This window comes from Heptranchias perlo, chromosome 3 (assembly GCF_035084215.1).
Source record: "Heptranchias perlo isolate sHepPer1 chromosome 3, sHepPer1.hap1, whole genome shotgun sequence".
NCBI lineage: Eukaryota > Metazoa > Chordata > Chondrichthyes > Hexanchiformes > Hexanchidae > Heptranchias > Heptranchias perlo.
In genome coordinates this window covers 8052956-8194703 of record NC_090327.1, presented here as the reverse complement: position 1 = coordinate 8194703, position 141748 = coordinate 8052956, and the positions used below count along the sequence as shown (strand labels likewise).

Sequence of the window (141748 nt, the reverse complement as noted above, 5' to 3'; positions counted from 1 at the left end):
TCCAGTACTTCCCTGGAGTGGAGAAACTACGCCAAGGCGGCCTTCGAGACACACGACAAAGCAAAATCGTTGAGCAGAAATTGATAGCCAAGTTCCGCACCCATGAGGATGGCCTCAACCGGGATCTTGCGTTCATGTCACACGACATGTAACCCCACCAGCGAAAAAAAGTTATCTGTTTTTAATACAACTGGTCATTCTCTCTCCCTCTCTCTCTCTGTCTGTCTTTGTGTTCTGACCGTTTGTGTATTCAGTAGTCTTGTATGTAATGTTTTTCTGTCTGAACACTATTCAACTCCTTTGATTGCCTTGATAACGGGCAGTTGGAAAGATTATCTGTAATCACCAGGCATTGTTATCTGACTATATATGCTGTACCTTTATGGAATCCCACACTCATCTGACGAAGGAGGAAGCCTCCGAAAGCTTGTGATTTTAAATAAAGCTGTTGGACTATAACCTGGTGTTGTAAGACTCCTTACATGTATTAAGAAAAGCAGTGGTCCAAGCACCGACCCCTGGGGATCACCACTGTACACCTCCCTCCAGTCCGAAAAACAACCGCTCACCACTATTCTTTGTTTCCTGTCATTTAGCCAATTCTGTATCATGTTGCTATTGCTCCCTTTATTCCATGGGCCGCAATCTTAGCAGCAAGCCTACCATGTGGCACTTTATCAACGCTTTTTGAAAATCCATTTATACGTCAACTGCGTCGCCCTCATCTACCCTTTCTGTTACTTCGTCAAAAAACTCAATCAAGTTGGTTAAATACGATTTGCCTTTAACAAATCCGTGCTGGCTTTCCCTAATCAATCCACACTCGTCCAAGTGACTGTTAATTCTGTCCCAGATTATCGTTTCCAAAAATTTCCCCACCACAAGGTTAAACTGACTGGCCTATAGTTGCTGGGTTTATCTTTAGACCCTTTTTTGAACAAGGGTGTAACATTTGCAATTCTTCAGTCCTCTGGCACCACCCCCGTATCTAAGGATGTTTGGAAGATTATGGCCAGTACCTCCGCAATTTTCCCGTTTACTGCCCTCAGCATCCTAGGGTGCATCCCATCCAGACCAGGTGACTTGTCTATTTTAAGTACAGTTACCTTTTCTAGTACCTCCTCTTTCTCAATTTTTAGCCCATCCAGTATCTTAACTATATCTTCCTTTACCGAGACTCGGGCAGCATCTTCTTCCTTGGTAAAGACTGATGCAAAGTACTTATTTAATACCTCAGCCATGCCCAATGCCTCCATGAGCAGATCTCCTTTATGGTCCCTAATCGGCCCCACTCTTCCTCTTACTGCCTGTTTACATGTCTGTAGAAGACTTTTGGATTCCCTTTTTTTGTTGGTCGCTAGTCTATTCTCATACTCTTTGCCCCTCTTATTTCCTTTTTCACTTCCCCTCTGAACTTTCTATATTCTTTCTGGTTCTCCCTTGTGTTATCAACCTGACACCTGTCATATGCTGCTTTTTTCCACTTCATCTTATTCTCTATCTCCTTTGTCATCCAGGGAGCTCTGGCTTTAATTGCCCTACCTTTCTCCCTCGTTGGAATATACATTGTCTGTACCAGAATCAGCTCCTCTTTAAAGACCGCCCACAGTTCAATTACAGTTTTGCCTGCCAATTTATGATTCCAATTTACCCGGGCCAGATCTGTGCTCATCCCACTGAAATTGGCCCTCCTCCAATTGAGTACTTTTACTTTAGAGTGGACAGAATCCTTTTCCATCGCTATTCTAAACCTTATGATACTATGATTGCTGCTTCCTAAATGTTCTCCCACTGACACTTACTCCATTTGGCCTGTCTCATTCCCTAGAACCAAGTCCAGCTTATTTAATAGTTCAAATTCTAACCATTTCATGTGATCTCAACATTCACAAATAAAGCTCCAAATCAAAAATTAAAATGGAAAATGCAGGAAACACTTAGCAGGGCAGGCAGTATCTGTGGAGAAAGGAAAAAGGTTAGGCTAACATTTCAGGTCTTGTGACCCTGCGTCAGAAACGGAAGATGTTACAGAAGAACAGAGCAAGGGAAAAGGGGGCAGGTGAAAAGAAATAGCCACGTGCACATGAAAAGTGATTAGGTGGAGAACAGGAGATGATTCAATGACGTAAGTGGTAACAGCAGAAGACAAAAGGAGGCACGATGAGAGAAATGAGAGAATAAGAGATATATACATGACCTTTGGGTTTGTGTGAATGGTTACAGCAGAAAAGCAGAGTGGGAGGAAAGCATGGAAAAATTACCAAAGGGGAACAGTGCGGTGGAAGAAAAAGGCAGGTAGACACGAAATTGGCTAAGGGACAGAAAGCAGAGAGTCGTGGTGGACGGTTGTTTTTCAGACTGGAGAGAAGTATACAGTGGTGTTCCCCAGGGGTCAGTATTAGGACCACTGCTCTTTTTGATATATATTAATGATCTGGACTTGGGTATAGAGGGTATAATTTCAAAGTTTGCAGATGACACAAAACTTGGAAATGTAGTGAATAATGAGGAGGATAGTAGCAGACTTCAGGAGGACATAGACAGACTGGTGAAATGGGCAGACACATGGCAGATGAAACTTAATGCAGAGAAATGTGAAGTGATGCATTTTAGAAGGAAGAATGAGGAGAGGCACATTAACTAAATAATACAATTTTAAATGAGGAGCAGGAACAGAGATATCCGGGGGTTCACATACACAAATCTTTCAAGGTGGCAGAACAAGTTGCTAAGATTATTAAAAGAAAAATATGCAGGGCTATGGGGAAACATCAGTTGAGTGGGACTAATTGGCAGCTCTTTCAAAGAGCCAGCACAGGCACGATGGGCTGAATGGCCTCCTTCTGTGCTGCATGATTCCAAGATTCTAAATCACTGTCTCACCCAGAAAGAGTGCTTGGGGCCCTGGTTGGTGGCATGGGGTCCTGCACTCATCATGGGTAAGTGCCAGGGGAAGGACAGCAGTTGTTGGGGGTAAGAGAGGAGTGAACAGAGGGAACAGTCCCTTCGGAATGGTGAAAGGGAAGGGGAAGGGGACAATGTGTTTGGTGGTGGGATCCTGTTGGAGGTGGCAGAAATGGCGGAGGATGATCTGTTGAATGCGGACAATCCAAATCAAACTTGTTAAACTTTTGAATAACAATTTATTGTAACTGGATTTACGAAAATACTGTTATTGAGACTTTAACAACAGCTATTATGCTGGGATACAAGTAGCTAGCACACTTCAGCAGAGAAAGATTTACTTTCACAGGAACATAATTTGGATGAAGTGTGAATAGTACATCCAACTCAAAACAACAAGTTCATGTTCTCTTGGGAATTTCAAATTACTCAGATCACTGGTTATACAAATTGCAAGAAAATGCTTCACTCACATATTCAAAAAAGAGCACCTGATCAAAAATCAGGATTTCTGTTGATAAGGAAATTAGGATCAAAATTCATTAACTGAGCAGCCCCAGGCTAACAAAACAAAATAGGTTACCAAATCTTAAGTTAGAAGAGTAGAGGCTATTTTGTTTTCCATGTGACAGCGTATCAACTCATTTTTTTTTGTAAAGTAAAGGTGAGTTTTTGATTTCTTCATTTTAAACTCCCCACATGATACTGGTCTCCACAGTAAGGAAGGAATCTATCACATTGAGTGGGCACAGAAATTATTTTTCTTCATTCAACTTAGGCTCCTAAACACCAGGATGGCAACTGGGAGTCGAGGCTAAGTTGGGAGGGGGGGGGGGGGGGGGGGGGGGGGGTGGGGGAGGGGGGGGGGGGGGGGGGGGGGGGTGCGGGGAGAAATCATATTCCAATTCAGACGTCTCAAACATAATGAGTGGTGAGATTTATTAAAATTTAAACTTACAATTGAAACTGAAGCTTCTCGCCTAACCTCTTGGGAGGTTGCACAACGAATACGAGCCAGTAAAATGCAAGACCGCAAGGCTAGTATTCTCAGGAATAAACCTATGCCACGTGCTAAGCCTGATAGGCAGAGAAAGATTAAGCAGCTGACTTACCAGTTGGAAGAGCGGTTCTTGGTGGGAGTTTCAAGTTAGTGGGGCACTGGGGCCAATTTTGGAACAGGGGCTGGCGGCAGAGGAGAGGTGGACTCCACCTGAACCAAAACTGGCACAATGCCTGGGAACCTAGATAAAGCTGTGGAGGTGAAGTTAAACTGGTAACTTCGGTTGGGATGGGATGGAGAGACTTAACACAGCATAATGGAGAGGCAGTAACAATAGATACAGTTAATGGGCAAAGCAAGTGAAAATAGTCAGCTCAAGGCACAGGAAGTATGTAGAGATGGACCTATGGGCAAATAGGAAAAGGGTTAAGAAGAAAAGGTAGTGAAGGAAAGAAGGAAACAGAAGGGAAAAGGGTACTGAGGAGGATGAAGGGGTCAGGCTAACCGTCTTTATATATAAATCATTAGAAAAAAAACAGGAACGTAGAAGCACTAATTAGAATAGAGGATCATGATGTAGCCTTTTCAGAAACTTAGCTTCAGTCAGGGTGAAACTAGAAACTAAATATTCCTGGCTACAAGAGAAGGAAAAAAAGGATGACCTCGTTAATTAACAACACAATCAGTGTCATAAAAAGAAAAGTTTTTAAACTGATGATAGTAAAGTATTCTACAAATAAGTTAGTAGAAAGAGAATTGCTAAATGTGAGGTGGGTCCAGAGAGAGGAGAGTCCTGCATTTTGGGTCACCTGCTCAGCTCACTTACTCCTACGGGGCTGACATTTCAGAGTACACATGGCCAACCCCACCAGCTCATGGAGATATCAAATCAACGGCCTGTCTCCGGGGTCAGTCGTAGCACCCCTCTTATTTATTCTGTATATAAACGACCTGCCTGTGAGCAGATTGGGGAAATTCTTCTCTGCTGAGGACAGTGCCTCAAGCTAGTGACGTCTCCACCCTGGGGCAAGCTTGATGGACAGGCAGGTCTTTTCCTGCCCATCAATTTTGTGTGTTCGTAAATTCGTATGAAACCACTCGCTAATGATATGAAACTTGTGGCAGAGTACTGCCTGAAATGGTATCTTCAACCAAGTACCACAATGACTGTATCCCCCATCTTTCACTTGCACAATGCTAGAGCCACTCGTGAACTTATCATCATCCTAAAGCATCTTAAACACGATGCTCATCCTGTTTAGTTGGGCGTCACCCTCAACCAGTCAGTAACCTACAAAAAACAGCTACTGAAAACTGCTGAGAAAGTGGGAACACTAAATAATCTAATCACCGAATTTGCTGGCTCTGCCTGGGGAGGAAACATCTCCACTTTACGCTCGTCTTCTCTTGCACTCTGTTCAGCTGCGGAACATTACGCTCCCGTTTGGGCTCGCTCACCGCACACTAAGCCGGTGGATACTCAACTGCATGCTACTACGCACCTTGTGTCGTGCACATTGCACCCTACTTCCCTCCCATGGCTACCAGTTCTCTGGAACATAGCTCCTCCACATCAACATTGAGGTGAAGTAGCAAAATTGGTGAATGCACTTCGTGACAAAATCACGTTGCCAATTCACTGACTTTTTCTATCCACCAACAGCACGGCTTGAGACACCTTTCCTGATTCCTTTGGCTTTTCCTCAACAATTCACTGGAGTGGACAGCAGTGGATGCTCCAATAAATCACCATATAGTCTCCGACCCTACAGACCGTCAACCAGGATTCAAGTTAGTTAGATACTTCTCAACTGCTTTTGAACTGGACAGGGTAGTGCACCTAAAATCGTCATCTAGAGGGCCTTTGTGACAACGACAAAAGTCCTTATGGGCAAATACGGCTTTGGCTGATTCTGAAGTATTCCTTCAAAAATGCATTTTATAAATATCAAGTAATTTTGAAATGATCAGAAAATTCACAGAAAAATAAAAAAAATACTCCATTGACTTTAATTTGAAAATATATTTCAACAAATGTAGTAATTTGACAGCTAAATTTTCTTCTCAGTTGAAAATATCGTGTTGTCCCGTCACAAGTTTGACAGTTACAGTTTTGCACCCACTCTTTTTGCGATTCAATCTGTGCTGAGTTAGCTGTAGCAGTGCTACAGCTAGCTTCAGGACTGCCATGCTAGGGAGGGGAAAGCCAATGTTTCCTTGCCGTAATACAGATTTTCTCCTCTTTCCCCTACTTTGCTCTTAGCTAAACTAGAATCAAAGGCCAGATTAATAAATATTTCATACAAGAAATGTCAGGTTGTGAATCAATTCTACTCTTCTGAACAGGCTGGCTGTTGCTAGAATATGGTTCAATGAATGCCAGCAGTACCTTATCCAACTAACCATCCTTTTTGTATGACCCTTAAATCTGCGCTGGCAGATTATGAACTACTCAATACAAATGATTGGAAGTTGAGAAAATTCTTTCTTTCCCCTTCCCCATCGTAAACATGGTGACTGACACTGGCATAATCAAGGAAACTGCTGGTACAACCACCAAAACGATAATTTAATAGCCAAGAAAAGATCTGGCTTAGTCACAGTCCTCATAAACCCCGAGGGATCATATTTGGTTAGGATCATCATGACCTGAATTGAATATGATCCTGTGGGTTTCAACGTGAACACTGTACCTGTTATTTCCCATGACTTTTTTTTTCCACTGACTGGTAGCTATTTGGTTTACTAGAGAATTCTGTGGTTCTGATTTATTTATTTGTCGTGGTCCTTTATGTTTGATTTTTAGTTCGTCCTTAAATTCTTGCACGTCTGCACATATCCAGTCTAGTGCAACCCGACACCTACTATTAGAATTACAATTCCACAGAGATTCTTTCCGTCCAAAAGGAAGCAAGCAAAGTTTTTTTTAAAAAGAGACGCAACACTTCACTTCAGAACAGATATAAAGTTCATCGTTTGTGAACTATTATCAGCACAGTCTATTTAGCTTGATTCAAATTATGTTAATTTGAATTGAAGTTGTACAAAAAATGACTCCTGTGCCAATTTATTCAAATTGCTTAATTCAAACTACTGGATAATTTGAATTTTTTAGGTCAAAGGTGATTTTAAATTAACAGGAGTACACTGTGGTAGCATCACTCACCTTCATCAGTTTCTTTGCCTTCAGCCCGATTTCGTGGCTCGTCCTGCAATTGTTTCACCTCTGCCTTCGACTTCTTCTTGTTTTTCTTTGTCTATTAAAAAAAAATCAAGGACCACTTAAGAAACAGCCAACTTGGGCCCTTAGAGGCTGAGACAGGAGAAATTATAATGGGGAATCAGGAAATGGCAGATGCGTTAAGCAAATATTTTGTATCTGTCTTCACAGTAGAAGACACAAAAAGCATACCAGAAATAGTGGGGAACCAAGGGGTGAATGAGAGTGAGGAACTTAAAACAATTAATATCTCTAGAGAAAAAGTACTGGACAAACTAATGGGACGAAAAGCCGATAAATCCCCTGGACCTGATGGCCTATATCCTAGAGTTCTAAAAGAGGTGGCTGCAGAGATAGTGGATGCATTGGTTATGATCTTCCAAAATTCTCCAGATTCTGGAACGGTCCCAGTGGACTGGAAGGTAACAAATGCTACCCCACTATTCAAGAAGAGAGGGACAGAGAAAACAGGGAACTACAGGCCAGTTAGCCTGTCAGCAGTCATCAGGAAAATGCTGGAATCCATATTTAAGAAGTGGCATCAGGGCACTTATGATTAGGCAGAGTCAACATGGTTTTATGAAAGGGAAATGGTGTTAATTGGGTAAAGGTGAACCAGTGGATGTAGTATATTTGGATTTATATAAGGTGCCACACAAAAGCTCACAGGGTTGGGGGTTAATATATTAGCATGGATAGAGGATTGGGTGAAGGACAGAAACAGAGTTTTCAGAGAGATAAACTGATCATTCTTAGGTTGGCAGGCTGTAACTAGTGGGGTGTCGCAAGGCTCGGTGCTTGGGCCTCAGCTATTTACAATCTATATTAATGACTTAGATGAAGGGACCAAGTGTAGTGTATCCAAGTTTGCTGATGATACAAAGCTAGGTGGGAAAGTAAGCTGTGAGGAGGACACAAGGAATCTGCAAAGGGATATAGACAGGTTAAGTGAATAAGGTGGCAGATGGAGTATAATGTGGGGAAATGTGAGGTTATTCACTTTGGTAGGAAGATATAAAAAGAGTATTTTCTTTAAATGGTGAGAAACTATTAAATTTTGGTGTTCAGAGAGACTTGGGTGTCCTCATACAAGAAACACAAAAAGTTAGTATTCAGGTACAGCAAGCTATTAGGAAGGCAAATGGTATGTATGTTGGCCTTTATTGCAAGGGGGTTGGAGTACGAGTGTAAGGCAGTCTTACTACAGTTGTTTCTTATCTGTAAGACAAGTTCATGTGAGCTTGTGCAATGTGGGTCATGTTTTAAAATGCACAATTAAATTAGCAGGGTTACACCATCTTTCGATTGCACGGGGCTTTGGTGAGACTTCACCTGGAGTGCTGTGTACAGTTTTGGTCTCCTTATTTAAGGAAGGATATACTTGCCTTAGAGGCGGTGCAGCGAAGGTTCACTAGATTGATTCCTGGGATAAGAGGGTTGTCCTATGAAGAGAGATCGAGTAGAATGGGCCTATACTCTCTGGAGTTTAGAAGAATGAGAGGTGATCTCATTGAAACATATAAGATTATGAGGGGGCTTGACAGGATAGATGCTGAGAGATTGTTTCCCCTGGCTAGAGAGTCTAGAACTAGGGGATATAGTCGCAGGATAAGGGGGCGGACATTTAGGACTGAGATGAGGAGGAATTTCTTCACTCAGAGGGTTGTGAATCTTCGTAATTCTCTACCCCAGAGGGCTCTGGATGCTGAGGCATTGAATATATTTAAAGGCTGAGATGGATAGATTTTTGGACTCTAGGGGAAATCAAGGGATATGGGGATCGGGCGGGAAAGTGGAGTTGAGGTCAAAGATCAGCCATGATCTTACTGAATGGCACAGCAGGCTCGAGGGGCCGTATGGCCTACTCCTGCTCCTATTTCTTATGTTCATTGCACAAGAGATGTTGAACATGGAAGGTGTCAACCCGTATTTGTGCACTGCGCCTACGAAGCATAAAAGCGCTGTGTGAACTTTTCAACAATGGTTTACGAAGGCATCTTAGTACTAATAGCTATACTGTTCTACAAAAATGGCCAATTTTACATAAAATTTCATAGTATTTGCAGTGCAGAAACTGGTCATTCAGCTGAACTGGTCCATACTGGTGTTTATGCTCCACATGAGCCTCCTCCTGCCCTACTTCATTTCACCCTATCAGCATATCCTTCTATTCCTTTCTCCCTCATGTACTTATCTAGATTCCCCTTAAATGCAACAACATTATAGATCCATATTTAATCTGGGCAAAATATTTTTATTGCAACCTGAAATTACGGAATCACAGAACCATAGAATGGATACTGCACAGGTGGAGGCCATCTGGCCCATCAAGCCCGTGCCGGCTCTTTGTAAGAGCAATCCAGTTAGTCCCATTCCTCCACTCTTTCCCCATAGCCCTTTAAGCTTTTTCCCTTCAAGTATTTATCCAATTCCTTTTTGAAAGCCACAATTGAATCTTGGATTGAACCTTTTTAAACCGCTTTCTCAACCCGTCCTGCCACCTTCAAAGATTTGTGCACATATACCCCCAGTCTCTCTATTCCTGCACCCCTTTTAGAATTGTACCATTTAGTTTACATTGCCTCTCCTCGTTCTTGCTGCCAAAATGTATCACTTCACACTTCTCTGCATTAAATTTCATCTGCCATGTGTCCGCCATTACACCAGCCTGTCTATGTCCTCTTGAAGTCTATCACTATCCTCTTCACTGTTCACTACACTTCCAAGTTTTGTGTTATCTACAAATTTTCAAATTGTGCCCTATATACCCAAGTCATTAATATACACACAAAAAAGCAGTGGTCCTAGTACCGACCCCTCGGGAACACCCTGTGTACCTTCCTCCAGTCCGAGAAACAACCGTTCACCACTACTCTCTGTTTCCTGTCACTTAGCCAATTTCGTATCCATGCTGCCACTGCCCCTTTTATTCCATGGGCTTCAATTTTGCTGACAAGCCTATTATGCAGCACTTGAAAGTCCATATACACAACATCAACTGCATTGCCCTCACCAACCCTCTCTGTTACCTCATCAAAAAACTCAATCAAGTTAGTTAAACATGATTTACCTTTAACAAATCCGTGCTGGCTTTCCTTTATTAACCCACACTTATCCAAGTGACTATTAATTGTGTCCTGGATTATTGTTTCTAAAAGCTTCCCGGGTTTATCCTTACACCCTTTTTTGAACAAGGGTGTAACATTTGCAATTCTCCAGTCCTTTGGCACCACCGCCATATCTAAGGATGATTGGAAGATTATGGCCAGCACCTCTGCAATTTCTAATCGTACTTCCCTCAGCAACCTAGGATGCATCCCATCCAGACCTGGTGACTTATCTACTTTAAGTACAGCTAGCCTTTCTAGTTTCTCCTCTTTATCAATTTTTAGCCCATCCAGTATCTCAACGACATCCCCTTTTACTGTGACTTTAGCAGCATCTTCTTCCTTGGTAAAGACAGATGCAAAGTATTCATTTAGTACTTTGATTCCATGAGCAGATCTCCTTTATGGTCCCTAACCGGCCCCACCCCACCCCTCCTCTTACTACCTGTTTAATATTTATAAGCCTATAAAAGACTTTTGGATTCCCTTTTATGTTAGCTGCCAGTCTATTCTCATATGCTCTCTTTGCCCCTCATATTTATTTTTTCACTTCATGGAATCATAAAATGGTTATAGCACAGAAGGAGGCCATTCAGCCCATCGAGCCCATGCCAACTCTTTTTAACAGCAAGCCAGTTAGTCCCATTCCCCTGCTCTTTCCCCGTGGCCCTGCAAGTTTTTTCCCTTCAAGTATTTATTCAATTTCTTTTTGAAAGCCACGATTGATCTGCTTTCACCCCCCTTTCAGGCAGCGCATTCCAGATTGTAAACACATGCAGTACAAAAAAGTTTTTCCTCATATTGCCTTTGGTTCTTTTGCCAGTCACCTTAAATCTATGCCCTCTGGTTCCCGACCTTTCCGCCAATGGCAACAGTTTCTCTTTATTTACTTTATCTAGACCCTTCATGATTTTGAACACCTCTATCAAATCTCCTCTTAACCTTCTCGGCTCTAAGGAGAACAACCACCTCCAGTCTATCCACGTAACTAAAGTCCCTCATCCCTGAAACCATTCAAATAAATCTTTTCTGCACCCTAAGGCCTTCACATCCTTCCTAAAGCGCAGTACCCAGAATTGGACACAATACTCCAGCTGGGACCTAACCAGTGTTTTATAAAGGTTCAACATAACTTCCTTGCTTTTGTACTCCATGCCTCTATTTATAAAGCCCAGGATCCTGTATCGTCCTTCTTCTCTGTACTTTCTGTATTCAGCCTAGTTCTCACTAGTATTATCAACCTAATATCTGTCATACACCCCCTTTTTCTGCTTTATTTTACTCTATCTCTTTCGTCATCCAGGGAGCTCTGGCTTTGGTTGCCCTACCTTTCCCCCTCGTGGGAATGTACCAAGACTCTACCCAAACCATCTCTTCTTTAAAGGCTGCCCATTGCTCGATTTCAGTTTTGCCATTAGTTTTTTTTCCCGGAGTTAGGGAATTGGGTAAAAGTGAATTAAAAGCTAGATGCGTAAAAGTGCTGGTAGCTCATTAAAATTAAAGCTTAAACTACTTAACTAGAGTAATATAACCAAAAATAACCGTATTTAAGGCTTAATTTGTTTTTGCTTGGTTTAAGTTAATCTAATAAATTAAGGCATGGCAGGGCAGCTCAGACCCGTCGAATGCACGACCTGTGCCATGTGGGAACTCCAGGACGCTTCCCGTGTCCTGGACAACCACCTGTGCAGGAAATGTCTTCAGCTGGTGGAGCTGACAGCCTCACGGATGCACTGCAGTGACGAGAGTTTCGTGGATAGCACGTTTCAGGATGTGGTCACCCCGCAGATTAAGAGCGTGCAGGCAGAGAGGGACTGGGTGACCGCCAGACAGACAAGGACGACCAGGCAGGTAGTGCAGAAGTCCCGAGGGCATCTCACTCTCCAAACAGTATTCAGTTCTGGGTACTGGTGGGGGAGAGGGTTCCTCTGGGGAGTGCAGCCAGAGCCAAGTCCAAAGCACCATGGGTGGCTCAGCTGTACAGGGGGGGGGAGAAAGAGGAGAAAGGTCGAGAGAGCAATTGTGATAGGGGACTCTATAGTTAGGGGAGCAGACAGGCGTTTCAGTGGCCGCAAACATGATTTCAGGATGGTATGTTGCCTCCCTGGTGCCAGGGTCATGGATGTCACTGAGCGGCTGCAGGACATTCTGAAGGGGGAGGGTGAACAGCCAGAGGTCGTGGTCCATATTGGTACCAACGATATAGGTAAATAGAGGGAAGAGGTCCTGCAAGCAGAATATAAGGAGTTAGGAAATAAGTTAAAAAGCAGGACCTCAAGGGTAGTAATCTCAGGATTACTGCCAGTGCCACGTGCTAGTGAGTAGAGGAATTGGAGAATAGACCAGATGAATGCATGGCTGGAGGGTTGGTGCAGGAGGGAGGGATTTAGATTCCTGAGGAATTGGGACTAACTCTGGGGAAGGTGGGACCTGAACAAGCCGGACGGGTTGCACCTCAACAGATCCGGGACTAATATCCTTGCAGGGGGGTTTACTACTGCTGTTGGGGAGAGTTTAAACTGGAGTGGCAGGGAGATGGGAACCTGAGCGGGGAGTCAGAAGAGAAGCAAGAGAGGGGAGGACCCTGGGGAAATTTACAATACAAATAGTTGTTCAAGAACAAGTGAAAGGGAAAAGCGTAGAGCAGCGGAAAGAAAGTGTACTTCAGGCACTACAGATAAAGTGAAAACTAGAAGGTGTAAAGCCATTAACCCAGCATCAAAGCTGAAGGTCAGGCTAGGGTGTGTGGCCCAACTAAGAGTTCTATATACAAACGCACGGAGTATAAAGAATAAATTAAATGAACTACAGGTTCAAATTCAAATTGGAGGGTATGACATGATAGCTATTACGGAGACATGGCTGCAGGATGATCAGGATTGGGAACTAAATATACCAGGTTATAAGGTCTACAGGAGAGATAGGGAAAATGGAAGAGGGGGAGGAGTAGCCTTAGTGATTAGAGATGAAATCACTTCAATGATAAAGGAGGATATAACGAGAGGTAAGCAGCCAACAGACACCTTACGGGTTGAATTGAGAAATAGGAACATAGGAATATAGGAACAGGAGTAGACCATTCAGCCCCTCGTGCCTGCTCCGCCATTTGATAAGATCATGGCTGATCTGTGATCTAACTCCATATACCTGCCTTTGGCCCATATCCCTTAATACCTTGGGTTGCCAAAAAGCTATCTATCTCAGATTTAAATTTAGCAATTGAGCTAGTATCAATTGCCGTTTGCGGAGGAGAGTTCCAAACTTCTACCACCCTTTGCGTGTAGAAATGTTTTCTAATCTCACTCCTGAAAGGTCTGGCTCTAATTTTTAGACTGTGCCCCCTACTCCGAAAACCCCCAACCAGCGGAAATAGTTTCTTTCTATCCATCCTATCTGTTCCCCTTAATATCTTATAAACTTCGATCAGATCACCCCTTAACCTTCGAAACTCTAGAGAATACAACCCCAATTTGTGTAATCTCTCCTCGCAACTTAACCCTTGAAGTCCGGGTATCATTCTAGTAAACCTACGCTGCACTCCCTCCAAGGCCAATATGTCCTTCCGAAGGTGCGGTGCCCAGAACTGCTCACAGTACTCCAGGTGCGGTCTAACCAGAAATAGGAAAGGATCTAAGACTATAGTGGGAGTTGAATATAGGACCCCTGGCAGCAGCTCTGAAGTGCTAGATTGTATAAATGCAGAGATTAGACAAGCATGTAACGAAGGCATAGTGGTCTTAATGGGGGACTTTAACCTTCAAATAGATTGGGAAACGCAGACTAGCAACTGTCAGAAAGGTAGTGAATTTCTTGAGTGTGTCTGGGATAGTTTTCTACAGTAGTATGTCCTAGAGGCAACAAGGGTCAAGCCATACTAGATTTAGTAATGAGTAATGAACCAGACTTAGTTAACGGCTTAACCGTGCGCGAACATCTATCCAATAGCGATCATAATATGATCGAGTTCAATGTAGTGTTTGAAAGGGAAAAAAGTGAATCAGCTGCTAAGATTCTAGACTTGGGTAAGGCCGACTTCAATGGGATGAGACAGAGACTGTCCACAGTAAACTGGGCAAATCTGTTAATGGGTAAAACGACTGATGATCAGTGGGAAATGTTTAAAGAAACATTTAACGTGATACAGAATCGGTTTATACCCCTGAAGGGCAAGAACTCTACTTGCCAAATAAAAACAGCCGTGGACAACTAAAGAGGTAAGGGACAGTTTACGACAAAGGAAAGGGCATACAAAAAGGCAAAAAATGGCACAGATCCTGGCGAATGGGAAAGATACAAAGATCAACAAAGGATGACAAAACAGATAGTAAGAGCTACAAAGAGAGTATGAAAAGAAACTTGCAAGGGATATCAAAACCAATACGAAGAACTTTTAAAGTTATATTAGGAAAAAGAGGGTGGGGTCAGGAGCAGTGTTGGCACCTTAAAAACTGAAAGTGGGGATATGGTCATTGACAATGGGGAAATGGCGGACATGTTGAATAATTACTTTGCGTCAGTATTTACAGTAGAAAGAGAGGATAACATGCCGAAAATCCCAAGAAAACTAACATTGAATCGGGGACAGGGACTCAATAAAATTAACATAAGTGGACATAAATTTAAATGGACTTCCAGAAGGCATTTGACAAGGTCCCACATAAGAGACTGTTAGCTAAGATGGAAGCCCATGGAATCGAGGGAAAAGTACGGACTTGGTTAGGAAGTTGGCTGAGCTAAAGGCGACAGAGAGTAGGGATAATGGGTAAGTACTCACATTGGCAGGATGTGAGTAGTGGAGTCCGGCAGGGATCTGTCTTGGAGCCTCAATTATTCACAATATTTATTAACGACTTAGATGAAGGCATTGAAAATCTCATAACTAAGTTTGCCGATGACACAAAGATTGGTGGCATTATAAGAAGTGTAGCTGAAAAAATAAAATAAGAAAGCAATATTGATAGATTAGGTGAATGGGCAAAACTGTGGCAAATGGAATTCAATGTAGGCAAATGTGAGGTCATCCACAAAAGGACAGAAGAGGGTACTTTCTAAATGGTAAAAAGTTAAAAACAGTGGATGTCCAAAGGGACTTAGGGTACAGGTACATAGGTCATTGAAGTGTCAGGAACAGGTGCAGAAAATAATCAAGAAGGCTAATTGGAATGCTGGCCTTTATATCTGGAGGACTAGAGTACAAGGGGGCAGAAGTTATGCTGCAGCTGTACAAAATCCTGGTTAGACCGCACCTGGAGTACTGTGAGCAGTTCTGGGCACCGCACCTTCGGAAAGACATATTGGCCTTGGAGGGAGTGCAGCGTAGGTTTACTAGAATGATACCCGGACTTCAAGGGTTAAGTTGCGAGGAGAGATTACACAAATTGGGGTTGTATTCTCCAGAGTTTCGAAGGTTAAGGGGTGATCTGATCGAAGTTTATAAGATATTAAGGGGAACAGATAGGATGGATAGAGAGAAACTATTTCCGCTGGTTGGGGATTCTAGGAGTAGGGGGCACAGTCTAAAAATTAGAGCCAGACCTTTCAGGAGTGAGATTAGAAAACATTTCTACACGCAAAGGGTGGTAGAAGTTTGGAACTCTCTTCCGCAAACGGCAACTGATACTAGCTCAATTGCTAAATTTAAATCGGAGATAGATAGCTTTTTGGCAACCCAAGGTATTAAGGGATATGGGCCAAAGGCAGGTATATGGAGTTAGATCACAGATCAGCCATGATCTTATCAAATGGCGGAGCAGGCTCGAGGGGCTGAATGGCCTACTCCTGTTCCTATATTCCTATACCAATCTTTAACCCGGGCCAGATCCGTTCTCAACCCATTGAAATTGGCCCTCCCCCAATTAAACGTTCACCTGAGGAAGGAGGAAGCCTCCGAAAGCTTGTGAATTTAAAATAAAATTGCTGGACTATAACTTGGTGTTGTAAAATTGTTTACAATTGTCTCCCCCAATTAAGCATTTTTACTCTAGATTGCTATTTGTCCTTTTCCATAACTAATCTAAACCTTATGATACTATGATCACTGTTCCCTAAATGTCCCCCCGCTGACACTTGCTCCACTTGTCCCACTTCATTCCTCAGAACTAGATCCAGCAATGCCTCCTTCCTTGTTGGGCCGGAAACATACTGATCAAGAAAGTTCTCCTGAACACACTTCAGAAATTCCTCCCCTCTTTGCCCTTTACACTATTACTATCCCAGTCTATATTAGGATAGTTGAAGTCCCCCATCATCATTACTCTATAGTTCTTGCACTTCTCTGAAATAGCTTCAGTACTTTTTGGTTCAGCAATACGTTCGCAATAAACAAAAACAAGCAGCACTTAAAAGTTTGACTGCATCTTGTAAATTAAGCAACTTCATTAAAGAAAACATTGACGAATGTAGCAAGTACCTAAGGGAACACATGCTGATCATATCAGTACACAATATGCAACTGTCGTTTGGGTATGGCAGTGTAGTGGTTATGTTATTGCACTGGTAATCCATAGGCTTCGACTAATAATCCAGAGAATGTGAGTTCAAATCCCACCATGGCAGTTTGAGAATTTGAATAGTTACAAAAAAAAAATCTGCAAATAAAATGTTGGTACCGGTTAAAAAAAGTGACCATGAAACTGTCGGATTGTCTTAAAAACCCAACTGCCTGCTATCCAACATCCAGTCCTAGACGCGCCGCGCTTTCCTCCAATTGGGAAGACAAAAGTCATTGTCTTCAGCTCCCGCCACAAACTCAGTTTTCTCACCACCGATTCCATCCCCCTCCCTGGCTACTGTATCAGGCTGAACCAGACTGTTCGCAACCTTGGCATCCGATTTAACCCGGAGACGAGCTTACGACCTGATATCTTCTCCATCACAAAGATCGCCTACTTCCACTTCCATAGCATCGCCCATCTCCACCCCTGCCACAGCTCATCTGCTGCTGAAACCCTCAGCGGCGCTTTTGTCACCATCAGACTGGACTACTTAAATGCCTCCCACCTTCCAGCCTCCATAAACTTGAGCCCACCCAAAACTCTGCTACCCGTATTCTAACCGGCACCAAGTTCCGCTTACCCATCACCCCTAAAGCTCGCTAACCAGCATTGCCTCCTGGTCCATAAACGCCTCAAATTTAAAACACTCATCCTAGTGTTCAGATCTCTCCGTGGCCTCGACCCTCCCTATTTCTGTAGCCACTTCCAGCCCTACAATCCTTCAACAACTCTACGTTGCTCCAACTTTGGCTCTTACACATCCCCCACTTCCTTTGCCTCACCACTGGCGGCCGTGCCTCCAGCCATCTCGGCCCTAATCTCTGGAATTCCCTCCCTAACCCATTGCCTCTCCCTCTTCCTTTAATACTCTACTTAAAACCTACCTCTTTGACTAAGCTTTTAGTCACCCCCTCCTAATATCTCCTTCTTGGCTCTGTTAATTTTTGTCTATTTACGTTCCAGTGAAGCACCATGGGACTTTTTCCAATGTTCAAGGTGGTTCACTAATGTCTTTTAGGGAAAGAAACCTGCCTTCCTTACCCGGTCTGGTCTATATGTGACGCCAGTCCCACACCAATTTGGTTGACTTTTAACTGCCCTCTGAGGTGGCCTAGCCAACCAATCCGTTGTATCAAACTGCTACTAAGAATAACAAGCATTGTGCGAGCACCTTCACCGCACAGACTGCAGCAGTTCAAGAAAGCGACCTACCACCACCACCTCTGCCCAACTAGGGATGGGCAATAAATGACAGCCTTGCCAGCGACAAAGATCCCACGGCATATTTCAAAGATAACATTCCTCCTTCAACCACCATTGCCAGATACAGACGAATCGACCATCTCTGTTTGTGGGACCTTGCTGTGTAAAAATCATGCACTGTGTTCACCTACATTACAACAGGATTTACACTTCAAAAATAATTCATTGGTTGTTAAGTGCTTTGAGAATCCTGAGGCCATGATAAAATGCTGTATAATTGAACGTTCTTTCTTTCATCTGTTGCCTCACTGCCAAGTCATACCCCCCTGCTCTTCAGTGACTCAGCGATCTATTCGATTTCTGTTTAGACTCTTCAACCAACCCCATATTCACAGTGTGAGGTGGCAGTTTGCTCCATCTGTTAATTTTGAATGTGAACTAGCTGCTCGGTTATATTCAGTTTACATTCTCCTTAGGTCTGTAATTTAGCCATTGTAAATTTTGGATACAATCATGTATTAGCCATAATAAAATGTCAAAATGTGATAGTAAAAATGAAGTGACAGACGTGCCAATCAACCTACCTTTGTTTTGCTATACAAGAACGTAAGAACACAAGAAATAGGAGCAGGAGTAGGCCATTCGGCCCCTCGAGCCTGCTCCGTCATTCTATAAGATCATGGCTAATCTTCTAGCTCAACTCCACTTTCCTGCTCTATCCCCATATCCCATGATCCCCTTAGTGTCCAAAAATCTATCAATCTCAATTTTGAATATACTCAACAACTCAGCATCCACAGCCCTCTGGGGTAGAGAATTCCAAAGATTCACAACCCTTTAAGTGAAGAAATTCCTCCTGATCTTGATCCAAAATGGCCGACCTCTTATCCTGAGGCTACGCTCCCAAGTTCCAGACTCTCCAGCCGGGAGAAACAGCCTCTCAGCATCTACCCTGTCAAACCCTCTAAGAATTTTATATGTTTCAATGAGATCATCTCTCATTCTTCTAAACTCCAGAGAATATAGGCCCATTTTACTCAACCTCTCCTCATAGGACAACCCTCTCATCCCAGGAATCAATCTAGTGAACCTTTGTTGCACCCCCTCTAAGGCAAGTATATCCTTCCTTAGGTAAGGAGACCAAAACTGTACACAGTACTCCAGGTGTGGTCTCACCAGAGCCCTGTACAATTGTAGTAAGACTTCCTTTCTCTTATACTCCAATCTCCTTGCAATAAATGCAAACATACTATTTGCCTTCCTAATTGCTTGCCGTGCCTGCATGTTAACGTTCCATGATTCATGTACAAGGACACCAAAATCCCTCTGACTACCAACATTTTTTAGTGTCTCACTTTTAAAAAAAATATTCTGCTTTTCTATTCTTCCTACCAAAGTGGATCATTTCACATTTCCCCACATTATACTCCATCTGCCACCTCCTCACCCACTCACTTAATCTATATCCCTTTGCAGACTCTCTGTGTCCTCCTCACAGCTTACTTTCCCACCTAGCTTTGTACTGTCAGCAAACTTGGATACATTACACTCAGTCCCCTCATCTAAGTCATTGATATATATTGTAAACAGCTGAGGCCCAAGTTGCACTCCACTGCTTACAACCTGCCAACCCGAAAATGACCCGTTTATTCCTACTCTGTTTTCTGTTAACCAATTCTCAATCAATGCTAATATATTACCCCCAATCCCATGAGCCCCTAATGTTGTGTAACCACCTCTCGTGTGGCACTTTATCAAATGCCTTTTGAAAATCCAAATATACTACATCCACTGGTTCCACTTATCTACTCTGCCAGTTACACCCTCAAAAAATTCTATTAGATTTGTCAAACATGATTTCCGTTTGATAAAACTGTGTTGACTCTGCCTAATCATATGATTTTCTAAGTGTCCTGTTACTATGTCCTTGATAATAGATTCTAGCATTTTCCCTACTACTGATTTCAGGCTAACTGGCCTATAGTTCCCCGTTTTCTCTCTTCCTCCTTTCTTGAATAGCGGGGTTATATTTGCTATCTTCCAATTCATGGGGACCGTTCTCGAATCTAGGGAATTCTGGAAGATCAAAACCAACGTAGCCACTATCTCTGAAGATACCTCTTTTTAAACCCTAGGATGTAGGCCATCAGGCCCAGGGGATTTGTCGGCTTTTAGTCCCATTAGTTTGTCCAGTACTTTTTCTCTAGTGATATTAATTGTCTTTGGTTCCTCACTCTCATTTATCCCGTGGTTCCCCCCTATTTTTGGTATGCTTTTTGTGTCTTCTTCTGTGAGGATAGATACAAAATATTCGTCCCATTAATATATCCCACTTGCTTTCCCTTCTACTTCTATTACACAGAATCTACAGCACAGAAACAAGCCATTTGTCCCAACTGGTTTATGCCGGTGTTCCCACACCACACAACCCTCCTCCCACACTAATTGCTTCCCACCCTGCCTCCGCATGTCTTTATTCCCTTCTCCCTCGTGTATGCATCAAGCCTCTCCTTAAATGCATCAATGCTATCTGCTTCAACCACTACTAATTTCCCTCTGTCAGTGCTTTGTTATTCTTATATCTTTGCTCTCTTATTTTTCCTTTTCCTCTTCATTTTCTTAATCTTTGTTTTTAATCTCTCTCTTCTGTACGTCTCTGTGAGCCATCAATGGTTGGGTGGAGGTGCATCATTGGGACGTGGGTGGTCACAGGCAGCATCACTGAGACAGGCGGGGAGTCACTCTGTTGAGCGAGCCGCCCTCCTCTAGTGAATTTTTGATGAAAATAGCACGTTGACGGGATCTGTAACATCTGCTTCAGTTAATTGTAATCTTCCTCCAGGCCCCAGCTGCAGTCTTTCCCAACTAAACAGGTTTGTAATCCATTTGCAGTACAAGGAAGCTCTGCACATTTGGATTCTTGCCCAGCTGCTATTAAAACCTTGCTAATCAAAGTAAATGGTGGGTTTGATATCAGGAAGAGTGCAGGAGGCAGCAAAGAGTGCAGGAGGTGGCTAAAGCCCTCCTGTTTCTTCCTACAGAGGTGAGGAGGTGGATGTAGCACTCCACTACAGAATCCAACGCTTGAGGAAGTTGTTAGAACAAGAATGGAATCAGAAAAAAAAATTGTTAAAATTGCACTTGCTTAAGGTGTAGCAGTTTATGTAACAGTTGCTTTGGAAAAGATGATAATTTTTTCCTGCAACTTTATTGGGGTAATTCAGTACAGTTGGGTAAAACTGAAACTGCTTCACTACTTAAACAGGGGATAGGAGAGCAGCTTCAATCTGGTAGCAGCTGCCTAAATGTTCAGCCCTGCTTCTAGATAGAGGTAGAACCTGGGGTTGCACTCGCAACATCTGAAGAAAATGGGTCTCCCATATTTCAACAGCAACGAATGTCACATTTATAACTCTACTGCAGGTTTTCTGGACCCCACCTAAATATTTGTTCTAGCTACATTTATTGCACAAGGCCCCAACACTGTGCAATCATATTAATAGGACAACAATACCATATCAGCAGTTTTTGAACATAAGAAATAGGAATAGGCCATATGGCCCCTCGAGTCTCCTCCATCATTCAATAAGATCATGGCTGATCTTCGACCTCAGAAAGATCAGCCCGATCTTTCCCGCCCGATCCCCATACCCCTTGATTCCCCTAGAGTCCAAAAATCTATCTAACTCAGCCTTGAATATACTCAATGGCTGAGCATCCACAGTCCTCTGTGGTAGAGAATTCCAAAGATTCACAACACTCAGTGAAGAAATTCCTCATCTCAGTCTTAAATGGCCGACCACTTATCCTGATACTATGCCTCCTGGCCAGGGAAACAACATCTCAGCATCTAACCTGTCAAACTCCCTCAGAATCTTATATGTTTCAATGAGATCACCTCTCATTCTTCTAAACTCCAGAGAGTATAGGCCCATTCTACTCAATCTCTCCTCATAGGACGACCCTCTCATCCGAAGGAATCAATTTAGTGAACCTTTGTTGCACCGCCTCCAAGGCAAGTACATCCTTTCTTAGATAAGGAGACCAAAACTGTACACAGTACTCCAAGTGAGGTCTCACTAAAGCCCGGTACAATTGAACGTTGGTATAACCCTGCTAATTTAATTGTGCATTTTAAAACATGTCCCAAATTACACAAGCTCACATGAAATTGTCTTACAAATCAGAAACAACACTTAAAAAAAATCTAATGAAGGCTGTCAACTTGCAAGTATAGTTTTGTTTTAAAAAATCATTCTCGGGATGTGGGCGTTGCTGGCAAGGCCGGCATATATTGCCCATCCCTAGTTGCCCTAAAATGATGGAGGTGGGCCGCCTTCTTGAACCATTGCAGTTTCTGTGGTTATTACTAGACGTAAAGACTCATTCACCCTCAATCTTTCAGTTATTTTCAAGTACCTCATGCGACTAAAGTTAATCCTAGTCAATTCACACCCATATAGTGTCCATTTTTTGAATACATCTCTGAAATGCTTTGGGACATTTTTCATTTTTAAAAGAACATAAATGCAAGTTGTTGTAGTACAGCAGTAACCATCTATTCTAGTTGCTGATTTGACACAGCTCGTTTGATTGGTATTAGTTTGCACAATTATACGTGACATACACAAAAAAAACAAACCTTTTCAGTTTTCTTCTCAGTGTCCAGTTGTTGTTTTACAATCTTTTCAAACGACTGAAGAATTTCCTCCTCTAATGGTTCAGTTCCTGCACGTCCATTAGGCTGTGATTTCTGGAAATCAATAACCAACTATTAGTATATCGTATTTACATTCTACGCGGAAGTTAATGCAAGTCAAGTAATGTTTATCTTTCAATCTTTCTCTGCTAGTGGCACAAACAGCTTCGAAAGATCACTCCCTCTGAATTGAAGAATGGCAAAAAACCATTGTAACTGCTTGTCCAGGAGAAGGCAAGAAACATTGATATTACAAACTTATTATGAATATTCCTGGGATAGGTATTGCTCAACCAATTTATTTAACTTAAACTCATTCCACAAAACAATTAGGACTCTTTTGGGAAGACAATAAATTTAACCCAGTAAGAAAATATGCTTTGCAGCTACAATTTATACAAAAGTTTCAATTGCATCAAGCCAAGGTATAGTTTGAAATGATCTGGGATTACAAACTCATTTTCTAATACCTGTCCATGGGATAGAGGTGCTTTGACAATTTCTTTATACTCCAATATGGAACAGCAGAATTATCTCTCCAATGGTCTAAGGTGTAAAGGCAGCGCCCAGTGCAGAACTAACCCACATGGGCCAGAGGGTCTCGGGTTCAATCCCTGGGCTCTGCTGAGTTAGCTGGCCTCAGACAATAGAGGGCTTTAACTGCCCTCAGCACCAGTTAGCTGGGGAGGGTTTTTTTTAAACAAAAGGGTTCCCTTTCTGGTCACCTTCTTGCTGGAAAGTCTGTGGATATGCAGAAGTCAAGTGATAGCAGGATCAGGTTCAACTGTAATGCTGTCCATGGATGGATAGCCTGCTGTCGCCCACTTCCTAGACTAGCCACTCGGGTGAGGTGCCGAGGGGCTATTGGTCCAAGCATCAGTACCTGCAGGTAAGGTGGGTCAAAAATTGATGGGAATAAATAAAGCTGAAAGCTACTTTCAATTCTAAGTTATCAAAATCATTGATCTTACGAATTTCTGTCTACAGCTTGTTTTACATGTCCATTTTATATTACCTGTTTAGAACGATATTACTTATTTAGATCAAAACCCAAATATTTATCACAGAGTATAGACTTATGAAATATTTAATTCATAATGTAAAATACCAGAGAGGAAAACAGCAACATCTATAGTGGTTTGCCTTTTTATTACAAATATTGGACCGCTACCAAAAATCTACAGATACTCCACTCTTACAATTTTCCTAGTGTAAAGATAAATCTACCCTTGTGTCACTTTTGTTGAGAGGTAGAAGAATGGGAACATGAATGATTGTGATTTTAGAAAAAAAAATACCAATAAGCCATTTTCCTCAGAGGAACTGTTATAACCAGAAAAGAAGAGAAAGCAAAATAGCCAGGGGGTTTAATTTGACTTACATAGAAGTTACAACACAAACAGGCCATTCGGTCCAATAAGTCTATGTTGGCGTTTGCCCTTCTCTTGAACAAATGGTCCTAATCACATTTACCACACTGCCTACATATCCCTTTTTCTTCATCCACCTATCCAATCTAATCTTGAATGTTAGAAGAACGTAAGAAACTGGAGTGGGCCATAAGGCCCCTCGAGCCTGCTCTGCCATTCAATAAGATCACAACTGATCTTTTACTTGAACTCTACTTTCCCACCCTATCCCCACATCCCTTGATTCCCTTGGAGTCCAAAAATCTATCGATCTCAGTCTTGAATATACTCAATGACTGAGTATCCACAGCCTTTTTGGGGTAGAGAATTCCAAATATTCACAACCCTCAGTGAAGGAATTTTTCTTCACCTCGGTCCGAAATGGCCGACGCCTTATCTCGAGGCAATGCTGACATTGTTTCTGCCTCCACCAATAATCCCGGACGTGAATTTCACAACCTGACAACTCTCTGCATAAAGAAGTTTCTCTTTTTTTCTCTGTTTTCAATCTTGTATCTATGGCTCCTCATTCTTGACACCTCATCTACAGGAAATAGTTGGCTTCTGTCCAGCCTGTTCCGCCCTCTCAGAATTTTAAACACTTCTACCATATTGCCCCATGATCTGCAGTGTTACAACAACAAAAAAAGCCCAAAGCAATTTTTTTTCCCCCACTCGTTTGTTGTATTTCCTCATACCAGGCAGCAGCCTAGTGAATCTGGGTTGTACCTTCTCTAATGGCTCAATATCCTTCCTGTAGTATGAAACCGAATACTGCACACAAGTCTAACAGAGGTCCTATCAATGTTTTAGACAGCCTCATTATCTCTTGGCTTTTTTATTTTACACCCTCGTGATAAAACGTAGGATAATGTTAGTTTTTTTTAAAAAAGAACGACCTAGTCAACCTGAACTGCAAGCATTAATGTCCTGTGAACCTGTACCCCAAATCCCTCTGCTCTTCCACAGCATCAAGCCTACTTCCATGGAGTATAATTACTGCTGCCATTTTTAAAGCAAAAATTACCACCTCCCAATAACTGAAATTAAATTCTATCTGCTACTTTTTAAGCCCACTCCCCCATCCCTTTCGAGAAGTAAAGGGAATTAGGGGTTACGGGGAGCGGGCAGGAAATTGGACATGAATTTAGATTTGAGGTTAGGATCAGATCAGCCATGATCTTATTGAATGGCGGAGCAGGCTCGAGGGGCCGATTGGCCTACTCCTGCTCCTATTTCTTATGTTCTTATCTTACTGATATCTCATTGCCGTTTCCTTTGGTCTTCTAAAGAATTAACTACATCTCCTATTTTGGTGTCATCTACAAATTTCGACACAACTCCCTCTAGGCCTACATCTAAATCATGTCCTCTTTGTGAGGGGGATCAGTCCCTTACTTTATGCAAAGAAAAACTTGGATAACAAACACACGGTATTTGCTTTATAATAAGACAGGTATGGTTGAATGGCGACAGTTTGACATTATTGAGATTATCCACTTTGGTCCTTGACCTTAATCAGCAGTAATATACATATAGAACAGTTTACTTTAAAAGGATTAACTCATATCACAGTACCAATAGTCAGGCTTACTAAAGGGAAGGCACAACCTTAATGTATCCATTACAATGGGTAGTTGATTTAATTACTGAATTAAATAAGTAGAGCAAAATCTCAAGCTTTAAAGAAATATTGGTGCAATGATACCAACAATTCACTTTGAAATTGCCAGACCCAACAAAAAAAAACAGGAACAGGGATTCCACCCACCGTTTGGCTACAACTGCCATGGGATGTAGTGTTCTACTGGGAAATACTATTGAAACATCAACTGATTTTATTGCACTGCCTGTTACTGCAGTTCTCATAGAATCTTACAGGATATGGACTTTCGGCCCATCATGTCTGTGCCAGCTCTTTGAAAGACCTATCCAATTAGTCCCAGACACCCAGACAATTTTTTTCCTTTTCAAGTATTTATCCAATTCCCTTTTGGAAGTTACGACTAAATCTGCTTCCACCACCATTTCAGGCAGGGCATTCCAGATCGTAACATCTTACTGCATTAAAAAATTCTCATCTCCCCTCTGGTTCTTCTACCAATTCTTTTGCCAATTATCTTAAATCTGGTTACTGACCCTTCTGCCAATGGAAATAGTTTCTCCTTACTTACTCTAGCAAAGCCCCTCAAATTTGAACACCTCTATTAATTCTCCCTTTAACCTTCTCTGCTCTAAGGAGAACCCCAGCTGCTCCAGTCTCTCCACACAACTGAAGTCCCTCATCCCTGGTACCATTCTGGTGTTGCACACAGCGAGCTGAGATCAAGAGGATCCTCCTTCAGAAATGGGCAGAGGATAACTGGCCCAGGGCGTACAGACATAATTCAGTCCCCATTTTAAAATCATACATTCTACCTCTATTTTTATAAACTGCTGTGATTTTGTATTTTTACAGTTAAATAGCAAAATTTAGGTCAATTTGGGAAACAGAGAAGTCAGCAGGGTTTTAAATGTTCATTCTCGGGGATTCGGGCGTAGCAGGATGGATAGTGAGCTGGCTACAAAACAGAAAGCAGAGAGTAGGGGTTAAAGGTAGTTACTCAAGCTGGGAAAAGGTGGGAAGTGGTGGTCCGCAAGGATCGGTGCTGGGACCACTGTTGTTCATCATTTCCATAAACGATTTGGACTCGGGAATCGGAAGTACAATTTCAAAATTTGCAAACGACACCAAATTGGGGGTATAGTTAATACCGAGGAGGACTGCGACAAAATATAGGAAGGCATTAGTAAACTTGATGAATGGGCATGTAATTGGCAAATGAATTTCAATATAGATAAGCGTGAGGTACCACATCTTGGCAGAAAGAATAAGGGGGCCCCATATTGCTTCAATAATAAGAGTCTAATGGGGTAGAGGTGCAGAGGGATTTGGGGGTACAGATACACAAATCATTAAAAGTAGCAACACAGGTTGATAAGGCTATTAAAAAAGCAAACCAAGCGCTGGGGTTCTTTTCCAGAGGGATAGAATTGAAAATCAGAGAAGTTATGTTAAACTTGTATAGAACCTTGGTTAAACAAGGAAAGATTGAGCAGACTGGAGCTCTTTTTTCTAGAAAAGAGAAGACTGAGGGGTGATCTGATAAAATTCTTTGAGATTATGAAGGGGTTCGATAGAGTAGACATAGAGATGATGTTTCCGCTTGCGGGGGAAACCAGAACTAGGGGCCATAAATATAAGGTCATCGCTAATAAATCCAATGGGGAATTCAGGAGAAACTTCTTTACCCAGAGAGTAGTTAGAATGTGGAACTCGCTACCACAAGGAGTAGTTGAGGCAAATAGCATTGATGCATTTAAGGGAAAGCTAGATAAACACATGAGGGAGAAAGGAATAGAAGGATATGCTGCTTGGGTTAGATGAAGGAAGCTCATGTGGAGCATGGACTTGTTGGGCCGAATGGCCTGTTTCTATGCCGTACGTTCTATGTAATTCTACCCTCCTCCCACATGCATGCCATTACTATCTCAGTCTTTTTTTGTTGGATAAGGATGGTACCAGGAGTCACACCCAACAATCGCACTGAAATTTATCACAACTCATTGTCAGAAACTGAGCAGTCAGGGTGCAGATGAGTGAAGGAAGAACGAACTTTGCACTTATATAGCGCTTTTCATGTTCAAGATGTCCAAATGCACTTTACAGCCAACAAGCACCTGTGAAGTTCAGTCACTCTTGTAATGCAGCAGCCTGTCTGCACACAGCAAGGTCCCACAAACAGCAGTGAGGTAAGTGACCAGTCAATCTGTTCCAGGTGGCGATGGTCGAGGGTGGAAGATTGACCAGGGAACCAGGATAACCCCACGCCCCTCCCCGAACAGGGCCATGGGATCTATTACACCCATCTGAACAAGAAGATTGGGTTTAAGTTTAACAACTCATCTGAAAAATGGCATCACCGACAGTGTAGCACCATGCCGGTACTGCAGCTCAAGTCCTGGAGTGGGGCCAGAACCCACCCCATCTCCACCCCTCCCAACTATGGGAGAAGTGGCTGCTATCGACTGAGCCCAGTGTGGAATAGGGAAGGATAAACTCTGCAGAACCTTCCCACAGGAGATTAAGTGGGAGTGAGCCAAGGACAGGTCAGATTGGAATTGGGGGTGCAGTAGAGGGTGGGGGGGGCCTGTGGGGATCTGGCAATGGAAGGAGTAGCATTTGTGATTGAATAGACTTTTCTTCCTGTGTTTTTAGTGCTTTGGTTGTCTCCGCGCAGAGGACAACGCGGAAGTGCACAGACGTAAGATTTTTAATATATGTTATTAGTTGATTGCCTGTGGACATTTACTTCTGTAAATGCTTTGATTACTAATTTGAAAGCTCCCCCCACCCCGTTAGAGTAAACGCTTGGAGGTACAGTATCAGGTTCGTAAACCTCAACAGCAAGTCAAACTTGGATATTATTTTTTATTTTATATAAACTTGAAAACGTCTGTGTTTTGAGTAAAAAATACTCAGTCTGATCTCTAATTGAACTGAGGATCTGCTAACAGCAAGTAGCCTCTAATTGACCCAAGGAAGGCAAACCAGACCTTCCAATTGACTGCGGGAGTCAATTTAGAAGAAAAAGAGTATATATTATTTTAAAAAGTATCCATTTAACAAAAAATCTAGTCCAACCTCTAATTATCTGAGAATCTCCAAACAGCAATCAGCCTCTAATTGCTTGGAGGGCGTAACAATTATATCTTTTGACCTTAAAGGAACACACTAAGTTATATACTGTTGCACTTTAACAAAATAATACATTGTGTGTTACATGGTATAATGCTACTGTCCTTATAAAATATACTCCAATCTTCTGTGAGCAGATATTTTATATGTATAAAAAATATTAAATATGAAATGAATGGAACACTGAAATATTATTGTAGAAATAAATATTTCATCTTAACCTTGCAATTCTGCCATTCTGTAGCAAAAAAGTTTAAAAAAACAAGTGGAGTAGTATTTCTGTTATCTAGTAAGTTAGTTATATAAATGCAAGTTGGTGTAAGTTAGTTGCCATTTTGAGCACATGAGTATGGGGAATAGAGACTATGGTAACACATTCCTGCCTACCTGCTGCCTAATGACATTTCCCTCTCAGCATGGGTAATGACAAATGAGACTCACATGAATTTACCTGCCCTGGAAGCAGGCTGACAAGAGGTTGGATTGTGCACTTTACAGGTACATTAGGTATAATAATCTAAAAACATAATACTCTCGCTCTGAATGAACAAACGATGCTACATTATGCTCCCTTTAAAGTACACTGATTCCTTAAGTTCCATGTAGGCCTCAACTGTCCAGTGAGCTAAATAATCTCATCGAATCAGATACGAGTTGCGCAAAAAAAATTCCAAACATGACTGACAATTTGTGAGGCCACATCAGGTAGTTATTCTCAAGTGGAAAAAGCCCCTCCTCAAATTTTATCCCATTTCTTCCTCCTCTCCTGACGAGTTACTTGGGGTATGGCCCGACAGGTGCCAGTAGCTGTCCTGCATCTCACTCAATTTCCATTCATGCATGACCCTGGGCAGCGAGTGTTGTCAAAATTTTCGACCAGCCATGTCATCACCTCACTTTGACACATGGGAACATCACTGGATAGCAATCAGGAGTAGGGACACTGGCTGATTTATTTTTCTTTCCAGATTTATGCTGAGGTTGAACCTGGGGCCTTGCTGGTCTGTACCACACCAAGATGTGCACTTGCACAATAAGCCAAAGAACTAGATGCAACACACACACGTAACTGTGTTCTGCAAGACATTTGGCAAAAAAACTTTTTACTCTCTGCAGCAAGAATATAAAATATCCTTAATACCATATCTTGTTATTTTTGCATTAGTGTAGAATATGAAGGCAACTTCCTGATGAAGTTTTAGTGCTCATCAGGGCCAGGGCCAGGGCTGGAAAACTTTTCCACTTTTGGCACCCACTATCAGCATCAAACATTCCTGTGCTTGGTACAGCATGTCGGAAATCCCTTCTCCTTTACCCCAACAATGGTCTATAACTCCATCCTCAGGAGAGACTTCCAACTGAATGAGTGAGACAATTTCTAATACCAGCCATTCTGTGCACAGAATGAGACCACTAATTTAACACACACCACCCCTCTCCCCCAGGAACTGACTGGAGGTTGTAGAAACTGATTTCACTTAGGATCAGCTAGGAGCCAGAATGCCATTGTGATGAAAAATGGGAAAGAATGTTAACTGACCAGGTAAGATTTTTTTTTGTTAAAAATGCAACAAAGCATATTTGACAAATCAACGATGAGGCAATTATCCTGGGATTTACTGTACCTACATTATATATATATATATTTTAATTTTAAAGACCTCTATCGGGTTATTTCAATTACAGTTGTGTATATATATATATATATAAATAACCCGATAGAGGTCTTTAAAATTATGAAGGGGTTTGATAGGGTAGATGCAGAGATGATGTTTCTACTTGCGGGAGGGACCAAAACTAGAGGTCATAAATATAAGATGGTCACACTAATGAATTCAATAGGGAATTCAGGAGAAACTTCTTTACCCAGAGAGTGGTGAGAATGTGGAATGTGCTACCACAAGGAGTAGTTGAGGCAAATAGCATAGATACATTTAAGGGGAAGCTAGTAAACACATGAGGGAGAAAAGAATAGAAAGATATGGAAACCTATGTTGCATGAAGTTGGGTGGGAGAAGGATCGCGTGGAGCATAAACACCAACACAGACCAGTTGGGCCGAATGGCCTGTTTCTGTGCTGTAAATTCTATGTAAAAGTAGACTTGAGTTTCAGTGTGGCAAAGCTATAAAATGTCAATAGCGTACGAAGATATATGTCCAAAACATTAGAATATACATCTACACCCGTTACACTAAAGCTCTAGAATACACTGGTTAACCCAAACCTAGAACACTGTGCTCAGTAGAACACTGTGCTCAGTCCTGGTCATTAGGATACAGTTTCCTTAAAAAGGATACAAAAAAAACAAATGCAAACGATTGAATTACGAGGAAAATTTATAGAGGAATTACATTTTCTCTGATTAGATAGTTAAGGAGGAATAGTTTCAAAATATGTAAATGGTTGTAGATAAGTAAACCCAGATCAATAGTTCAAAGTGCATCAAGAAAATAGGACCAGAGGACACAAATGTGAACAAAAGCAAATTTAGCAGGAAAAACTCAATTACTGAGAATGACTGGAACAATCTACCAAGGAAAGTGATAGGGAAAACACACCAGTGTTATTAAAAATACAACTGGATATGATAGGAGGAGTTAATTTACAGGATGGACTTCAATGGGTCAAATGGCCTCTCATTCCTGACATGTTATTCTTTCCAAGTTAAACTTCCATGGAAATACAGGAGAGCCAATACCATCATACTCTCATCAAATCTCTCCACAAGCAACACCGATCAAAGACACAACTGAGTTCTAAGCCTCACAGGTGGAGATAGTCACCATAACTTACTTTGGACCATGATATTCTATTTATGAACAGTTATTAGTGAGCATTAAATCTGTGCGGATAATCAGGGCCAGTGAAGGAAACTGTAAAACAAAAAATCCAGCTTTATGTCACACCAGCGAAAAAGATTTCCACAGCATTTCTTCAACTTGCTTACAGAGTGCTTGCAGTCATGTAGTTACAGTGGCCTATTGTTCAGACTGTGCAGGATGGACGAAAATCCAACAGGTCTGGGTGGTGCAAAATTACACCCGATTCTGCTGCAACACAGCAGCCCACAATGTGAAACATTTGATAAAGGACTGCGATTGTGAACAAATTATTTGAAATTTACCATCTTTTAGGATTGTACTCTTTTGAATTCTCTAACAGAAGCCAGCAGAAAGACTCTGAAAGGCAACCTCAGGATTAATTCTTTGCAGCTTTTTTTCCCCATTTGATACAAGGCACCCTTCCCTCCAGAGAGTAAAACTACACAATACCACACCACATTACCTTATGCAGATCCAAGCATGGGTTTTTTTTGAGCAGCCAGCCACAAATTTTATTTTTGAAAATCTTATAACATACAAATGTTACTTTTAAAATTTTAAAGAAGCAGTTAAGTCACAATTTAACAGTTATAAATAAGCATTTATGTCTACAACATACCAGATTATGGATTTATTCTGATTTTTACATTTCTGAAGTTTACTCAGGAGTGTTCCTCGCTCTCTCCCCTCCACCCTGCCCCCCCCCCCATTAAAATCACAAGAAAATCGTTGGATCATCTGATGCTGCCACCGCAAACTTCTAATTTGATCTACAGCACCCACAATATCAGGTTTCATTACCGCCTACTAGATAAACTAGATGCCTTAGGATAATAGATATTTGAATAAAGGGTTTTAAAAAGGGTCTTAAAATAAAACTAAAATGGAATTACTTTGAGCGCAGCTTAAAATGTCAGCAGTGACTCATTATCAAGCTATCTCAACCTCTGGGTCAGGTCTATAACAGAGCCCAGGAACTGCATTCTGAACCACATATCTTGCCACAAATACACAATGTACTGCTATGACATCTAGACATGGGTTTTTTTTTAAAAAGAAAATTGATGTCTTTTTTTATATTTCAAAATATACTTTATTTCATAAAATTTAAAGATGCACACAGTTCAATGTAAGAAGAAAAACAAACTTCCAAGCAATACAGTTCAAACCAACACAACGCAGATCGTACAAACTACAATCCTATTATTACAAGTCAAAACAGTACATATCTCCTAATACATTCTGTACAATACAAGGTGGAGTGGCTTTAAATGGTGGCCTTTCCCCTTAGAACCTTTGTGTAGGCCGCATCTCGCTTCAGCGCGCTCCTGCAGCACGTTCTCCCGGACCTTGGAGTGTGCCGGTCGGCAACACTCGGCCGTGGACAGCTCCTTCAGCTGGAAGACCAGCAGGTTTCGGGCGGACCAAAGGGCCTCCTTCACCGAGTTGATGGTCTTCCAGCCGCAGGTGATGTCTGTCTCTGCGTGCGTCCCGGGGAACAGCCCCGAGAGCACGGCGTCCTGTGTTACCGAACAGTTCGGGATGAACCGGGACAGAATCCAACACATCTCTCTCCACACCTTCTGGGGGAAGGGGCAGTCCATCAGGAGGTGGACAATGGTCTCGTCCTCGCCGCAGCCTCGAGGGCAGCTCATGGTGGCGCTAAGATTTTGCGTGTGTTGGAAGGACTGCACTGGGAGGGCTTTCTCACCACCATCCAGACTACATCCTGATGCCTGCTGGTCAGTTCCGGTAATGAAACGTTCTACCAAATGGCACTGACCGTCTGGTCGGGGAACTGCCCGATCGGATCCACCCTCCCCTTTCCCTGCAGGACCCCCAGAATGCTCTGAGCCGACCACTGTCTGACGGCCTTGCGGTTGAAGGGGTTCCTCCTCAGGAACTTCTCCACCTGGGACAGTTGTGGGGGGGGGGGTGGGGGTTGCGCGGAGAGAAGGATGATCCAGCTGGACAGGACGACCTGCACCGGCTCGGCCAGACCAAACCTTCTCAGTGTGATGGACAAGTAGAAACTCAGCACGCGTAGTGACACTTGGAGTTTGCGTACTGGGGTTCGACACACAAAGGTGGCCATTGGGGACGCCCTTCCCCCCTTTGTCTGGGGGCTTGTACCTGGTGATTCTGCAGACGCGTTCTACCTTGGACCTCCAGACAAAGTGAAAGATGGCTCGGGAGACTCTGACTGTGATGGCGGGGAACGGGCCAGACCTTGGCCAAGATCCGCTCCTCCCAGTTCTTTGTGCAGGCCTGGGGCCTCCCCAAACCAGATCCCCGGCACCTTCAGGTTGTCGGACCTGACGGTGAAGGGAACAAAGGAACGAGTCTCCCACCTGCCAAAGAACATGGCCTCACTCTTACTTCAGTTCACTCTAGCCCCTGAAGCCAGCTCGAAACCTTCGCAGATGCCCATCAGTCTGTGCACCGACCGCTGATCGGTGCACAAGATGGTGACGTCGTCCATTTACAGGGAGGCCTTAACCAGACAGCCTGGGATCGTCACCCCCGATACCTGTATCCTTCCTGATTGGCACGGCAAAAGAAAATTGATGTCAATTTTCTAAAACCAAAGCCATTATTTTTGTCCCCCCACCGTGAATTCTGCTGCCTTGTCACCAATCCCATTCCCCTCCCCAGTCACTTGCTCTGATGAACCCAGAGCGTGCAACAATTTGGCCGAGCTGATCTTTAAACTCTACATTCTATCGGTCATCAAGACCATCTAATTGCACCTTAGCAATACCGCCCGACTTTGTCGTCAACTCAGCTCCTCTGTCGCTGAAATTATTAACCGCACTTTAGTTCAAAACGCTGCCGCCGTTATCCTGTGCTACATTCAGTCACCCTGTCCTCGCTGACCTATACAGGCTCCCTGACATATTACATTATACAACTGGAGCCGTCTCTCGGAAATTCCCTCTGTGCCATTTCACTCTGCGCGAAGGGATTTCCTGTACGGGCTGCTCCTGCCCACTCTCCACTTCCTCACACTCATCTTCCGTCTGGGCACATGCCATCTTGCCGTCCGGTGGAGGCAGGGGTCTCCAATGTAGGGCTCTAAAAGAGGGCTCTAAGGGAATCTAAAACTAGGTGGCATAGTCTCAGAATAAGGGGTCGCCCGTTTAAGACGGAAATGAGGAGGAATTTCTTCTCCCAGAGGGTCGTGAATCTTTGGAATTCTTTACCCCAAAAAGCTGTGGAGGCTGAGTCACTGAATACATTCAAGGCTGAGTTAGACAAATTTTTGATCATCAAGGGAGTCAAAGGATATGGGGAAAGGGCGGGAAAGTGGAGTTGAGGTAAAAATCAGATCAGCCATCATCTCATTAAATGGCGGAGCAGGCTCGAGGGGCCGAATGACCGACTCCTGTCTCTTATGGAGTTACGGTCTCTACGCGGGAGTCCTTCCCTGCACTATTGGGGATCTGGGGTGGAGAATGTTGTACGGAGCAGCACCGACCAATAGGTTTTTAAACTCACTTCACGGACTCCCAGGCTGCCTGTGACTTTTGCAGCCTGCTCTAGTGCGTGTTTCATATCTGAGAGGTGCGAGAGGTTGCAGCCCCTCTTCCATCATTGGAAGGGGCTGCTCCTCAACTTCTAACTCCATTTCAGCACCACGCTCCTGATCTTTGGCCACCCGGTGCGGAGGGGGGGTTGGGCAAGTTGGAGGGCCTCCTCTTGCGTCCACTGCTGGGCCTGGCCACGGTGGCCATCCACAGGTACAGGTTGGGCACGGCCCGTGGGCACGGTCCCCCTGGGTGTCTGCCTCTCTTCTGCAAATTTTTCCGTCCCCGGGCGGCCCTGGAGAAGGAGCACATGGTGTTCACCGGTACACTTGAGACCTTCTCCCACTGGCAAACACCGCAGAGACTGGATGTATAGTGGATAGGGACAATAATATTATTTAATTTTATAAGTTTCATTTCTCTTTTGTATGGTTTGGGTGTTTGTGCCACTTGTGTTCATTTTCTTTAATTTGGGTTGATGACACTGGGGCAACTAACCCAGTATCTCCTTACAAAAAAAACTCCCATCCCCAAATCCCTCGACGACCTTGCTCCACCCGATCTCTGCCACCTCTTTTAGTCTTAGGGTAACCCTCTGCACCATTTCTGTCCTTTTGTGTGTTTCCCCACTTTTGGTGGCAGTCTTCAGCTGTCTTGATCCCACTCTCTGGAGCTTTCTTCCTAAACATTTTCACCTCTCTCTCTCTCTCTTTTCTTTTAAAAATCTTCTCGAAACCCATTTTTTTTGAACCAGGCTTTTGGTGACCCTTCCTAACCTCTCTCTCTCTCTGTGGCCCAGTGTCCATTTTTAGAAGGGCTTTGCGACTTTTTTGTTTAAGTACTAATGGCACCAGATAAATATAAATCAGTGTTACAATTGCAAAGATGCGATTCTGAAAAAATGTCAACATCTCAACTCTTCCAATATCAAACCAAACTTTAAAGATGAGTTCAGACTGCAACACACGTTATTAAAACCCTCAAAAATATACCTAAAGCATTCTGCAGAAACCGAATGTGAAAAATTCCAACATTAATTTTAACCCATTTTAAAATAGTATTTAACTAACATCTTTTGACATTTTAGCATTATCACTGAACCTTCCTACAAACTGCTCTCAGCAGCAAATACAAGGCTCCGACTTATGCAAACATTTTGTTTGCTCTGTTAACAAACGAGTTTATGGCTATCTGTTTGCAGACAAGGCACACGCTTTAGCTATTTCGCAAATCACTTGAGTTAATCCACACTTAAGCGAAAGTACCCATTTAAATTGTCACTGCGATAAATGTGCCTATGAATACACAATTACACAAAAAAAAAATCCCCGCAAAAATACGTCTATAAATTCGTTGCGCCACGATTTCCTTGCGCTCTCTCTCTCTCTAACTGCCACATCACACAACTGTTTCTTGGATAGTGGCCCTAACCGCACGAAATGAACTCGTGTCTGGTCGGCAAGGCTCGGGCTGTTCAGAAACCAAACTGAGAAAAATATCCTACTTTAGATTCCGCCCCCCTCTCCGGCTACTCACTGACAATAAAATAAACAGACAAACAAACCCCCTTTTATCCGAGAGTGAACATGACTCGGGCCCGTTTTAAACTCCCACCCGCGACCGAGAGGCTTCCCTGTGAATTTGTTTGAGGGGAGAATGGGGGGAAAACCAAAAGGGAAAAGCTTCGGCCTCGCCACCAAAACAAAAAGCACTTTAACTGAGCGGGGCCTTGCAAGGATACACTTGAAGAGTTTAAAAATACAATGTAAAATAAATACCATAGACACATGGGGGGGGGGGGGATTAATTACAAGGGGTTCCGGGGGGGGGGTTTATTAATTGCAAGGGGTTCAGGGTGGGCACGGGGTTATTAATTGTAAGGGGGGCTCAGGATGGACATGGGGGTGTTATTAATTATAAGGGATGGGTTCAGGGGGGGTTTATTAATTTTAAGGGGGGGCTCAGGGTGGTTATTAATTAAAAGGGGGCTCAGGGCTGACATGGGGGTGTTATTAATTATAAGGGGGGGTTCAGGGTGGGCATTGGGGGTTTATTAATTATAAGGGGGGTTTATTAATTATAAGGGGGGGTTTATTAATTATAAGGGGGGGCTCAGGGTGGTTATTAATTATAAGGGGGGGCTCAGGGTGGTTATTAATAAGGGGGGGGCTCAGGGTGGTTATTAATGATAAGGGGGGGCTCAGGGTGGTTATTAATGATAAGGGGGGGCTCAGGGTGGTTATTAATGATAAGGGGGGGCTCAGGGTGGTTATTAATTATAAGGGGGGGCTCAGGGTGGTTATTAATTATAAGGGGGGCTCAGGGTGGTTATTAATTATAAGGGGGGCTCAGGGTGGTTATTAATTATAAGGGGGGGCTCAGGGTGGTTATTAATTATAAGGGGGGGCTCAGGGTGGTTATTAATTATAAGGGGGGGCTCAGGGTGGTTATTAATTATAAGGGGGGCTCAGGGTGGTTATTAATTATAAGGGGGGCTCAGGGTGGTTATTAATTATAAGGGGGGGCTCAGGGTGGTTAATTATAAGGGGGGGCTCAGGGTGGTTATTAATTATAAGGGGGGGGGTCTACTTTACTTTGTAACGTTTACTTTCGCCCATTTTCTCACCTTTGGCTTCTCCTTTCTCTTGTTTCTCTTCTTCTGCTCCTCGATCCGCTGCTGCTGAACGTCGCCCGGGGTCTTGTCCCTATTCCTGGCGCCGCTGCCGCTCCTCCGTCCGCCGGGCCCGGCCGCCGCGGCCTCGGCGCTTCCCCGTTTCCTGAGGAAGAGGCGGCGGCAGAGGCCGCAGGTGGCGGCCCAGAGCACCGTGACGAACAGCAGCAGGGCCAGAGCGGCGGCGGCCACCACCAACATCCAGCCGGCCGAGCCGGGGGGCTGCCGCTTGAGCCACGGCTCCAGGCCTAAATCGATACCCAGGCCGGTTCGAAGAAGGCCCAGGCCGGCCCACACCCCTTCCTCCAGCCGCCCCAGCAGAAGCTCGGCCTTGTCGGCGAACACGTCGTGCCAGTTGACTGCCATGTCCCCAGGTCCCGATCCCGGTCTCTCCCTCCTGGCCCGCCTGGCTCCGTTAGACAACCGTTAACATGGCCCCGAACCAGGCTCAGCAACGCAGGCCGCGGCCCCGTCCGTCCGACCGACACTAATAACAGGACCGACGTGGCACCGCTGCCGCCTGCAGTGAATTCATCCAAAGTAACAGGTTACCAACCGAACTCGACCCCGGCGCTACCAACGGGGCCTCCACACCCGTCCCACGATAGCCCTCCTCCTGCGACGCATTCCTCCAACCGCCTGGGGGCGCTGCCGCCTGAAATGATGTAACTCCTCCAGAGCTGGGGGGGGCGCTGCCGCCGGGGTTTTCTAACTAAGCCCGTAACTCCGCCTGTAATGTAACCCCTCCCACCGCCAGTGGCGCTGCTGCCGCCGGGGTTTTCTAACTAAGCCCGTAACTCCGCCTGTAATGTAACACCTCCCAACCGCCAGTGGCGCTGCCGGCGGAGTTTTCTAACTAAGCCCGTAACTCCGCCTGTAATGTAACACCTCCCAACCGCCAGTGGCGCTGCCGGCGGAGTTTTCTAACTAAGCCCGTAACTCCGCCTGTAATGTAACACCTCCCAACCGCCAGTGGCGCTGCCGCCGGCGGAGTTTTCTGACTCAGCCCATAACTCCGCCTGTAATGTAACTCCTCCCAACCGCCAGTGGCGCTGCCGCCGGAGTTTTCTGACTCAGCCCGTGATACAACACCGCCTGCATCGCACTCCTCCAGACGCTAGCGGCGCTGCCGCCTGGCCATTCGTTTGGCCCCGCCCCCCCCTTCCCGCGATGCTCCGCCCCACCGCTAGAGGAAACGGTGGTTTTGGTCCCCGGCCGCGTCCCTCCTGCGGAACACTCCTCCCACCTGTACGTGGCGCTGTCACCAAGGCCTCCAGGGATTGTCCAATATTGTGGGCTAGGGAAGGAGTCTGTGGATAAGATGGAAATTTAGCTTCTGTCTAAGTATAAACTGATCAATCAAAATGAGTAACATCGTTTAGAATAAAGAGCACTTTCTACTTCACCCCTCTCGCTTCTCCTTTAAGACGCTCCTTAAAACCTACCTCTTTGACCAAGGTTATGGTCGCCTGTCCCAATACCTCCTTTTGTGGCTCGGTGACGAAGGAGGAAAGCTCCGAAAGCTTGTGATTTCAAATAAAGCTGTTGGACTATAACCTGGTGTTGTGCGTCTCCTTACATTGGGGAAAGCTTGTGATTTCAAATAAAGCTGTTGGACTATAACCTGGTGTTGTGCGACTCCTTACATTTGTCCATCACCGGCATCTCCACATCAATTTTTTTTTTGATTTTGCTCCTGTGAAGGGCCATGGGGTGTTTTACTACGTTAAAGGTGCGATATAAATGCATAGAATCATAGAAGTTTACAACATGGAAACAGGCCCTTCGGCCCAACATGTCCATGTCGCCCAGTTTATACCACTAAGCTAGTCCCAGTTACCTGCACTTGGCCCATATCCCTCTATACCCATCTTACCCATGTAACTGTCCAAATGCTTTTTAAAAGACAAAATTGTACCCGCCTCTACTACTGCCTCTGGCAGCTCGTTCCAGACACTCACCACCCTTTGAGTGAAAAAATTGCCCCTCTGGACCCTTTTGTATCTCTCCCCTCTCACCGTTGTTTGTAATTGACTGAAGCTTAGTACACAGTTTGAGTTAGTAGGAGAGAGAAGAGGGTGTTAAGACAACAACAACTTGCAGTTATACGGCGCCTTGAACGTAGTAAAAAGTCCCAAGGCGCTTCACAGGCGTGTTATCAAACAACATTTGACACCCAGCCACATAAAGACTGTCCCAAGGAAAGAGTTAGAGGTACGTGATGTGTGATGCAAAGGGACAGAGGGCAAGAGGACTGAAAGACAACCAGGCCTCACACTAGCAGATAATGGCAAGGTAAGAGATACAGTGTCATGAAACAAGGTTGTCTGTGAGGTAACATGAGAAATGAGAGGAGAGACTCGGGCTCAAGATACAGCCTGTGTGAGGTAATGGAAGGAAATGGAGATAGGGTCCAGGTAATACTGACTGTGAAGTAAAAGGAGAGGTACAGAGTCTGGGACTGCAACTGCAGTATTTGGGGAGGTGATGGGACAGGAACAGGCCCAGACTACACACAGTGTCACGAGGTAAAGGGAAGTAGCAATCACAGGGATGAAATGATTAAGGGACACCTTAAACTGCCTTGGAATATACTCCAATTTATTCAATAAGGGAGTGAGTCAGAAAGCAGGTAACTGTAGACCAGTTAGCCTAACATCTGGGAAAATGCTAGAATCCATTATTAAGGAAGTAGTAGCAGGACATTTGGAGACTCATATTACAATCAAAGAGAGTCAACATGGTGTCTGACAAATTTATTAGAATTCCTTGAGGAAGTAATGGGCAGGGTGGATAAAAGGGAACCAATGGATGCAGTATATTTGGATATCCAAAAGGCATTAGATAAGGTGCCACATAAAAGATTACTGCACAAGATAACAGCTCATGGTGTTTGGGGGTAATATACTGGCATGGATGGAGGATTGGCTAACTAACAGAAAACAAAGAGTCGGGATAAAAGGGTCATTTTCAAAATGGCAATCTGTAACTAGTGGGGTACCGCAGGGATCAGTGCTGGGGCCTCAACTATTTACAATATATATCAATGACTTGGATGAAGGAACAAAGTGTCTTGTGGCCAAATTTGCTGATGATACAAAGATAGGTGGAAAAGCAAGTTGCTATGAGGACACAGTGTCTGCAAAGGGATATTGACAGGTTAAACGAATGGGCAAAAATTTAGCAGATGGAATATAATGTGGGAAAATGTGAAGTCATCCACTTTGGAAGGAAAAATAAAAAAGCAAAATATTATTTGAATGGAGAAATACTACAAAATGCTGCGGTACAGAGGGATCTGGGTGTCCTCGTACATGAAACACAAAAAGTCAACATACAGGTGCAGCACGTAATCCGGAAGGCAAATGGAATATTGGCTTTTATTTCTAGGGGAAATGGAGTATAAAAGCAGGGAAGTCATGCTACATCTGTACAGGGTTCTGGTGAGACCACACCTGGAGTGCTGCATACAGTTCTGGTGCCCTTATTTAAGGAAGGACATACTTGCATTGGAGGCAGTTCAGAGAAGGTTCACCAGGTTGATTTTTTAAAAATTCATTCATGGGATGTGGGCGTCGCTGGCGAGGCCGGCATTTATTGCCCATCCCTAATTGCCCTTGAGAAGGTGGTGGTGAGCCGTCTTCTTGAACCGCTGCAGTCCGTGTGGTGAAGGTTCTCCCACAGTGCTGTTAGGAAGGGAGTTCCAGGATTTTGACCCAGCGACGATGAAGGAACGGCGATATATTTCCAAGTCGGGATGGTGTGTGACTTGGAGGGGAACGTGCAGGTGGTGTTGTTCCCATGTGCCTGCTGCTCTTGTCCTTCTAGGTGGTGGAGGTCACGGGTTTGGGAGGTGCTGTTGAAGAAGCCTTGGCGAGTTGCTGCAGTGCATCCTGTGGATGGTACACACTGCAGCCACAGTGGGCTGGTGGTGAAGGGAGTGAATGTTTAGGGTGGTGGATGGGGTGCCAATCAAGTGGGCTGCTTTGTCCTGGATGGTGTTGAGCTTCTTGAGTGTTGTTGGAGTTGCACTCATCCAGGCAAGTGGAGAGTATTCCATCACACTCCTGACTTGTGCCTTGTAGATGGTGGAAAGGCTTTGGGGAGTCAGGAGGTGAGTCACTCGCCGCAGAATACCCAGCCTCTGACCTGCTCTCGTAGCCACAGTATTTATATGGCTGGTCCAGTTGAGTTTCTTGTCAATGGTGACCCCCAGGATGTTGATGGTGGGGGATTCGGCGATGGTAATGCCGTTGAATGTCAAGGGGAGGTGGTTAGACTCTCTCTTGTTGGAGATGGTCATTGCCTGGCACTTGTCTGGCACGAATGTTACTTGCCACTTATCAGCCCAAGCCTGGATGTTGTCCAGGTCTTGCTGCATGTGGGCTCAGACTGCTTCATTATCTGAGGGGTTGCGAATGGAACTGAACACTGTGCAATCATCAGCGAACATCCCCATTTCTGACCTTATGATGGGGGGAAGGTCATTGATGAAACAGGTGAAGATGGTTGGGCCTAGGACACTGCCCTGAGGAACTCCTGCAGCAATGCCCTGGAGCTAAGATGATTGGCCTCCAACAACCACTACCATCTTCCTTTGTGCTAGGCATGACTCCAGCCACTGGAGAGTTTTCCCCCTGATTCCCATGGACTTCAATTTTAGTAGGGCTCCTTGGTGCCACACTCGGTCAAATGCTGCTTTGATGTCAAGGGCAGTCACTCTCACCTCAATAAAACAAATACAAAACACTAAAATGATACATTGTGAGATTTTTTTTGGATACTGCCAGTAAGATTGCGAGAACCTCTGAGATTTGCTTTATGTAAGCATGCTCCTAATTTTATTTTTACAAACAAGGATCTGGACTCAAAAGTTTCAACCCACATAAGCAAATGTTATTCACTACACACTTATGAATAACAATGCTTCCCGAACAGAAAGATAAAACTTGCATTTATATAGAGCCTTTCACAAACCCGACAACGACACCAACAACTTATATTAATAATTAGGCTATAACGTAGAAAAACGCCCCAAAGTGTTTCACAGAAATGTAACCAGATAAAGAAGGGGCTATTAGGAGGGGTGATTAAATGCTTAGTCAAAAAGGTGGCTTTTGAGGAAAATCTTAAAGGAGGAGAGGATGTTGGAGAGGTGGAGAAGTTTAGGGAGGGGCTTCAAGACCTTAGGGCCCAGACAGTTGAAGGCAGGTCAGCCAACGGTCGGGCAAAAGGAGTGGGGGATGCACAAGAGGACAGAGTCGGAGGAAAACAGAGTGCTCGGAGGGTTGTAGGGCTGGAGAAGTTTACAGAGATAGGGAAGGGTGAGGCCGTGAGGATTTAAACGCAATGATGAGAATTTTAAATCTGAGGCATTGGGGGACTGGGAGCCAATGTAGATCGCAGGGAGTGATGGATGAACGGGACTTGCTGCAGGATGCCATACGGGCCGCAGAGTTTTGGATGAGCTAAAATTTACGGAGGATAGGAGGTTGAACAGGAGACCTTTGGAATAGTCGAGAGTGGGGGGTGTAAAAGGCATGCATGAGAGTTTCGGCAGAAGATGGGCTGAGGCAGGGGGCAAAAGGGACAATGTTACAGAGTTGGAAATAGATGGTCTTTGCAATGGAGACAATGTGGGATTACAAGCTCAGCTTGGCGGGGGGGGGGGGGGGGGGGGGGCAAAAAGAATTCCCAGGTTGCGAATAGTCTGATTCAACCTTAGCCAGTGGACGGAGAGGGGAATGGAGTTGGTGGTGAGGGTACAGAGTTTGTGGCGGAGGCTAAAGACAATGGCTTCTGTCTTCCCAATGTTTAATTGGAGGAAATCATAGCTCATCCAGGACTAGATGTCGGACAAGCAGGCTGACAACACGGAGGCAGTGGAGGGGTCGACAGAGGTGGTGGAGAGATCGAGCTGGATGTTATCATGTACACATGTGGAACCCGACGTCATGTCTTTGAATGATGTCACCAAGGGGCAGCATATAGATGAGCAAGAGGAGGGGGCCAAAGAAAGATCCTTCGGGGACCCCAGAGGTAACGGTGCAGGGGTGGGAAGAGAAGCCATTGCTGAAGATGTTGAGGCTAAAGTTGGATAGTTAAGAGTGGAACCAGGCGAGGGCAGTACCACCGAGGTGGACAGCGGAGAAGCGGCTTTGGAGAAGGATGGTTTGGCCAACACTGTCAAAGGCTATAGAAGGTTTGAGAAGGACAAAGGGGGATAGAGCAGCACAATCACAGTCACAGTCACCTGATTGGGGAGATTCAAACATAGATATTCGGAAAAGATGGGATGAATTTGGGAGGCAACAACACATTCAAGGACTTTGGAGAGGGATGGGAGGTAGAAGATGGTGCGGTATTTGGATGGTCAGCAGTTTAATGGGAATGGGGTGAAGAGAGCAAGAGGTGGGTCAAATGGGCAAGATGAGATTGGAGAGGGCATGAGGGGAGATGGAGAAACAAGAGAACAACGCAGATTCAGGGCTAGGGCAGTTATGAATCTTGGGGAAGGTTTGGCTTGGTGAGCACAGGGAAGGGGGGATGGGAAAGATGCAGCTGAACGAATGGTCTCAATCTTAGTGACAAAGAAGTCCATGAGCTGCTCAAACATGTTAGATGAGATGGGGGGAGGCAGGGGAGGGTAATTTAAGGAGACAGTTAGTAGTGGAGGAAAGAAGCCGGAGCTGGTCTTTGCTTTCCAGGCTGATACTGGAGCATTTTTTTTTCCAGAGGGGAGCAAGGCCCAATTGTGCTTGATATGGTCCAGCCAGATCTGGCGATGAATGGCTGAGCTAGTTGTACGCAAGATGAGCTGAAGCCTGTGCCCCTTGGACTTGAGAGAGCAAAAATGGGGATCGTGCCAGGGGAACAGCCAGGGCGGGAGAGAGTAAAGTTATTACTGAAGACAAGGGCATCAACGGAGGAGGTGAGTGGTTGAACAGATTGGCAGCTGCAGAAGTATTGTGGTGAATGGAGGCTAGACAGTTGGGAGTTTGAAAGTGCAGTTGTAAATGACTTGTGGGGAGATTTTGTTGCAGGGCAAATGCAGAAGGATTTGGAAGGAGGTAGGGGGATGTGGGTAGTGAGGGATACAATGAAGTGCTCAGAGATGATGTTGTTTGGAATTGAGACAATGGGAGTAGAGAGTCCACATGAGATGTAAGATCAGCAGGATGTCCCAAAGCACTTTACAGCAAGTGAAGTACTTTTGAAGTGCAGTCATTGTTGTGATGTGGCGAACCAAATTGTCACACAGCAAGATCTCACAAAAAGCAACGAGATAAATGACCAGATTATCTCTTTTTGTGATGTTGGTTGATGAGTAAATATTGGCCAGGACATCTGTCCTCCAATTCCTCGTTAAGTACCATGGAATCTTTTACATGCACCTGAGAGGGCAGTCAGGGCTTGGGTTTAATGTTTAATCTGAAAGACGGCACCTCCGACAGTGCAGCACTCCCTCAGTTCTGCACTGAAGTGTCTGTCTTGATTATATACTCGAGTCTCTGGAGGTGGACTTGAACCCACAACTTTCAAACCATGTATTTTGGGATATGCAGTTTAGGAGGAACAAGAGAGGAGAGTTCAGAGGAGTACTGATCACAGTATTGTGACAAAAGCAAAGCTCCATCTTCCAACAAACTATACAATCTCATATATTTTTCATTTGATGTTTTAGATAGTCCAATATATTGTGAATTTACAATGGAAATCTGTTAACTGGATTCTTAACACTCATTATCTTGGTCTTTGTCAGGGGGCAAGACAATACACAAACATTCCCCGGAACATAGGAACAGGAGGAGGCCATTCAACTCTTCAAGCCTGTTCCGCCTTTCAATTAAATCATGGCTGATCTGTATCTTAACTCCATCTATCCACCATGGTTCTGTAACCCTTAATACCTTTGCCTAACAAAAATCTATCAATCTCAGCTTTGAAATTTTCAATTGACCCCCAGCCTCAACAGTATTTTGAGGGGAGAGAGTTCCAGATTTCCACTCCCCATTGTGTGAAGAAGTGCTTCCTGACATCACCCCTGAACGGCCTAGCTCTAATTTTAAGGTTATGCCCCCCTTGTTCTGGACTCCCCCCTACCAGAGGAAATAGTTTCTCTCTATCCACCCTATCAAATCCTTTAATCATCTTAAACACCTCAAATAGATCACCCCTTAATCTTCTATACTCGGGGGAATACAAGCCTAGTCTGGGCAACCTGTCCTCATAATTTAACCCTTTCAGCCCCGGTATAATTCTGATGAATCCGCGCTGCACCCTCTCCAAGGCCAATATATCCTTCCTGAGGTGCAGTGGTCAGAAGTGAATGCAGTGCTCCAGATGAAATAGCTCTTAGTTTTAAGGAAGGTAGCCTGCCTTTTTTAATGGGGTAGTCTGATCCGAATCTAAGCAGACCAAGTTGGAAAGGTTAATACCTCAGATCTTTAAAGTGTTAAATGGATATAAAACTTTCACATGGTTGTTCTTGAAACTCAAGTTAATCAAATAATTGATTCTTTGAAGGTGTTACAATTGCGGGTCAATGTGAGATATTCTCTCACGTTCTGCATCACCAATCTCTCCCGTAAATCAACCCCGTCTCCCTTACGATCAAGGTTTTACCTTTATTGCTCAGCAGAACCTGCGTCATAACAATAACACCTCCTGTTGTGCGTACTGGATACTGTAAACTTTCATGTGCCCTCAAGTACATTTCTCCTCTCCTCTGGAGGGCAGGCTGATCAGCACTCTAGTGAGACAAGGCCAACTGTAAACCAAGAAGCTGGTTTACTTTACGTGTAATAAATGAGTAAGTGCAATATAGTTTTCAGTGAAATTCAATCTAATTCCCATTGTTCTCTGTAGCATTAAAACAATAAGTAACACAGCCAGCCCCAACGCAGGTGTAGGATTACTTTTACAGGTATCTGCTGCACCGACAGACTAACCTTTGGGAGAGATTGTATTCCTCTGTCACTGTTTCCACTCCAGACCTGCAAATTGTTCCTATTTCAGCTAGCAAGGAAGCCAAAGACTTGAATTCTGACCCTCCCTCAGTTCTCCAGTTAGTTGAACTGCCAAACAAAACTTCTATCACCCTCAGAGATATGAGGTCCCTGGCAGCTACTTTCTGGTGGGCTCAAATAAATGATGCTCACAAATCACTCCTGTCCTTGCTGACCTACATTGGCTCCTGGCCTCCTGACAACTCAAATCCTCACCCTTATGATGAAATCTCTTCTTGGCCTTGCCCCTCCCTCTCTCGGTAACCTCCTGCAGCCCTACAATGCTCTCCCGAATCTCCGTTCCTCTGATTCTGGCCTCCTGTGTATAAGAACATAAGAAATAGAGCAAGAGTAGGCCGTGTGGCCCCTCGAGCCTGCTCTGATCATGGCTGATCTTCTACCTCAACTCTACTTTCCTGCCCTAACCCCATATCCCTTGATTCCCTTAGTGTCCAAATATCCATCGATCTCAATCTTGAATATACTCACCGCCCTCCCTTCACCCCATTATTGGCCACTGGGTCTTCAGTTGTTTATGCCCTAGTCTCTGGACTTCCCTGCCTCGAACCTCTCTACCCTTCCCCCTCACCCCCACCCCCGAGCCTATGTTCCTTTAGGACCCTCCTTAAAACTCATCTCTTTGACCAAACCTTTGGTTACCCCTCCTAATATCTTTGACTCGGCATCTAGTTTTGGTTAGGCCTCCGTGAAATATGTTGGAACATTTTCTCTGTGTTAATGGTGCAAGTTGTTGTTTCTGATGTTCTTTGATTCTCTGTAATTATTATTTTTCTAAATAAATTTGATTGCTATTTTTAGCCTGAACAATACAGTCTGACAGTGTGGTGTCTTCTACATTTATAAGAACAAAGAACATAAGAAATAGGAGCAGGAGTAGGCCAATCGGCCCCTCGAGCCTGCTCCGCCATTCAATAAGATCATGGCTGATCTGATCCTAACCTCAAATCTAAATTCATGTCCAATTTCCTGCCCGCTCCCCGTAACCCCTAATTCCCTTTACTTCTAGGAAACTGTCTATTTCTGTTTTAAATTTATTTAATGATGTAGCTTCCACAGCTTCCTGGGGCAGCAAATTCCACAGACCTACCACCCTCTGAGTGAAGAAGTTTCTCCTCATCTCAGTTTTGAAAGAGCAGCCCCTTATTCTAAGATTATGCCCCCTAGTTCTAGTTTCACCCATCCTTGGGAACATCCTTACCGCATCCACCCGATCAAGCCCCTTCACAATCTTATATGTTTCAATAAGGTCGCCTCTCATTCTTCTGAACTCCAATGAGTAGAGTCCCAATCTACTCAACCTCTCCTCATATGTCCACCCCCTCATCCCCGGGATTAACCGAGTGAACCTTCTTTGTACTGCCTCGAGAGCAAGTATGTCTTTTCTTAAGTATGGAGACCAAAACTGTATGCAGTATTCCAGATGCGGTCTCACCAATACCTTATATAACTGCAGCAATACCTCCCTGTTTTTATATTCTATCCCCCGAGCAATAAAAGCCAACATTCTGTTGGCCTTCTTGATCACCTGCTGCACCTGCAAACTAACTTTTTGATTTTCTTGCACTAGGACCCCCAGATCCCTTTGTACTGCAGTACTTTCCAGTTTCTCGCCTTTAAGATAATAACTTGCTCTCCGATTTTTCCTGCCAAAGTGCATAACCTCACATTTTCCAATATTGTATTGCATCTGCCAAATCTCCGCCCACTCACCCAGCCTGTCTATATCCCCATGAAGGTTTTTTATGTCCTCCTCACTCTCTACTTTCCCTCCCATCTTTGTATCATCTGCAAACTTTGATATGTTACACTCGGTCCCCTCCTCCAAATCGTTAATATAGATTGTAAAGAGTTGGGGACCCGGCACCGACCCCTGCGGAACACCACTGGCTACTGGTTGCCAGTCCGAGAATGTACCATTTATCCCAACTCTCTGCTTCCTGTTAGATAACCAATCCTCCACCCATGCCAGAATATTACCCCCAATCTAGTGATTCTTTATCTTGAGCAATAATCTTTTATGTGGCACCTTGTTGAATGCCTTCTGGAAGTCCAAATACACTACGTCCACTGGTTCCCCTTTATCCACCCTGTACGTTATATCCTCAAAGAACTCAAGCGAATTTGTCAGACATGACTTCCCCTTTGTAAAGCCATGCTGACTTTGTCCTATTAAATTATGTTTATCCAAATGTCTCCTTAATAATAGACTCCAAAGTTTTACCCACCACAGATGTTAGGCTAACTGGTCTATAATTTCCAGCCTTCTGCCTACTACCCTTTTTAAATAAGGGTGTTACATTAGCAGTTTTCCAATCTGCCGGGACCTTTGCCGAGTCCAGAGAATTTTGGAAAATTATTACCAAAGCATCCACAATCCCTACTGCCACTTCCCTCAAGACCCTCGGATGTAAGCCATCAGGTCCAGGGGATTTATCCGCCTTGAGTCCCATTAATTTACTGAGTACCAATTCCTCAGTGATTTTAATCATTTTTAGCTCCTCCCCCCCGAGAGCCCCCTGTTTGTCCAGGAGTGCATGGCGGGCTGCCTTAGCGGGCTCCAGTGCAAAATATCACAGTAAAAGGATAATTGTTAATCCTGAAGCATGTTACTCCTGTTCGGGACATGCACAAAGGTGCACAAAAGAAATACAGGTCTGCAGGTGGAAACTATCTTTTGCTGTGAATAGAAATAAAGAGAGCTGGGGAGGGAGCACAAACTGTAACAGTAGAATCATACAGCACAGAAGGAGGCCATTCGGCCCATCGTGCCTGTGCCTCTCTGGAAGAGCTATCCAATTAGTCCTGCAATTTTTTCCTTTTTAATTAGAGATCCAATTCCCTTTTGAAAGTTATTATTTAATCTGCTTCCACCGCCCTTTCAGGCAGTGCATTCCAGATCATAACAAAGGGAGCCACTTGGGAACGATATGAAGTGTTTCATGGTGGCCCCAACACTCCCTGGACCTGGCAGCAGAGGCTGGATTGCCCAGCAGCTTGGGGCAGCCAGTACCCAAGGTGCATCAATATGGGTACGGGCCCCGGCCAGCCTTATGCTAATTATGTGCCTTCCCCCAACCCTTTGTTCTCTGGCAGGGTCAGTGTTTGAGTGTATGTCAGCTGTGGCTCAGTGGGTAGCACTCTTACCTCTGACTCATGAAGGTTGTAGGTTCAATTCTGATTTCAGCACATAATCTAGGCTAATACAGTACTGAGGGAGTGCTGCACTGTCAGAGGTGCTGTCTTTCAGATGAGATGTTAAACCAAGGCCCAGTCTGCCCTCTCAGGTGGACATAAAAGATCGCATGGCCACTATTTCAAAGAAGAGCAGGGGAGTTTGTCCTGGTCAATATTTATCCCTCAATCACTAAAAAACATATGATCTGGTCATTATCTCTTGCTGTTTGTTTGACCTTGTGTGCAAATTGGCTGCTGCGTTTCCCATATTACAACAGTGACTACAGTTTAAAAGTACTTCATTGGTTGTAAAGCACTTTGGAGCGTCCTGAGATCGTGAAAGGCGCTATATAAATGCAGGTCTTTCTTTCGTGATCTCGGTGTAAGTGCCAGGATCAATCTTTTACCTGTCAGATACAACTGGACCTGTTGTGCATTGCCAACATTTCCAGTTTCCTTTTCCCCTCATAAGTCTTCAGGATGGCACAGCTGAGATTGGTAACTCATTGTGTGGGGAAATCATGAGCATGAACTCTGATCCTGTCACTTCACGTAACAAATTAGCATTATAATGTGTTGTGGCAGCAAACCATCCTTCTGGGTGTCTTCCTGACCCCCAACTTCTGACATTCTCATCAACTTTCTTTTGTTTCTTCCTCATGGAGCCCTGATATTTTCTAAGCAGACATTTCCACATCACTTCCAAGCATTGCACGTCTTAGTTATAAACTAAAGAGAAAAAACAAGGGGTAATATTTTCTCTGTTCACTGTGGTGAAATTGTAAATGAATGTAAAGGATGCTTCTTTGTACCACCTAAGGAGTGCAGATACTTATTTTTCTCCTGTTATCCACAGAACCCACGTGATCTGCAACCAGTGGGTAGGTAGCTTGCTTCCACTTTGAGCAGTTTAGAGAATGCACAAAGGAACAACCTAGCAAGACTTTACCATCTGACTGTCACTCCATTGTGCATGGAGATGCTGTGGCCACTGCCTCCCTGCTTGACACAGTACACATTGGGGATTCTAGGACTGATTGGGGATTCTAGGAGTAGGGGGCACAGTCTAAAAATTAGAGCCAGACCTTTCAGGAGTGAGATTAGAAAACACTTCTACACACAAAGGGTGGTAGAAGTTTGGAATTCTCTTCCGCAAACGGCAATTTTTTTTTTATTCGTTCATGGGATGTGGGCGTCGCTGGCGAGGCCAGCATTTATTTCCCATCCCTAATTGCCCTCGAGAAGGTGGTGGTGAGCCGCCTTCTTGAACCGCTGCAGTCCGTGTGGTGACGGTTCTCCCACAGTGCTGTTAGGAAGGGAGTTCCAGGATTTTGACCCAGCGACAATGAAGGAACGGCGATATATTTCCAAGTCGGGATGGTGTGTGACTTGGAGGGGAATGTGCAGGTGGTGTTGTTCCCATGCGCCTGCTGCTCTTGTCCTTCTAGCTGGTAGAGGTCGCGGGTTTGGGAGGTGCTGTCGAAGAAGCCTTGGCGAGTTGCTGCAGTGCATCCTGTGGATGGTGCACACTGCAGCCACAGTGCGCCGGTGGTGAAGGGAGTGAATGTTTTGGGTGGTGGATGGGGTGCCAATCAAGCGGGCTGCTTTATCTTGGATGGTGTCGAGCTTCTTGAGTGTTGTTGGAGCTGCACTCATCCAGGCAAGTGGAGAGTATTCCATCACACTCCTGACTTGTGCCTTGTAGATGGTGGAAAGGCTTTGGGGAGTCAGGAGGTGAGTCACTCGCTGCAGAATACCCAGCCTCTGACCTGCTCTCGTAGCCACAGTATTTATATGGCTGGTCCAGTTCAGTTTCTGGTCAATGGTGACCCCCAGGATGTTGATGGTGGGGGATTCGGCGATGGTAATGCCGTTGAATGTCAAGGGGAGGTGGTTAGACTCTCTCTTGTTGGAGATGGTCATTGCCTGGCACTTATCTGGCGCGAATGTTACTTGCCACTTATGAGCCCAAGCCTGAATGTTGTCCAGGTCTTGCTGCATGCGGACTCGGACTGCTTCATTGTCTGAGGGGTTGCGAATGGAACTGAACACTGTGCAGTCATCAGCGAACATCCCCATTTCTGACCTTATGATGGAGGGAAGGTCATTTCTGAAGCAGCTGAAGATGGTTGGGCCTAGGACACTGCCCTGAGGAACTCCTGCAGCAATGCCCTGGGGCTGAGATGATTGGCCTCCAACAACCACTACCATCTTCCTTTGTGCTCGGTATGACTCCAGCCACTGGAGAGTTTTCCCCCTGATTCCCATGGACTTCAATTTTACTAGGGCTCCTTGGTGCCACACTCGGTCAAATGCTGCCTTGATGTCAAGGGCAGTCGCTCTCACCTCACCTCTGGAATTCAGCTCTTTTGTCCATGTTTGGACCAAGGCTGTAATGAGGTCTGGAGCCGAGTGGTCCTGGCGGAACCCAAACTGAGCATCGGTGAGCAGGTTATTGGTAAGTAAGTGCCGCTTGATAGCACTGTCGACGACACCTTCCATCACTTTGCTGATGATTGAGAGTAGACTGATGGGGCGGTAATTGGCCGGATTGGATTTGTCCTGCTTTTTGTGGACAGGACATACCTGGGCAATTTTCCACATTGTCGGGTAGATGCCAGTGTTGTAGCTGTACTGAAACAGCTTGGCTAGAGGCGCGGCTAGTTCTGGAGCACAAGTCGTCAGCACTACAGCTGGGATGTTGTCGGGGCCCATAGCCTTTGCTGTATCCAGTGCACTCAGCCGTTTCTTGATATCACGTGGAGTGAATCGAATTGGCCGAAGGCTGGCTTCCGTGATGGTGGGGATATCGGGAGGAGGCTGAGATGGATCATCCACTCGGCACTTCTGGCTGAAGATGGTTGCAAACGCTTCAGCCTTGTCTTTTGCACTCACGTGCTGGACTCCGCCATCATTGAGAATGGGGATGTTTGCAGAGCCTCCTTCTCCCGTTAGTTGTTTCATTGTCCACCACCATTCACGACTGGATTGTGGCAGGACTGCAGAGCTTTGATCTGATCCGTTGGTTGTGGAATCGCTTAGCTCTGTCTATAGCATGTTGCTTCCGCTGTTTAGCATGCATGTAGCCCTGAGTTGTAGCTTCACCAGGTTGGTACCTCATTTTTAGGTACGCCTGGTGCTGCTCCTGGCATGCTCTTCCACACTCCTCATTGAACCAGGGTTGATCCCCTGGCTTGTTGGTAATGGTGGAGTGAGGAATATGCCGGGCCATGAGGTTACAGATTGTGCTGGAATACAATTCTGCTGCTGCTGATGGCCCACAGCGCCTCATGGATGCCCAATTTTGAGCTGCTAGATCCGTTCTGAATCTATCCCATTTAGCACTGTGGTAGTGCCACACAACACGTTGGATGGTGTCCTCAGTGCGAAGACGGGACTTCATCTCCACGAGGACTGTGCGGTGGTCACTCCTACCAATACTGTCATGGACAGATGCATTTGCGACAGGTAGATTGGTGAGGACGAGGTCAAGTAAGTTTTTCCCTCGTGTTGGTTCGCTCACCACCTGCCGCTGGCCCAGTCTAGCAGCTATGTCCTTCAGGACTCGGCCAGTAGTGGTGCTACCGAGCCACTCTTGGTGATGGACATTGAAGTCCCCCACCCAGAGTACATTTTGTGCCCTTGCTACCCTCAGTGCTTCCTCCAAGTGGTGCTCAACATGGAGGAGGACTGATTCATCAGCTGAGGGAGGACGGTAGGTGGTAATCAGCAGGAGGTTTCCTTGCCCATGTTTGACTTGATGCCATGAGATTTCATGGGGTCCAGAGTGAATGTTGAGGACTCCCAGGGCCACTCCCTCCTGACTGTATATCACTGTACCGCCACCTCTGGTGGGTCTGTCCTGCCGGTGGGACAGGACATACCCAGGGATGGTGATGGAAGAGTCTGGGACGTTAGCTGAAAGATATGATTCTGTGAGTATGGCTATGTCAGGCTGTTGCTTGACTCGTCTGTGGGACAGCTCTCCCAATTTTGGCACAAGTCCCCAGATGTTAGTAAGGAGGACCTTGCAGGGTCGACTGGGCTTGGTGTTTTGCCGTTGTCGTGTCCGGTGCCTAGTGGTCCGATGCCGGGTGGTCCGTCCGGTTTTATTCTTATTATGACTTTTCATAGCGAGATTTTACAACTGAGTGGCTTGCTGGGCCATTTCAGAGGGCAATTAAGAATCAACCACATTGCTGTGGGTCTGGAGTCACATATAGGCCAGACCGGGTAAGGACGGCAGGTTTCCTTCCCCAAAGGACATTAGTGAACCAGATGGGTTTTTACGACGATCCGGTCGTTTCATGGCCATCATTACTGATACTAGTATTTTAATTCCAGATTTTTATTTAATTAATTGAATTTAATTAATTAATTGAATTTAAATTCGCCAGCTGCCGTGGCGGGATTTGAACTCATGACTCTGGATTTTAGTCCAGGCCTCTGGATTACTAGCCCAGTAACATAACCACTATGCTACCGTACCCGCTAAATTTAAATCTGAGATAGATAGCTTTTTGGCAACCAAAGGTATTAAGGGATATGGGCCAAAGGCAGGTCTATGGAGTTAGATCACAGATCAGCCATGATCTTATCAAATGGCGGAGCAGGCACGAGGGGCTGAATGGCCTACTCCTGTTCCTATGTTCCTACACATTATAGTGCTAATTTGTTACGCCCACCCAGTGAATGGGTGGGTGGGTCTGACTTGTGACTTCTGACTTACTTCCTCTTTCAATGATGCGCACGTGCGGGACGGCGAGGGGAAGGGAAGGAAATGGGGGGGGGGGGGAGAGAGAGCCGAGGGTGCGGGGGAAGAACCGAGGGGAAGGGAACTGGGGAGGAGGAGTGAAGCAGCGGGAGAAGGGGTGAGCTCCCCCCGCTAGAACCCACCCCCCCAACATCCCACCCCCGCACTCCCACCCCCCCTACACCCCCCCCCCACCCCCCCCCCCCATCGGATGCAGTGTCGCTATTCACTTTGTAAAGTAAAAGGTGACCTCCCTCCCCCACCACTTTCTACCCAATAAACCTGTAAGATAATGGTGTTTGTACAGTACTCTTTAGCGCTAACATCCGGGTCAGTCTTATTCGCTGCGGATCATATGTGTGCGCGTTAGACCTGACCTCTTTCTTGTGTCCTCTTCTCTTTTCTCCTCCCCACCACCCCCCCCCCCGACCTAAAGATCTCTGGGTCACCATTCCCAATAAGCTGCACGCGTGCGCGACCGCGCAGCAGTCCGTTGTGTGTCGCGGCGTGCCTCGGCACTCTGTCCGCGCACGCGCACCAAACCTGGGCCAGGAGCTGGATGGTCATATCTGGCGGACGCATGCGCTGGAGCTTCGCAGGCCCGGGTCTTCCTCGTGGTGCTGCCTGTGATCCAGCTCTGTGCGCACCAGGGAACGTCAGTTCGAGGTGGGTGTTTGGGGTTCGGGGCAGAGGGGCTGAGGGCGCGCAATGTAATAATTAATCCCGGAGCAGCATGGAGTGGTAAAGCTGGGTGTCCTCAGCAAACGTATGGAGGTTATTCCCATGATTCGGTATATAATGGCACCAATTGCCAGCAAAAGAGGATTAAGAAATGGCCAACGACGAAACCTCGGGGGGGGAAGGGGGTCACTTCTGGCCCATAGTGGTGTGAACAGTAGCCATTGCCGGAGTTACACAGGACACGCCGGGGCTCGCAGAAGAGAAACCCAACACGTAAAGTTCACCGGCGAGAATAGGTTGTGGAGGAGGTCTGTGTCGTGAACTATTTCAAGCCCCATTGTACTCCATCCCACTATTTAGAAAGCCAAGGATCCCGTCGGCTTTTTGAACAGTTTTTCAACTTGTCCTGCCATCTTCAAAGATTTGTGTACGTGAGCCTCCAGGTCTCTCTGTTCCTGCACCCCCTTTAAAATGTTGCCATTTAGTTTATACTGATGGGTCGGGGTGGGGGTTGGGCCTCTTTGTGGCTGGGCTGAGTTTTGCCCTTTGATGTCTTCAAGATGGTGATTCTCGCTGCGGCGTGATTTCACGTGTGTAAACCTAATCGTTGGGGGCACTGGTGGCTGGGCTGAGTTTTGTTGGGGACACTGGCTGGGCTGAGTTTTGTTTGGGGACACTGACTGGGCTGAGTTGGGTTGGGGGCCCTGGCTGGGCTGAGTTTTGTTTGGGGGCCCTGGCTGGGCTGAGTTTTGTTTGGGGGCCCTGGCTGGGCTGAGTTTTGTTTGGGGGCCCTGGCTGGGCTGAGTTTTGTTTGGGGGCCCTGGCTGGGCTGAGTTTTGTTTGGGGGCCCTGGCTGGGCTGAGTTTTGTTTGGGGGCCCTGGCTGGGCTGAGTTTTGTTTGGGGGCCCTGGCTGGGCTGAGTTGGGTTGGGGGCTCTGGCTGGACTGAGTTTTGATGGGGGCACTGACTGGACTGAGTTGGGTTGGGGGCCCTGGCTGGGCTGAGTTTTGATGGGGGCACTGACTGGGCTGAGTTTTGTTGGGGGCCCTGGCTGGGCTGAGTTGGGTTGGGGGCTCTGGCTGGACTGAGTTTTGTTGGGGGCACTGACTGGACTGAGTTGGGTTGGGGGCACTGACTGGACTGAGTTGGGTTGGGGGCACTGACTGGGCTGAGTTTTGTTGGGGGCACTGACTGGACGGAGTTTTGATGGGGGCACTGACTGGGCTGAGTTGGTTTGGGGGCACTGACTGGGCTGAGTTTTGATGGGGGCAATGACTGGACTGAGTTGGGTTGGGGGCACTGACTGGACGGAGTTTTGATGGGGGCACTGACTGGGCTGAGTTGGTTTGGGGGCACTGACTGGGCTGAGTTTTGATGGGGGCAATGACTGGACTGAGTTGGGTTGGGGGCACTGACTGGGCTGAGTTTTGATGGGGGCACTGACTGGGCTGAGTTTTGATGGGGGCAATGACTGGACTGAGTTTTGATGGGGGCACTGACTGGACTGAGTTGGGTTGGGTTTCTATGTAAGGCAGGGAGCAGTCTGGTCATGCATAGTGTGCACAGTGTGCATGACCAAACTGCTCCCTCTCTGCCTTACATAGAAGTAGCCAAAACTGCAAGATGTACAATTGTAATGCAATAATTTTTTAAAACCCTGCTGAGGAGTCGGTGGGGTGGGGTGGGGGGAGGCAGTTGGAGGGGGAGAGCTTTAATTAAACTGTTCCCTATCCCCAAATTCACACTGACTGATTTAACAGCTGCTTTGTATTTCTGACTCAATTTAAGAATTCTGATTGCACACGATTGAATCAGAGTCATTAAGCTGATTCAACAAAAAGCTCAGGAGTTGTGAGTCACTGCAACACCACTCCGTCATACCCATGTTTAAGTGGGAGGCAATAGCATCAGCCAACAATGGAGCCAGTGCTAAGAAGAAACCCGTTCAAAGAATAGTGGCTAGATGAAATTGTAGAGGCGGAATCTCATGAATCAAGAAGCAAGGTCCGTGTGCAACTGAGGGAGATATTCCAATAGAGTGCAGACGTGGGCTTGATCTGCAAAATGTGTGCTGGAGCAAAAATATCAGGTGATTTCTCCACTGGCAAGAAATGGGAAGACGGATGGACGTTAGACTATATGAAGAGGAGTTTACCAAGCAAATCACAGGAATCTGCTGTGGTTGTTCTTAGATTCGGCAGAAAATGTGAACAGAAACTGCTGCTGACAGAGAGAGTATAGAACGGACCTGATGGAGAGACTGCGATCGAAGCCAGATGAAATAAAGATTCTCATAGACAATGTACTGCTTGGAGCACAAATGAACAACTCCATACACTCTGTGCAACATACACACAACCACATGGCTAAATATCTCAAAGTACCAGCGAGCTAGCCTAGCAAAAACTATGGGCTTCATTTTAGCACCCGCTATCGGGTGCGTTCCTGGCGGGGGGCTCCGAAAATCGGAGAATCCCGGAGCGGTACCGGAGCCCACCCCGAACCTGCGCACTTCCGGGTTCCCCGCTGACGCGCCGGCGTGCGCGTGCAGCCCCCGCTGGTGGGAACCCCGCAGGCAATTAAAGCCAGCGGGGTTCCACTTGAAGGTATTTATTTAGGTATTTCAGGTCATTAACTGACCTGATTAAGGGATTATGTGGGATTTTAGAGCAAACTGGGACTGTTTCCCACACTGGGGGAAACACTCCCAGTTCAAATGGACGTGTTGCAGCTGTCAGCCTGTGGCAGCTGCAAATGTCCATTTGACAGGTGGGGGTGGTGGGGGGAGACCCTCACCCATTGCAGGAGGCCACTCTGTCACTTGGGACAAAGTTTGGCCTCCACCACCCTCCTCCTGACAATCAAAATCACCAACCTGCACACTTACCCCGGGGTCCAGACACACGTACCTACCTTGCGGACCCCCTCAGATGTACATCTTGTGGATGGGGGCCGCCGTAGCTGCAGTCATGACCTCCTCGGAGGGCGAACAGCATCACCAGCCTCATCAGCCTCGCCATCCACCTCTGACACGTGGAGCTCCACAACACAGTGCTGTGACACATCCACCTGCACAGCAGGAGGGAGGGCAACCGCAGAGAGAGATGTGTCGCAGAGGGCACTACCCTCGCCACAGGGTCCACAGACCGAGGCTCAGCTTCCTGAACCTCTCTGAGCAGCAGTGCACACGGAGGCTCAGAGTCACTCGACATGTAGTCGTGGACATCTGCAGCCTCTTTCATGCCGAGCTGCTCCTGGCTGGCCCGAACACCATCTTCTTACCTGTCGCTGTCAAAGTCAACACTGCCCTCAACAACCTCTCCTCCGCATCCTTCCAGGGTGCAACTGGGGACATCGCCGATGTCTCTCAGTCGTCTGCGCAAAAGAGCCCTGCAAATACACCTACACCCACTCCGCAGTGACACAATGGGTGGCATCAGTTGTGGGTCTTCATTGTGATCCTCAGGAGAGGGCATTATTGCACAAACCAGACAGGATTCGCGAAGACATGGCAGTAGTGGGGCCAATATAATATGTAATGTGAGTTGGTCAGAAATTCAATATAAGTAACACCCATGACAAACCCTCAAACACGCTTGTGCATCCCCTTCATGCTCACGACACGTTTGCCTTACGCTGCCTACTGCACATATGTGATGCATGCCCTGTGGCTGCAGCACAGGTAGTGGCAGGTTGAGTGAGGCTGACCGTGAAAGAGATGCACGAGAGGGTGAGTATGGGATAGAGCCATGAGATTGTATGAGGATTGGGTTGAGTGGTAGTGGCGGGATGAGTACTGGCGAGGTGAGTAAGTGCAGGTAAGATGAGGATGAGGTTTGAGTGGGTATGAGGGGTGATGTGACAGAGTAGTGTTGACAGTGCTGAAGGAGATGTGGGGTGGGGGCAGTGATGTGGCAGACGGAGTGTAGGGGAAAGACTACGTGTACTCACTTTGGCTGCCCTACTGAGGTCATTGGAGCGCCTCCTGCACTGTATGCAGGTGGACGATACGTTGGTTGCGCAGGTGACCTCCTCTGCCACCTCGAGCCAGGCCTTCCTGGTGGCAGAGGCAGGCCACTTCCTCCCACACGCCGGGAGGAAGATCTCTGTCCTCCCCCTCCTCCTCACCCCATGTATTGATACCTGGAGTGAGGCATCATTAAACTGGGAGCAGCCTTCTCCCTGGGCTGCTCCATGCTGTAATTTTTTCTATTTGTTGCAGCATCTGTCAGTGGAGGACTGCCCCTTTAAATAGAGCGCCTCCAGCTGACAGATCTTACTGCGCATGCGCAGCCCGCCCGACTCGCAGATCAGCAGTGGGGAACCCGGAGGAGCAGGTAAGTGGATCCAATTAGTGAATTGGATGCTACAATCGCGCGGGAAACTGACTAATTTCACCGGGCGCGTTACCCACGCGCCCGACAGCCCCCCCCCTGCCGAGAACCCGCAGCCCTGCTAACATCGGGCCTCATGCCTTTGAATTTTTGGAATCAATCAACAGTGTTGTCCATGCAGAAATTATTTCGGAGATTCGCCAATCTTTATTTCATACACTAATTATTGATGAGAGCACGGATATTTCACCCAGCGAGAGGCTTACCATTTATTTCAAGTTCAGGGAAGCGGCTTCTTCAGTGCTCAAGACAGTGTTCGGTGGAATTGTTAAGTTAACTTCTTGCAATGCACCGGCTACTACAACGGCTATCAAAGAGTTCTACACTGTGAATCAGCTGGACATGATGAAAATGGTGATGTTCACTTCAGATGGTGCTTCTGTCATGTTGGGAAAAAATAATGGTGTTGCCACATGGCTTAAGCAGCCCATTCCAGAGGAACACTGGGTGGCCCATTGAGAAGATTTGGGAATAGTTGATGCCTGGAACAAAGTACCAATGATAAAGGAACCAACGCTATACACCAGATACATCGACGACATTTTCTTTCTATGGACCCACGGCGAAGAATCACTGAAGAGACTACACGATAACATCAATAAGTTCCATCCCACCATCAAGCTCACCATGGACTACTCCTCAGAATCGGTTTCTTTCTTGGACACACGAATCTCCATCAAAGACGGGCACCTCAGCACCTCACTCTACCGCAAGCCCACGGACAACCTCACGATGCTCCACTTTTCCAGCTTCCACCCTAACCACGTCAAAGAGGCCATCCCCTATGGACAGGCCCTGCGAATACACAGGATCTGCTCAGACGAGGAGGAACGCGATGGACACCTACAGACGCTGAAAGACGCCCTCGTAAGAACGGGATATGACGCTCGACTCGTCGATCGACAGTTCCGACGGGCCACAGCGAAAAATCGCATAGACCTCCTCAGAAGACTAACACGGGACGCAACCAACAGAGTACCCTTCGTCGTCCAGTACTTCCCCGGAGCGGAGAAACTACGCCATGTTCTCCGCAGCCTTCAACATGTCATCAATGATGACGACGCACACCTCTCTAAGGCCACCCCCACACCTCCACTACTCGCCTTCAAACAGCCACCCAACCTCAAACAGACCATCGTTCGCAGCAAATTACCCAGCTTTCAGGAGAACAGCATCCACGACACCACACAACCCTGCCACGGCAACCTCTGCAAGACATGCCAGATCATCGACACAGATACCACCATCACACGAGAGGACGCCACCCACCGGGTGCATGGTTCATGCTCCTGTGACTCGGCCAACGTTGTCTACCTCATACGTTGCAGGAAAGGATGCCCCGGAGCATGGTACATTGGCGAGACCATGCAGACACTGCGACAACGGATGAACGGACACCGCGCAACAATCGCCAGACAGGAGGGTTCCCTCCCAGTCGGGGAACACTTCAGCAGTCAAGGACATTCAGCCACCGATCTTCGGGTAAGCGTTCTCCAAGTCGGCCTTCGAGACACACGACAACGCAAAATCATCGAGCAGAAATTGATAGCCAAGTTCCGCACCCATGAGGACGGCCTCAACCGGGATCTTGGGTTCATGTTACGCTACACGTAACCCCACCAGCGAATAAAGGTTATCTGTTTTTAATACAACGGGTCATTCTCTGTCTTTCTCTTCCTTTTGGATGTTTCTCCCTCTCTCTCTCTGTCTTGTGTTCTGGCTGTTTGTATATTCGGTGGTCCTGTAGGTAACACCTCTCTGTCTGAACACTTTGATTGCCTTGACAACGGGCAGTTGGAAAGATTATCTGTAATCACCAGGTATTGTTCTCTGACTATAAATGCGAAACGTTCAAGGAGTCCCACGCTCACCTGACGAAAGAGATAATCTCCGAAAGCGTGTGATTTTCAAATAAAATTGTTGGACTATAACCTGGTGTTGTAAGATTCTTTACAATCGTCAACCCCAGTCCATCACCGGCATCTCCACATCAATGATAAAGGAAACAGAGACATTGCTGAGAACCATTTATACAGTCTTCTGCAGATCTTCAGTTGGAAAGGGACAATTTGAGGAAATTGCAAATGTCACAGAATGTGAAGCTGTGTCCTTTCGACCTCTAAATGAAGTGAGGTGGCTATCGGGACATTTTGCTGTTAGTGCTCTGATGTACAATTACGATGCTCTTCTTCGATACTTTGAGCATGAAAAGACAGAGAACAATGGCCAGGTATTGCCTGAAGACGCTCTCAGGCTCTACTTACCGTATCACCATAGCGGCATTGAATGATATTCTGTGTGAGCTGGCAGAATTGTGCGAATGCTTTCAGAAGAGCTGTTTAACAACAATCGAAGCTGTACAGTTAACGAGGGCCAAGATCCGCAGGATCAGAGGACAGTATCTCGGCGAGACCGTCTTCTGGTGCAACACAGTGAAAAATCTAATTGCATCATGCACAAGAGATGAACCATTCAAGGGAGATTCCATTCTGACATTCGTATCCCTACTCTGTGATCATCTGGAAAAAAAGTTCCTGGAAAATGAACTCAATGAACGGTCGGCTTTTGATTTTGCTTCACTTGCACCACAACAAATCAGCTATGAATTTGGCACTGAGAATATTGGAAAGCTGGTTGACAAATCCTGATCCTTGGCCAAGTAAGGTCTCCTGGGCAAAACATCATGGATGAGAGGGAGCTCATTGTGAGCCAGGGCAATGACTGCAAGTACTTAATTGCAGAGAAGATTGAAACAAAGTCACTGAAAACATTTCAGGACATGGTGACTTTCACTCTACAGAATGCGGAACGGTACAATGTGGTTTCACAACTATCAGATATATGTGCAACGATTCAAGCTTCAAGTGCTGATTGTGAGCGTGGCTTCAGCCTTATGAATAATATAAAAACAAAGTCACTGAACAGTTTGAAAGAAAATCACCTTGATATGCTTATGCAGATCAAACCTCATCTGTCAAGTGGTGGAGAAGTGAACCTGGACAAAATATATAAACACTGGGAGAGAGGGAGAGACAGAAGAGAAAAACATCCCGAACCAGAGACAGTCACCCTCTCCTCCACCACCTGGCCCATCATTCACAGACTCTGGGTCTCAATCAGGATCTCCCCATTCCTCTGGAGACAGTGTTTAACTTCTGAAATTTCTATAGCCAGTTTTGTTTAATTACAAATCCTTGACAGCTCGCCTTGTTACAATTATCCATTATTTTGTACATTTGTTCTGTTTGTTATATACACTGAATACTGTTTTCTAAAAAGATGTTCCATTCAAAGTTGTGATTTTTTTTACGGTGGCGCACTCAGCCTTTATATCGGGGCACAAACCCAAATTCATTCCGCACATGGCCGAAAAAAATGCTCTGGGGGAGAGGAATAACTACCGAAACTTCAATATTAATGCTGTGTGTGAATGCTCCAACACTGAGCACCACCGTCCAATGCTAAATATTTCCATTTTTAAAAAAGGCAAGACTTAATTTTTTATGATTACTTGTTTAATTAAGCTTCTATCCAATTGGTAGATATAATCGATCGTACAGTTATAAGACTTTTCAAATGCAGCTTACAGACTCGTTTTGAAAAAAATGTTTTTGGCAGTAATTACATTCTTACTCAAAATCTTATCATTCATAGTGAGTTGATAATCGCAGAAATGATCATTGCTAACGTTGATTTCGAACACATTTTTAAATCTTGGATTATGTACCTTATATGATAAGAAGGCACCAGAATGTAATTTACAAAACATCCTGTCTTCAGTTATAGTCGAAGCTTAGATATTGTTACATTATTTTTGTAATGATTTTTGTTTGGCAAATTGTTGTAATGTTAACATTTTGTTTTTGTTTTAAAACCATCAAGTGATGTAATATGCCACCTTCATACAATTTACAAGTGAATGTCAAATTTAGTCTGTTCAGTGTATTTTTAAAACAAATTCATGGTTCACTAATTTCTTTGTGTAAATTGATTATTTTAGAAACATGATTTACTTTGGGCATCATTGATTGTGTCTTGCTGATTCTCCTCCATTCCTTGAGACGTCTGACCAGCATTTTCACATTTGGGTCTGTTGTAAAGATAATTGGTTATAACAGTTTACAGTGAGAAATAATAATCATAGTCATAGAATCATACAGGACAGAAGGAGGCCATTTGGCCCATCATGCCTGTTTGAAAGAACTATCCAATTAGCCCCATTCCTCTGCTCTTTCCTCATAGCCCTAAAAAATGTTCCTTTTCAAGTATTTATCCAATTCCCTTTTGAAAGTTATTATTGAATCTGCTTCCACCGCCCTTTCAGGCAGCGCATTCCAGATCATCATAACTCACTGCGTTAACAAAATTCTCATCTCTCCTCTGGTTCTTTTGCCAATTATCTTAAAACTGTGTCCTCTGGTTACCGACCCTCCAGCCAGTGGAAACAGTTTCTCCCTATCTACTCGACCAAAACCCTTCATAATTTTGAACTCCTCTATTAAATCTCCCCTTAACCTTCTTTGGAGTTTAGAAGAATTGAGAAGTGATCTCATTGAAACGTATAAAATTCATAGATGGCTTGATAGGGTGGAAGATAAGAGGCTGTTTCCCCTGGCTGGACAGTCTAGAACTAGGGGTCATCGTCTCAAGATAAGGGGTCGGCCATTCAGGACAGAGAGAAGGAAAAATTTCGTCACTCAGAGGGTTGTGACTCTTTGGAATTCTCTACCCCAAAGGGCTGTGGATGCTCAGTCATTGAATATATTCAAGACTGAGATCGATAGATTTTTGGACACTAAGGGAATCAAGGGGTATGGGGATAGGGCAGGAAAGTGGAGTTGAGGTCGAAGATCAGCCATGATCTTATTGAATGGTGGAGCAGGCTCGAGGGGCCGTATGGCCCACTCCTGCTCCTATTTCTTATGTTCTTAACCTTCTCTGCTCTAAGGAGAACAATTCCAATTTCTCTAGTCTCTGAAGTCCCTCATTCCTGGTACCATTCTAGTAAATCTCTTCTGCACCCTCTCTGAGGCCTTGAAATCCTTCCTAAAGTGTGGTGCCCAGAACTGGGCACAACACTCCAGCTAAGGCCTAACCAGTTCTTTATAAAGGTTTAGCATAACTTCCTTGTTTGATGAGTGTATGCATAGGAAAAATGACATTAGATTTTATAACCAACTCCCTTAATAGATCAGTTGGGAAGTGCACTGCCCAGGGTATAGGTGAATTATAGAGACCAGGAAGGGTTCATCCTCCAAATGCCCTGAGTTATCTGATCTCAGGTGGGGTTCAACAGGGTGCTATCATTGGAATCAGCACTTGGACTAAGGATGGAATCAAATAAAGCTGGCCATTTATTGGATATCCAGTGACTACTCTGGAAAGTGCATCTGTGGACTTTGGGTGGTGGAGTAGATCTGTTAATCAAGGATGAAATTGGTATAATATTGAGAAATGATCTTGGCTCAGAAGATCAAGATGTCGAATCAAATTGGGTGGAGGTAAGAAATAGCAAGGGAAAGAAATCACTGGTGGGAGTAGTATATAGGCCCCCTAACAGTAGCTACACTGCAGGGCAAAATATTAATCAGGAAATAAGGGGGGCTTGTAAAAAGGGTAATGCAATAATCATGGGCGATTTTAACTTTCACATAGATTGGACAAATCAAATTGGCAAAAATAGCCCTGAGGAGGAGTTCATAGAGTGTATTAGGGACTGTTCCTTAGACCAATACGTCGGGGAATCAACCAGGGAACAGGCCATTTCGGATTTGATAATGGGTAACGAAACAGGATTAATTAATGATCTCAAAGTAAAGGATCCCTTGGGAAGCAGTGATTATAACATGATAGAATTTCACATTCAGTTTAAGAGCGAGGATCTTGGGTCTGAAACTACTGTGTTAAACTTAAAGAAGGGCAATTGTAAAGGAATGAGGGTGGAAATGGCTAAAGTGGACTGGGTAAACAGATTAGATGATATGATGGCGGATAAGCAGTGGCAAACATTTAAAAAGATATTTTATGACTTGCAACAAAAATATATCCCTGTGAGGAGGAAAGACTCCACGAAAAGGGCGAACCAACCATGGCTAACTAAGGAAGTCAAGGATGGTATCAGGTTAAAAGGAAAAGCATACAACATGGCAAAGATTACTGGTAAGCCCGAAGATTGGGAAAACTTTAAAAGCCAGCAAAGGATGAGTAAAAGAATAATAAAGAGGGAGAAAATAAATTATGAGAGTAAACTAGCAAGAAATATAAAAACTGAGGGTAGCTAAAGTAAACATTGGTCCCTTAGAGGATGAGACTGGGGAAATAATAATGGAAAACAAGGAAATGGCAGAGGAATTGAACAGATATTTTGTATCTGTCTTCACAGTAGAAGACATTAATAATATACCAATAATAGTAGAAAATCAAGGGGCAAAGGGGAGGGAGGAACTAAAAACAATCACTATCACTAGAGAAAAAGTACTTGGTATCCTAATGGGTCTAAAGGCTGACAAGTCCCCTGGACCTGATGGCTTGCATCCGAGGGTCTTAAAGGAAGTGGCTACAGAGATAGTGGTTGTAATCTTCCAGAATTCACCAGATTCTGGAAAGGTCCCAGCGGATTGGAAAACCACAAACGTAACACCTTTATTCAAGAAGGGAGTGAGACAGAAAGCAGGTAATTATAGACCAGTTAGCCTAACATCTGTCATTGGGAAAATGCTAGAATCCATTATTAAGGAAGTAGTAGCAGGACATTTGGATAATACAATCAAGGAGAGTCAACATGGTTTTATGAAGGGTAAATCATGTCTGACAAATTTATTAGAGTTCTTTGAGGAAGTAATGGGCAGGTGGATAAAAGGGAACCAATGGATGCAGTATATTTGGATTTCCAAAAGGCATTCGATAAGGTGCCACATAAAAGATTACTGCACAAGATAAGAGCTCATGGTGTTGGGGGTAATATATTGGCATGGATAGAGGATTGGCTAACTAACAGAAAACAAAGAGTCGGGATAAAAGGGTCATATTCAAAATGGCAATCTGTAACTAGTGGGGTGCTGTAGGGATCAGTGCTGGGGCCTCAACTATTTACAATATATATCAATGACTTGGATGAAGGAACAGAGTGTCTTGTGGCCAAATTTGCTGATGATACAAAGGTAGGTGTAAAAGCAAGTTGTGATGAGGACACAAAGTGTCTGCAAAGGGATATTGACAGGTTAAGCGAATGGGCAAAAATTTGGCAGATGGAATATAATGTGGGAAAATGTGAAGTCATCCACTTTGGGAGGAAAAATAAAAAAGCAAAATATTATTTGAATGGAGAAATACAACGAAATGCTGCGGTACAGAGGGATCTGGGTGTCCTCATACATGAAACACAAAAAGTCAACATACAGGTGCAGCAGGTAATCCGGAAGGCAAACGGAATATTGGCTTTTATTTCTAGGGGGATGGAGTATAAAAGCAGGGAGGTCATGCTACAACTGTACAGGGTGCTGGTGAGACCACACCTGGAGTACTGCGGACAGTTCTGGTGCTCTTATTTAAGGAAGGACATACTTGCATTGGAGGCAGTTCACAGAAGGTTCACTAGGCTGATTTCGGGTATGGAAGGGTTGTCTTATGAGGAAAGATTGAACAGGTTGGGTCTATACTCATTGGAGTTTAGAAGAATGAGAGGAGATCTTATTGAAACATACAAGATTCTGAGAGGACTCGATAGGGTAGATGCTGAGAGGATGTTACACCTCATGGGGGAATCTAAAACTAGGGGGCATAGTCTCAGAATAAGGGGTCACCCGTTTAAGACAGAAATGAGGAGGAATTTCTTCTCCCAGAGGGTCATGAATCTTTGGAATTCTTTACCTCATAAAGCTGTGGAGGCCGAGTCATTGAATACATTCAAGGCTGAGTTAGACAAATTTTTGATCAGCAAGGGAGTCAAAGGGTATGGGGAAAAGGCGGGAAAGTGGAGTTGAGGTAAAAATCAGATCAGCCATCATCTCATTAAATGGTGGAGCAGGCTCGAGGGGCCGAATGGCCTACTCCTGCTCCTATCTCTTATGGTCTTACGGGTGAGGTCAGAATCCGTCCTAATTGTATTGCCAATGTGGTCTTGCTAACACCTACTGCCTAAACTCACTCATAAAGAATGGTGACGCAGGTAAGGTATTGGGGGGCTGCGGAAACCTGTGGAAATTAGTCAGTTAGGCCACAGTGTTGCATCTGGGGCTACAAAAGAAAGTTTGAGTGGGTGGGGTTGGAATTATACTGAGTCCTCACCCCTTTTGCCTCCCTCAGAAAAGACACCCTGTGAGGGGTGGGTTTATTATGATGTTGAAGAAATGACGGAAATGTGTCCCTATTTCTGTGGGACCCTTATATCCATGAAACCTTTATCCAACCAGTGTTAACAGGATTCAGAACCAAAACCTGGTGTTGTAAGACTCCTTACATTTGTCCACCCCAGTCCATCACCGGCATCTCCACATCACAAATGAGGTGACCTCACAGGACAACCCATTTGTATAATCTTGTGGTACTCCAGCATATGTATCAGATTGAGGTGTTTAAGATGATTAAAGGAGTTGATGGAGTAGATGGAGAGAAACTATTTCCTCTGGTGGGGGTGGGGGAGTCCAGAACAAGGGGGCATAACCTTAAAATTAGAGCCAGGCCGTTTAGGGGTGATGTCAGGAAGCACTTCTTCACACAAAGGGGAGTGGAAATCTGGAACTCCCTCCCGCAATAAACTGCTGAGGCAGGGGGTCAAAATTTCAAAACTGAGTTTGATAGATTTTTGATAGGTAAGGGTATTAAAGGTTACGGAACAAAGCTGGATAGAGGGAGTTGAGATACAGATCAGCCATGATCTAATTGAATGGTGGAGCAGCCTTGAGGGGCTGAATGCCTGTTGCTATGACATGCCAGGATCTATATGGGTAGGGGGCTGAGAGGAGGAGAGGAGGGTTCTCGCTGACATTAAAGTTGGGAGCCTAACACACAGCTTAGGTCTCTGCCTCAGCTCATCTGCTGCTAAAACCCTCATCCATGCCTTTGTTACCTCTAGACTTGACTAATCCTATGGTCTCCTGACCGGCCTCCCACCTTGCACCCTCCGTAAACTTGAGCTCATCCAAAACTCTGCAGCCCGTATCCTAACTCGCACCAAGTCCCATTCACCCATCACCCCCTGTGCTCGCTGACCTACATTGGCTCCGGGTCCGGCAATGCCTCAATTTTAAAATTGTCATCCTTGTTTTCAAATCTCCCCATTGCCTCGCCCCTCCCTATCTCTGTAACCTCCTCCAGCCCTACAACCCTCCGTGATTTCTGCGCTCCTCCAATTCTGGCCTCTTGCGCATCCCTGATTTTCATCGCTCTACCATTGGCGGCCGTGCCTTCTGCTGCCTAGGCCCTAAGCTCTGGAATTCCCTCCCTAAACCTCTACGCTTCTCTACCTCTCTCTCTCCTCCTTTAAGACACTCCTGAAAACCTATCTCTTTGACCCAAGCTTTTGGTCACCTGCTCTAATATCTCATTATGTGGCTCGGTGAAAAATTTTGTTTGATAATCGCTCCTGTGAAGCGCCTTGGGATGTTTTACTATGTTAAAGGTGCTATATAAATGCAAGTTGTTGTTGGTGTTGGATGTGGGTTCCTAGCCCCCTTTGTGCTCACCACTGGCATTGGGCTATGCTGGGCATCCCAGGTGCCCTGTGGGTTTCATGCCTCTGCAGCGGTTATTAGGCAGTGGTTGGCCAATGTGTCATTGTATCACCAGCCCCGATATCAACTGAAGAAAAACAATACAGCTGTCTACAGGACGAAAAGTGACCATCAGTTGCCAAAGTATGTACTAGAAACATTTAAATATTGGGTTTACTCAAAATCAATCTTTTAAGGATAAATTTCAAACACTCACATTGGCTAAATTCATTCCTTGATCAAATTTTCCCATTTTCTTCTGGTATTTTCGCTTCAGACAGTATACAGTCAGCGATGTGATTATCAGCATGGCTAGGAACACGGTTACAGATGAGGCCACTGCAATTATAACGGTGTCTTCTTGTATGCCATAAGTCTCACAGTATTTGCCCGAATACCACCAATTCTCACCTGTTGGACACCTGTGAAATAATAGTACATAATATCTCAGTTACTGAGGCACATGAATACTGTAATAGGGTTATGCATTCAATAGAGAGAAAGAAAGGAGTTTTTTTGCTTTGAGAAATATCTAATTAAAGGTATTTACAAGCATACGTCTGGAACGTCCTTGGGGGTTCCTTGGAATTTTACAGCACAGAAACAGGCCATTCGGCCCAACTGGTCTATGCTCCACATGAGCCTCCTTCCATTTTACTTCATCTCACCCTATCAACATCGATCTCTTTCTCTCTCATGTGTTTATCTAGCTTCCCCTTAAATGCATCTGTGCTGTTCGCCACAACCACTCCCATGTGTTGGAGATTCCCCCATTTTCACCGCTGGTTATCCTGATCTCCGGCCGTAACTTTGGTGGAAGATCGGTGGAAACCATTTAACATATCGAGGATGCCGAGTTTCAAGATACGCATACAATCAAAGGGTTCAGGCGACATAGTTAACCACGGGGAGCAAACCATTAGGCATTTCTGCTCATTGAACGCTGAGGCGATGGCCAGGAAATTCCTCGGAGCTGCTCTCCCTCCTCCGTTCTTACTTCGTCAGAAGTGCGGTGCAAACACCATTGATGAAGATGAAAAGGAAAATCAGGCGGGGCGTTTAACGGGCAGCCAATCTGATACCGCAAGTTTCCTGCCCGAAGTTGAAAGTTACCCCCAGTGTCTTGCTCAAAGGGCCACTCTTAAGACTCTGTCTGACCGAGTGGGGAGATATAGGTCTGGGCACGTGATGACCTCCTCCGTGATTTCGGTCGTATTACAGTGGGCAACTGCCAACTGTAGTTTGGGGTACTTTCCCACTGAAAGAAGAAAATAAAATCACTTGACTAATCGCTCTTTTACACAGTTCAATTTTTAATGTGGTGTTGTGTTGTGTGGATGAGACGTTAAACCGAGGCCCCATCTGCCCCCTCAGGTGGATGGAAGAGATCTCACGTCCACTATTCGATGGAGAGCGGGGTGGCTCTCCCGAGTGTCCTGGCCAATATTTATCCCCCACTGAGGAAAAAACAGATTATTATCACATCACTGTTTGTGGGACCTTGCTGTGCGCACATTGGCTGCCACGTTTCCTACATTACAACAGTGCCCACATATCAGAAGAGTTCAGAAAAAATAGGAGCAGGAGTAGGCCATTTGGCCCTTCATTGGCTGTAAAGTGTCCTGAGGTCATGAAAGGCTCCATATAAATACAAGTTCTTTCTGGTCTATAGTAATCAGTTGAATGGAAATACCGCAACAAAAGCAAAAGACATTACCTGCATACGGGTTCTCCATCTTTTAAAATGCAGTCGCCCTCGTTTTTACATTGGAAGTCAATGCATGATCCTGGGGTATTTGTTGCTGGTTGGCTGATGGTGCCCGCAATGGGTCCGGTGGTGGATGTGGGGGTGGGTGTTGAAGGTGTAGGTTGAGGGCTAATAAGATGAGATACATCTAAAAGGATAAAGTGCAGTACGTATCATATTTCAATGGACAACTAAGCAGGGTTGGTTTCTTCACATCTGAACGAACACATCTTTACACTGATATATGTGCGGATTTCTTCAAATGTTTAACCTGAGTTCTGTGGTACTGTTCATCCTGCAGAGCTCAACAATGTCAGGCATGGCTTTGTCATAATGCAGAATATAATGACGGTTATTTATTAACAGAAATAGCTATATATTTACTTACTTAGTCAAAAATGATGTCCATATTTAATTAGATATGTAAACTTGTTCAAAGATGAGTTTTAGCAATCTTATGTACCTAACTGGGAATTGTTAAACATAACAGAGTAGTGCATATTTTTGTTTTCTTTATAACAGAACAAAGCAAAACGCTCAGTTTTAAAGATGCTGGTGACATCTTGTAGTAGTTCGATGTGGATGGCTCGTTCGACTTTTCTCATTGCTTACTTTACATTCCTTGAACCGTAAGGTGTAATGCACCGAGTCTAGAACACAGAATCATACCTTCCATGGTTAAAAGAAAATAGGCATCATCTCCCTTGATAAATTCTCTGCTTTTCAATCTCTCATGGGATAAAAACGCACTGATTCCCATTCCTGGCCCCCGGTGATACTTGATACCATCAGGTTCTGTCACTGATTGTCCTACTTTAGCAGGTTTGTCCCAAAAGAAGAATGTTCGATTGCCTATTAAAGCAAGTCAGACAACAATGAACGTGTGCAACAAAATAGGAAAGGAATGCAGAAAGACACATAAAGATATTAAATAAAAACAGAAAGTGCCAGAAACACTCAGCGGGTCAGGCTGCATCTGTGGAGAGAGAAACAGAGTTAACGTTTCAGGTCAATGAACCTTGCATCAGAACATGAAGAAGTCGGAGAGATTTAACAGTTCATAAGCAAGTACAGAGTCAGGGAAAAGGGAGGGAGGTGGGGGGGGAAGGAAAGAACAAAAGGGAAGGTCCACGATAGGGTGACGGGCAGGAATGATTAAATACGAACATACAAAATTGACGGGCAGGAATAGACCAGCTCGTCCATCAAGCCTGACCCACACAATATGGCGGCCGGACCATCATGACAAAAAGGAAGATGGTCCAAGGGGTGGTAACAGGACAATAAAGAAACAAAAGATAGAATCATAGAATGGTTACAGCACAGAAGGAGGCCATTCAGCCCATCGAGCCTGTGCCGGCTCTTTGTAAGAGCAATCCAGTTAGTCCCACTCCCCCGCTCTTTCCCCATAGCCCTGCAATTTTTCCCTCTTCAAATATTTATCCAATTCCTTTTTGAAGGCCACGATTGAATCTGCTTCCACCGCCCTTTCAGGCAGCGCATTCCAGATCATAACAACTCGCTGCGTAAAAAAGTTTTTCCTCATGTCGCCTTTGGTTCTTTTGCCAATCGCTTTAAACCTGTGTCCTCTGGTTCCTCTGCGTCCTACTGCCAATGGGAACAGTTTCTCTTCATTTGCTTCATCTAAACCCGTCATGATTTTGAACGCCTCGATCAAATCTCCTCTCAACCTTCTCTGTTCCAAGGGGAACAACCCCAGCTTCTCCAGTCTATCCGCCTGACTGAAGTCCCTCATCCCTGGAACCATTCTAGTAAATCTTGTAAATGGGTCCAGAGGAGGCGCATGTGGTCACAGGAGAGCCATTACCAGCAACTGCTATCCGAGAAAATGGGAGCGGTGGGTAGGATGTTAACTGACCTTCAGTGTGGATTTGATTAGGGTCTGTGGTTACACTTCTTTGATGAGACATGCGGCGTCGGATGTCTGGATGTTGATCCATTAACAACATGGTACCTTGCTTCCACGGGCATGGCCATTGTAGACGCTCATCGTTACTTCCGCTGACCAAGTGGAAATACACGCCGAGGTAGAACGGCTGACTGCTTGTACCATTCACGTTTAACCTGATTTGAAATGCGTATCCATCACTGGAATAATATCTCGGACTGTCGATTATACCGGCGGCCCCCGCTGGGCTCGTGTTTAAAATGTGGGTAAAGTTCCTGATGTGCCACACGTGCGCTGGGCAATGAGTTTCTGAGAGGTTAACGTCGTCGATGGAAACGCCCCCAGTGGAGCTACGGACTCCTTTCACTCCTTCATAAACAACGCGGAACTTTCTGGAGACATTCAGGCTGATATGGTGAAGCTGCCAATAATTCAAACCTGCACCTGTTACGAGAAACAACATTTGAAAAATATTTTTCTGCACTCTCCAAGCCATTTCTAATTTCTGCACACTTTTACCAAAGAAGGTACATGCTGCGGATATAAGAACGGAGAATTATATTGAAATGTCTATGCACGAGCGATTAACTCGCCGCCACTGCGGTTTTTTCTTGTGTAATTTCTGGGTCTGTTGTAGACTAATTGATAGAGATTGATTGCTATGGTTAGTCATAAACTCCATTATTGTTGTATCATGCGACGACCAGGATGGTAGAAGGCGAACTAGATGGAACTCGGTCTTTTTTCGCCTAACAATTCCTATGTTCTTATTCCCCCAAAACGAAGATCAACCCCGGGGTGTTGAAATGTGATGCATCTTTGACATGACTCCAAATATTCGCCTTCCCCTCCCCCATCATAAGAAACACAAAGCTTGATATTTGAAACGGTTATCAGAACCATCCATTTTAGAACCATAGACAAGATACAGCACAGAAGGGGGCCATTCGGCCCATCGTGTCCGTGCCGGCTCGAAGAACAACCGGGTGCCCATTCTATTTGAATTGATATCAACCCTACATGCTCATTTTCTCATCATATCCATCAATCTCTCCACTCTCCAGAAACACACTCAGCTAACTCTTAAAACCATTTTGAATCATTAACACTCAAACGACCTTCCCTGGTAACTTGTTCTAGAACTCTAATGCATTTTGTATAAAATATTCTGCCCAACTTTTCTTCTTACACTTGACTGCTTTCTCTTGGCATCTGAACCAATTATCACACTGAAAAAAGTGAGATGGACCAAACTTCCTATAACCTTGAAAAATTCAGTTCGGTCACCTCGAAGTCTCCTCTTTCCCAAACAGTACAAGTCCAGTTTCTCTAACTTTTCCTCCTAACTTAAATTTCTGAGATATCCATCACACAGTAGACATGGTATCCAGACAAATTTTGAAGAAACAACCGCCATGTGGGGAGATTTTGTTAAAATGACCAGAGACAGCAATTTAAGGTAAAGAATTTGGATACAGGGGGAACGTCTTTTTCCCACAAATGAGAATGGTGTTCTATAAAGATCATTACATCAAGGAGTCATCTCCTTGTGTTTAGTGTAATAAGACATGTCCAGAAATCATGTTTATGTGCAAGGGTCATATCAGCCTTTCAGATCGCGCATCAATGAATGATGTCAAACCCATTCTTTGCTCTTCAATTGTAAACAATTTTACAACACCAAGTTATAGTCCAGCAATTTTATTTTAAATTCACAAGCTTTCGGAGATTTTCTCCTTCCTCAGGCAAATTTGCCTGAGGAAGGAGAAAATCTCCGAAAGCTTGTGAATTTAAAATAAAATTGCTGGACTATAACTTGGTGTTGTAAAATTGTTTACAATTGTCAACCCCAGTCCATCACCGGCATCTCCACATCTTGCTCTTCAATGACATACCTTTTACTCCACTGACTTTTGTTAAAGTACCGTTGGGATTAACTTCATCATAAACTCTGACCCAAATGTTGAGCTCATCCTTTTCACTTTGACTGTTGAAAGAGTAGAACTGCAAACACTGAAATCCCCGCTTGGGGTAATAGATCCTGCTTTCCAAAAAGGCCCTGTCTCCCACATGACCTGTGTCGGTGCTGAAATGCATGAAGTATCCAATACCTGCCAAACGGAACGGTTGAAAAACCAATCAATAAAGTATCCACTATTTTATCTCGGTTTTTAATTAATATTCACATAACGTGATATATATTCGACAGCTTAACTTCCGTTGAATGGCGTCAAATATTTATCAACTTGTGTCTTTTCCAAAGATCTTTAAAGGAAATTAGGGCCTCAAAAATGAGCGGGGGGTCATCCCGTTACACCAGAATTGCACCCGCTGATGTTCTCCAGCACTAAACCTGACGGAGGTTACTGGGTCAGCGGGAGGGCGCCTCGTTTGTACGGGGGGAAATACCAGTGCCTGGCCACCATTGGTGGGGAAGCCAAGCCCCCACTTCCATTATGTTACCCCTCTGTGTGAGGGGGCTGATAATAACATTTTAAAATACTTCTTTAAATTTCAAAATATACCTTTTTTCACAAAATTTAAGGATATCAAAATTCCAAGGCGATACAATTCAAAACAATACAACACGGATCGTACACAATGCGATTCCAATATTACAATTTAAACACGGTACATATCTTATAATGCAGGCTGTATAATACAAGGTGGGGTGGCCTTACACGGTGGTCTTTCCCCATGGAGTCATTGCGTAGGCCGCACCTCATCTCAGTGCATCCCGCAGCACGTACTCCTGGACCTTGGAGTGTGCCGGTCGGCAACACTCGGTCGTGGACAGCTCCTTCAGCTGGAAGACCAGCAGGTTTCGGGCGGACCAAAGGGCCTCCTTCACCGAGTTGATGGTCTTCCAGCCACAGGTGATATCTGTCTCGGTGTGCGTCCCGGGGAACAGCCCGTAGAGCACGGCGTCCTGTGTTACCGAACTGTTGGGGATGAACCGGGACAGAATCCAACACATCTCTCTCCACACCCTCTGCACAAAGGGGCAGTCCATCAGGAGGTGGACTTGTCTTCAGTGCTCCAAGGCACTTCCTTGGCCTGGACCACTTACTCCCACCCACCCCACCCCTTTCAGTGGCACCTACTTCCATGTTACACCGGGTCCCTTATGAGCTGGGGAAGTGGGAAATCCCAGTCCCGGCCCTGCCATCTCTCACGTCACTGGCCTTGCAAGCGATGGGGGGAAAGTCCACTTCTTACAAGGCCAACCAGGATTTCCCAACTAAGATTGGGACCCGGTGTCTCCAGGTCCTGGCCTGTTCCAAGAGGTTCGGCCAGACTCCTGATGGGGTTACAGTTGTGTCCGGTGGATCTGAAATTGAAAATTGGCCCCTCATTCTTTTGGTGACAGACACCTTGTGCACAACTGTCTAAACATGAACCTGAGGTTAATCTTAAGTGATCTTATTAGAGATTCTTTTAAAAAAAGAATTCAAACTGCAACTAAACTGTGTCTATTTTCTCGCTAAGTATTTGAAGCAGCAGAGTAAAATTTGATTCCATGAAAAAAGTCAGAACAAACTTAAAAACTGCCTCAATTAGATTTGCATCCAATAGCATCACTATTATTCCTGTTGGATGTAACAGGATAAAAGATCGGAAAAAAACAAGGAAAATACGTGAGAGAAGAGACGGTTAAATCAAGATTATCTTAATGGCGAGAAACTGGAAAGTACTGCAGTACAAAGGGATCTGGGGGTCCTAGTGCAAGAAAATCAAAAAGTTAGTTTGCAGGTGCAGCAGGTGATCAAGAAAGCCAACGGAATGTTGGCTTTTATTGCTCGGGGGATAGAATATAAAAACAGGAAGGTATTGCTGCAGTTATATAAGGTATTGGTGAGACCGCACCTGGAATACCGCATACAGTTTTGGTCTCCATACTTAAGAAAAGACATACTTGCTCTCGAGGCAGTACAAAGAAGGTTCACTCGGCTAATCCCGGGGATGAGGGGGTGGACATATGAGGAGAGGTTGAGTAGATTGGGACTCTACTCATTGGAGTTCAGAAGAATGAGAGGCGATCTTATTGAAACATATAAGATTGTGAAGGGGCTTGATCGGGTGGATGCGGTAAGGATGTTCCCAAGGATGGGTGAAACTAGAACTAGGGGGCATAATCTTAGAATAAGGGGCTGCTCTTTCAAAACTGAGATGAGGAGAAACTTCTTCACTCAGAGGGTAGTAGGTCTGTGGAATTTGCTGCCCCAGGAAGCTGTGGAAGCTACATCATTAAATAAATTTAAAACAGAAATAGACAGTTTCCTAGAAGTAAAGGGAATTAGGGGTTACGGGGAGCGGGCAGGAAATTGGACATGAATTTAGATTTGAGGTTAGGATCAGATCAGCCATGATCTTATTGAATGGCGGAGCAGGCTCGAGGGCCAATAGGCCTACTCCTGCTCCTATTTCTTATGTTCTTATGTTCTTATGGGAACAGGGCAGGCACGTAGCAAGAGATAAAGTAGCTTGTGAGATTATTTAGAGACTACTGCCTTGCATTAATTACATAAACACCTATTTATTACGAGCTGCCAGAGGCAGTAGTAGAGGCGGGTACAATTTTGTCTTTTAAAAAGCATTTGGACAGTTACATGGGTAAGATGAGTATAGAGGGATATGGGCCAAGTGCAGGTAGCTTAGTGGTATAAACTGGGCGACATGGACATGTTGGGCCGAAGGGCCTGTTTCCATGTTGTAAACTTCTATTATATTAGCTCCCCTGTGGTAAGCTGGATTTTTGCCTGTGTTGAATTTTTTACCTTATAATATTTCTGTACTGCTGGAATCAGAATGTAAGGGGTTAACACCTGAAGTCACACAAAGCAGCTTATGAGCACAGTCTAGCAGCTCAAAGCAGACAGTTGTCTGGGGCGGGTCCCGTCAAGATATATGTTCACTTTGGCCCACGCAATTGAGGTCTGAGGTGTTAATTAGTGAATCACCTGCACCCCCCGGGTTACACGATTGTATAATTAGTTATTGGGCAAGACGGGCACACTCCTGAATGTAAGATGCTTGGACCATTAATGGGAGTGACCAGCATCACTGTACATGAGGGAATATCTAAACCATACCCAAAACTTGTAACAGGGGAATTTTAATTGCCCCGGATCGGCCTGAATGGAGAGGGGACAGCAGTTAAAATGGAACAGCTCCAGATCTGGTGCTGTTCCTGCCGATCTGCGATTTTAACTCTACTGGTTTCGGTGGCGGACGAGGTTTCCTGCCCCGACCCAGCGGGATCATCATTAACAAACGTCAATCAGGGTCCCACGACATACGCGGTGGGGGAAAGGCCGGCCGGCGGGATGCAAATCAGGCCGGCAGTGAAAACCTGCCGTCCTTCGACTCCCGCTCCCACGAGGGACTGCCGTCCGCTCCTGCCGGGAGTTGAAATTGGCCCTCTTATCCCCAACATCGTGCGGACCATAAACACCGATACAGACCCGTTGGGCCGAACGGCCTATTTCTGTGCTGAAATGCAATTCTAAGTCATTAGAAGAGCACACTTTATTGCACCAAGGAAAAATTTGCAGGGCTATGGGGAAAGAGCAGGGGAGTGGGGGTTAACTGGATAGCTCTCTCAAAGAGCTGGCACAGGCCCGCTGGGCCGAATGGCCTCCTTCAATGCTGTATCATTCTATGATTCAGTGCACCTTCTTCCATTTCCTAAAAGACACCCAGCGGCTTCTCTGAGCGAGTGCCAATCTGATGCCAGTTATTGTGAAATTAGGTGCTGTTTTCTGTATGGGCATGTACATGCTAAGAGCCAGGTTGGGGCTGCACAGAATAAGGTTCATAAAAGTAACGCTTTATAACGATGACACTGCATTACTTTACCTTCACAGTTGTCCGAGTTGGTGTGGTCTTTGTCAGGTCCACCCAGGACCTGGGTGACGCGTTGCCAATCTGCATTGTTTCCTGGACCTTGAATCATGCCACAAATATTTTCCAGTTCAAAACTGCACTTATCCAAAAAGCTGAGCGAGGAGGCTAACCGAAAAAGAAAAGAGTTGAGAGTTTACCTGACACCTTATTTAACTTCAGGACATTTGAAATAATTAAATTCAGCTTGAGAGGAGGAGGCTTGAATGCTTGTGGGATCTTGCTGTGCGCATTTTGACTTCCGCAATTATTCTGTCTCCTACAGATGTTGTGCGGCCCAGGGGGGGATATCTGGGGGAAAAAGTTAAAGGATAGCTACTCACAGTGCGGGGGGAGTGGGACTAGCTGGATTGCTCTTGCATAGAACCGGCTCAGACTCAATGGGCCGAATGGCCTCCTTCCGTGCTGTATATGATTCTATAAGTACTTATCAAAGCAGAAAAATAAATTGCTGAACTAATGTGCTGCTTTTAATGATCCCATGGCACTATTTCGACGAAGAGCAGGGGAGTTCTCCCCAGTGTTCCGGCCAATATTTATCTCTCAACCAACATCACCACAAACAGATTATCTGGTCATTGTCACATTGCTGTTTGTGGGATCTTTCTGTGCGCATTTTGACTTCCGCATTTATTCTGTCTCTTTGTGAAATGTGTCACTAACTAAGCTTTCCCTCCCCTCTCCTCTTGCGCACAACGTAAGCAGCCTTTGGATTCCCCTACCAGAGGAAATAGCTTCTCTGTATCCGCCCTTGGCTCAGCGGGTCACACTCTCGCCTCTGAGTCCGAAGGTCATGGGTTCAAGTTCCACTCCAGAGACTCGAGCACAAAATCTAGGCAGACCCTCCACTACGGTACCGAGGGAGTGCTGCACTGTCGGAGGTGCCGTCTTCCAGATGAGACATTAAAACCGAGGCCCCGTCTGCCCTCTCAGGCGGCCGTAAAAGACCCCTTGTCACTGTTTCAAAGAAGAGCAGGGGAGTTCTCTCGGGTGTCCTGGCCAATATTTATCCCTCAACCAACATCACTCAAAAAACACATTATCTGGTCATTTACTCATTGCTGTTTGTGGGATCTTGCTGTGCGCAAATTAGCTGCTGTGTTTTCTACATTACAACAGCGGATACACTTCAAAAAGTACTTAATTGGCTGTAAAGCGCTTTGGGACGTCCAGAGGTCGCTGCCTAAGTGCAAGTTCTTCTCTCTGCCTGCACCAGACATTTCTTTCCCACAGTTTCGGGTGATGGTAACAAGAACTTTCAGTCCGTTTCCTTGTGCCACGCTGACCTTTGCTGTGTCTCATTATGGACACTGAGGGGGAGCAAGAGAGCATGACACAAAAAAAAACAGCCATCCACAACTGTGACATAACTAGAATCACAGTACACAGTACAATGACCCATCGGGGGGAAGCAATGGCAACATGATGAATCCCACACTCACCTGACGAAGGAGGAAGCCTCCGAAAGCTTGTGATTTCAAATAAAGCTGTTGGACTATAACCTGGTGTTGTAAGACTCCTTACATTTGTCCACCCCAGTCCATCACCGGCATTTCCACATCATGAGTACAGATCAGCACAAGGATCTAGTTGAGGATCCATTGGTTACAAATAAATGCCTATTGCCTGTAGGTAGGACCTGTGACTAAGGCCTGGAAAACCTCAGCCTCTGTGGACCTTGAACTGATGTGTTTCCCGTTATTTTCTTTCCACTTACTAACTTGTAGCAAATTCCACCCACAACCAATTCTCTCCAAATCCCAGGAACTTACTGCAATTGTAGAGTCGGTTGAGTTTTTGAAGATCATAGTCACTGAAATCCAAACGTTGTCCAATCACATTACTGAAGTCAGCAATCTTGGTGACTATCGTTGGTTCGGAACCATTGTTGAATGCCGTGGAACTGTAGTGCATCACAGAAGTGTAGTCATAAGGTATGTTGAGGGAAGTACTTTCTTTGTCATCGTATTTATTGAAATTGTGCTCTCTACCTGAATTAACAGCAACAAGATAATTTATCAAGTTAACAGCCTTATTTTTTTTTTATTCGTTCATGGGATGTGGGCGTCGCTGGCGAGGCCGGCATTTATTGCCCATCCCTAATTGCCCTCGAGAAGGTGGTGGTGAGCCGCCTTCTTGAACCGCTGCAGTCCGTGTGGTGAAGATTCTCCCACAGTGCCGTTAGGTAGGGAGTTCCAGGATTTTGACCCAGCAACGATGAAGGAACGGCGATATATTTGCAAGTCAGGATGGCATGTGACTTGGAGGGGAACGTGCAGGTGGTGTTGTTCCTATGTGCCTGCTGCTCTTGTCCTTCTAGGTGGTAGAGGTCACGGGTTTGGGAGGTGCTGTCAAAGAAGCCTTGGCGAGTTGCTGCAGTGCATCCTGTGGATGGTACACACTGCAGTCACGGTGCGCCGGTGGTGAAGGGAGTGAATGTTTAGGGTGGTGGATGGGGTGCCAATCAAGTGGGCTGCTTATGTCGCCAACACTAATGAAAATGCATCTGCTTGGACAAAATCTACCCTTCCATCTGCAAATTTACCATTATCAATTCTGTCCCACATTATTGTGATATAGTCATCACGATCAGCTCTTGACTGCTCATGCCAGAATCCCAGTGCATGAAGGAACTCGTGCTCGATGGTTCCTATTTTTTCACATCTCTCGCCGATTGAGAGCTCCTGCCTCCCAACGTGGTGGTTGCCCACAGAGGACCAGCAGCTGGAAAATAATGAGGTCTTCATATTAAACTTTTCCTTTTTGCTGGTTCTTTAACACGCACAGCAGAATTGGGAGGCAAAAAATTAATTGGCAGCTACATAGACAATTGGATATATACTTGAAAAGGGAACATATGCAGGGCTGCGGGGAAAGGGCAGGGGGAGTGGGACTAATTGGATAGCTTTTTCAAAGAGCCAGCACAGGCACGATGGGCCGAATGTCCTATTTTCTTCGCCGTATGATTCTATGATTCTATAGACTGCCTAATCATCAAACTGGATAGGCTAGCTCGAATATTGGTATACTGAGGCATGGGGGGGGGTTGGAATTTTAAACCCCTCCCCCCACCCAGCTAAATCTGGGCGGGGGACAGTTAAAATGGAGCCGGGCCATCATCGGGGCCAGACTGCTATTTTTACCTGAGGCTCCAGTGAGGGACACGCACCGAGGGCCAGAAGAGGCCCAGTCGGGTAAGCTTTAAAAATGCTTTTGAAGTTTCCTTAGGGGTCAGAAGGAGCAGGAGTTCTGAGTTTCCCTGGTGCACACATTGAAGGTGTGTGAGAGCGACTCAGGGTGACTCTTTCACCTCCATTTGAGGAAGTGTTAAGACTCCACTCACCACCTTTCCCTTAATGGGATGGCTGAGATTAGGAGCACGCACTCGTGGGGACGAGCTCACACCGTCATTTAGTGCAGTCATGTGCTGCACCTTCCCACTGGCCCGAATAACATGGGCTCCGTTCCGTACAATTTAGAATTTATAATAAATGATACTTGCGTTAATGTAGCACCTTTCCCGTTGAACGTCTCAAAGCAGTTCACACATTGAATTATCTTTTGCAATGCAGTGACTGAGGTTACGTGGATAGACAAGGTTGCCACTCTCCACAAGTAATGACCCACAGGCAGCCTTGACTGGCCAATCTGGTTTTTTTTGGTGGTACTGTATAGGTTGAGAGTGGGATGTTGGACACCAGAGCTCCCTGCTTTTTTTCAAGTTGTACCATGGGATCATCAACCTTCACCTGAACTATCATCAGGTGTCACCTGTGGCTCAGTGGGTAGCACTCTCGCCTCTGAATCATATGAAAGCTATAGGTTCAAACCCCACTCCAGAGACTTGTGTACTTAATCTGGTCTAACACTCCCAGGGCAGTACTGAAAGAGGTGCTATTTTGAAGACGAGCAGGGGGAGTTCTCCCCGGTATCCTGGCCAATATTTATCCCTCAAACAACGCCACTAAAAAACAGATTATCTGGTCATTATCACATTGCTGTTTGTGGGATCTTGCTGTGCGCAAATTAGCTGCCGTGTTTTCTATATTACAACGGTGACTACACTTCAAAAAGTACTTAATTGGCTGTGTAGCACTTTGGGATGTCCAGCGGTCGTGAAAGGCGCTATATAAATGCAAACCTTTCTCTTTTTTTTGAATTACTGGGACAGGCAGTCCAGAGCTCGGTTTAACATCTCATCTGATGAACAGCACTTCCGATAATGTAATATTTGCCTGAAATATCAGCCTAGATTGTGTACTCAATCTCAACCCCTCCAAACAATTGAAGGGACAGAAGTGTGAAGAGTAAAGACAGCACGGGAAGTGGAGCAGCTGCACAAGTGTCAGGAGAGAAGTCTTGACAAATGGAGAATTCCTTTCTTACCCGCTGCCTTTAAATACAGAGATATAGTTTTCTTCTCCAGTCCAAGGCTTAAAATCAATGCAAGATTTGAGGCGATACTGTTCAAATGCTTTTAGGATAATGCCTTTAGCATTTATATCTACAGGAAAAATGGAATTTAATTGCCAGAATGAATTGCTCATACGTTGCACATAAACATTTATACATAAGAACATAAGAAATAGGAGCAGGAGTAGGCCAATCGGCCCCTCGAGCCTGCTCCGCCATTCAATAAGATCATGGCTGATCTGATCCTAACCTCAAATCTAAATTCATGTCCAATTTCCTGCCCGCTCCCCGTAACCCCTAATTCCCTTTACTTCTAGGAAACTGTCTATTTCTGTTTTAAATTTATCTAATGATGTAGCTTCCACAGCTTCCTGGGGCAGCAAATTCCACAGATCTACCACCCTCTGAGTGAAGAAGTTTCTCCTCATCTCAATTTTGAAAGAGCAGCCCCTTATTCTAAGATTATGCCCCCTAGTTCTAGTTTCACCCATCCTTGGGAACATCCTTACCGCATCCACCCGATCAAGCCCCTTCACAATCTTATATGTTTCAATAAGATCGCCTCTCATTCTTCTAGAGTCCCAATCTACTCAACCTCTCCTCATATGTCCGCCCCCTCATCCCCGGTATATCCAGAGCTTAACATCCATTAATGTTATCTTTCATGTGGCAAGGTTCACCCTGTAAGTATCTTAGTGTAATAAGTAGTAGCTACAATGCTACTGGCCTTAATTTAAAATTGAAGTTGCCTTGACAACACCAATGATCGCCTTTTAAATTGGAATCCACGTGGAATAAGTCAGAGCCGGAGACGGCCGCTGAAGGAAAGTGAGTTTTCAGCAGACACATGATCAAACACGAGAAGGGAAACGGGTAGCAGTGAAGGCGAACAGGGTGAAAGAGACAGACGGATCTCCAGTCGGAGAGAGGAGCAGGACTTCTTCAAGGTGGGACGTCCCAGGAAGAGAAATGGCCGTGAATTAAACACTAAGTCAAAAAGCAAAATACTGTGGACGCTGGAAATCTGAAATAAATCAGTTCTGATGAAAGGTCATCGACCTGAAACGTTAACTCTGTTTCTCTCTCCACAGATCCTGCTCAGCATGTTCCAGCATTTCAGCAGAAAGTTTGAACAGGCTGGGGCTCTTTTCTGTAAAACAACAACTTGCATTTATATAGCACCTTTAATATAGTAAAACGTCCCAAGGAGTGATTGTCAAACAAAATTTGACACTGAGCCACATAAGGAGATATTAGGACAGGTGACTAAAAACTTGGTCAAAGAGATAGGTTTTAAGGAGCATCTTAAAGGAGGAGAGAGAGGTGGAGAGGCGGAGAGATTTAGGGAGCGAATTCCAGAGTTTAGGGCCGAGGCAGCTGAAGGCACAGCCGCCAATGGTGGAGCGATTAAAATCAGGGGTGCGCAAGAGACAAGAATTGGAGGAGCACAGAGATCTCGGAGGAGGTTACAGAGATAGGGAGGAACGAGGCTATGGAGGGAATTGAAAACAAGGATGGAAATTTTAAAATCGAGGGGTTCCAGTTGCCAGGAGCAAACGTAGGTCAGCGAGCACAGGGGTGATGGGTAAACAGGGCTTGGTGCGAGTTAGGATACGGGCAGCAGAGTTTTGAATGAGCTCAAGTTTATGGAGGATGGAAGATGGGAGATCGGCCAGGAGAGCATTGGAATAGTCAATTCTAGAGGTAACAAAGGCATGGATTAGGGTTTCAGAAGCAGATGAGCAGAGGTAGGGACGGAGACGGGCGATGATGCCGAGATGGAAGTAGGCGGTCTTGGTGATGGAGCAGGTATGTGGTCGGAAGCTCATCTCAGGGTCAAATAGAACGCCAAGATTGCGAATGGTCTGGTTCAGCCTCAGACAATAGCCAGGGAGAGGGATGGAGTCGGTGGCTAGGGAACAGAGTTTATAGTGGGGACCGAAGACAATGGTTTAAGTTGTCTTTAGTTGGAGAAAATTTTTGCTCATTCAGTATTGGATGTTGGACAAGTGGTGTGACAAATCAGATACAGTGGAGGGGTCGAGGGAGGTGGTGGTGAGGTAGAGCTAGAAAAGAGAAAGCTGAGGGGTGACCTGATAGAGGTCTTTAAGATAATGAAAGGGTTTGGTAGGGTAGACATGGAGAAGATGTTTCCACGTGTGGGGGAGACCAGAACTAGGAGCCATAAATATAAAATAGTCGCTAATAGGAACATAGGAACAGGAGTAGGCCATTCAGCCCCTCGTGCCTGCTCTGCCATTTGATAAGATCATGGCTGATCTGTGATCTAACTCCATATACCTGCCTTTGGCTCATATCCCTTAATACCTTTGGTTGCCAAAAAGCTATCTATCTCTCTCAGATTTAAATTTAGCAATTGAGCTAGTATCAATTGCCATTTGCGGAAGAGAGTTCCAAACTTCTACCACCCTTTGTGTGTAAAAATGTTTTCTAATCTCACTCCTGAAAGGTCTGGCTCTAATTTTTAGACTGTGCCCCCTACTCCTAGAATCCCCAACCAGCAGAAATAGTTTCTCTCTATCCACCCTATCTGTTCCCATTAATATCTTATAAACTTCAATCAGATCACCCCTTAACCTTCTAAACTCTAGAGAATACAACCCCAATTTGTGTCATCTCTCCTCGTAACTTAATCCTTAAAGTCCGGGTATCATTCGAGTAAACCTACGCTGCACTCCCTCCAACAGCAGGGGGGGGCCGGAAACAGCAGTGGGGGGGCAGGAGTCACTGGACTGTGCAACGTGATGGCTGAAGGAGATTTGCTCACTATTCAGTCAATTAACTTTAGGGAACTAGTCCACAAACTAATTCAAGTAAAAAAGGAATGTATGAATGCTAGAAATCTGAAATTAAAAACAAACAATCCTGAAAATGCACTGCAGGTCGATCAGTGTCTGAAAAATAATTCAATTGTAGGAATGTACCACGTTTTGGCTATTTATCAGAATATGATTCTATGGTTTTATGAACAGATCAACAGCCTGCCTTTCAGATGATCATTAACCTGCTGGTATTTCTAGTATTTTCCAATTTTATTTCAGTAAATTAGTCATTGAGATTTATTGAGAGAAAATCTCTGCATTTGTTTTACAAGGTGACTGGCCAGACTAACTATCAGATTTAGTTTAACAGGCAATTGCTATGTGCTTTTCCGGCTTCCTGTCTGGGACGATATTTTGTTCTGAATATGCACATGTCAGTAAAATATCAATATTTTAATTAAGCAATAATCAGTGAGCTCCAGATTGGATAAGCGAGTCAAAGAACGGAAACAGAAAATGCTGGAAACACTCCGCAGCATCTGTGGAGAGAGAAACAGAGTTAACGTTTCAGGTCGATGACCTTTCGTCAGAACTGGAAGAAGTTAGCAATTAACAGTTTAGCGGCAATTGCGGAGCCAGAGAAAAGGGGGATGGGGGGGGGGGGGGTGGGATTGAGGGGAATGGGGGGAGAGGAAAAGGGGAAGGTCTGTGATAGGGTGGAGGGCAGGAGTAATTGCTGAGTGTTTTCCAGCATTTTCTGTTTTTATTTCAGATTTCCAGTGTCCGCAGTATTTTGCTTTAGTTCAAGTGATCAAGTTTTAAGGGCTGTTATCAAGGAGGAAACTGCTGTATGCAAACTTGTTTTCTGCAATCATAAATCTAATTGTCATTCCTTTATCATTTGATGCTGGATTATTATGAACTCTAAAAACAATAACATAAGTACTTCCAGCTAATGCACCAGGCATCAGGAAATTCAAGAATGAGTTATTTACGGATTTGACCCCTACAAAACTTTTTGACACAAATTAGCTGATAAAGGATCCGCTGAGTACAAAATATATAAAATACCGTTTCGTTTTATGAATTCTAAGAGACTAAATTTATCAAGTAAATAGTGTTGGGTGAATTTGGCCACTTCATTTCAGTGCCCGCCAGAGTGCTTTGCACCCATCCCACAAGAGAGAGAAATATAGACAATCTCTCGCTCCCAGCCTAACCTGTGTGCAGTTCTGGTCGCCACACTACAGGAAGGATGTGATCGCTTTGGAGAGGGTGCAGAAGAGATTCACCAGGATGTTACCAGGGCTGGAGCACTTCAGCTATGAAGAGAGACTGGGAAGATTGGGTTTGTTTTCCTTGGAGCAGAGGAGGCTGAGGGGGGACATGATTGAGGTGTACAAAATTATGAGGGGCACAGATAGGATGGATACTAAGGAGCTTTTTCCCTTCGTTGAGGGTTCTATAACAAGGGGACATAGATTCAAGGTAAAAGGCGGGAGGTTTAGAGGGGATTTGAGAAAGAACTTTTTCACCCAGAGGGTGGTTGGAGTCTGGAACTCACTGCCTGAAAGGGTTGTGGAGGCAGGAACCCTCACAACATTCAAGAAGCATTTGGATGAGCACTTGAAATGCCATAGCATACAAGGCTACGGACCAAATGCTGGAATATGGGATTAGAGTAGACAGGGCTTGATGGCCGACGCGGACACGATGGGCCGAAGGGCCTCTATCCGTGCTGTATAACTCTACGACTCTATGACTCTATGACTCTATAAGGTGATGCTGGAAAGAAATAATGGGAGCCGAGATATGGGGCAACAGCAGAGGAATGGCAATTTGTTAAAACTTCACAGTCGGTAAATTAGAAGTAGATCTCAATGAACACAAACATTTGGACATATCACATTCAGAGAAATACAAGCAAAAATGCCATAGCAGTCAGATTTAGATCAGTATTAATACCTACTTAAAGTATCTTCCAAATAGTATGGAATGGTTTTTGGCCATCTGTATTTGTCATCTGTAATTGAGCTTCTGTCAATGTTCTGGTATCAAAAGAGACATAAACCAAATCAGTGATCTGCTCGCAATCATGGAATACGTTTCTGTTGGCAATCTGCTTTCTTCAACTTTCCGCTGCATACTTATGTGGGATATTATTGTTAGCAACTTACCTTGTCATGTTTGATGTCCCCTTCCACAAGATTCAATCCTAGTTCTGCACAGAATAAACACAAAATTAGACACATTGAAATAGCAGGGTTTTTTCCATCAGAGTATGTTTATTGAAAGTAAAAAGTAATATAATACAAAAATAGGGATCTAGAGTTAACAATGAAGTCAACATATGTTAGTAGTACAAAAACAACAATAACTTGCATTTAGATAGCGTCTTTAACATAGCAAAATGTCCCAAGGTGTTTCACAGAAGCGTTAGCAAACAAAATTTGACACCAAACTGTACTAATGGGATATTAGGACAGGTGACCAAAAGCTTGGTCAAAGAGGTAGGTTTTAAGGAGCATCTTGAAGGAGGAGAGAGAGAGGCGGAGAGGTTTGGGGCGAGAATTCCAGAGCTTAGGGCCCAGGCGGCTGAAGGCACGGCCGCCAATGGTGGAGCGATTAAAATCGGGGAATGTGCAAGAGGCAAGAATTGAAGGAGCGCAGAGATCTCGGAGGGTTGTACTGCTGGAGGAGGTTACAGAGATGGGGGTGGGGGTGGGGGGGGGTGGGGGGAGGGGCGAGGCCATGGAGGGATTTGAAAAAAAAACGAGAATTTAAAAATCGGGACGTGACTTCCCCAGTCTGGAATCACTCCTCATTGTAAGGGCAGTGAATGAACAGCCAATGCTGGGAACCAAAGTGCCACCAGCAGTGAGGATCTACAATTTGAACAAGGCTGAAGATCAGCTCACGGTTCACTGTGCACGTACAAAGACAGAGATTGTGATCCAAACAGCTGAAGAAGATGAAATCGAGATCAATAAAACATCTCCCAGTTGAAAGAGGAGTGATAGAACGCGTTCAGCTCGCAGCATCTCGCTGCTGGTGTCACACAGAGGGCGTCTGTTACAGATAGTACCCGAAACAATGACTTTAATTGGTTTGAAATGAATCTGAATTACCATCATTTATTTCAAATATGTCTTGGTCTACTCCCCCGTCGATGTCCACTTCTAAAAGAGAAATGAAAACAGATTTTGTTAAAACTAAGAATATTACATTGTATTGATTTTGATTTTTCTTTCGGGAATAACCAAACCCTGGTGTCTTTCTGTGAATTCTCTCGCCTGTGATAGACAGCTTTAGTGTTCAGCAGTACACAAAGTTTAAGGTTTTTATCAAAGCTTTTAAAAAAAGAAATCAAATTAGAATAAGGTCCTGTCCACCTTTCTCTTTATTTGTTTTTTTGTTTTATTCTCTCGCTCTCTCAATTTACCCCTTCTTTCTCTCTCAACCCCCTCTCTCAACCGATGTTCAACTCTCTACGCTCTCTCTCCCTCTCAGGCCTCCTCTGTCTTTCTCTCACCCTTAGTGCATTAGTTGTGACGCATCCTAGGATGAGCAATGAATAAACCTGTGCATTCCTGGAAAAGCTGTCACGAAACCTAGAAAAAAACCCTCCCACCATCAGTGTTCTGAGACCAAATGAAACTCCTGAAGCACAGTGTGCAGCTCTGATCATCTAATCGTTGGGATTATTGCTGTTGAGAGGCTGGAGAGGAAAACAACCAAGATAATTTGGGGTATCGGGGACTTGGGACACAAGGAAAAACCTAACACTTCTGTTTGGAAAAGTCGAGATTTCAAGGTGATCTGATTGAAGTTTTCAATAGTAAATAAACAACAATATTTACATTTATCTGGAGCTTTAGCATATCAAAGCTTCTCAATGAATTACTTTGGAAGTGCAGTGACCATTATGTAATAATATGAAGGGAATTGACAAAATTGTTCACTTTGGCAAAGTGTACAAATGGAGGAGTTCAAAGGAGACGCTAATTAAAATAATCGGAAATTAAGAGTGAGCAGTAAAGTTAAGTGAAATTCTTCACACGAAGGGTGATGGAATTAGATTGAAACATGCAGTGTGCATGGGTCCAAGAGGCGACTTGAATTATTTCTGGAGAGAGGATATGAGGCATTTGATATTCCTAAAATATCTTGAGGCTGTATATAAAATATCTGATCATTTTCATGAACAAATGAACATCAGACTTACCGATCTCTCGTGAGGTTGGCTAGTGAAAACAAAAGGGAATATGCGAGTTAGAGTCAAACGAAAATGTTCTTTTTTAACAACATCAGATTTCAAGTCAACATTATCCACTGTACAGATCTCGTTGATGAAATTATCGTTTTTCGACAAGAGTCTGATAAAGTTGAATGAAATACGTTTGCTGTACATTCTCACAGTGTCTGAAAATCTCAAACTTTTGGGAACTGGTATATTTCATTTTTGTAATTAGTATATATTATTTCTCCAGTGGCAGATTCATTTTACATACTTGTTCAGTTTTGTATTAGCAAGTCTTCTTGATCTAGAATTCAGGATTTATTTTTATTCGTTCGTGGGATGTGGGCGTCGCTGGCGAGGCCAGCATTTATTGCCCATCCCTAATTGCCCTCGAGAATGTGGTGATGAGCCGTCTTCTTCAACCGCTGCAGTCCGTGTGGTGAAAGTTCTCCCACAGTGCTGTTAGGAAGGGAGTTCCAGGATTTTGACCCAGCAACGATGAAGGAATGGCAATACATTTCCAAGTCGGGATGGTGTACGACTTGGAGGGGAACGTGCAGGTGGTGTTGTTCACATGTGCCTGCTGCCCTTGTCCTTCTAGGTGGTAGAGGTCGTGGGTTTGGGAGGTGCTGTCGAAGAAACCTTGGCGAGTTGCTGCAGTACATCCTGTGGATGGTACACACTGCAGCCATGGTGCGCCGGTGGTGAAGGGAGTGAATGTTTAGGGTGGGGGATGGGGTGTCAATCAAGCAGGCTGCTTTGTCCTGGATGGTGTTGAGCTTCTTGAGTGTTGTTGGAGCTGCACTCATCCACGCAAGCGGAGAGCATTCCATCACACTCCTGACTTGTGCCTTGTAGATGGTGGAAAGGCTTTGGGGAGTCAGGAGGTGAGTCACTCGCCGCAGAATACCCAGCCTCTGACCTGCTCTTGTAGCCACAGTATTTATGTGGCTGGTCCAATTAAGTTTCTGGTCAATGGTGACCGCCAGGATGTTGATGGTGAGGGATTCGGCGATGGTAATGCCGTTGAATGTCAAGGGGATTACTCAGATCCAATTATTATTTGCCTACTCGCCAATCAACTCTATTGCCCAAATTTCTGTACATTTTGCTATTTAACGAAAAATAATAATATAAAATCAAAGCATTATGTAAAAATAAGGACAGACTTTAAAATGGTGACTGAGTTACATATGTGCGCTGCAATCCAATTATCCTCTGCCCTCCAACCCCACTTCACCTGAGGTCTATACTGGGTCTTGAATCCGAATGAGCAACGTGACAGGAGATTGACAAGCAATGTATTCGAAATCTTATGCCTGCACGGGTTTCCTGGTCAACTTTTCCATTATAGATTCCTATGTCTGCCTCCACCACTGGTAGGAGGGTCTAATTACAGTGTGACAAGTTTGCACAGGCAATTCCATTATAAATGTGGACATAATAATTTATAAAGGAAAAAGTTGACTGGAAGTTTTTTCAGATGTAAGATTGGCACCCCATCCACCACCCTAAACATTCATTCCCTTCACCACCGGCGCACCATGGCTGCAGTGTGTACCATCTACAGGATGCACTGCAGCAACTCGCCAAGGCTTCTTCGACAGCACCTCCCAAACCCGCGACCTCTACCACCTAGAAGGACAAGAGCAGCAGGCGCATGGGAACAACACCACCTGCACGTTTCCCTCCAAGTCACACACCATCCCGACTTGGAAATATATCGGCCGTTCCTTCATCGTCACTGGGTCGAAATCCTGGAACTCCCTTCCTAACAGCACTGTGGGAGAACCTTCACCACACGGACTGCAGCGGTTCAAGAAGGTGGCTCACCACCACCTTCTCAAGGGCAATTTGGGATGGGCAATAAATGCCGGCCTCACCAGCGACGCCCACATCCCATGAATGAATTTTTAAAAATATATTACACATATAATTAGATAATAGGTAACAATATCAAGTCATATGACATAAAATAAGTACACTGTGTCTCAAACCTGTAACTATGAAATTGAATTAAATTCTAAACACAGTAACCAACATTGAGATCATTTATTTAATAACACCACCTAACCCACTTTCAAAAATGTAGCACATTATGATTCATGTAATGTAATACAAATTATTGAATTCAATCTTCACACTTTACTCCATATGCTCACACATTACTTTTCTTCAAAGTCTCTCTGAAATATTTTATACCGATTAGTTGATGTTTTGTGGCATTGCACATGAGAAGTTAGATGAGATGTTATTTATAACGGAGAGTTAGATGGTACAATGGGTAATGTGCCATTGGAGCGCTCGATGGAAATTATGAAAAAATGAATGTGAGAAATTGGGATAAAATAATATATTAGAAGCTTTTTTTATTTAAATGTAAAGGTTTGGAAGAGCGGAAATGAATGTCAAATATATCAATTGTTCAATAAAATGTATTTATACATGTATATATTGTGTGTTAGTATATAAATATGTAGAAAAATACTTTTTTTTGTAATGTGTATAAAGTATTGAATAGAATTTGTCATATTTTATTTATAAATGATGCAATAAAAGTATATTTAGAATGTTACATTTGTGTGAATGTTGATTTCCCTGTTATTTTGAATACAAGTGTGAAGTTGGGACATGTGATGGTCATGGGGGTAAGTTGGGGATAAGTGAAAGGGAGGTATGAAACATTAGGGGGGGAACGAGTCAGGCTCTGGGTGGCAGCAAGTGGAGGTTGTGGTGTTTGACGGTCGTGAATATTTGAGCCGGGAAGTTTTTGAAAATTTTCAGAAGGAATGTGAAGAGATTTTTTTTTTTGATTCGTTCGTGGGATGTGGGCGTCGCTGGCAAGGCCAGCATTTATTGCCCATCCCTGACGGTCCAGAGAACGTGGTGCTGGTGAGTATTTAGTAGAGATGTTGGTCGGTTGTGGTCTGAGCAGGAGAGGGGGAAGTTACCACAGTTAAAGAACAGTGAGAAAAACATCGTCAGGGAAGGTAAGAATCGTACATGATGATAACAATTGGGGACAGGCGTATTAAAGATGTTTAAAGATGTGTGGAGTTTTAAAAAAGCACAAAACTGGGAATGAGAACTGAAATAATATATTCCTGCTCCCCCTCTTCAGCCCCTCCCTATCACGATCGTCTAGAATGTATTTTTTATAAAAATATAAGATGCCAGTGACTGATGCTCCTGCTAGGAACATAGGAACAGGAGGAGGCCATTCAGCCCCTCGGGCCTGTTCCACTATTCAATGACTGATCTGTACCTCAACTCCATTTACCCACCTTTGCTCCATAACCCTTCACCTAACAAAAAATATAAATCTTTGTTTTGAAATTTTCAATTGACCCCCAGCCTCAACAGCTTTTTGGGGGAGAGATTTCCAGATTTCCACCACCCTTTGTGTGAACAAGTGCTTCCTGACATCACCCCTGAACGGCCTAGCTCTAATTTTAGGATGATGCCCCCTTGTTCTGGAATTCCCTGTTAAAATTGGATAGCCATGCAGTGAAGGATAGAACACTAGAGCCTGATATTTAGTTGGTTCCAACCTTTATTCACAGAAATTCCCCTTACACACACACACGCCACACCCGAGATAAGCTCGCCTATAAAAAGGTTACGAGAGAGTCCCCAATTGATACCCACCACCTGAATACAATTAACACTCATTGATATAAATCATACAATTAACATCTCCACGAAAGGAAATAGTTTCCCTCCATCTATCATAACAACTCCTTTAATCATCTTAAATGTCACAATTAGGTCAACCACCTGCTCCATCCCCTCAATGTGTGCTGACTGGTTACTGCTGCATTTATTCGGCACAGGTCAGGGCTGAGAAAGGCCAAGCAGTGGGGAGATTGAGCAGGCTGTGGGGCGGATGGGCGGCGGGGGGTGGGCCTTGGCCGCGATTGAGCAGGCTGCGGGGGGAGGTGGGCCTTGGCTGCGATTGAGCAGGCTGCGGGGGGGGGGGGTGGGCCTTGGCTGCGATTGAGCAGGCTGCGGGGGGGGGTGGGCCTTGGCCGCGATTGAGCAGGCTGCGGGGGGGCCTTGGCCGTGATTGAGCAGGCTGCGGGGGGGTTGTGGGCCTTGGCCGCGATTGAGCAGGCTGCGGGGGGGGTGGGCCTTGGCCGCGATTGAGCAGGCTGCGGGGGGGGTGGGCCTTGGCCGCGATTGAGCAGGCTGCGGGGGGGGTGGGCCTTGGCCGCGATTGAGCAGGCTGCGGGGGGGGGGGGGTGGGCCTTGGCCGTGATTGAGCAGGCTGCGGGGGGGGTGGGCCTTGGCCGCGATTGAGCAGGCTGCGGGGGGTGGGGGTGGGCCTTGGCCGTGATTGAGCAGGCTGCGGGGGGGGTGGGCCTTGGCCGCGATTGAGCAGGCTGCGGGGGGTGGGGGTGGGCCTTGGCCGCGATTGAGCAGGCTGCGGGGGGGTTGTGGGCCTTGGCCGAGATTGAGCAGGCTGCGGGGGGGTTGTGGGCCTTGGCCGAGATTGAGCAGGCTGCGGGGGGGTTGTGGGCCTTGGCCGCGATTGAGCAGGCTGCGGGGGGGTGCCTTGGCTGAGATTGAGCAGGCTGCGGGGGGGTTGTGGGCCTTGGCCGCGATTGAGCAGGCTACGGGGTGGGCCTTGGCCGAGATTGAGCAGGTTTTGGGCAGAGAGTTATTCGAATCACAGGCTGGAGTAGTTGACCGGGGAATGTTACAGTTGTTGACTGTGCGGTGTAGCCTAATCGGTCCAAAACTAAAGGATCAAAGGCGGGCAAAAGTTTTTTTTAAAAACGAAAAGAAACTCATGATGGAAATAAATTTAAAGGAAATAAACACTAGGAATTTCCTCAGGGCTTCTCCAGCTCTGTCCCCAAATCTTTGGTGGAAGTTACGGCGTAAATGGAGTTTCCGTTGAACTTCCGACAAAGTTACGGCAGCAGAGCCAGAGAAGCCCCGAAGAAATTGCCTGTGTTTATTTAGTGGCTAATGATGTTTGACTTGCAACTGCCTGGAGACTTTCGATGAGCTTCTGCACGACAACTTCCAGTAAATTCGAGATCCAAACAGCACAGCACCCGCCACAGGGCATCTGGGACCCGTGTGAACAGGGCAAGCAACTGTGTATCTCCTTAACCAATCCGATTGAAGCATCGTTAATGAGCAGCACAGAGTCTGAGCCAGGAAATGTGTGTTCGAATAATGAAATTCAATGTCAGATCAGGTACAGAAAACGAAATGAAGAGAGGGAAAGAAAGATTGAATTAAGAGAGAGAGAGTTAAAGGAGACAGAAAGAAAAAGTAAGAATTTTTTTTATATTTAGATTTTTTAAACATCTCCAACAATAATTAAAAGTTGAAGGAATGAGACTCCACACTTGTAAAAGTTAATTTCCAGTGCCAGAGAGGTTGTCTGGCAGTAATTAAGACTTACCACTCCGTTAAAAGGATACTTACATTGGAATGGACAAGGCCTAACTTCTTGTGGTGAGTTTAGTCTGTATCTACGTCAGTGCAGGAACTTCACGGCCTTCAATATATTTGAAAGGGGAGCCAGACGGTGAGATGCCGTTTCCGTGCAACTTTTGGAGACCCGCTGCATCTCGGACAGCAACTTCCAGATTTCTGCGTTTAACTGCACATGTGCAGTCGCCAGAAGTTACCGTCCGATTTGCACGTGACTAACACAGCCCTTACCGTGATTTTTACAGCAAAATCCAGCCCATTGTTTTAAAATTTGCACCATCCACATCTGGTGGTCAAATTATGTAATTACAGTGTGATGCACTTACATTGACCAAACTCATTCAAAATGTGGACAGAGCAACTTATAACTTACAGGCATGTAAACAGTAAACGGGTAGTAAGAGGGGGGGTGGGGCCGATTAGAGACCATTAAGGAGATCTACTCATGGAGGCAGAGGGGATGGCCGAGGTACTAAATGAGTACTTTACATCTGTCTTTACCAAGGAAGAAGATGCTGCCGCAGTCTCAGTAAAGGAAGATATACTTGAGATACTGGATGGGCTAAAAATTGATAAAGAAGAGATACTTGAAAGGCTAGCTGTACATAAAGTAGATAAGTCACCCGGTCCAGATGGGATGCATCCTAGGTTGCTGAGGGAAAAAAGGATGGAAATTGTGGAGGTACTGGCCATAATCTTCCAAACATCCTTAGATACAGGGGTGGTGCCAGAGGACTGGAGAATTGCAAATGTTACACCCTTGTTCAAAAAAGGGTGTAAGGATAAACCCAGCAACTACAGGCCAGTCAGTTTAACCTTGGTTGTGGGCAAACTTTTAGAAGCGAAAATCCGAGACATAATTAACAGTCACTTGTTAAAGGCAAATCGTGTTTAACTTTTTTTGAATTCATTCATGGGATGTGGGCATCGCTGGCGGGGCCAGCATTTATTGCCCATCCCTAATTGCCCTTGAGAAGGTGGTGGTGAGCTTCCTTCTTGAACCGCTGCAGTCCGTGTGGTGAAGGTTCTCCCACAGTGCTGTTAGGGAGGGAGTTCCAGGATTTTGACCCAGCAACGATGAAGGAACGGCGACATATTTCCATGTCGACTTCGTGTGTGACTTGGAGGGGAACGTGCAGGTGGTGTTGTTCCCATGTGCCTGCTGCTCTTGTCCTTCTAGGTGGTAGAGGTCGCCGGTTTGGGAGGTGCTGTCAAAGAAGCCTTGGCGAGTTGCTGCAGTACATCCTGTGGATGGTACACACTGCAGCCACAGTGCGCCAGTGGTGAAGGGAGTGAATGTTTAGGGTGGTGGATGGGGTGCCAATCAAGTTTTTTGATGAGGTAACAGAGGGAGTAGATAAGGACAATGCAGTTGATGTGGTGTACATGGATTTTCAAAAGGCGTTTGATAAAGTGCCGCACGGTAGGCTTGTCATCAAGATTGCGGTCCATGGAATAAAGAGGGCAGTAGCAACATGGATACAGAATTGGCTAAGGGACAGGAAACAGAGAGTAGTGGTGAACGGTTGTTTTTCGGACTGGAGGGAGGTGTACAGTGGTGTTTCCCAGGGATCAGTGCTGGGACCACTGCTTTTCTTGATATATGTTAATGACTTGAACTTGGGCGTACAGGGCACAATTTCAAAATTTGCAGATGGAACAAAATTTGAAAGGATAGTAAACAGTGAGAAGGATAGTGATAGACTTCAAAAGGATATCGACAGGCTGGTGGCATGGGCGGACACGTGGCAGATGAAATTTAACGCAGAAAAATGCCAAGCGATACATTTTGGTAGGAAGAATGAGGAGAAGCAATATAAACTAGAGGGCACAACTCTAAAAGGGGTACAGGAACAGAGAGACCTGGGGGTATATATATACAAAACATTGAAGGTGGCAGGGTGGGTTGAGAAAGTGGTTAAAAAGCATACGGGATCCTGGGCTTTATAAATAGAGGCATAGAGTACAAAAGTATGGAAGTCATGATGAACCTTTATAAAACACTGGTTCGGCCACAACTGGAGTTTCGTTTTCAGTTCTGGGCACCGCACTTTAGGAAAGATGTGAAGGCCTTCGAAAGGGTGCAGAAGAGATTTACTAGAATGATTCTAGGAATGAGGGACTTTGGTTACATGGATAGACTGGAGAAGCAGGGGTTGTTTTCCTTGGAACAGAGACAGTTGCGAGGAGATTTGATAGAGGTATTCAAAATCATGAAGGGTGTAGATAGAGAGAAAGTTCCCAGTGGAGGAAGGGTCAAAGACCAGAGGATATAGATTTAAGGTGATTGGCAAAAGAACCAAAGGTGACATGAGGAAAAACTATTTTACACAGCAAGTGGTTAGAATCTGGAATGCACTGCCCGAGGGGGTGGTGGAGGCAGATTCAATCATGGTCTTAAAAAGGGAATTTGAAACGAGAAAACTTGCAGGGCTACGGGGATAGGGCGGGGGAGTGGGACTAACTGGATTGCTCTTGCATAGATCTGGCGTGGACTCGATGGGCTGAATGGCCTCCTTCCGTGCTGTAACCTTTCTATGATTCTATGATTCTAATTTGTAAAAAGTTGACACCAAAAGGTGACACCAGGAAGCCAGGTTATACAGACAGGTTATGTAATTAAACAATGCCCCTTCCATCCAAAGACATCATGGAAAAAATGATAATTTATTCACAAACATCACCATTTTAAACAAATAAAAGTCCTCACTCCCCATGGGAACATAGGAGCAGAAGTAGGCCACTCAGCCTCTCGAGCCTGTTCCGACATTCAATTAGATTATGGGTGATCTATATCTTAACTCCATCTGCCTGCCTTGATTCCATAAGGAAATTGGATAAATATTTGATGGGAAAAGAATTACACGGCTATGGGGAAAGAGCGGGGGAATGGGACTAATTGGATAGCTATTTTAGAGAACCGGCACAGGCGCGATGGGCCGAATGGCCGCCGCCTTCTGTGCTGTGACATACTATGATATTATCCCTTAATACCCTTTGCCTAACAAAAATCTATCAATCTCAGTTTTGAAATTTTCAATTGACCCCCAGTCTCAACAGCTTTTTGGGGGAGAGAGTTCCAGATTTCCACTCCCCTTTGTGTGAAGAAGTGCTTCCTGACATCACCCCTGAACGGCCCAGCTCTAATTTTAAGGTTATGTCCCCCTGTTCTGGACTCCCCCTCACTAGAGGTAATAGTTTCTCTCTATCCACCCCATCAAATCCCTTAATCATCTTGAGCATCTCAATTAGATCACCCCTTAATCTTCTATATTCAAGGGAATACAACCCTGGTCTATGCAACCTGTCCTCATAATTTGACCTTTTAAACCCCATGTGCAATGCCACAGGATATCAACTAGTAATATGAAAATACCAAAGTTGGCATGTTACATACACTGACTCTTACAAAGATGTGCAAATTAATGATCTTTAGTTAGTCATTATAAATCGCTGCCTACGAGGAAAGAAAGACCATTATTTTCATGCCGTTAACTCACCAAAGCAAATCCAACTGTTGAAATTGCGAGTGAACATAAAGACAAGTAGAGAAAACTAGAAGCCATGCTGTGCGAGGTGCACCTGCCTTCGTGTGATTTAGGACTTTGGCGTTCGAGTTGTTGATTTCAATGAGGACTTTGGTACTCAAGTGCTTTGACAGCAATAAATCCAGTGATAGAGAGAGAGAGAGAGAGACTGCTGGTATCCTCCATGTAAAGGAGATGTCTGAATGTGAACTTGGGTACCTATCTCACCAAATTATAACATTTGGGGTTTTTCTCACGCGCTGTTACAAATAATCTGTGACACTGAGGATCGATTATTCAGGACGCCAATTAAATGAGAGTGACAGACGATGATGATTCCATTTACCTTTATAGTTTCTATTTAAAATGCATTGTATTTAACTTTCCGTCTCTTACATCAATGCCAATGCTGGCGCTGTGTGTTGTGCGAGCACACCTGTGGAGCTAGTGAAATCAGTGTGCTCGAAAAGATCTTTGGGCTGTGTTGCAAAAATGGGTTGTCTTTAGTATTGTCACAAGAGTCTCTTTCCTCCTCTCCTTGTTTAATTTTATTTTCATTAGTTCGTATAACTTGAACACGGTGCAAGTGTTTAAGGTACGTGACTGGCCTGAATTGTGCAAAAATCATGACACTTGGCCCAATGAAGTACGAAGGGACGCCCTTAGTCTTTTTGGGCTCACTCCCCCGACCCAACGTTACTCCCCCGTGCACAAATGGTGAGGTCCGAGGAGCCCCGGATATTGGGAGCCGCTGGCCAGTCGTTATTCCCTGTCCTGGGTCCACAGGTTTTCTTTGATGGACCCATTGCCCCCTTTACCGGAGGTCAGATGAAGGCCAAGAAAGAGGCCCTTCTTTTTGGCGAGGTTGGGGAGTGGAGGGGGGTGGTGGGCTCCAGGACAAGACACAGGTCTGGATCCCTAGGTGTTTGGGGTGGAAACCAGTGGTGAAGGCTGGAACTTCTGGGTCCAGGTCTAATTCCCGGGTCTTCTGCTGCGATCTCGCCGGACTTATGGCAAGAGCGAACTGGAAGGCCCGTGGAAATTTGGGGCCATGGGATCTTTTACATCAACTGAACGAATAGATGGGGCTTTAGTTTAACATGTCGTCGCAGAGACAGAACCTCTGACAATGCAGCACACCCCCGGTACTGCACCGAAGTGTCAGCCTAGATTATTTGATTAAGCCTTTGAGTGGAGCTTGCATGATGTGGGCGATGCTGGCAAAGCATCGTTTATTTGCCTCCCCTAGTTGCCCTGAGAAGGTGGCGGAGGGCCGTCCCCTTGAACCACTGCAGTCCCTGTGGTGATGGCGTACCCAAATTGATGTTCGGTAGGAAATTCCAGCAGGTACGAAATTCCAAGCAAGCATTTTCCTTTGTGTCCACCATTGAGGAACATGAGAATTAATTGAATGATGAAAGTTCCGCCCCTCTGGAGCTCAACACCAAGGGAGTCAGAGATGAAACTCTATTGTTCAGCATATCAACGCGATTGCTCAAGATCTGCAGAACACATTTGTGGATTAAGGGACTAGTTCAAAGATCCAAACCTATCTCTCGGACAATCTCTCGACTTTTATTGCGCCCTTGCCAAAATCCTCGAAAAAAAAGCTTCAGTTTGCATCACGGAAGAGTGGTTATAAAATAACGCCAACTCTTTATGTTGCTTGCCAGTCATGTAAGGACGATAGGAACAAATTATTCAAGTGTAAGAATCAAACATTCGCTTCTGGTTTATTTAGAAACCGATGAAACATCGACATCAGATGCTCCACTTGTGGATGCTAAAATCCTGGCCGGTGCTGAAAGACTATGGGGTAAATTTTAACGTCGCGCTGGGAAGAGAGCGGGAGGTGGGATTTCCGGACAGGAAACCCGGAAGTATGGTTTTTCCGGATGTCCGTACGATTTTGACGCAAGGGCGTCTTTCAACATTTTTCAGTAGGTTTCCCGCCTGACAGTCAACCAGATCGACAGGAGAACATCCAGGGAGTGGATGCCAGCCGGTCAGTCTTAGATCGGTGCGGGGTGGGTGGGGGGGGGGTCGGTCATCGAGTCGGGTCGGACATGGGGGTCGGCGGTCATCGCGGGGGGGGGGGTCAGACATGGGGGGAGGGGGGTGCCGGAGCTAGTGGGGGGAGCCGGAGATCGTGGTGGGGAGGGTCAGACATGGGGGGGCGGGGTGGGTGTCGGCCGATCCCGTGTGTGGGATCACTGCAGGTAGGCTTGTTGGACCCTGGGGGAGCACTCCTGCTCCTCCTGGCCCACAAGCAGTGCAATGGGCCGGGCCTTCTCGCCTCCTCTCACGTGGCGTGAAGCAGAAGGCCCAGGGATCCCGGCCCCCAGGGGTTAAAAATAAAAAATGCTCTTAAAATGGAGGCCCACAGCCTCCTTAAAAGCTTTCACTGACCGACCCGCCTCCTGAGAGAGGATTGGTCGCCCCCCACCCCCCTCGACCCGGCTCCGTGGGCGGGTTGGAGGCGGGTTTTACTTTTTTACAATTTTTACCTTCCCACCCGCCCCCCAACCCCCCCCCGTTTGTGGGGTTAAAAATTTACCCCCTATATTACTATTGGAACCGAGGTGACTGTGAGGCAGCTGTGGGTTCATAACTTTATTCTGTGTCTTATTTTTCTGATCCTATTGTGCTCCAAATGACTTATTAGTGAATCATATCATGAAACCTCTTCTACTGAAAGTGTTGTGAGTTTTTATCCCCCTCAGGACACCCATTCTAACATTTCTTCCCCTTTTTATATCTCCAGATGTGCCAACTCACACATGCCACTGTATCTGCCACTGCACCTGACACTGCCCAGATAGTCTTGCTTGATGTCGCAGAAGCCAACGCAAAGACTTCTCCTTCTGGCTGGTACTGTGGACTACCTTAAAATGATGGCATTGTGCCAACTCCCAGGGGAGACCATAAGAGATAGGAGCAGGAGTAGGCCATTTGGCCCCTCGAGCCTGCTCCGCCATTCAATGAGATCATGGCTGATCTGCATTCACTGATGAGCATTCACTGCTATGATGCCAAGCGACAAGTTGCAAGTAAGTTGTGCATTGAGAATGGAATGCTTTTCAATTGATGTGGGTGTTGGCGTTGAGCAAGGAAGCACGCAGGAGTAGACCTTCAAGAATTGGGCCATTCTGTTAAAACTGCACTATCCTCTCATGCCTCTGCCAATTTCCATGGAGAAGCAGATGAAACTCATGTGCAATGCAACTGGAAATTGACCAGTAAATACATAGGGGTAGAGTTTCCACTTTGGGTGCAATCGGGAAATTGCGCCCAAAATGTGCCCAAAATTGCACTGATTAGGTAACAGTTCAAGTTTCCACGAAAATGTATTTGCATAATCACAAACATAAAATCTTCCATGAACCTGAGCAATCTGGCAGTGTAACTGAATGGAATTGTTTCTTTTTTCTTTCCTTAAAAAATATTCCCCGATGTATTTAAGAGTGGAAACCTGGGGCTGTTTTATTAATACAGCTCGACATGGGATATCACCAAAAATAAGCATTTTTAATAAGGGTGTCCAGTCCTCCACTTTTTTTATTATTCGTTCATGGGATGTGGGCGTCGCTGGTGAGGCCGGCATTTATTGCCCATCTCTAATTGCCCTTGAGAAGGTGGTGGTGAGCCGCCTTCTTGAACCGCTGCAGTCCGTGTGGTGACGGTTCTCCCACACTGCTGTTAGGAAGGGAGTTCCAGGATTTTGACCCAGCGACAATGAAGGAACGGCGATATATTTCCAAATCGGGATGGTGTGTGACTTGGAGGGGAACGTGCAGGTGGTGTTGTTCCCATGCGCCTGCTGCCCTTGTCCTTCTAGGTGGTAGAGGTCGCGGGTTTGGGAGGTGCTGTCGAAGAAGCATTGGCAAGTTGCTGCAGTGCATCCTGTGGATGGTACACACTGCAGCCACTCTGCGCCGGTGGTGAAGGGAGTGAATGTTTAGGGTGGTGGATGGGGTGCCAATCAAGCGGGCTGCTTTGTCCTGTGAGTATCCTGATTTTAAATCACTGAAAATGACTTTAAAAAGCTATACTGAAACATTTAATAGTTTCATTGGTGTACGCTAGTCAGTTCCTTAGTAAATTAAATATTTTTTGATATGAAAAACACTTTGAAAATGTGTCCATTGGTGCCTGGACGCCTAAGAAAATGGGCCCAATTTGAAGAGCCTTCCCGGACCAGCGCAATTGGTGGAATCTCGCAGTGTCGACCTGGGGGGGGGCGGGGCCAGTTTTGTGGGTGGGGCCCGATCCGGGCGAATTGAATCTTGACATAACGTAAAAGATAGCGGAAAAACATGAAGGCAAGTGGTTTTGGGCGGAACTCACTTAACATTTAAAGTTTCCCAGATCTTTTGCGCAGGTTCAGCAGATTGCGCTGGAGTCTGGACGCAAAACTAGCGGAAGCAAGCGGAAACTCGACTCCGTAGTTTTAGCAACACGTGCACTTGACTTAAGGCCTAAAAATGGACAACTTTCCAACCCCCAGCGTTTCCTTTCAATCATGTGGAAACATTGGAATGCCGAGGACAAACCCAGCAGGAAAAACCCCCCCACTATTAACGACAAATTGCTGTAAACATCACAACGTGACTCAGTGATAATGAAGGTCCTTTCAGTGTTACCACAAGTATCCATTTTGTCAGTGAAGAGTCTCAACTAACAGAAGAGCATACGATTTGTTCACAGAGATGTTACTTTAGTTTGCTTTCAATCTGTTACTTTTACAGTAACGGGCACCATGCAGTCAGTATGGAATTTATGTTCTGGCTTTGATCACTGTAATCGAGACAAAAGATGGACCAGAGGACAAAGATTTAGGAGATTTTTGTTCAACGCAGAAAGTTGTGACGATCTGGAACGCGCTGCCTGAAAGGGCGGTGGAAGCAGATTCAATAGTGACTTTCAAAAGGGAAGTGGATAAATATTTGAAGGGGAAAAATTTGCAGGGGGAGTGGGACTATTTGGGCAGCTCTTTCAAAGAGCTGGCATAGGCACGATGGGCCGAATGGCCTCCTTCTGTGCTGTCTGATTCTATAAAGAATATTTGGAGTAAAAGTAGATACATTTTTTCTCTGTTAAATAAATTATATGCATTACGCACAATCTTTCTTTGTATCTTTTGAAGTTTGTCTGCCCTGTTCATATACACACAGACACCTCTTTCTCCAATTCTCATTCTACGTGCACTATTTATTTAAGTTTTTAAAAAAAAATTCATTCTTGGGATGTGGGCATCGCTGGCGAGGCCGGCATTTATTGCCCATCCCTAATTGCCCTTGAGAAGGTGGTGGTGAGCCGCCTTCTTGAACCGCTGCAGTCCGTGTGGTGAAGGTTCTCCCACAGTGCTGTTAGGCAGGGAGTTCCAGGATTTTGACCCAGCGACGATGAAGGAATGGCGATATATTTCCAAGTCGGGATGGTGTGTGACTTGGAGGGGAACATGCAGGTGGTGTTGTTCCCATGTGCTTGCTGCTCTTGTCCTTCTAGGTGGTAGACGCCGTGGGTTTGGGAGGTGCTGACGAAGAAGCCTTGGTGAATTGCTGCAGTGCATCCTGTGGATGGTACACACTGCAGCCAATGTGCGCCGGTGGTGAAGGGAGTGAATGTTTAGGGTGGTGGATGGGGTGCCAATCAAGCGGGCTGCTTTGTCCTGGATGGTGTCGAGCTTCTTGAGTGTTGTTGGAGCTGCACTCATCCAGGCAAGTGGAGAGTATTCCATCACACTCCTGACTTGTGCCTTGTAGATGGTGGAAAGGCTTTGGGGAGTCAAGAGGTGAGTCACTCACTGCAGAATACCCAGCCTCTGACCTGCTCTTGTAACCACAGTATTTATGAGGCTGGTCCAGTTGAGTTTCTGGTCAATGGTGACCCCCCCCAGGATGTTGATGTTGGGGCTTCGGCGCTGGTAATGCTGTTGAATGTCAAAGGGAGGTGGTTAGACTCTCTCTTGTTTGAGCTGGTCATTGCATTTGTCTGGCGGGAATATTACTTACCACTTATCTGCCCAAACATGCATGTTATCCAGGTCTTGCTGCATGCAGGCACGGACTGCTTCATTATCTGAGGGGTTGCGAATGAAACTGAACACTGTGCAATCGTCAGCGAACATCCCCATTTCTGACCTTATGATGGAGAGAAGATCATTGATGAAGCAGCTGAAGATGGTTGGGCCAAGGACATTGCCCTGAGGAACTCCTGCAGCAACGTCCTGGGGCTGAGATGATTGGCCTCCAACAACCACTACCATCTTCCTTTGTGCTAGGTATGACTCCAACCAATTAAGTGTTCTCCCCCTCATTCCCATGGACTTCAATTTTACTAGGGCTCCTTGATGCCACACTCTGTCAAATGCTGCCTTGATGCCAAGGGCAGTCACTCTCACCTCACCTCTGGAATTCAGCTCTTTTGTCCATGTTTGGACCAAGGCTGTAATGAGGTCTGGAGCCGAGTGGTCCTGGCGGAACCCAAACTGAGCGTCGGTGAGCAGGTTATTGTTAAGTGCCACTTGATAGCACTGTCGACGACACCTTCCATCACTTTGCTGATGATTGAGAGTAGACTGATGGGCCAGTAATTGGCCGGATTGGATTTGTCCTGCTTTTTGTGGACAGGACATATCTGGGCAATTTTCCACATTGTCTAGTAGATGCCAGTATTGTAGCTGTACTGGAACAGCTTGGCTAGAGGCGCAGCTAGTTCTGGAGCACAAGTCTTCAGCACGACAGCTGGGATGTTGTCGGGGCCCATAGCCTTTGCTGTATCCAATGCACTCAGACGTTTCTTGATATCACGTGGAGTGAATCGAATTGGCTGAAGACCGGCTTCTGTGATGGTGGGGATATCGGGAGGAGGCCGAGATGGATCATCCACTCGGCTCTTGTGGCTGAAGATGGTTGCAAACGCTTCAGCCTTGTCTTTTGCACTCACATGCTGGACTCTGCCATCATTGAGGATGGGGATGTTCATAGGAACAGGAGTAGGCCATTCAGCCCCTCGTGCCTGCTCCGCCATTTGATAAGATCATGGCTGATCTGTGATCTAACTTCATATACCTGCCTTTGGCCCATATCTCTTAATACCTTTGGTTGCCAAAAAGCTATCTATCTCAGATTTAAATTTAGCAATTGCGCTCGTATCAATTGCCGTTTGCGGAAGAGAGTTCCAAACTTCTACCACCCTTTGTGTGTAGAAATATTTTCTAATCTCGCTCCTGAAAGGTCTGGCTCTAATTTTTAGACTGTGCCCCCTACTCCTAAAATCCCCAACCAGCGGAAATAGTTTCTCTCTATCCACCCTATCTGTTCCCCTTAATATCTTATAAACTTTGATCAGATCACCCCTTAACCTTCGAAACTCTAGAGAATACAACCCCAATTTGTGTAATCTCTCCTCGTAACTTAACCCTTGAAGTCCGGGTATCATTCTCGTAAACCTGCGCTGCACTCCCTCCAAGGCCAATATGTCCTTCCGAAGGTGCGGTGCCCAGAACTGCTCACAGTACTCCAGTCCCTTTGGACATCCACTGTTTTTAACTTTTTACCATTTAGAAAGTACCCTGTTCTATCCTTTTTTGTGGTCACTCCTACCAATACTGTCATGGACAGATGCATCTGCGACAGTTAGATTGGTGAGGATGAGGTCAAGTCGGTTTTTCCCTCGTGTTGATTCGCTCACCACCTGCTGCAAGCCCAGTCTGGCAGCTATGTCCTTCAGGACTTGGCCAGCTCGGCCTGTGGTGGTACTGCCGAGTCACTCTTGGTGATGGACATTGAAGTCCCCCACCCAGAGTACATTCTGTGCCCTTGTTACCCTCAGAGTTCCTCCAAGTGATGCTCGACATGGAGGAGGACTGATTCATCAGCTGAAGGAGGGCGGTAGGTGGTAATCAGCAGGAGGTTTCCTTGCCCGTGTTTGACCTGATGCCATGAGAGCTCATGGGGTCCGGAGTCAATGTTGAAGACTCCCAGGGCCACTCCCTCCTGACTGTACACCACTGTGTCCCCACCTCTGGTGGGCCTGTCCTGCCGGTGCAACAGGACATACCCAGGGATGGTGATGGAGGAGTCTGGGACTTTGGCTGATAGGTATAATTCTGTGGGTATGGCTATGTCAGGCTGTTGCTTGACAAGTCCATGGTATAGTTCTCCCAACTTTGGCACAAGTCCCCAGATGTTAGTGAAGAGGACTTTGCCGGGTCGACTAGAATGGTGTGCCTTCGTCATGTCTCTGAAAGTGCTGTATCCAATCATTCCTTTAAGTCTGACAAAGATTAACTACCATAAACCCATTATAAATAGCAGTGAGATTCGGAAAGCCATTTCAGATTAAAGTTCATACACATGCGCTTTGCAAATTGTTCTCTTCAAATGCAAATAAATATAAATAGATAATGATAAAACACTGACACTACTTCTAACAGACTTCTTAAAACTATCCTTTTTAAAAGGCAAATTATTGTATATATTTCGGGAAGTTGTTGTATTTGCGTTGAGTACTACGCGCAGCTCTGGTCTCTGAGTACAAAGGGTAATATTCAATCATTACAGTCAGTGCGGAGAAGAACCACAAGGCTCATCTCTTGTGTCAAAGGGCTGAGTCAGGTGGAAAGATTGGAGAGATTTGGGCCTGGAATTGAGATTTGGCCCCCGTATTTCCCACCAACACTGTTGAACGCTCAAAAAAAAACTCCATAATCTGTTGCCTTTACAATTCTGCTGGTGCCAATGCCAGAGCTGCTCCCTCTCCTCCACGGTAATTTCACCGGACGTGTGGCGGATACCCCGTTAACGGGTGTAAATTGATTTTTCGCTGCTCTTCTGGCAGAGAGGGAGAAGAAAGAAAGAGGAGGAGGAGGAGGAAGGAGGTGGGAAAAAACTAAAAAAAACTTATGTTTACATCGCACCGTTTACGACCTCAGGACGTCCCAAAGCACTTTTTTAAATGTAGTCACTGTTGTAATGTAGGAAACTTTGTGCACAGCAAGGTCCTGCAAACATCAATGAGATAATGACCAGATAATCTGTTTTTTGGTGTTGTTGGTTGAGGGATAAATATTGGCCCCAGCACAGAGGCATATACGATAGTTTGGGCAATGGAAAAGTTAAATATGTAATATTTAAATATTAAATTACAAAAGTAGGACAAGAGGATGCAGATTTAAGCTAGTTAAAGTAAATTTAGGACTGGTGTCAGGAAGGGCTACTTCACACAGATTGAATGTAAGGAATAGACTCCGTGAAACAGTACTGGAGGTGAAAATTCTGGAATCAATTGCTGAATGGGGGAATGCTAGGAATGGGGGGACAGTCAGCTCTCTCTGGATAGATGAGTTAAGATGGGCCAAGGGGCCGTGCTCCTTTGTAACTATCTTCCAATCTTATGCTATCCATATTTTCGGAGATCAATATATAACTTGCACGGTGCTTGCAGGAAAATACACTGGAGACGGGGTGAGGCCAACAGCAAGGCCCCGTGCAGGAATCAGCCGCTCTGCATCATTCCTGATGTTCTGGGAGCACGGGCGGAGGGCGCGGGGGGGCTGAACTTCAGGTGCCAGCTGTTAGTCAAGGGGCTGCCGAGTGCCCATAGAGCACTGGCAGGACATTCCGGCATGGGGGGTGGGGGGGAGAAGGGCAACGGTGGCACAAGGGCAGGTTGGCAGGCGTCAACATGGCAGGTGTGATTAGAGGTGTGGGGATAGGAAAGGTGGCCCAGGGGAGCACTGGAGAGGGACTTAAATGGTTTTGAAACCTGGGCTTCCCCTGTAGCACAAGTTCCAAAAGGAGCTACTCTGGTGCTTCAGTCGCATCATGGGGCGATTCCTAACTTACACTTCGTCAGGGCCTTAATGACTCGTGCGCCGTGCCTTCAGCTGCCCAGGCCCTAAACTCTGGAATTCCCCCCCTGAACTTCTCTACCTCTCTCTCCTCCATTAAGACACTCCTTAAAACCTACCTCTTCGACCAAATCTTTGGTCAACTGTGCTCATCTCTCCTTATGTGGCTCGGTGTCGAATTTTGTCTGCTAACGCTCCTGTGAAGCGCCTTGGGACGTTTTACTACTTTAAAGGCGCTATATAAATGCGAGTTGTTGTTGTTGTTTGTGTGCAAATTCCTAGTGCCCTTTACGCCGGTCAGCCACATTGTGGAATGTTGGGTTTCTTGAGCGCGTTGCTGGCCATCGGCCTCCACATTCAATAACGTGATTAATGGGCACCCATTGCATTTCAACCATTAGATTATCAGCCCCCATATTTCCCACCAACTCTGCTGAACGCTCAAAGAAAACTCCACGATCTGTTGCCTTTACAATTCTGCTGGTACCAACGCAAGGTTACATAGAATTACATCGAATCTACAGCACAGAAACAGGCCATTCGACCCAATTGGTCCATGCCGATGTTTATGCTCCAGATGAGTCTCCTCCCACCCCTCGTCATCTAACCCTATCAGCACATCCTTCTATTCCTTCACTCCCTCATGTGTTTATCCAGCTTCTCCTTAAATGCATCTTTGCTATTTGCCTCAACTACCCCTTGTGGTAGCGAGTTCCTCATTCTTACCACTCTCTGGATAAAGAAGTTTCTCCTGAATTCCCTATTTGGATTTATTGGTGACTATCCTGTATTTATGGCCCCTAGTTTTGGTCTCCTCCTTTGGTTCAAACTGTGTGAATTGTGGGAGGTGAGGGGGGATGAGGAAAGAAGTCTTTCGTCAGGATGTTCTGGCCATCATGAGGTGTGGGGCAGGCTTAATGGACCAGCTGGTCTTTTCCTGCCCATCAATTCTGTATGTTTGTATGAATTTGAATGCATAATTTTGTAACCATTAGCAACGGTAGGAAGGAAGGAAATTCAGCAGAGGATGATTGCGGTTCTTTGGAGAATTCCAATAGAATTTCTCAGCATTAATGTTGGCTTTGTTTGGTTGATAAGCCTACTGAATAAAAGGACTTCACACCCCTAAAGTTCAGGAACCTCTTCCTCAGCGACGTGAGTATTGTGTTCATTTTTTGGTCACCAAAACATAAGGAAAACATTTATACGATGGTGAGGGTGCAGAGAAGAGCTGAACCCTGGCATCAAAGAATTGAGTTATGAGGAAAGAATGGAGCAATTGGGACTCTTTCACCTTGAAAGGAGGTGTCTGGAAGGTTAATCAGAGCACCCTATCAAGGTATGCCAGGACACTGGAACAAGGGGGCATGGGTCAAAGCTAGGGCAAGGAATAGCTGGGGCTAGTATCAGGAAGAACTTTTTCACAGAAGAGTGATCAACACTCTGGATAGGAGAGCAGAGGCAAAAAACCTTAGGTACATTTGAGAGTCAGTTAGATGATGTGATAAGGAATGTAGGTCTTTTATTCCAGATGGACGAGCTAAAATGGGCTAAATGTCCATTTTTGTTGGGCAAGGATATTAAGGGTTACGGAACCAAGGCGGGTAGTTGAAGTTGAGGTACAGATTAGCCACTATCTAATTGAACGGCAGAACAGACTCGAGGGGCTGAATTGCCTACTCCTGTTCCCATGTTCCTCCCTCATCTCTATCTACTTTGTGATCTTGTGAGTTGAAAACAGGAGTACATCGGCACTGATGGAAGCCAAAAAAGACTGCTTTGGTTTTGTCAGCATTGGGATGAAGGGAATTTTTACTCTGCCAGGAATTAATGCCAGGTAGGCATTTGGATAGTATAGCAACAGTCATGGAGTAATTGATGGAGGTAGAGTTGCATGCCATCTGAGTATATTTGAAAGCAAAGCCTATGCTATGGGTAACCAAGAGGCAGCATATAAACGATGAATAAGAGATCAAGGATGGTGTCCCTGGGCAACATTGGAGTTGACCATATGGGCACAGGCGGAGAAATCAGTTGGCAAGATATAGCGATTATGTTGGGACAGATGAGAGTGGAATCACATGCGAACAGTGATGCATATATAGACTATGAAGGAGAGGCAGTGTAGCTGAATGGTCAATCATGTTGAGGGCAGCAGGTGACATTGAGTGGACAATGAGCCACAAAATTCATTAGAAGTCCCACAGATACAATAAAAGTGATACTTCAATTATTTTTATGAAACATGGAAATGAACATTTACAATTAAATATACCTTTAAGGTCAACGACATTCATAAATTAAAAATCTCAATTAATAAGGTTTAAATAGGTTATTATCAGGAATTATTACTTCGAAATTGACAATTTTTCTTTGTGTAACTACAAGCAGAAAGATTCTTTCACCAACTTTTCAAACAAAGGGCAAAACCAATAGAAATCAGGATTTTTGGCAAGGTGCCTTAAAGCTTCACTTTTAAAACGCTGAAGAGGTTTATAGAATCAATCATAGACTGACACAGCACATTAGGAGGCCATTTGGCCCATCATGCCTGTGTCGGCTCTTTGAAAGAGCTATCCAATTAGTCCCACTTCCCCCTGCTCTTTCCCCACAGCCCTGTAAATTTCTCCCCTTCAAGTATTTAAAAACATGGATTTCTGAATTGAAAAGCATGAGTTTTCTTGGAGTGAGTGATTTGTTGCTGGAAGTGTTTTATTGGTTTGGAATTCGAGCAAAATCCTGATATGTAGACAGGAGCACGTTCTGCAAAATGATTTCTTCATCTTGATTATAATCCTGAAATGAGAAAAGAGAATAGTTTTGAGAATAACATTTACTCGGAAAACTTTTTCCTATTTATCTAGCCCTCCGATTTTCTCCCCTCTCGCGACAACACGCAGGTTCTTGTTGTGCGGCCCCACTGACGACAGCCACGTTTCTCAAAGTCAACAGTGCTTGTCGGGTGCTTCCTGATTCCCAATCCGACCCCCTGCCCAGCTAACCCCGGCCCAGACCCCAGCCCCCACCCCCCCCCCCCCGCAGTGTGAATCACTGAGAGACGCGTTACTGAGCTGCCATGTTCCAGTGCGTGACCGCGCTGTCAGGACCATCACGTGCACGCATGACTCACGTACCATGGGTGTCTCGCAGAGGATTCCCACACGTTAAAAACATGCAGCACAGCGCAGTACACCGCGGGCTGGATGAAACGCGGGTGGTACGTTTGACACAGATCAGCCATGATCTTATTGAATGGCAGAGCAGGCTCGAGGGGCCGATTGGCCTACTCCTGCTCCTGTTTCTTATGTTCTTATGTTCTTATGACACCTGTGTATTAGACTATTGAAAGTAACACCACCAAGTCTTGACTAAATCCATGCACACATCATTTCCAGAAGGCGAGGGATCTGGATTGGAAACCATGGTTAGTTTCCCACTCCCTCGCTCAGGGAGTCCGCTGAGGATATTTATTGTGTCCTAACGTCATCTTGGCTGAGATCATCTAACTCAGTACGGACCTGGAATTGCACCTCCAATCTTCTGGTCTGTATGGCTTAGTTGGGGTTTAAACTGTTACATAGAATTTCATAGAATGTACAGCACAGAAACAGGCCATTCAGCCCAACTGGTCTATGCCAGTGGTTTATGCTCCTCCCTCCCTACTTCATCTAATCCTATCAGCATAACCTTCTATTCCTTTCTCTCTCATGTGTTTATCCAGCTTCCCCTTAAATGTATCTACACTATTCACCTCAACTACTCCTTGTGGTAGCGAGTTCCACATTCAAACCACTCTCCGGGTAAAGAAGTTTCTCCTGAATTCCCTATTGGATTTATTAGTGACCGTCTTATATTTATGGCCCCTAGTTCTGGTCTCCCCCCACAAGTGGAAACATCTTCTCTACGTCTCCCCTACCAAACCCCTTCATAATCTTAAAGACCTCTATCAGGTCACCCCTCAGTCTTCTCTTTTCTATAGTAAAGAGCCCCAGCCTGTTCAATGTTTTTAAAAAGTGTTTTAATATTTCACACAGAAGTTTTAAAAATGCATATTTTGTGGAAATGAATGTACACACCTACACTGGCTAATTTCAGTTTTAAAAACAAAAATCTGAATTAATCTAAATTATCTTCCAGTGAACAGAGCTGGGATAACTTGCCTCATCTAATGGGAAATTTAGGTCGGCACTCGTCACGATTTGCTAACCATTCATTTAAGTGGTCGGGAAATCACAATGTGTGCCCGAGTCTCTGATATGTGCAACTGGTGGCTGGCATCATGAGGTTAGAAAATTACCCCTCTATTGGAAACTTTGTTCCATCTACTTCCCACTGGTTTAAATGAAGATTGACTGCTTTCAACCCATGAAATATGATTATCCCTCAGTCAAATGGTCAAATTACCATCTCTTTGGAAAATAATCCCAGTAAAGGGAATTAGGGGTTACAGGGAGCGGGCAGGAAATTGGACATGAAGCTGAGCTCGGATCGGTCAAGGCCCTGTGGGTGGCGGAGCGGGCCCAGGGGTTGAGTGGCCGGGTCCTGCTCCTACTTCTTGTGTTCTTTAGATTTGAGGTTAGGATCAGATCAGCCATGATCTTATTGAATGGCGGAGCAGGCTCGAGGGGCTGATTGGCCTACTCCTGCTCCTATTTCTTATGTTCTTATACGTGGAAGAGATGGGATAGAGGTATTCAAAATCATGAGGGGTCTAGACAGAGTGGATAGAGAGAAACTGTTCCCATTGGCGGAAGGGTCAAGAACCAGAGGACATAGATTTAAGGTGATTGGCAAAAGAACCAAAGGTGACATGAGGAAAAACTATTTCACACAGCGAGTGGTTAGGATCTGGAATGCACTGCCCGAGGGGGGGCGGTGGAGGCAGATTCAATCATGGCCTTCAAAAGGGAACTGAATAAGTGCTTGAAGGGAAAAAATTTGCAGGGCTACGGGGAATGTTGGGGGAGTGGGACGAGCTGGATTGCTCTTGCAGAGAGCCGGCACGGACTCAACGGGCCGAATGGCCTCCTTCTGTGCGATAACCATTCTATGATTCTATGATCGTATAACAGCTCACAGTTGTGATCTCACAGTTCTAATCTCATAGTTGCTATCTCAGACAATTTTGTTTCTGGACCTGTTATGAACCCACCAGTTACAGAACTGATACCCTGCTTAAATTGCCACAGCTCTGATTGTAATGGCACTGTCGTTAACATAAAGGAAATGGTTCAGGTACCTCCACAAACACAAAAATACACCTCCTGAGAGCTTTTACACTGCTGACTTGTACAAACCTTCCTCCCAACGTCAGTAAGAAACAAAGTCACAATCATAACTTTTACACAACTTCACATATGTTTGTATTGTTGGGCACACGCAGTTAATTCAGTGCTGCTGTCAATGCTCTGAATCCACCCCCTAAATGGATAAACAAGGTGAATTCAGAGCACCAGCAGGCCTCTTACAGATTCCACTGGATATAAACAGGGTATGAAACGACACTCACCACAAAGTAATCATATGGAACTTGGTGTCTTAGTCTAAGGTGACCAATGAAGTTTCTGCTGTAATAATTTGGAAGGCCCCATGGCATCGACGCACAGATCGGACAGACCTACAGGACAAGAGCCCAAAGTTTCAGGTAGAAAATACAGCCCTTACAAAAGAGTCATCTGTCAATATCAGGAATTTCACAGACAATATTTGAGTAACTTCTGAACAAGTAAGCACTATAAATATTTTATATACCAGCAGATTTCCCATTTTATAACAACAGAAGTATTATCAACAAAGTGTGATGGGGAAATTGTGACAAGAAGTGAGTGTGAAACTTTCGGAAAGCGTGCACCAAACTGGAGGCTTGTAATGTACGCGTCAGCTGCGTTTGGTTGGTAGCGTTCTTGGCTGAGTTAGAAAGTTGTGGCCCTACTGCAGCACTTGGACACATAGACCCTTAAATTCCACGGGTTTCTTCTGCTGTCCTGTCGTGAGGCTCGCAAGAGACTGGCAGAACCCGCAAAACATGGCGGGGAGCTGGCATAAATGGTTTCCGCTGTTTTGTTGGTGGGGGGGGGGGGGATTCTGCCAGAGTTATCGCGAGAGATTGGAAAAACCCGCCATGGATTTTCAGGGCCGTCACCTAGGGTGACACGCAGCGAGTTGTTGTGATCTGGAACGCACTGCCCGAAAGGGCGGTGGAAGCAGATTCAATAATAACTTTCAAAAGGGAAGTGGATAAATACTTGAAGGGGAAAATTGTGGGACTATGGGGTAAGAGCAAGGGGAGTGGGACCAATTGGATAGCTCCCTCAAAGAGCTGGCATGGGCATAATGGGCCAAATGGCCTCCTTCTGTGCTGTGTGATTCTATGACACTTCCAGTCATGTTCAAACTAAGATCAGAATGATCTTCAGCCCCACATGAAATTCAAGTGGAGTAAGAAAGTTGGAAAGATTGTGTGAAATAAGCATTATACAAGCTTTCTATATAATACTGATAACCTTGTCAGGAAAAAGGCTGTGAACCAGGCGTTCTGTTCTCTGTATATTAGCATCAGCAGGCTTTTAATAACCTTGTGTAGATAATGCACCATTGAGTAATGAGAGAGAGCCTGTCTCCATTGTTAAAGAGGCCCAGTGATAATGTCAGGTATTCTATTATCTGGAATATCCGGGGACAAATGTTTTTGTTCGTACACACCCTCAGCCAGTTTGATAAAGGGTCGAGTAATATGAATAACAAACGTTTAAAGACTGAGTCACAGCCTGGAGACAGAGAAAGCTATTGATGGGAGGTCCCATGTTTGCACACGGCCCCTGTAGAATTATGTGTTATTAACGTACATGAACTAAGAAGTAAATCGTATTTGTTGGAACGTTCTCGGAGAGAGACTTAAGTAATATCAAGGATCTTCGAGAAGTGCACCTCGGAACCTTGTACGGTAATAAGTTTTGCCAGGTTGTATCCCAATATCTTATTCGTATGTTTAATTGTATTCTTGTATTTTAACATCTTTACTACTTATTACAACTTTTTAATAAAGTTATTTTACTTTGGAACAAAAACACCTCTTAGCCTTTTTGAGTAAAGACCAAACAATGTAATAGATCACCTGCGGATTGTATGTAAAATTTCTTACTTTACCTCATTTACCCAACCACAACTGATAGTATCTTTTTTTAGAAATGGCATGGGGATGGAGAGAGAGTTACTTTTAGGTGGGGGTGAACTATAGTCTGAAATATTCAGCCTTTATTATTGCCATTGTTAAAGAAAAGCTAGGCTTTCTTTGTTGGTTTGTTTTATGCTGAATTGCTTTAACTTGTGAATTGAAATATTATCCATCATCTCTGTTAATCAATAGTAATATTAATTTATATGAAATTTATTTGACATGCTTTCATTTTGTTATATTGTTACGCAAGGAATTAATTCTTTTTGAAGTAATAGATCTGCTCTATTTTATTTTCAGAGAACGAGGACTCACAAATAAATTCTAATTACTGGGATCTTCTTTTCTGAGATCTCAATCTGTATTAAACTCCGTAAATAACTATCAAAGGATCTCATCCGCCGCAAGCTATTGAAGTAATTGAACTACTTTCTCTTAATTTTAAAGAACATTCGAAACAAAATAATATAACTTTTAATTATCAGCAGGACCACAGGTAGCAACCAGGACAAGAAGCATTGAATCCCTCATCTTTCGGATGAGACTTTAAATCGAGGCCCCGTCTGCCCTCAGGTGGACTATTTCGAAGAAGAGTAGGGGAGTTCTCCCCGGTGTCCTGGCCAATATTTATCCCTCAACCAACATCATTAAAAAACAGATTATCTGGTCATTTTCACATTACTGTTTGTGGGATCTTGCTGTGCACAAATTGGTTGCCGCGTTTCCTACATTACAACAGTGACTACACTTCAAAAGTACTTCATTAGCTGTAAAGAGCTTTGGGACGTCCTGAGGTCGTGAAAGGTGCTATATAAATGCATGTCCTTCTTTCTTTCTGAGACCAATTGTGGAACCTCTTCTGCCACTCTGGCTGAGATCGACTCACTCGGCAAACACTACTGACTGAACTTAGGACCTTCCAAGTTTGTATGGATAGATAAACGCATGCAGACATCAGAGAGCAATATACTGATTTTCTATACGGCATTCACACGCAGTAAATGCTTTGACAGCACAAAGTATATAAAGATTAAGAAGAAGCAACATTAAAACACCTACCACTCGCCGTGGGTCATAATAATGAAATGTAAAACAGTGGTCTATCAAGCAATCCTCATCACAGTTTCTCTCTTGGCAATATGGGCAGGTATATGTTGATCGATGTGGTACCATGTAACTTGAAAGTAGAAAAAAATCACCACGTTATATTATTTTTAGGTTGCAGGTTTAGATGATAAAGAACAGCAACAAACATGTCAGAAACAACTTTAAATACAACAGCAATCAGCAGCTTACTGCCAACTTACAAACTCCCCGTCTTATGGGCTGATTCTTCTGCGGAGAATTTCCCGGGACTTCAAACAGAGGCACTTGGTGGCTTGAGCACAGCAAATATCAGGAAATCGGGTTGGTCGGAGTGCACTTCTGGGAAAGAACCCATCCGACTTTTCGGCGTTTAAACTAACGGAGGGCGATCGGATCCCTAGGAAGGTATGCACTCCAACCCACCCAATTTCCTGATATTTGCTGCTCCCAAGCAATCCAATGCACCTAGGTGCAGACCCAGGAAAATCTCCCCCTACCAGTCTGGTTCAAATTGGTTGCTTAATTGTGACGTTGATACTCACACAATGACATATCATTGCACCTTGCTTCCAAGGTGCAAGGATGAGAAGTCAAACCGAGGCCGCGTCTGCCCTCTCAGGTTGACGTAAAGGATCCCATGGCAAATCCGAAGAAGAGCAGGGGAGTGCTGGCCGTTATTTATCTCTCAACCAACATCACTAAAACAGATTATCTGGTCATTATCACATTGCTGTTTGTGGGACCTTGCTGTGCGCAAATTGGCTACAACAGTGACTACACTTCAAAAGTACTTCATGGGCTCTAATGCACTTTGGGACGTCCTGAGCTTGCAAAAGGCGCTATATAAATGCAAGTCTTTGTTTCTTTCTTTCAAAACCCCTAAGGGGGCCGCATACTGCTTGGATAATAAGAGTCTAAATGGGGTAGAGGAGCAGAGGGATCTGGGGGTACAGATACACAAATCACTAAAAGTAGCGGCGCAGGTTAATAAGGTTAATTGTATCGTATGATTTATATCAATTAGTGTTAATTGTATTCAGGTGGTGCGTATCAATTGGGGCTCTCTTGTATCCATATATAAGAGAGCTTATCTAGGGTGTGGTGTGGGTAATGTGGCTCTCTGTGAATAAAGGCTTGGAAGCAACTGAAGACCAGGCTCTAGTATTCCATCCTTCACCACCGGGCTATCCAATTTATAACAACTGGGGTTCATTTCTAAAGGGATAGAATTGAAAAGGAGAGAAGTTATGCTAAACTTGCACAGGACCTTGGTTAGACCACACTTGGAGGACTGGTCTCCACACTATAAAAAGGATATAGAGGCACTGGAGAAGGCGCAAAAAAGATTTACTAGGATGATACCAGAAATGAGAGGTGATAACTATCAGGCAAGACTGAATAGGCTGGGGTGCTTTTCTGTAGAAAAAAAAAGAGGGGTGACCTGATAGAGGTCTTTAAGATTATGAAAGAGCTTGATAGGGTAGTCGTAGAGATGTTTCCACTTGTGGGGGAAACCGGAACTAAAGGCCATTAATATAAGAAATCACTAATAAATCCAATAGGGAAGTCAGGAGAAATGTGATAACGCTTACTCAGAGTGGTAAGAATGTGGAACTCACTACCGCAAGGAGTAGTTGAGGTGAATAGCATAGATGCATTTAAAGGGAAGCTGGATAAACACATGAGGGAGAAAGGAATAGAAGGAAATGTTGAACGGGTTAGATGAAGCTCGTGTGGAGCATAAACACCGGTATGGACTTGTTGGGCCGAATGGCCTGTTTCTGTGCTGTACATTCCATGTAATTTTCCATGTAAAACAAACTCAGAGGAGCAAGGTGAACATATTTACAATTGGTATTACACAAGCTTTGTTCTCCCGGCAGGTTAGAATCTTACCCAGGTGAGGCGGGTGTTGACTGGGGTAGTGTACTGGCTTCAGGGGGTGGACCATAATCTTCCAGGTACTTTGAACAGGTGCTTGTGTGAGCTCTCATGTTGATAAAGTTCACCTGAAAATCACCACACACTTTAATCATCCAGATACTTGCTGGTATTTCTCAGAATTATTCCAATTACTTGAAAATGTTTCTTAGAAAATGAAATAAAAATATTGTTTTTTTTTAAAAAAGGATAATTCTATGATTATCTTGGTCTTATCATCAATACTTGAGCATTAGGCCTGTGGGGGACATGCATATTTACTGTAGTCAGGCAAGACTGGAGGCAACACTCTCTATCCTGACAGCCTTTTACAAACTGATGAATCAGAGACATTTTTCTTGACATCGCCAAACTTCAAAAAAAAATCCTGTTGCGCATATTAATTACGGAGGTCCCCTATACTCACTGCAACATTGCAAAAATTAAGTACAAATAATGAAGATAGTGGCTCCCAAAATCCAACGTCCGTTTCAGTGTAATGACGATATATTTGAGTGGGGGGGGGGGTTTGGAAATTGGGATGACGCTCAGTTTCACCGGCTCTCTGCCCCATCTGTCGTCCATCGGGTTTCCAGTGGAAGTGGGGGGAGGTGCTTTCTAATCTCTCCCCTTCCCCTTTGGACATCATTGAGAGAAGAGGGACCAGCGGGATAATATCATCCAGCTGAATTCCCGCCAGTTCTGCCTCGTTGCCCAACCCCACCCCCTCCCCGAGATTATGTACGACCGCATGAAGCAGATCGGTTACCCAGAGAGTGGTGAGAATGTGGAACTCGCTACCACAAGGAGTAGTTGAGGCGAATAGCACAGATGCATTTAAGGGGAAGCTAGATAAACACATGAGGGAGAAAGAAACAGAAGGATATGGATTAGATGAAGAGGGTTGGGAGGAGGCTCATGTGGAGCATAAACACCGGCATTGGGCCGAATGGCCTGTTTCTGTGCTGTAAAATTCTATGTAACTTGGGGTGGCTTAAGGAAACTGGCTATTTGGGAATGAAGACACTCTTTTGGCTATAAGGGTCATCATTGACTGGCACTGTTGACACCGATGCTGCTGAACAGTAAATTTCCACAACCCCTCCAGGGGGTGTCGCAGCCCCACTCCAAATGGCGTGGGGCCCCTGTCCCATTCATGGAAGTGGGCCCCGACGATGGAAATTGGGACGAGGTCAGAGGCGGATGTCCTGCTCGGTCATTGTTACACTGGCGGGCTGGGAATCGTGGGGCCCGTGTCTTCAGGTACGCTACAAATCCGAACATACATTTGACTTCCCTTTGCCAATGCCAATGATAAGGTGGAGTTAGATTTTGTATAGATTTCAAATTCTCGGAATAAGTGTGAGAAAACCCTTATCGTTTGTTTAAGTTTCGTACATTCCGAGGGGATATGTAGTTTCTGCATCCACACCCGAACACGGTGAATGCAGCCAAAGCAGCAATGGTTCTGCTCTTCATCGGCATTGACTGACCTCAGTACCACAACCTCTGCAATTTCCTTTCGTGGCCATCATCCACTTCTCAATGTCGGTGGCACGTTGCTCCGCGTTAGAAATGGTTCCCCGGCAGACAGCACATCTTCCGCCATTTAAAGAGAAATTTGTATGATGGCAGCCTTGGCAAAAGCTGAAAGGAAAAGTTATAGCGACTCAGTGAGGCTGGGGCTCTTTCCTCTAGAAAAGTGAAGACTGAGGAGTGGCCTAATAGAGGTCTTTAAAATGATGAAGGGGTTTGATAGGGTAGACGTAGAGAAGATGTTTCCATTTGCGGGGGAGACCAGAACTAGGGGGAGTAACTACGACTCCCTTGCTTCGGGTTTCCCAAGAGAGTAATAGTTTTGTAGCTGTGACCCCACCTTGTGAGTTCTTGGTCACAGCGAGCCGTGCCTCCCTGCGTTCCCGCCAGGCAACCACATGCAAACGTTGGCTAAATGGACTGTTCAGAGAACTCACATGCAGGAGATCTGTGGAGATCACCCCCCTCAGGAGGGAAACTAAAGGAGAAACATATTGAGCTTCTTCAATTCCAGGTGGGATGTACCGGGCAAAAAAAAAATCTCCCCGTCTGCGGACACCAGCTTCCCGGGCGAAAAAGCGTGGAGCTGTGTCACTGGACCGACTCCTGCGGTTCCCACACCACCGCCTCTTTTAAGATCTCAGAGGGTGACAATACGACAAGGTCTTATTTGCCCAGAAGGACTCCAACCAGGGAAGAAGCGAGCGAGAATATTTTGTTATCTGGGGACCCTGCGAGGAAGACAACCTGGAGATGATTATCAAAACTTCCACCGACAACATCTCTGGGAGTTCAGCCCACGTTTTACCCTCCTCGATACTGGACAATTGATTTAAAGACTCCACATTTTACTTTATACAGTTATACCAGATTGGCTAATACAGTTCGAACATTTACTCAATTGATTGTTTTATACTGTATTAGATTCTGTTTACTAATATTTTAACCTACGATTTTAGTCAACATTCTACAATCTTAAAGATTAAATTTTTGTGTTTTATTGCTGTTCACCTTTTTATGGATTTTAACCAATGCATGAATTTACTCTGTAAAATGCTCAACTGTGATTTTAAATTTAATTCAGTTTATGTTATTTTACAATACCGTTCAAACTATAGAGTCCATATATCCACAGTTTTCGAGTGTGAGTTGTTTTGTCATGTTGTACTATTTCATTTGTCAATCTCGATATTCTTATCGTGTATTTTTGTGGTTATTTACCACACTATGTTTTTTTTTGGTTTTAATTACGGTTTTAGACTTTTCTTATTAAATTGCTTGTATTTTTTTTCTTTTTTTCTTTCCGTTATCCCCGGGGGCCTCAACTCTTGGTAAATTACGCCTATGCAGCAGGCACATGGGAAAAACACCACCTGCATGTTCCCCTCCAAGTCACACACCATCCTGACTTGGAAATATATCGCCGTTCCTTCATCGTCACTGGGTCAAAATCCTGGAACTCCCTTCCTAACAGCACTGTGGGAGAACCTTCACTACATGGACTGCAGCGGTTCAAGAAGATGGCTCACCACCACCTTCTCAAGGGCAATTAGGGATGGACAATAAATGCCGGCCTCGCCAGTGACGCCCACATCCCATGAACGAATAATAAAAAAAAAATTCAAAATAGTCACTAATAAATCCAATAGGAAATTCAGGAGAAACATCTTTACCAAGAGAGTGGTGAGAATGTGGAAGTTGCTACCACAAGGAGTAGTTGAGGCGAATAGCAGAGATGCATTTAAGGGGAAGCTGAATAAGTACATGAGTGAGAAAGGAATAGAAGGATATGCAGATAGAATGAGATGAAGTAGGGCGGGAGGAGGCTCGTGTGGAACATTAACACCGGCACAGACCAGTTGAGCCGAATAGCCTGTTTCTCTGCTGTAAATTCTATGTAATTCTACTTTGTAAGAAACCAACAAAGGACAACCAAAAAATTAATAAAAAGGGAGAAAATAGAATATGAAAGTAAACTAGAAAGAAATATAAAAATGGATTGTAAGAGCTTCTACAAGTATGTAAAAAGGAAGAGAGTAGCAAAAGTAAACGTTGGTCCCTTATAGGCTGAGACAGGAGAAATTATAATGGGGAATCAAGAAATGGCCGATGCGTTAAACAAATATTTTGTATCTGTCTTCACAGTAGAAGACACAAAAAACATACTGGAAATAATGGGGAACCAATGGTCTAATGAGAGTGAGGAACTTAAAACAATTAATATCTCTAGAGAAAAGTACTGGACAAACTAATGGGACTAAAAGCCGACTTATCTCCTGGACCTGATGGCCTACATCTGAGGGTTCTAAAAGAGGTGGCTGCAGAGATAGTGGACGCTTTGGTTATGATCTGCTAAAATTCTCGAGATTCTGGAACGGTCCCAGTGGACTGAAATGTAGCAAATGTTACCCCGTTATTCAAGAAGGGAGGGAGAGGGAAAACAGGGAACTACAGGCCAATTAGCCTGACATCGGTCGTCGGAAAAATGCTGGAATCCATTATTAAGGAAGTGGTAACAGAGCACTTAGAAAATCATAATATAATTAGGCAGAGTCAACATGGTTTTATGAAAGGGAAGTCATGTTTGACAAATTTATTAGAGTTTTTTGAGGATGTAACTAGCAGGATAGATAAAGAAGAACTAGTGGATGTTGTATATTTGGATTTTCAAAAGGCATTCGATAAGGTGCCACATAAAAGGTTGTTACACAAGATAAGGGCTCGTGGGGTTGTGGGTAATATATTAGCATGGATAGAGGATTGGTTAAAAGACAGAAAACAGAGAGTAGGGATAAACGGGTCATTTTCAGGTTGGCAGGCTGTAACGAGTGGGGTGCCGCAAAGATTGTTGCTTGGGCCTCAGCTATTTACAATCTATATTAATGACTTAAATGAAGGGAGCGGATGTAATGTATCCAAGTTTGCTGATGATACAAAGCTCAGTGGGAAAGTAAGCTGTGAGGAGGGCACAAAGAGTCTGCAAAGGGATATAGACAGATTAAGTGAGTGGGCAAGATGGTGGCAGTTGGAGTATAATGTGGGGAAATGTGAGGTTATTCATTTTGGTATGAAGAATAGAAAAACAGAATAGTTTTTAAATGGTGAGAAACTATTAAAAGTTGGTGTTCAGAGAGACTTGGGTGTCCTCGTACAAGAAACACAAAAAGTTAGCATGCAGAGGGCCGTGGGTGCAGAGTCATTGAGTATATTCAAGGCTGAGACTGATAGATTTTTGAACTCTAGGGGAATCACAGGATATGGGGATCAGGCGGGAAAGTGGAGTTGAGGATGAAGACCAGCCATGATCTCATTGAATGGCGGAGCAGGCTCGAGGGGCCAGATGGCCTACTCCTACTCCTATTTCTTATGTTCTTATGTATTCCTGTAGGCAAAAGATTATTATTAATGGTAGCAGTTCTGCAAGGAGACAGTTACTGGTAGACTCCCACAGGAATCAGTGATAGGATCATATTTTTTATTCATGCATGGCATGTGGGCGTCGCTAGTGAGGCCAGCATTTATTGCCCATCCCTAATTGCCCTTGAGAAGGTGGTGGTGAGCCGCCTACTTAAACCGCTGCAGTCCGTGTGGTGACGGTTCTCCCACAGTGCCGTTAGGGCGTTCCAGGATTTTGATCCAGCTTCGATGAAGGAACGGCGATATATTTCCAAGTTGGGATGGTGTGTGACTTGGAGGGGAACGTGCAGGTGGTGTTGTTTCCATGTGCCTGCTGCTCTTGTCCTTCTAGGTGGTAGAGATGGAGGGTTTGGGAGGTGCTGTTGAAGAAGCCTTGGCGAGTTGTGTGGATGGTACACACTGCAGCTACAGTGCGCCGGTGGTGAAGGGAGTGAATGTTTAGGGTGGTGGATAGGGTGCCAATCAAGTGGGCTGCTCTGTCCTGGATGGTGTCGAGCTTCTTGAGTGTTGTTGGAGCTGCACTCATCCAGGCAAGTGGAGAGTATTCCATCACACTCCTGACTTGTGCCTTGTAGATGGTGGAAAGGCTTTAGAGAGTCAGGAGGTGAGTCACTCGCCGCAGAATACTCAGCCTCTGACCTGCTCTTGTAGCCACAGTATTTATATGGCTGGTCCAGTTCAGTTTCTGGTCAATGGTGACCCCCAGGATGTTGATGGTGGGGGATCTGGCGATGGTAATGCTGTTGAATGTCAAGGGGAGGTGGTTAGACTCTCTCTTGTTAGAGATGGTCATTGCCTGGCACTTGTCTGGCACGAATGTTACTTGCCACTTATCAGCCCAAGCCTGAATGTTGTCCAGGTCTTGCTGCATGCGGGCACGGACTGCTTCATTATCTGAGGAGTTGCGAATGGAACTGAACACTGTGCAATCATCAGCGAACATCCCCATTTCTGACCTTATGATGGAGGGAAGGTCATTGATGAAGCAGCTGAAGATGGTTGGGCCTAGGACACTGCCCTGAGGAACTCTTGCAGCAATGTCCTTGGGCTGAGATGATTGGCCTCCAACAACCGCTACCATCTTCCTTTCTGCTCGGTATGACTCCAGCCACTGGTGAATTTTTCCCCTGTTTCCCATTGACTTCAATTTTACTCGGGCTCCTTGGTGCCACATTCGGTCAAATGCTGCCTTGATGTCAAGAGCAGTCACTCGCACCTCACCTCTGGAATTCAGCTCTGTTCTCCATGTTTGGACCAAGGCTGTAATGAGGTCTGGAGCCGAGTGGTCCTGGTGGAACCCAAACTGAGCATCGGTGAGCAGGTTATTGGTAAGTGCCGCTTGATAGCACTGTTGACGACACCTTCTATCACATTGCTGATGATTGAGAGTCGACTGATGGGGCGGTAATTGGCCGGATTGGATTTGTCCTGCTTTTTGTGGACCGGACTTATCTGGGCAATTTTCCACATTGTCGGGTAGATGCCAGTGTTGTAGCTGTACTGGAACAGTTTGGCTAGAGGCGCAGCTAGTTCTGGAGCACAAGGCTTCAGCACTACAGCCGGGATGTTGTTGGGGCCCATAGCCTTTGCTGTATCCAGTGCACTCAGCCATTTGTTGATATCACGTGGAGTGAATCGAATTGGCTGAAGACTGGCTTCTGTGATGGTGGGGATATCGGGAGGAGGCTGAGATGGATCATCCACTCGACACTTCTGGCTGAAGACAGTTGCAAATGCTTCAGCCTTGTCTTTTGCACTCACGTGCTGGACTCCGCCATCATTGAGGATGGGGATGTTTACAGAGCCTCCTCCTCCTCCCGTTAGTTGTTTAATTGTCCACCACCATTCACGACTGGATGTGGCAGGACTGCAGAGCTTTGATCTGATCCGTTGGTTGTGGAATCGCTTAGCTCTGTCTATAGCATGTTGCTTCAGCTGTTTAGCGTGCATGTAGTCCTGAGCTGTAGCTTCACCAGTTTGGCACCTCATTTTTCGGTACGCCTGGTGCTGCTCCTGGCATGCTCTTCTACACTCCTCATTGAACCAGGGTTGATCCCCTGGCTTGTTGGTAATGGTAGAGTGAGGAATATGCCGGGCCATGAGGTTACAGATTGTGCTGGAATACAATGCTGCTGCTGCTGACGGCCCACAGCGCCTCATGGATGCCCAGTTTTGAGCTGCTTGATCTGTTCTGAATCTATCCCATTTAGCACGGTGGTAGTGCCACACAACACATTGGATGCTGTCATCAGTGTGAAGACGGGATTTCATCTCCACGAGTGTGGTGGTCACTCCTACCAATACTGTCATGGACAGATGCATCTGCGACAGGTAGATTGGTGAGGACGAGGTCAAGTAAATTTTTCCCTCATATTGCTTCGCTCACCACCTGCCGCAAGCCCAGTCTGACAGCTATGTCCTTCAGGACTTGGCTAGCTCAGGCAGTTGTGGTGCTACCGAGCCACTCTTGGTGATGGACATTGAAGTCCCCCACCCAGAGTACATTCTGTGCCCTTGCTGCCCTCAGTGCTTCCTCCAAGTGATGCTCAAAATGGAGGAGGACTGATTCATCAGCTGAGGGAGAATGGTCAGTGGTAATCAGCAGGAGGTTTCCTTGCCCATGTTTGACCTGATGCCATGACCTGAGTCAATGTTGAGGACTCCCAGGGCCACCTCTCCTGACTGTAGATCACTGTACCGCCACCTCTGTTCAGTCTGTCCTGCCCGTGGGACAGGATATACCCAGGAATGGTGATGGAAGAGTCTGGGACGTTGGCTGAAAGGTATGATTCTGTTTGTATGGCTATGTCAGGCTGTTGCTTGACTAGTCTGTGGGACAGCTCTCCCAGTTTTGGCACAAGTCCCCAGATGTTAGTGAGGAGGACTTTGCAGGGTCGACTTTGTCGTGTCCGGTGCCTAGTGGTCCGTCTGGTTTTATTCTTATTACGACTTTTTTTAACGAGATTGTACAACTGAGTGGCTTGCTAGGCCATTTCAGAGGGCAATTAAGAATCAACCACATTGCTGTGGGTCTGCAGTCCCATATAGGCCAGACCGGGTAAGGGCAGCAGGCTTCCTTCCCTAAAGGGCATTTGTGATCCAGATGGGTTTTTACGACAATCCGGTAGTTTCATGGCCACCATTACTGATAGTAGGTTTTTTAATTCCAGATTTTATTTAATTGAATTTAAATTCCCCAGATTATTTTTCCAGGTCGCTGGATTACTAGTCCAGTAACATAACCACTATGCTACTGTACCCCTATCCTTTTCACAATCCTTTTCATTGATCTGGATGAAGGCTTTGGAGGAACTGCCTGAAAGTTGAGAGATTTGTGCGAGGGTTAGAACCTTGGACCGGAGAAACAGCTGCAATCCGATCTGGACACGATGGGGGAAATGGGCCTGCATCTGGCAGATGTCATTTAATTTCGATAAATGTAGTGTTGTGCATTTGGGCAGGGTTATTGCCAACTCTGTGTATACCACGCAGGGTCAAAATAAAGAGCAGGAAAGAGACCTAGATGTTATAGTGCATGAATTTCTAATGGTTCAAGGCCAGTGCTAGGACGTAATAGCAAAAACAAATAGAGTATTAGGATGTATTGCTACGATGATTCAATATAAAACATAAAGCATGACATTATCCTTGTATAATATCACCCCTGTGCTCGCTGACCTACATTGACTCCCGGTCCGGCAATGCCTCGATTTTAAAATTCTCATCCTTGTTTTTGAAATCCCTCCTTGGCCTCACCTCTATCTCTATAACCTCCTCCAGCCCTGCAACCCTCCAAGGTCTCTGCGCTCCTCCAATTCTGGCCTCTTGCGTATCCCCGATTTTAATCGCTCTGCCATTGGCGGCCGTGCCTTCAGCTGCCTAGGCCCTAAGCTCTGGAATTCCCTCCCTAAACCTCTCCGCCTCTCTACCTCTCTCTCTCCTCCTTTAAGACAGTCCTTAAAACCTACCTCTTTGACCAAGCTTTTGGACGCCTGTCCTAATATCTCCTTATGTGGCTCGATGTCAAAGTTTGTTTGATAATCGCTCCTGTGCAGCGCCTTGGGACGTTTTACTACGTTAAAGGTGCTATATAAATGCAAGTTATTGTTGTTGTTATAAGATCTTGGTTAGGCCTCATCTCGTGTTATGGACATGTTTGTGAAATGACTAGAAAGTGTGCCAGTGCAGATACTGAGTAAGGACAGGGTTGGGTCCTCTACGATCAAATAGCTTGCCAACACTTAGTGCCTACACACACACGTGAAGAGCTGGGTGAGGTTCTGGAGGGGTTGTTATTGCCTGTAACCCAGCATGGCCGTCCCACTGCTAAATTGATATGCTTTACTTCCGTTTTACGTCCAAAAAAACGGGCACGCGCATGCGAATTTCTACCCCACTGATATCTACCCTACTATTCAATTCAAAATAAAGTAATGATTCCAAAAAAAAACGCAATCAGAAAAAAAATGGATATTGTGGTATTTTATCAATTAAAGGTATATTCCATTAAGATATAAAAACTCTGAATTTATTTAAGTGAAGGCAGAACATACTTGGAAAGAAAAGCTTTTCATGGCTATGGGGAAAAAGCAAGGGAGTGGGACTAATTGGACAGCTCTTTCAAAGGGCCGGCACAGGCAGGATGGGTCAAATGGCCTCCTCCTATGCTGTAAAACTCCATAACAGCTGTAGGTTGAGACAGGTTGACCTTGATATGGATTATGTATCTCCTTGTTTTCTCAAACAACTGTAAACAAGTCCAAAGATGTATTTTAAACTCCAACAAGCACTAGAGGCTCACTTGGTATTATATACATCTACATATGTACAACTAATTTCTCAACCTGCGTTATAAACAGTTCTACACTTAATCAATTTAATTAACCATGGTTCAGCGGGTAGCACTCTTGCCTATTGAGTCAGAAGGTTGTGAGTTCAAGTCCCAACTCCAGAGACTTCAGCACAAAATCTAGGCTGACGCTTCCAGTGCAGTACTGAGGGAGTGCTGCACTGTCGAAGGTGCTGTATTTGGGATAAGATGTTAAACTGGGGCCCTATCTGCCCTCTCAGGTGGACGTAAAAGATCCCATGTCACTATTTCAAAGAACAGCAGTAGAGTTCTCTCCAATGTCCTGGCCAATATTTATCCCTCAACTGACATCACTAAAAAAACCCAGATTATCTGATCATTCTAAAGTTGCTGTTTGTGGGATCTTGCTGTGCGCAAATTGGATGCCGCATTTCCTACATTACAACAGTGACCACACTTCAAAAATACTTCATTTGTTGTAAAGCACTTTGGGACTTCCTCAAGTTGTGAAAGGCATCTTGTAACTTTTTTCTGTGATGTAAGATTCTTTAACAGCTGTGGGTTTAGATGAGTTGATCTCAATATGGATTATTTTATCTCCTTTTATTCCTTGAAACAAGTCGAAAGATGTATTTTAATCTCCTACAGGCACTAGTGTCTCACTTACTGCTCCCCAATCCATTCTTCTCAAGGTGACTGGTATTATATACATAGAAACATGGAAAGTTACAGCATAGAATGAGGCCATTCGGCCCATCATGTCCGTGCCAGCCGAAAAAGAGCTATCCAGCTTAATCCCACTTTCCAGCACTTGGTCCGTAGCCCTGTAGGTTACGGCACTTCTGGTGCACATCCATGTACTTTTTAAATGAGTTGAGGGTTTCTGCCTCTACCACCCTTTCAGGCAGTGAGTTCCAGACCCCCACCACCCTCTGGGTGAAAAAATTTCTCCTCAGCTCCCCTCTAATCCTTCTACCAATTACTTTAAATCTATGCCCCCTGGTCACTGACCCCTCTGCGAAGAGAAATAGGTCCTCCCTATCCACTCTATTTAGTCCCTTCACAATTTTATACACCTCAATTAATTCTCCCCTCAGCCTCCTTTGTTCCAAAGAAAACAACCCCAGCCTATCCAATCTTTCCCCACAGCTAAAATTCTCCAGCCCTGGCAACATCCTTGTAAATCTCCTCTGTACCCTTTCTAGTGCAATCACATCTTTCCTGAAACATGCTGACCAGAACTGTACACAGTACTCAAGCTGTGGTCTAACCAATGTTTTATACAGTTCTAGCATAACCTCCCTGCTCTTATATTCTATGCCTCGGTTAATAAGGGAAACAACATAACAACATAAGAAAAAGGAGCAGGAGTAGACCATCCGGCCCCTCGAGCCTGCTCCGCCATTCAACAAGATCATGGCTGATCTTCTACCTCAACGCCATTTTCCTGCACTATCCCTATATCCCTTGATGCCTTTAATATCTAGAAATCTATCGATCTCTGTTTTGAATGTACTCAATGACTGAGCCTCCACAGCCCTCTGGGGTAGAGAATTCCAAAGATTCACCACCCTCTGAGTGAAGAAATTTCTCCTCATCTAAATGGCCTACCCCTTATTCTGAGACTGTGACCCCTGGTTCTCGACTCCCCAGCCAGGGGAAACATCCTCCCTGCATCTACCTTGTCGATCTCTGTAAGAATTTTGTATGTTTCATTGAGATCACCTCTCATTCTTCTAAACTCTAAAGAATACAGGCCTAGTCTACTCAATCTCTCCTCATACCACATTCCTGCCATCTCAGGAATCAGTCTGGTGAACCTTCGTTGCACTCCCTCTATGCCAAGTATATCCTTTCTTAGGTAAGGAGACCAAAATTGTACACAATACTCCAGGTGCGGTCTCACCAAGGCCCTGTATAATTGCAGTATGACATCTTTATTCATGTACTCAAACCCTCTTGTAATAAAGGCCAACATACCATTTGCCTTCTTAATTGCTTGCTGCACCTGCATGTTAGCTTTCAGTGACTCATGTACGAGGACACCCAGGTCCCTTTGAACATCAACATTTCCCAATCTCGCACCATTTAAAAAATACTCTTCATTTAATACTCTGTATCCCTTATGCCTTTTTAACCAACTTATCTACCTGTCCTGCTACCTTCAGGGATCTGTGGACAAGCACTCCAAGGCCCCTCACTTCCTCTACACCTCTCAGTTATCCTACCATTTATTGTCTACTCCTTTGCTTTGTTTGCCCTACAAATCTACAAACGTACAACCAATTTCTGAAACTACGGTATATCCGCTTAATTTGTTTCATTACCCGGTTAAATCGATTAAGATTTTACAAAAAAAAAAGGTTTTGCACACAATCTGATAGTGTGGCTCCAATTTTATTCGCGACCCACAGACGGAATTGAGATCAGTTCATTGGAAGGTGTGAAATCCCGAAGCCCGGATCCCCAAACTTCACTTACACATGTCCGCACTGGGTTCTGACAGGTTTCTCCAGGACTTGCAGGCAAACTGGGCACTCGCAGTCCATCTGATCCACGTCTTCCACGGCGTTCTGCTGGCTTTTACCGCCCGTGTTTCCCATCCAGCAATCTCCACCGGCAATGGCGAGAAATGGGCAAGCCAAGTGAAGAGAGGTGGAATAAAATAGCAGGACCCACGCGGGTGGAACTGAGACTGAGACTGCAGTTTCTGTTGCAATTTCACGAGGTAAAGTGAGTCCCGAGGCTTCTAAATTCCCCTTTGCTGCTGCCTCTCTGGCAGATTCTGGACGGAAAGTACTTTCCACTTTAACCTTCAGTATTTATAGTTAGTGATGGATGAGATTGGGTCGTTGATCCAGGGGATTCCCCAGCTCTGGGCTCTTACCTCACATCTCACGCCCAATAAAACGCTCAGTCATTGCATCTGCAAGAGCCAATTTCCTCAAATCTCCGGGGAAGGAGGCGGGACACAAGCATATAAAAACCTAAAGGGGAAAGATCCAAAGGTTGAAGGCAAAAGTGGAAGGTTCTGGTAATATGATCCCTCTGAACATTTTGAATTCTTCCATTAAAAATCAGCAGTTCTGGTGCATTTCAAGTATTTATGGAACAGTTTGGAGGGACCTTTTATAAGCCCCAAAGAAAATGCGAGAAATAAGTTACATAGAAAATAGGAGCAAGAGTAGGTCATTCAAAATGATCATGGCTGATCGTCAGTACCCTGTTCCTGCTTTTTCCCCATATCACTTGATCCCTTTAGCATTAAGAAATATATCTCTTTCCTTCTTGAATACATCTAAAGACTTGGCCTCCACTGCCTTCTGTGGTAGAGAATTCCACAGGTTCACCACCCTCTGAGTGAAGAAATTTCTCCTCATCTCGGTTCTAAATGGCATATCCCGTATCCTGAGACTGTGACCCCTGGTTATGGATTCCCCAGGCCATCGGGAACAGGTGAGAACAGTTCTCGAATGGCTGGAATTTCTCCCCCTCGCCCCTCCATTGAATTAAGTGGAAAATTGCACTCAATATCAACAGTAAGCAGACTCGTCAGAGATTCCTTACACAGGGCCCTCCTCCGTTACCAATAGGGACTAAAATCCAAGCAAATGCGTGTCATGGTGTGTAAAGTCCCGATTGTGCTGGCATCCTCTGTTGCCTGTGGTTATACGAGCTGTGTGAGTCATAGGTGCTAAAAGTCCCAAATTACAGCACACTGATTCAAATGAAAACATAAGTAAAACTACTGGAAGAGCAGGTTTTTATTAAATTCGTTCACGGGATGTGGGCGTCGCTGGCAAGGCCGGCATTTATTGCCCATCCCTAATTGCCCTTGAGAAGGTGGTGGTGAGCCGCCTTCTTGAACCGCTGCAGTCCGTGTGGTGACGGTTCTCCCACACTGCTGTTAGGAAGGGAGTTCCAGGATTTTGACCCAGCGACAATGAAGGAACGGCGATATATTTCCAAGTCGGGATGGTGTGTGACTTGGAGGGGAACGTGCAGGTGGTGCTGTTCCCATGCGCCTACTGCCCTTGTCCTTCTAGGTGGTAGAGGTCGCGGGTTTGGGAGGTGCTGTCGAAGAAGCCTTGGCGAGTTGCTGCAGTGCATCCTGTGGATGGTGCACACTGCAGCCACAGTGCGCCGGTGGTGAAGGGAGTGAATGTTTAGGGTGGTGGATGGGGTGCCAATCAAGCGGGCTGCTTTATCTTGGATGGTGTCGAGCTTCTTGAGTGTTGTTGGAGCTGCACTCATCCAGGCAAGTGGAGAGTATTCCATCACACTCCTGACTTGTGCCTTGTAGATGGTGGAAAGGCTTTGGGGAGTCAGGAGGTGAGTCACTCGCCGCAGAATACCCAGCCTCTGACCTGCTCTCGTAGCCACAGTATTTATATGGCTGGTCCAGTTAAGTTTCTGGTCAATGGTGACCCCCAGGATGTTGATGGTGGGGTTTCGGCGATGGTAATGCCGTTGAATGTCAAGGGGAGGTGGTTAGACTCTCTCTTGTTGGAGATGGTCATTGCCTGGCACTTATCTGGCGCGAATGTTACTTGCCACTTATGAGCCCAAGCCTGGATGTTGTCCAGGTCTTGCTGCATGCAGGCTCGGACTGCTTCATTATCTGAGGGGTTGCGAATGGAACTGAACACTGTGCAGTCATCAGCGAACATCCCCATTTCTGACCTTATGATGGAGGGAAGGTCATTGATGAAGCAGCTGAAGATGGTTGGGCCTAGGACACTGCCCTGAGGAACTCCTGCAGCAATGCCCTGGGGCTGAGATGCTTGGCCTCCAACAACCACTACCATCTTCCTTTGTGCTAGGTATGACTCCAGCCACTGGAGAGTTTTCCCCCTGATTCCCATTGACTTCAATTTTACTAGGGCTCCTTGGTGCCACACTCGGTCAAATGCTGCCTTGATGTCAAGGGCAGTCACTCTCACCTCACCTCTGGAATTCAGCTCTTTTGTCCATGTTTGGACCAAGGTGTAATGAGGTCTGGAGCCGAGTGGTCCTGGCGGAACCCAAACTGAACATCGGTGAGCAGGTTATTGGTGAGTAAGTGCCGCTTGATAGCACTGTCGACGACACCTTCCATCACTTTGCTGATGATTGAGAGTAGACTGATGGGGCGGTAATTGGCCGGATTGGATTTGTCCTGCTTTTTGTGGACAGGACATACCTGGGCAATTTTCCACATTGTCGGGTGGATGCCAGTGTTGTAGCTGTACTGGAACAGCTTGGCGAGAGGTGCGGCTAGTTCTGGAGCACAAGTCTTCAGCACTACAGCTGGGATGTTGTCGGGGCCCATAGCCTTTGCTGTATCCAGTGCACTCAGCCGTTTCTGATATCACATGGAGTGAATCGAATTGGCCGAAGACTGGCTTCTGTGATGGTGGGGATATCGGGAGGATGCTGAGATGGATTATCCACTCGGCACTTCTGGCTGAAGATGGTTGCAAACGCTTCAGCCTTGTCTTTTGCACTCACGTGCTGGACTCCGCCATCATTGAGAATGGGGATGTTTGCAGAGCCTCCTCCTCCCGTTAGTTGTTTAATTGTCCACCACCATTCACGACTGGATGTGGCAGGACTGCAGAGCTTTGATCTGATCCGTTGGTTGTGGAATCGCTTAGCTCTGTCTATAGCATGTTGCTTCCGCTGTTTAGCATGCATGTAGTCCTGAGTTGTAGCATCACCAGGTTGGCACCTCATTTTTAGGTACGCCTGGTGCTGCTCCAGGGTTGATCCCCTGGCTTGTTGGTAATGGTAGAGTGAGGAATATGCCGGGCCATGAGGTTACAGATTGTGCTGGAATACAATTCTGCTGCTGCTGATGGCCCACAGCGCCTCATGGATGCCCAGTTTTGAGCTGCTAGATCTGTTCTGAATCTATCCCATTTAGCACGGTGGTAGTGCCACACAACACGTTGGATGGTGTCCTCAGTGCGAAGACGGGATTTCATCTCCACGAGGACTGTGCGGTCACTCCTACCAATACTGTCATGGACAGATGCATTTGCAACAGGTAGATTGGTGAGGACGAGGTCAAGTAAGTTTTTCCCTCGTGTTGGTTCGCTCACCACCTGCCGCAGGCCCAGTCTAGCAGCTATGTCCTTCAGGACTCGGCCAGCTCGGTCAGTAGTGGTGCTACCGAGCCACTCTTGGTGATGGATATTGAAGTCCCCCACCCAGAGTACATTTTGTGCCCTTGCTATCCTCAGTGCTTCCTCCAAGTGGTGTTCAACATGGAGGAGGACTGATTCATCAGCTGAGGTGGTAATCAGCAGGAGGTTTCCTTGCCCATGTTTGACCTGATGCCATGAGATTTCATGGGGTCCAGAGTCAATGTTGAGGACTCCCAGGGCCACTCCCTCCTGACTGTATATCACTGTACCGCCACCTCTGGTGGGTCTGTCCTGCCGGTGGGACAGGACATACCCAGGGATGGTGATGGAAGAGTCTGGGACGTTGGCTGAAAGATATGATTCTGTGAGTATGGCTGTGTCAGGCTGTTGCTTGACTAGTCTGTGGGACAGCTCTCCCAATTTTGGCACAAGTCCCCAGATGTTAGTAAGGAGGACCTTGCGGGGTCGACTGGGCTTGGTGTTTTGCCGTTGTCGTGTCCGGTGCCTCGTGGTCCGATGCCGGGTGGTCCGTCCGGTTTTATTCTTATTGTGACTTTTCGTAGCGAGATTTTACAACTGAGTGGCTTGCTTGGCCATTTCAGAGGGCAATTAAGAATCAACCACATTGCTGTGGGTCTGGAGTCACATATCGGCCAGACCGGGTAAGGGCAGCAGGCTTCCTTCCCTAAAGGACATTAGTGAACCAGATGGGTTTTTACGACAATCCGGTAGTTTCATGGCCATCATTACTGATACTAGTATTTTAATTCCAGATTTTTATTTAATTAATTGAATTTAATTAATTAATTGAATTTAAATTCGCCAGCTGCCATGGCGGGATTTGAACTCATGATTCTGGATTTTAGTCTCGGCCTCTGGATTACTAGCCCAGTAACATAACCACTATGCTACCGTACCCTCAAAATCCATCCATGCATTCAGAGATGGCGTAGGTCCCAAAATTCTTCTATGCTGGTTTCAATCAGTGTGGCGGGGAAATTTTGGAACTGTACAAATAGCAAGTGCTAATCTGGAGATATCACCCGGAATTATTGAATAACCTTTTCGCAGAATCAACTGTGTTTATGGTGATCACAGGGCCAAAACACATGTGTAAAGATGTACAGGCTTAGAGTCTCTGATTGAGTGATATTGCGAGTGGGAGTAGAGGGGAGCACATTGCCCACTTCCCATTGCGAATGGTGCTGCACCACTGGTTCCTGGGATCAGCCTAATTTTAATATCGGGGGTGAGCTCCATGTCTTAGGAATGCCACTCTTTTGGGAGCTCGTCTGTTGCGGTTGTACTCGGCCTGCTGTGGCAGCATTTAAAGGCATGCAGCAGCTAAATGGATGGGGATCCACCAGAACAGGTTTATAGAGAGGCAGAAGGTTTTCTCAGCGAAAAGGTCTTCAGGTGGGTCGAGAACATCCCCCAGGTTCACTGATGCAGCTGTGGAAATTCTGCTGGAGGGAGTCAGGCTGAAGAGGTAGGCCCTATTTAGAATGGAGTGTTGCAGACCCTCAAGAAAAGCAGCACAGGAATAGTCATGCATACAAGAGCATCAACACACAGCAATTCAGTGCAAGAAAAAATTTAATGACCTTATCAGGTCAGGCAAGGTAAGAGGAGCTAGCTGCACCTTGCAAATGACTGAGGCTGGTTTGGAAACGAGCATCTCATGGGGCTTGACTGATCTAGTTGGTGCAGTTAGGTGCACTTTTCTGCGGGCCAATAGCCATGCAGAGGCAGTTCTCAGTACTAGTAGGATGTCTGGAATGGACGTGAATGATTCTGCTTTCCTTCAGAATGGCATGAGGCCGAAAGAACTCAAAGCTAGGCTGCCTATGCAGTGGCTCAAGACGTGCCAGCCTGCTGCAGATCCATCCCGAGCCCCAGCTGCCACGAGGTTAAGGACCACCTCAGGTCCTAAGAGGAATGCAACAGCCAGGCACCTCGCATGCTTCTGAGTCTCAGTGCCTAGGAGAAGCATAAGGTTAGATTTAAGAGCTCATATGTCTCTGGGATTAAGAGGAAGCACGGTAGTAATAACAACAACTTGCATTTATATAGCGCCTTTAACGTAGTAAAACGTCCCACGGTGCTTCACAGGAGCAATTATCAAACTATATTTGACACCGAACCACATAAGGAGATATGAGGACAGGTGACCAAAAGCTTGATCAAAGAGGTAGGGTTTAAGGAGCATCTTAAAGGAGCAGAGGTGGAGAGGTTTAGTGAGGGAATTCCAGAGCTTAGGGCCTAGGCAGCTGAAGGCACGGCTGCCAATGGTGGAGCGATTAAAATTGGGGATGCGCAAGAGGCCAGAATTGGAGGAGTGCAGAGATCTTGGAGGGTTGTAGGGCTGGAGGAGGTTACGGATATAGGGAGTGCCGAGGCTATGGAGGGATTTCAAAACAAGGATGAGAATTTTAAAATCGAGGCGTTCCTAGACTGGGAGCCAATGTAGGTCAGCGAGCACAGAGGTGAAGGGTGATCGGGGCTTGGTGTGAGTTAAGATAGAGGCAGCAGAGTTTTGGATGAGCTCAAGTTTATACAGAGTGGAAGATGGGAGGCCGGCCAGGAGCAATGGGTGGCCTTTAAGGAGGAGATGGTTGAGGTACAGTCTAGGTACATTCCCACGAGGGAGAAAGGTAGGGCAACTAAAGCCAGAGATCCCTGGATGACAAAAGAGATAGAAATTAAGATGAAGCAGAAAAAAGATTGATAACACAAGTGAGAACACAAGTGGGAACCAGGCTGAATATAGAAAGCTCAGAGGGGAAGTGAAAAAGGAAGAATGAGTATGAGAATAGACTAGCGGCTAACATAAAAGGGAATCCAAAAGTCTTCTATAGGCATGTAAACAGTAAATGGGTAGTAAGAGGAGGGATGGGGCCGATCAGGGACCAAAAAGATCGACTCATGGAGGCAGAGGGCATGGCCAAAATACTAAATGAGCACTGTGCATCTGTCTTTACCAAGCAAGAAGATGCAGCCAGAGTCTTATTAAAGGAAGATGTAGTTGAGATACTGGATGGGCTAAAAATTGATAAAGAGGAGGTACTAGAAAGGCTAGCTGTACTTAAAGTAGATAAGTCACCCAGTCTGGCTGGGATGCATCCGAGGTTGTTGAGGAAAGTAAGGGTGGAAATTGGGAGGTACTGGCCATAATCTTCCAAACATCCTTCAATATGGCGGTGGTGCCAGAGGACTAGAGAATTGAAAATATTACACCCTTGTTCAAAAAAGGGTGTAAGATTAAACCCAGCAACTATAGGCCAGTCAGTTTAACCTCAGTGGTGGGGAAGCTTTTAGAAACGATAATCCGAGACAGAATCAACAGTCACTTGGACGAGGGTGGATTGATTAGGGAAAGCCAGCACGGATTTGTTAAAGGCAAATCATGTTTAACTAACCTGAGAAAGTTTTTTTATGAGGTAACAGAGAGGGCCGATGAGGGTAATGCAGTTGATGTGGTGTATATGGACTTTCAAAAGGCGTTTGATAAAATGCCGCCTAATAGGCTTGTCATCAAGATTGCGGCCCATGGAATAAAGGGGGCAGTAGCAGCACGGATACAAAATTGGCTAAGTGACAAGAAGCAGAGAGTGGTGGTGAACGGTTGTTTTTCAGACTGGAGGGAGGTGTACAATGGTGTTCACCAGGGGTCAGTGCTGGGACCACTGCTTTTCTTGATATATGTTAATGACATGGACTTGGGTGTACAGGGCACAATTTCCAAATTTGCAGATGATACAAAATTTGGAAGGGTAGCGAACAGTGAGGAGGATAGTGATAGACTTCAAGAGGATATAGACAGGCTGGTGGCATGGGCGGACACGTGGCAGATGAAATTTAATGCAGAAAAATGTGAAGTCATACATTTCGGTAGGAAGAACAAGGAGAGGCAATATAAACTAGAGGGCACAATTCTAAAAGGGGTACAGAGGTCTGGGGGTATGTGTGCACAAATCATCGAAGGTGGCAGGGCAGGTTAAGAAAGTGGTTAAAAAAGCATACGGGATCCTGGGCTTTATAAATAGAGACATAGAGTACAAAAGCAAGGAAGTCATGATGAACCTTTATAAAATACTGGTTCGACCACAACTGGAGCATTGTGTCCAGTTCTGGGCACCGCACTTTAGGAAAGATGTGAAGGCCTTAGAGAGGGTGCAGAAGAGATTTACTAGAATGTTTCCAGGAATGAGGGACTTCAGTTACGTGGATAGACTGGAGAAGCTGGGGTTGTTCTCCTTGGAACAGAGAAGATTGAGAGGAGATCTGATAGAGGTATTCAAAATCATGAAGAGTCTGGATAGAATAGATAGAGAGAAACTGTTCCCATTGGCAGAAGGGTCAAGAACTAGAGGACATAGATTTAAGGTGATTGGCAAAAGAACCAAAGGTGACATGAGGAAAAAATTTTTTACACAGCGAGTGGTTAGGATCTGGAATGCTCTGCCCGAGGGGGTGGTGAAGGCAGATTCAATCATGGCCTTCAAAAGGGAACTGGATAAGAACTTGAAAGGAAAAAATTTGCAGGGCTACGGGGATATGGTGAGGGAGTGGGACTAGCTGGATTGCTCTTGTATAGAGCCGGCATGGACATGGTGGGCCGAATGGCCTCCTTCCGTGCTGTAACCTGTCCATGATTCTGTGATTCTAGGAGAGCATTGGAATAGTCAAGTCTAGAGGTAACAAAGGAATGGATGAGGGTTTCAGCAGCAGATCAGCTGAGGCAGAGGCGGAGACGGGCGATGTTACGGAGGTGGAAGTAGGCGGTCTTGGTGATGGAGCGGATGTGGGGTCAGAAGCTCATCTCAGGGTCAAATAGGATGCCGAGGTTGCGAACAGTGTGGTTCAGCCTCAGGTAGGAAGCAGTAGGTGCACGCATATAATATAGGTGTTGATTAAATTACGGGAGTACTAAAAGTTGTTGTACATGCAGACACTGCTCTTGTGAGGTTTGGAAGTGGCTGTGTAAGATGTTCTGCACAGAGAAGGGTGTGTAGACGATGGCATATTTGCGGTGGAAAGGAGGCAGATATATGTGGGACTGCTCATGCAATGGCCAGAAGTGGTCGTCAAGAGAAGGCCTATTGCATCTGAGTGGCAAGAGTGTTTCACAGCTGGCATTGGGTATTAATTGTATCCATGTGATTTATATCAATTAGTGTTAATTGTATTCAGGTGGTATCAATTGGGAACGCTCTTGTATCCATTTATAAGAGAGCTGATCTAGGGTGTGGTGTGTGTAATGTGGAGCTCTGAGAATAAAGGCATGGAAGCAACTGAAGACCGGGCTCCAGTATTCGATCCTTCACCACCTGGCCATCCAGTTTGTAACAATGGGTTGTCCTCACATTGTGTTTAGGCTGTTGCTACTGTTGCTGTTCTTGCTTCCCATGAGGGGCTGTTGTCCTCTGGGACATTGTAAGGTGAAGTTATGTAGCTTACAGCACACCAACATGATCCTTGAGACCCTTACTCGACTGTACTACAGGATACCCCCTGCTCGATCCAGATATCCAATGCGCGCCTATGGTGTACTTTATGTTTCTGGTGATGAATCAAATAGTACTGGGGAAGCACAAAGATGTCGTCAACCAGGTTTTTGGAGGACAGCCTTGATCTCCAAGATGCCACCAAAAGATTTGTCATTCTGAGTTAAAGAATAAAGGCAAAATGGATTGGCCTTCAATTAAAAGCTTTGTGGCAGCTTCCAAGGGAACCAGCATTCACTTACATGATGGTGTGTTACCAGTCACAAATGAGCTGAGAGAGTGGGATCCTTTTCTATTGATGCATGTGTGGCCATGTGGGTGCAATCTATAATTCCTTCTGCCACTTGCTAAAATTGCAATGGCCTTTCACGTGCTGCTGGTTGTCCATGGGGACGCTGATGAAATTAATAACTCTCGAGATCAGTGCATTTGTAACTTGCTTGATTCATCACCGCAGTTTTTTTTGGGTTTGTGTTAAAGATGTCCTCAATGGCAGCCTGCAATGACCCAGTGGCATAGAAGTTAAGGGTGTTTGTGACTTTAGCTGCCACTGACAGAGGACTGTGTATATTGGTGTTGAGCAGCTCCTCTGGCCACGAGTGTGTGGAGTCGGCTGTGGCTCAGTGGGTGGGATTCTCGCCTCTGAGTCTGAAGGTCGTGGGTTCAAGTCCCACTCCAGAAACTTGAGCACAAAATCTAAGCTGACACTTCAGTGCAGTACTGAGGGTGTGTCGGAGGTGTCGTCTTTCAGATGAGATGTTAAACCGAGGCCCCGCTCTGCCCCTCTCAGCTAAGTATAAAATA

At 45.3% G+C, this 141748-nt stretch overlaps 3 protein-coding genes across 3 annotated transcripts in view; all 3 read right to left on the bottom strand.

The window, feature by feature from the left end:
• Positions 1-38423, bottom strand: part of mtdha (metadherin a) — a 90709-nt gene extending 52286 nt beyond the window's left edge. Inside the window, exons 1-3 of the mRNA XM_067978001.1 lie at positions 37751-38423; positions 22571-22681; positions 7071-7161 (exon numbers count right to left, since the gene is read on the bottom strand). Coding sequence (XP_067834102.1) covers positions 7071-7161; positions 22571-22681; positions 37751-38161 — 613 coding nt within the window. The 5' untranslated portion in view covers positions 38162-38423. The remainder of the gene's footprint in view (positions 1-7070; positions 7162-22570; positions 22682-37750) is intronic.
• A 24892-nt stretch (positions 38424-63315) lies between these two features.
• Positions 63316-99582, bottom strand: mep1ba (meprin A subunit beta a). The gene is made up of 15 exons (XM_067978000.1): positions 99484-99582; positions 90518-90536; positions 89421-89471; positions 88470-88513; positions 88262-88340; positions 83483-83600; positions 81642-81820; positions 80869-81087; positions 79052-79204; positions 75088-75303; positions 73163-73636; positions 71953-72135; positions 71254-71431; positions 69754-69958; positions 63316-63916 (listed from the first exon to the last, which is right to left on the bottom strand). Exons 1-15 carry the CDS (start codon positions 99547-99549, stop codon positions 63905-63907), a joined length of 2196 nt encoding a protein of 731 aa, XP_067834101.1. The 5' UTR covers positions 99550-99582; the 3' UTR covers positions 63316-63904.
• A 12077-nt stretch (positions 99583-111659) lies between these two features.
• LOC137305916 (E3 ubiquitin-protein ligase RNF114) lies at positions 111660-132089 on the bottom strand. Its single transcript, XM_067974859.1, has 6 exons — positions 131791-132089; positions 121040-121193; positions 119523-119635; positions 117600-117717; positions 114876-114983; positions 111660-112162 (listed from the first exon to the last, which is right to left on the bottom strand). The coding sequence occupies exons 1-6, from the start codon at positions 131910-131912 to the stop codon at positions 112079-112081; spliced, it is 699 nt and encodes a 232-aa protein (XP_067830960.1). The 5' UTR covers positions 131913-132089; the 3' UTR covers positions 111660-112078.
• Between the last annotated feature and the right edge of the window lie 9659 nt (positions 132090-141748).

Excerpts from the sequence above, each read along its gene's own strand:
- LOC137305916 (XM_067974859.1), bottom strand. The coding sequence starts at position 131,912 with ATGGGAAACACGGGCGGTAAAAGCCAGCAGAACGCCGTGGAAGACGTG. Across the intron at positions 119,636-121,039 it reads GCAGAGGTTGTGGTACTGAG|GTGAACTTTATCAACATGAG; the intron begins GTCAGTCAATGC and ends GGTGATTTTCAG. Across the intron at positions 114,984-117,599 it reads ATTATGACCCACGGCGAGTG|GTCTGTCCGATCTGTGCGTC; the intron begins GTAGGTGTTTTA and ends CTTGTCCTGTAG.
- mep1ba (XM_067978000.1), bottom strand. The coding sequence starts at position 99,549 with ATGGCTTCTAGTTTTCTCTACTTGTCTTTATGTTCACTCGCAATTTCA. Across the intron at positions 79,205-80,868 it reads CAACCGACTCTACAATTGCA|CCTCCTCGCTCAGCTTTTTG; the intron begins GTAAGTTCCTGG and ends TTTTTCGGTTAG. Across the intron at positions 73,637-75,087 it reads AAAAGTCAGTGGAGTAAAAG|GTGCAGGTTTGAATTATTGG; the intron begins GTATGTCATTGA and ends TTCTCGTAACAG.